This window comes from Falco biarmicus, chromosome 1, assembly GCF_023638135.1.
Source record: "Falco biarmicus isolate bFalBia1 chromosome 1, bFalBia1.pri, whole genome shotgun sequence".
Classification (NCBI taxonomy): domain Eukaryota; kingdom Metazoa; phylum Chordata; class Aves; order Falconiformes; family Falconidae; genus Falco; species Falco biarmicus.
The window spans coordinates 68,431,222-68,575,400 of NC_079288.1; the positions used below are offsets into that span (position 1 = coordinate 68,431,222).

The 144,179-nt window shown below is 42.8% G+C and overlaps 1 protein-coding gene across 1 annotated transcript; it reads right to left on the bottom strand.

The window, feature by feature from the left end:
- Nucleotides 1-19,135: 19,135 nt before the first annotated feature.
- KIT (KIT proto-oncogene, receptor tyrosine kinase) lies at nt 19,136-77,978 on the bottom strand. The gene is made up of 21 exons (XM_056350583.1): nt 77,843-77,978; nt 56,064-56,303; nt 52,144-52,422; nt 48,541-48,677; nt 45,682-45,841; nt 42,655-42,844; nt 41,816-41,931; nt 36,452-36,566; nt 34,974-35,167; nt 33,750-33,856; nt 33,513-33,639; nt 33,153-33,257; nt 32,959-33,069; nt 31,141-31,291; nt 29,289-29,377; nt 28,811-28,938; nt 25,484-25,606; nt 21,847-21,958; nt 21,653-21,752; nt 20,909-21,014; nt 19,136-19,750 (listed from the first exon to the last, which is right to left on the bottom strand). Exons 1-21 carry the CDS (start codon nt 77,910-77,912, stop codon nt 19,625-19,627), a joined length of 2,886 nt encoding a protein of 961 aa, XP_056206558.1. The 5' UTR covers nt 77,913-77,978; the 3' UTR covers nt 19,136-19,624.
- Between the last annotated feature and the right edge of the window lie 66,201 nt (nt 77,979-144,179).

Genomic DNA, 144,179 nt, shown 5'->3' on the forward strand with positions numbered 1-144,179 from the left:
AGGAAGTTCATAAAGGCATACATGCTAACTCTGCTGTTTAACAATAGGTAGTAGCAATGCCTAGATAACTTCTATTTATCTTCTTAATCTTACATTAAGCCAGGAATGTGTGTTTACATTTAGTATTTCTAAGTATCATGCTTCTCATGGGTGCCTGATTCTTAATGATCTCCTGAATAATTCATTCTAAAAGCCTCTTTATTTTCTTCTCTCCAGTTTAATTAACCTCTTGGTGCAGTCAGGATTTTACCATAAAAGCATAATGCATTTTGCATTAGTGTGTAACTCATGCTGGAAGAATCTGAATCCAGCCACTAAAGAGTTAATAGTAGATTCTGACTTAATGCCATTTTATTATGGATGATGAATAATAACAGAACATTTTCTTTATATCCCTGGGTGCTACCTTAGGATACCCAGGAAGGAGTACTCATCTTGCCCAGCACCACTGGCCAGACCTTGGCATACAGCTGCCACCTCACATGGAGGCGAGGGCAGTATCCTGCATTAGTTTTCTATGGAGTTCTCCCAGCCCTTCCCAAAAAGCTGGGGAAGGCTCCCAAATCAATGCTGGTCCTCTGCCAGAGCCTCAGGTGACAAATATTATGGGTGCATTTGTGATTGTTGGGAGGCTCTTGACTGATACCATGCTTTTGGGTTTCCAGGTGGAATGATTCTGGGCTCCTACCAATGGACCCCGTTGACCATCCCACCCAAAGACTTTGACTTCATCAGCAGAAAAAAGCATTTCTCCTTTGTGCTGTAAGTTGGCAGTGATTATCAATAACTGTGTGAGCTAAGACTGCTTTCTGCAGTGAGTATTTTTTGCTTTCCAAATGGAAGCTGCTGTAACATGGTGATGGACAAGCCTTTCGGAATGCTTATATATGAAATATGTTCTTATTTCCAACATGTCTTCTGCTCCAGGGTTTCTGAGTGCCCTTGTCTGCCTGCAAATTCATCTGTCTAATTTCACAGAGTTTGGGGATATTGTTCTCTTTCTCTTACTGAGGCTAGGAAATGGTGATGCAAAAAAAGGTTAATAAAAATATCCTCAGTTCTGTTACCTGGATGGGAACACCAAAGGGAATCTTTCCTTGCTGACCCACTGCGGTGCTTTAACTGCAAAGCCAGCTTTGCTGCAAAACGTCCCCTGTGCCCATACATGCTCTTGGCAGGTGCAGGGGAGCTCATGTCTACAGCTACTTCAGAGGGAATAGACCCTCCTGATGCCTTCTGCCATTTATCATGCCTCTGGGCAAGTTTCTGTATCTCTTTCTTGGTAGAGAGTTGCACTTGACCAAATCATGCTTGGGTCCCTTCAGTGCAATATTTTTACAGTGGACCAGCGGAGCTTCGCTTTGGTCCTGTGGTGAGGGACTGCACCGGGGGGACATCAGGTTGTGCTGGGCCAGGGCCCAGAAGATGTGCGAGAGGTCACAGCAGCAAGGAGACATGTTTTACCCTGGGTTCACAAAGATAACCCATCATTAGATAAAAGCCCATCCCCAAAGATTAGAGGATGAGTCCTTAAATAGGCAAATTATTAAGCCCCAGCTGTTTTGGTCTGGACTAATTAAGGCCGAGTCTTTGGCTGGGAAAAGTGATACGGGATTTAAATCAGCTGCGCACCATTTCAGGAAACAGATTCTCTCGTGCTGTTTTATTTTCCCTGTAACTATTGTCTGGGTTCAGATTGTCAAAACACACAGTGGCAGTTATTCACTGTTAATTATTTGATCCTTTCTTAAGATCCTCTTGAGCAAGTGCTTCATTATGCAATTAAACAGCAGCAGGTTGCCACATGCCAGGCAGGGTACGAGGAAGCTGGCCGTACCTTAGATAAGCGGTGGGGGTTGGCACGGCGGCGGTGGGGACTGGGGTCTGGGGACCAGGGCTCAGGGCGGGGGGGCAGGGGGAGGGCAGTGCTTCCTATGCACAAGCCGCACCAGTGCCTTGGCTTCCTGAGCATCTGTGGCTCACGGGACAGACGGGCCTCACAGGTTTCCCAGTAAGGGCCTTTTGCTTCCTTTCTGCTGAGACAAAAATATAATAAACCAGCTACGTTTTGCAATGGGGCTAAACTGAAACAGCCTGGGTTGGGGGGTTTCTCTTCTCCCTGTCTCCTCGTGTACACATGTCTGTGTGCACACAAATACGCTCTAAAGTGTGCAGCGTGGTGGTGTTTTTCTCAGTGGCAGTATATAAATTTGAGAAAAGATAGTCCATTTCCTAACATTATTTTTCACAGGATTCTCCATTTGAAAGCTTTTCTAATTCTCTTTGCCAGTAGACATTTATTCTTTCCTCAGTGCACAACACAGCTCAAGCTTTACTCAGAGAGGCAACCGCTGCCTCCATGAGAGAAGAGATGACTACATTATTTTGCCCTCAATGGTTTCTGAAGACATTTGAGTGGTTTACATCATGGCTTTTTCCGAGTGTGGATGAAAAGTCAACACTTTCAGAATCTTTGATATTGCAGACTGCAAAATATCCCCTCCATGACCACAGGAGCTCAGCAAGGGCCAGCAATGGCACTTGAGCAGATCCATTCCTTGTGATGTGAGGGAGCTCAGAAAGGAGATTTCAGAAAATGAAGCTGGGCTGCCTTTTGCTGCTCAGGCTCTCAACACCAGCATCTTTCACCTAGCCCTGAGCAGTAGCCGGTGGTGGTGCACTGGCTGGAGATGGGAAAAGCCTCATTGCTTTTCATTGGGTGCTCTGTCCTGTCATGTAAAGCCTGGTTTGCAGCTTATTTAAGGAGAAATTTGAGGGACAGATTTTTATCTGTGAAACCTGAAGTGATGTGGTCCCTGGGCACTAGCACCTGCCTTGTTCCTTGTAGGACACCACGGTCAGCCCAGCTCCTGCTGGGAGTCACGTGTTTCATGGGGAAGGTGATGGCAGGTTGCATCTCCAATAGCCCCTGACACTTGCTCACCATGCTAATCTGCCTCAGCCTGAATTTGTGTCTCTCAGCTCCTGGCCTTCTGGGGAGAGAGGAAAGCCTAGTGGGCAGGGGGTTCATTTTAGGCATAGCATTTGTCCAAGTGTATAATGCCAGGATTAGTTTACTAGGATACCCTCATGTATAACAAGGCATTTTATTTTAATCTATTTTAATGTATACCTAAATGCTTCCAGCTCCTAAGATTCCTAACTTAAAACTTTTTTTGTGTTGTCCATGAAGACCATCATACTGCTCCACAGAAGGGAACATAGTCATGAGGATGATATGATAAGCTGTCTCTTGGTGTGTCTCTTTATTAATGTTTGGTAAGACCTTTTCTAATAATACATATTAATTAAAAAAACTAGTATCCTGTATCTAGAGTTCAAAATTAAGGAAGCATTCAAAGACTATTTGCCTCAAGCAAAGACTATAGGGCTTCAGAATGGTTGCAAGCAAGAGTTCTCAGGGAAAAGAAACCAGTTTGTATTTTTAATATTTTAAGTTATTAAAATTTAAGGATGTTTAAAATTTAAGGGATAAACACGTTGACTCAGATCCATTAAAAGCTGAACTGTGCATAGAGAATATATTTCTAAATATTTTTTTCCCCCTGTAATCAAGTAAATATTGTGCAGCCGTAAATTCAGGCTGTTTGTGTCTTTGTCTTGTAATATGATGCTATTTTTTTCCACAACATCTTAGCATTAGAAACATATACCAAAAGTATCGCTTACATTCAAGCAAATTTAGACTGTTTGAGCCTGGTTGCAAAGCTTCATTCTCAGCTAAGAAAGTTAGATTTCTGTGTCCTAGCAGATTATTATTGCCTACAATTATTTGCACAGAATGAAAACATATAGGAATTGCAGATAATTTGTGGGCTTTACAGATCAATAGGGAAGAAATTCCTTCAACATGCAATCTGTACATTACATACCAGCTGTAACTTGCTATGTGCTGAAACCTTTATATGCTAAACATATGGTATATGGTTTAAGTCTCCTCATGCTATGGACAGCACATCTTTGAAGACATGACTATAAAACGTTCCTTTACTTGTGAGACCTACCAACATGTAGCAGCACTTTTTCGTTGTGCTTGTTGACCCGAGAGCCACCGTCTCTTTACCAGCAAATGAACTGGGAGGGGGGCAGGCTCAAGCCCTGCACTGGCATGGTTGGTGAGCTGCAGGGAAAGCCCTATAGCCCCAACAGGAACTATTTTATAGAAAACCTCAAAAGCTGAGCAAAGCTGGTGTTTACATACCGAAAGTGTGACTTTTCAAAGGAAAAAAGACACTCAGAAAGTTTCCATTGCTGAGGAGAGTTTTCCTTACTGAGGCATTTGTGCCAGCACATACACTGCCATGTTGTGCCTGTAAAGGTTTTCCAGACCACTCCAACATGAACTTGCTTTCTGAATTTTCTAGCTGGGGATCAGCTTTCCAAAATACCTAACTAGCCCATGCATCTCTTTATGGGACAGCATTGCGATGTTACAAGAAATGTCATCTAAAGAGCATGGCATAATCCTCCACCATAAATTACGTCTTCTGGAAAGCTGAATTGCCAAGGGCAAAACACCACCTCTCTGTGTCTGTCAAATGGGGGTAATAATAATACTTACCTATATCACAAGGGTGTATTTAGGATTAATTACCCCTCCTCATGCCAAGAATGAATTTATCCTATGTCATTCGGTGCTACCACCCATTAGTGGTAATTTGTATAACTAATTATTGTGAGGCCTGCCTGCCAATGTTTTCACACACACACACTCCACATTAACTTCCATTAGCTTCTTTCTAGTAGACTTTCTGGCACTAGCAGAAGTTTTGAGCAGATCTTTCCCAGCTAGTCTTACTCATGTTTTCTTTATCTTTAAACCAATCTTGACTGATGAATTCCCAAGTAATCTGGGCTATTTGTCCATAAGACACAAGTATTTCCTGCTGACATTTTAGGATACACTTTCAACCACCTTTTAGACAAGGAAGCAGAGTAGGATCCAGACAGATTCTGCCCCAAAACCAGATTGTGAACCTTTCTTCCAGCTGATGGCATTAGATATGGTGTGCAGCTCAACGAGAAGACTGTACAGCTTGGTCATGTCAGGGCTAAGGCAACACTCACTTCCCCAAATTAATTGGAAACCTAGTTTCCATTTCCAGAAGTCATTTACAAACTGACTGAAGCTGTTAATGATTAAAGGATTCACCTCCCATAGCTTCAGCAGTATAAATGCCAGCTTTGTAGGCTTGAGTGATTTATCCCATCACAGGGTAAGCATCCAAGACAGGTGAAGCAGACTCTTTGTTGGTTGCAGAAATAAACTAGGGCAGGAGTTTGGCCAGGATGCTTAACTTTCAGACAGCCAAAATTAACTGAAATTAATCCTACTTTAAGATGCTTTTGAAGATGGGAATTAGTTTGTAAAGTCACTGCAGCCCAAAACATCAAAGGTCAGTGAACACCTCACTTGGGCTCTTTTCCCAGTTCTGAAAATGTTCTGTCTGCATCACGTGAATCTCTGGTGCTTGATGAAAAATGCTTGCCCAGGTATATAGCTGAATTTGCAAATACAATGTCCTGTATGTAGCACCGTGTGCTATATGGTTTGCGTTCATTAAATCCTTTTGCACTGGAAAATTGGCTCTCTGGTTTGGGATATGCATGACACATAGGAAGGATGTCTGTAATCACTTACACAAATGTCCATATCCTTCTGTTCTTTCTGCTCCCTCCTTACTGTCGTTCATGCCCAGCCAAACTGCATCTTAAACTGAGAAATCACAAGTCACGAAGTATTTTCAATCAGTTAGAATTACGTTTGGGTCTCAAGTATCATAAAAGCCAGAAAACTTGCATTTACTAAAACCTTTTTCTCTGAAAATGTATTAATAATTTATGATCATACTTTGTAGATAATGCAATAATTGCTTGCTTGATTATGTAGCCAAAATAATCATGTTTGATTTTTGCCTGGTGACTACATTTTGTATCATTTTCAGGGCAACAGATGCTCATCTATTTCTTCTGGTTCAAAAAACAGCTCTAAATTTAAAGTGAATTACTATAAACTTTCCACAGGCATCTAATTTTACCTTAAAAATATGTACAGCCTAAATGATCTTATACTCAGGAGGAGAAAATTCACACACAAAGTCCATGTTCAGAGAACTCAGCACAATGCAATTAGCATCACACCCTGCCAAAATGGACAAATTACGCACGCAGAGAATATGCATTCACACACACACACAGAGGCAGAAATGTGTGCTGGCTTTCAAATCTGGTTTTAAAATGTTGATTCTGCTCCTTTGCCCCGGAATGACAGCATTTTATGTAAGTTTTTTAAGTATATGTTTATTTCACTAAATAAATAAAAGCAGATAAATAAACAAATAAAAGTGAATAAATAAACAAAGGTAAATAAATTACTATAAATAAATAAATAAAAGTTATAAATGTAAGTAAATAAATAACTAAATAAAAGTTAATAACTTCAAGTTGTGATCTTCATTAGGCTGAGATGTATTTGAAAACCTGTTTGGTAATGATTTGGAAAGTAACGGACTACACAAAACCTGACCTCCAAAATGGGTCCAATCCAAACACACATCTAGGGATTAAAAAGTACTTTAAAGAACCCAAAAAACCCCAAAAGAGATACATTTATGATCTTTCCTTAAAGAAAGGGGAAAAATCCAACAGAAGAAAGCAGGACAAAGACACAGCTGGTTAGCTTATCTGCCTCACTTTTTGGGCTATTTTAAATGTATCCATGTAAGGTTTACAAAAGCCTTCACCTTTGAGCTGACTGTTCCCACATGCTTCAGTACCAACATGTCCCAGGCTTGGTGAAGGCCCCAGTTTGCAACCTTGTCCAGACCAGTTTTCTTTTTTCAAACGTGTAGGTGTGTTTTTGCTGGTCGAATTCAAGAACAAAGCTCTGTGCAAAAGCTTTCCCACCCCTGGTCTGATGCCGTGCAGCAAGAACATCAAAGAGAGCACACTGCTGGTGGCAAAGCCCACCCAGAGAGGACACCTACCCTCACGCCAAGGGCCAGCTTGACCAGTAAGTCACCTGGTGAAGCTGAGCTTCCCACTGTGGGCATTGCTTCCCCAAGGAGGAGGCCATTCGGAAATCACATTGCAGTGTGGTCTGTGACTGATTTTTTATTCTGACAGCTCCTGCTTGGTTTTGCCAGCTACATTTTTTTAAAACAATGGGCAAAGTTCTTTATTTTTTGCATAGATATGGGTATGTTATTTTCTAGTTGTCTTCTCCCTTATTCAAGTGTATTTTCACCATGTCCAGGCCTGAGGTAGGAGGCAATTTAAGGCTTGGAAAGAGAGTTGTGACCAGATGTAGCTGGCAGTGTAAATGGGCTCCCTTCTGCTCAACCCCACTTATTAGATTCTCATTCAGGGTGTTGCAATTAGATGAAGTAATGTCTGAGACTAAAAGAGGGAGAATGACCTTGTTCTAGGACTTTTTTTGTAAATAAGACATTGATATGGAAACAAGGCAATATTATACTGGAGAGGAAAATGCAAGAAAGAAGTGGCCAATCTAGTCAGCAAGAAGGTACTTAAAATCAGTTTCCAAATGGGAACTTGGGGTGGAAAAGGAGAAGGAAACACCCTCAAAGGTATGGCCGATCACGGCATGCAGACTAGAGATAAGAGCATCAAGAAGACCATCGTGCGCAGCAGGTGGAAGGGGTCGGTGCTCAGAAATGACCCCGTATATTTTGGGTGAGAGGCAATGAGGAGCTGCTCTTACCTCTGCTCCTGCGGCCATCTCTCCCAGCGTAGCTGCACCACGGTGCCTCCTCCTTGTGTTGCCTCTGCCTGGTCCCCTGAGACCATGGGAAAATATTTAAATAAAAATGCTAAATGCCAGGAGACAAGCTTAAAAAAAATGAAGAGAAAATAGAGGCAATCTATGCAGTAATTAACCACCCAGTTTAAGAGGTGATTTTTTGCAGTCATTATCCACTTGATTTCAACTCTCAGAATACAATGAAATACAGATTAAAAAAAGCCTTTAAATGATCTGCCTCCAGTCCCAGCCACAGGTTTCTGTTCCCTGAACAATGGGCAAATGTGTGTTAGGAAACAAGAGTGGGAGGCAAGAGCAATGACACTTCTTGATTTCAGCTGGTTCTTCATACCATGCAGCACAAAATCCTACCTGCTAAAGAACCAGATGCTAGTTTGTGCTGTGTCTAAGCGCGAGTTGAAACCTTCTGTAAAAAAAATTTAATGGGAACTAACTCTGTTTCAATAAGGCCCTTAATGGAATATCATAGGCATCAGTATTAGGCCTTTTTTTATTTAATGTATTTCATTATTCATGATATAGAATTTTACAAAGGAGTCAATTAATTACAGTTGCAGAAAAAAACAAAACTGGAAGGTATATTACTATGCTGCTGCCAGTAGTTAAAGTCAACTATTTCTTTGCCAGGAAGCTATTTTTCCTTCTGGCCAAAATTAGCAATGCAATTGCCCAAAATTGCTCAGTCTCCTTGTCCCCAGAGCAACTCCTTCAGGTGGTGGAGCTGGGTGTCACCGACCCTGCGGGGTGCCTCCCAAGGTGGTTGTGTGCCTGATGGTGATGCCTGTGCCAGACTGTCTCAGGAGATACGTGACTGTTTCAAGCTTAGTTGTTCAGACTGTGCAGACAAAATAGCACAGAATCTGTACCTTCTGAGCCCTTAGCACATCTAGCCTATCTACTTTTATCCTTTTTTATATACTTCTTCCCACATACTTCTGGGGCAGTCACGGAGGAGAAGGGGAGCAGATGCACAAGGACTACAGGTGGGTGCTGGAAAGCACTGGTGGGACGTAATGAAGAAGATGTTTTGGCAGAAGCCATCATAGTAACAGAAAGGAACCTCAGAGACAAACAGCAAGTTGCTTCTGCAGGCAGTTGGTAAAACAGTTCTCTTGGTGGACTTCTCAAAGATAATCAAGGATGATGATGATGGATAAAAATGCTGCATGAAGGCTAGGTGGAAGAACATTGTGAATTCTGAAGTATTTCTTCTTGTAAAGTCTCCACAGTAAGTCTGTCATGCATAGTCATGTCATAATATGCATAATGTGCATAAGTCATAATGCACAGACTTATAGCTGGCTGTCATAGCAGCCCTGTACAGCCTACTTTCTACACCTAGAGTAAAATGCTAAAATATATTGCGAATGAATTATATTGAGTGTGTGTGCTTGGAAGTGATAGACTTTCTGAAGTGGTACTTATGTTCAGGAATGGTCTTTTCAAGCTCAGCATATACTTAGCCAGGGGAGAGGATTTGGACATTATCAGATAAAATGAACCTTATTTATATGGTGTTTAAAAAATACATTTGGTTGTTATTTCCCACTGCAGCAGATGGTACCCAAAATAAGAAATTACCTGGAACCTCATTAACAACTCCCTCAAGTCTGCACAAAAGTGCTCAGGGAAGTAGGAAATATTTGACTCTTTTTCTTTTGAAGAAGACTTTGCTTGCTTTCGGTCTCTTAGAAAAAAAAAAATTATGGAAGGTAATAATCACAAATATTCACAGTGACACAGGGCAGGATGGAAAGTTATTAAAAATATCTAACCTCACGCTGCAAGTTACCAATCATCAGTCACTACCTTGTGTTCAGAAGACACATCTCGGCCATAAGGCAGCTATTCCCAAGGTACGTGTGATGGGCGACTTGTTTCCAGCCTCCTCTGAAGCAGCTGATGGGGCCGTTTCCCAAGACCGCAATGTTAAATGCCAGCATTCATTTTCCAGGGAAATGGCTGGAGTCTCAGATGTTGCTGAATAAGTGTCCTGGTGTCATACAATGTGACTATCCCTCCTTCCCAGCCACGATGGCTCTCAAGGGATGCAGGTAAGGGTAATTATCCAAAGTTCCAACACTCAAGAGGGTGCCCATCTCTAACACTTCCCTGTTTTTGGTATCTTGCGGCATAGATTGCTGGAATTAGCAGCCAAACGCTTCCCTTGTTTCTGTTTCTGCCACTGTCATGAGTTACGCAGGACGTGGTGCCAAGCCCAGTGCTAAGAGCAGTAGGATACAGCCAGGGAAGAAGCCTGAGCCTTTGTAGCAGTTCTTGAACCTGAATTTCCTAGTGGCCATCTGCAGCTGTGTTTGCCCCTGTAAATGTCGAATGCAGCCTTGCCTGGTTTTGCTTCATTTGCTCTTGCCGGTCAACCCTTCCTGGTGACTGCCCTGAAGGTCAGTGGCTGCTGTCAGCAGGGGCTGGGCCAGCAGTGCCCGGGACACAGGAACCCTGACTTTCTCCCAGATGCTGGGAAAGCTTTTTCCCTTCCCTCTGAGTTTGCTCCCTGTCCTGCGATTGCTGTACCCTGTCTATATAGAAGATAAGCTTTGAGGCTGGATCTCCCCAAGTTTTGGGTCTTTGTTGGCTGTCTGATACCACAGACCCCATTCTCATTATGGCTTTTACAACTCAGCCTTATTGCAGGGCTCTTTCACTGGTGCAAAGCACTGCTGCATTGGCTTCCCCTTCCATGTGAGCTTACAAAAAGTCTGCCCACGCCTCCCCACCCAGTGGGCATGACCTTCAGCTCAACTGGATTTCACAGGAGGCACAACTGCCCCAACCCTGGCTGCTGGCCGGGCTGGCTGGCTGTCCACCCCTCATGGAGGAGCCTGCTGCCCTCTCAGGGAGGCTCAGCCCAGCCCAACCTGTCAGCTCCAATTTTGCAAAATTTGGCTTTCCTCCCTCCTCTTCCTCCCAGTTCTTGATGCATTGCGCAACTTCATATTTTGATGCAAATTTGAGCCTAGACTATTGTGTGCCGGTATGTAATTCAAGTTCAATCAACCACCAGAAAACCTGCTCTTCTTAATTTAAAATAACCCTCTATCTGATGGATGAGCTTTTTAGTAGCTACAATTGGAGAAAGAGCCATCCCAGAGAATAAAGCTTCAGTGTAGGAATGCTGGTTTTAGCCTGTTTTCAAAAACTTCCACTGAGCCCCAGAGGCTCGTTTTTTGTCACAGAGGAGAAAACAAAACAGTTTTTGTTCAAGTTCCTTGTGCAAAGGAGCAGAGTCGTTTCCTTCTCCAGCTGATATGCTGTAGATCAGCTTTAACCATATTTGCAGGTATTGCTGTGGTTAGGGTTGTATGTAACCACAGATTACAATTTGGGTGCCTAACAATCTAGATAGCTAGTCATATGACTGCAACGATCTCACGGCACAGTGCTAGCGGTGTCCACGGCTTTCTGTGTCATCTTCTTTGCTTTCACACTGGCTCCATACAAGTATAAAACTGCAACTTCTTCATATCTGTTCTTCTATTGAAAGGAGAAGGCTTGGGTGGGCAAGCAAGGGGCACTGATACTGATACTCATCCACAGTCCTAATTTGTGCATATCCATGGACTCGGGTGAAAATCAGGCTCTGCTCCAGAGAGGCTTTCGGTATCACAAGAAGAAATCTTGACAAGACGATGAACATGCATGTGATTTCTAGGCTGATGACACTGGCTGCATGTTGCTCTACCAGACTTGCAGACATCAGGCTGGAAAATAGCTTTGGTGATACTGTGATGTTACTCCTGAAGATATTTCACTTGTAATATAAGTGGATGAAGAGATGTCTCATGTAATGTAAGTGGCTCTTTGGACTGTCCAGATGCTAGATGGTAAATGAAGGGGTTGGAATTCTTATTTTCCAACTGGTTAACGGATATTTTCTTCATCATTTGTAATTACATTATTAACGGCCCTGCACTGTACAATGCAAAGTACTTTAACCTTCTGCCAGGACCCTAATTTTTCTCTCTCCACTCTGAACTAAGGGTAAAGGGTGAGAAAGCAAGTGTGATGTATTTAGTCCTAAAAAATTTTCTGCCATGAAAAGCATGACAAAACATGGTTCTCCTGCAGTGTTCCCCCTCCCTCCTCCCCTTCCCTTCAGGAACTGATGTTTTAAATGTCTTTGCTTTCAACAGATGACAAGAGCAGGTCCAAATCTCCGTCACATGGCCATTCGCACAGGCGTTGCTTGGGGAAGAACCACCAGCACCGGTCTGGTCCCGAGGAGGTAGATCCTTCTGTTACTTGTGATTAGAGAAGCGCCGGGGTGGTGATCAGCACACATGATCGTCACAAGGCCTGGGGATCCTACGCAATTGCAACAATAGCTTACGAAGATGATCAAAAGGACATTTGTTCCTCGAGCCGTTTAAAGGGGAGGCCAGAGGGGCTTGTGTGAAGCCACACTGCCCGCCTCAGCAGCCTGCCTGCCTGCAGGACAGCGCTTTCTGCAGCAGCCCTGCGCTAGCAAACACGCGCGCCAAAGTGGGAGCTGGGGCCTCCCCTGCTAAAGAGAGGCCTAGAGCAGTTTGCCTAAAAACAGGGTCTTCCCCAATGTTGTCCTGCTAGGCGTTCACAGAAAAATCAGGAATACTAAACACAGCAAGAGCCAAGGCTGGTGAGGCAACTTTATTAAGGAGCAATAAAAAAATAAATTAAAAAAGCAAAGCATTAAAGATCATAAAATACTTTTTTTTTTCTTTCCAGCTCTTTGTGACAGAGGCTGTGAGGAAGCAGGTAATATGCTTCCTGCTGGGATTAACTGGCAGAGTAACAGAGGCCACCTGGGAGGCAAATCCTCTGGGTTAACTCCTACTGCTCCTAGAGAAATTCCTGTCCCCTGTTAAGTGCTGGTGGCTTCCCTGCCAGTGGCTGCTGAGATATACTGCAGATGTTCTCCTTGACCCTTGGAGTGCTGTACGTGGCCCCAAACAAAAGCTGACTGGTGAGCCCTGGGCCAGCGCTGCTGGGGATGCTCAACCCTGTGCTGGGATGCCAGTACTCCTGCTGCCCTGGATCCTTCTGATGCATCCTTGCAGCGGCCGCACAGTGGAGTGCAGGCAGTGCAGCATGACATGCAGTAGCTGGAGGGATATTACAATATTATTTGTGATAAAAAAATATTGTTTTGTTTTTCCAGTTCATTGGCCAAAAATTAGCTTGGCTCTTTTTGCTGCAACTTTACAAGTGAAACCCAAACAACTGCTGCCATTCAAAGGAGCCTGAGAAATCCTAGGAAGTCTCTAACAAGCTGACAGTCAGTCGATGGCCAGAGGGGATGCAGAAAGGCGCCAGTCATCTGTGTCCTCTGGGCTGCTGCTGGAGGCACCTCCCTGTAACCCAGAGGTCTCTCTACTTCTGCATAGCAGCTCCCCATTGCCAGGTTCAGGCACTCCCCGATAATGCCCAAGGCCTCTGAAATCTCCAGTGGCTTAAGCATGAGCTTTTGAAAAGTAATTATAATCCTGGGATTCTATTAATTTCCTTGGAGGGTTTTTACCAGTACTGCTCGTATTTTTGTATTTTCTCCATGCCCCAAAATGCCGGAAGCTCTAAAAGAATAAAACTTCCGAAATGAGTTAGATAACTAATCGTAGTGATTTTATCCTACTTAATTAGTTTCATCAAGATAGTTCAAAGGATGCTGACAAATGTGCTCTAAAAACATTTATTTTTATTATTAAAAGAGAAAGTATTCTAAAAATACCCACCACCCCCCGCCTCGAGTGTCTTAGTTGCCTCAGATTGAATAGCTAAAATGTATTACAACAGTCATTTCCTTCCCTTCCCTCAAAATGAGGGAACTTAGGAACACCGGTATGAGTGAGGACACTTTTGCAGGCCTGGCTTAGGAAGGGATAAACCCATTTTCTTCCTCTGACGCTGCTGGGCTTGGCCGTGTGCTGGTACCCAGTCCCAGAGGCTCGTTGTGCTTCTGCTGCCTTTAGCAATGCAGCAGCTCAAGGCTGTCCTCAGGCAGGCAGGGGGCTGTGCAACTACTTACTGCTTTTGGTGGAGCGATTGCCATTTTTCGTATGTTGTTTCTAGTCCAAGGAGAAGTCTTTCCTTTGGTGCTTTGGTTCAGAGACAACCTGTCTACCAGAATGAGTTGAAACTCAACACATGTTGCACAAGAACTCTGGAAATTTCCAAATAATACTAATTTCTGGAACAACATGACTAGCTGTTTAGTCCAGCAAAAGAAGAAAAATGCAAACAGCTTTTGAATGAAAAATGACTGAAGGGGAAAATACAAAAATGTTTTCATCTGATAAATGAGTTTGAATTGCTTTTGCTATTTTAACTCAAAAGAGAAAAAGCCAAAACTAGCATCTGGGAGGTTGCTATTGCCCTTCTGAAATTTTCTTTTAATGCACTGAATGGGCCAGAGGCATGAGGAATGTTGTTCACTCCTTTCATCCCCAACCCACCAGGGAGTTAGACCTGGGTCAGCTGCTGTGCCCAGCAGCCCTCCTCCCACTCTGAGCAGGCAAGTCAAACATCACATGTTATTTCAGTCATCAAAAGTGATTGCTCAGCTGTGCCACTATGCTAACTTCTTTTTTGATGACCACACCACAAACCTCCCACCCCACAATCACATACTAAGAGCAAGGCCCCCTGCCCCATAATGATACATGGACCAGCCGAAAGCACGTGTGGTATAATTCACAGAAGTGCAGCCAGCCTTTGGTGCTGGTACTTCTCAAAATATACATATCTGGGGGAAGCCAAACATTATTTTGCACTTTCCGCAGCTAGAGAGAGTACTGGAGTAATTTGTACTATTTGTACTACACACTGCTGTATACTGATCTCATGCTGTGCCTTCCCACACGGCGACCTGATGGTGGGATAGCATTAAGCCTACCACACAAACTCCTTGTCTGATGCTGCTGACATTGCTTAGTGAGGAGTGCACAAAGTCCAACAGGTCCTTTGGGGTCAGCTGGCTTCTACTGCCTGTCACAACCTAGCTAAAATGATTTCCAGGGAATGGACAGAAAAAATCAAGTCACTGGAGCTATCACTGCTAGTAAATAATCTCTGCTGCCTGGCTGGCAGCTGACAGATAATAGTTCTCATCAAAAAGAGTGATCAATAATCAGTTTATGAAATATGGAATATCTTTCAGAAAACATAGCCTCAGAGCAATTTTTGGACATAAACTTACTAGCTACAGCATAATCTTTTAAGAAATTAGTGCTCAGGAAACAAGGCAACTGAAGGTCATCTATAACCATGATTCATAGTTACAGAATTTTCTGGAAACCACAACAGAACTGCAGAGTAGATTTTCGTATTCTTAGAACTTCAGTTCTAAACCAGGGGCTAACAAGTCTATGCAGCTGCTCCTTGTCCTCTGTTGAGCTCAGACCTCCTCAGAAGGCAAGTGGGAAGTTTCCTAATCCACAGTTTCAGCCTACAAAGCAGTAGAATTAAGGATGCTGTTGTCCAGCCTCTCCAGCAATCACTGTGAACATTTTGGTCCACGGCAGGACTGATCATTCCCTGGTAACTTGGCCAGGACCATCATGTCTCCATTTACAGATAACCTCCCCAATGACCTAAATGGCATACAGATGTGAAGGAGATCCAGAAACAAAAAAATCTGGTGGCAGTGATGCATATGATACTCGTCACTAACTCCATGTATACTGTAGTATATGTAGTGTATATATCCACAAACTTTCTTCTTTCCCACAGAGCCTAGCTAGTAAGAACAGAGAGTCACTATCCAGTGTTCAGTGAGTGGGATCTTCTTTCCTACTTTTGGCCAAGTGACTGTTACAGCTGAGAAAGTCCCCTTGCTGATTGCAGCATCACAGAACAGCTGAGGTTGGAAGGCACCTCTGGAGGTCATATGGCTGACCCACCCTGATCAAGCAGACCCACCTACAGTCAATTGCCCAGGACCATGTCCAGTTGTTTTTTGAGTATCTCCAAGGATGGAGACTCCATAACCTCCCTGGACAACCTGTGCCAGTGCTCAGTCACTCTCAGAGCAAAACTGTTTCCTGATGTTCAGGGGGAACCTCCCGTGTTCCTGTTTGTGCCCACTACCTCCGGTCCTGTCACTGGGCACCACTGAAAAGAGCCTGGATCAGTCGTCTTTCACCATCCCTTCAGGCACTTGGTGCATGATGGCCCATGGTTCTGATGGTCCATGCTGGTACCATGGTGGTTTCTCTTTATGTCTGGGTACAATAATGCTTTGAAGCAAATAAAATACATATTGAATGCCTTCCTGATGTACTTTTCATATAAGCTATTGCTAAAGGACCAGCACAAGAAAATAATTCAGGGGGAAATGGTCCATGTGACCATGAACAGGAATGGAGGTGGTAATCATTGTAATAAGAAAATAGGAGAAATATTTTTTCAGAAAGCAGAGATGCCATATCCTAGGTTGCTTCAGAAGGGAAAACATTTCAGGAAAATAAAATTAAAGTTGTGCTAACTGAATAAATACATAAAATAGCTCCTTTGGCTATGCTAAATGAGAATTCACAAATTATTTGTACCTATCCAGCTACTGGGATGCCTCAGTGTGAAGCCTACTTTGCTTAAATGGGGGAGTGAACAAGACGGGAGAAAAAAAGGCTCAGATTCAGCCACAGTCTTGGTATCTTCTGAAGCATTATTAGAAAATGATTATAATGTTAATTGTGACAAAAACTTGTATCTCCTGGATCCTGACAAAAGTAGGTTTTGATTTCCTTAATTAGCAGAGGCAAGAGCTGGCTGGAAGAAAAGGAAAAAAAAAGGAAGCTGTTTAAAAAAGGAAACTCTGAAGGAGGGGAAGCTCTTCAAGGAGGTCTGCTGACAGAACAGAAACGTTGAAGGACCAAAACAAGTCAAGGTCTGTTTCTCATTGAAGTTCGCAGAGGTTTTTGGTAAGATAGTTCTAGAAACTTTTGCTTTTTTGCTCTGTACCTACTATTAAACCACACACCACCATGCTGATGCAAATTCTTATGCAGCAAAGGAACACATGGGAACAGGTGAGTCACTGATTTCAAACCTGGAATAAGTTAAACAAAGAGTTTCTCACTAAGATGCAGGGTACCTGCTCAGCGAAGGAAGCAACTTTATGACCCACCCCTCCCAACCCAAGCAGTGGTAGGTATCTCATGCTGCCTCCTCTGCGGTGCTGCATTTAGCCAGCCCAACACGAGCTCCAGTGCCAGCATGCAGAAGGGGACAAGAGCGTGCATGTGTACTTGTGTTTGAATGAAGGGGAAATACTCGGCATCGCTGCAGCCTTTGAATGGCTCCAACTGCCTCTGCAACCATATCCTTAATATCACTGAGATATTTTTGTTCAGTTTTAAATACTATTCAATTTCACATCAAGAGTCTACAGGATCAATCTTCTAGTTGCAATTTTTTCCAGAACAAAGCTGCATCCAAGTTTCCAAATACTTGTCCCATATCTTCACAGGTAAAGAACTTTCAGAACAAATAAACATGAAGGTTTTCTGGCACACGTTTGCAAAAATGTTTCAGAATGCCAAACTTGACCTCTGTGTGGCTGTACACTGAGATTTTGCTTCAACCCAAGAATTTATTAAGACTTGCATGAAAATATTCCATCTTAACATAGTACACATCAGTAGCATTTGAATACATATTTACAGATTTATTTGAACTTTTCTGAACTGCAATTCTACAACCAAGCAACATATCCTTAAGTGTTTCATAAACTTTCAAACACTTACATATTTATACATATAGTTTTTGCATATATATATATAAAAAAATATTTTTGAGACTCAAGGACTGAGAATAGTCAAAAGGACATTATTGCTACATTTCCATATTTACAAAAACAATGCATAAACCCATTCAAAACATCAAGCCATTGCAAAATAAGTTTCAAAAATCCCCCAAATTATAAAAATATAAAATTTCAAGAAAGAAAAACCCCAACCTCTTTCAGCTAAGTGTCCATAAAGTACCGAGACATCTATAATTATAACAACCAGTTTGTCTACAGTTGCTCTGAAAGCCAACAAGTTACAAAAGAGCTTTTATAGCATTAAACTGAAAATGCTCAACAACAACTATGCATTACGAGTGCCTCCAAACAACTGGCTAACTTTGGAAAGGTGCAACAGCCTAAGTAAGTTCAGTGCAAATGGCTAATTTTTGACTTAACTCTGAAAGACAGATTCCTGCAACAATAAACCAAATGCACAGTCATAGAAGGAGCATGGTACTCAACATAACCCAAAATATACCACTAGTGTGTGTATTTACAATTGCCTTGCATTTGGGCAGTTAGTTACACATTTAAATTGCATGTAAACTCAACCAAAATCCTGGTAAAGTATAACTTACAGAGTGCTTAAGTGCATTTTAAATAAATAGGTACTCAGCTAGTACTCTGCTTCTGACAAATGCTTCTCCAATGCCTTTACTAATTTCTAGGGGACAGAAACAAAGGAAGAAAAGAACCAGCAGTGTTTCCAATGGGAAGAAACGGGGTTAGAAGATACTTGAGCACAACCCTGGGCTCAATAGATACTGACCCCCCCCCCCCCCCCCCCGCCCTGCCCAAAGCCTCACGTCTGTCAAACAAGACTGAAGGGATTCTTTCTTTTATCCCATTTACAAATTCAGCGCTTCCCAGTTAAGATGATCTTCGTTATGATCTCTGGACTACTATAGAAAAACAAAACAACTTGAGGTGGGGGAAAACAGCTCTTTCCGGTTAGCACTAACCAAGCCTGCCTATGGAAGAGATTCACCTGAGCAGGACAAGATAAAGAAGGGGCCCCCCAAGAGAGAAATTTTTGCCTCTGCTCTTGCTTAGATAAGATGACTCGTTAAACAGCCTTTCCTCCAGACACACAGTTTGCTGGAAGCAGCCCTCCTCCCCTGTTTTGACCAACTTGGCAGGGCCCACCTATCTTTGGTGAACACTTTTGGACACAACTATTAGCAAAACAAGCATCAAAGCCCTTGGCCTCCCAAGGCAGGAGGGCACAGGAGCAGTTCAGGCTCCATGGTAGGGTGAGACCCAACGATGGGAAGCTCCATCCCTGGTAGGGAACAGGCCAGTGGGCAGTAGTACATATATCCATGGAAACCTCATGACTGGTCTGCAAGGCTGACAGCACAGCTGGGAAATAAAGATGAAGATCCACGCTCTTCTCCCCTCCTCTGCTTCAAACCCCAGAGCTCCCCAGAGGGTTTGCTGCTGTGCAGACCAACTTTGAAAGGGTCTCAGTCCCTTCACCTCTCTAGCCCACGTACATACAGCACCCTTGCTGGCCTCCAACCTACAGTATCTGCCTGGGAAAGCTTTTCTCAGGCTTGGCTGGATGTGGAAAGGTGTTTGCAAAGCCGTTAGCTTCATACATGTTTATTTCTTAAATTCAGCAAAACAAGATTAAGTAGGAAATGACTGTATGCCTTCCAGGCACAGATCCAGAGAAGGATCACTGAAGATTTGGTTTCATCCGCAGTCATCTCATTCCACACCCCAGCTCAGGATTTCTTTTGTTGTTGTTTGTTTTTTTTTTTTTTTTCCTTCAGATCTGGCTCTCTACTGCAAATACACACAATATAGCAAAATATATACAGCTTCAGTTAACATTGCAATGATGCCTGTAACCGTGCTCAGCAGATTAAGTTTATGTGTAACAGTGTGTGGTAAAGGACAGTATTACGACAATGTTTTAACTACACAGTGGTAGTAGTAAGTAAAAGTAAGAGAAATTATTGAAGTTGTCCCTCTCACCCCCTGCACAATACAAACAGCTAATACATCTGGGCTCCTCTTCTTCCAGATGCCACTCAAACATCTTCGCGTACCAGGAGAGGCTGAGTAGATGAAGTACTGCTACCCACCGAGTTAATCCTCACAGAGTGATCTGGAGCATTCCCTTGACTGGAAGGTGGAGTTGAGAAGTTCGCATAAACCTGCAGAAGCCGAAGACCAGTGTCAGTACTCTGCAGACTGCTCCCTTCATGCATACTTGGAGAGCTCTCCTTTCCTAGCCTTTTCCCACTGTGAACTACCTACTGACATGGAAGGGTTCCAGCCCAGGTGTTTCTTTGCAAATCTGAAGAGAGTTTCCAAAGGTCTTGGGCTTAAGCTGCCAATTTAAAGAATCAAGAACCTCAATCTCAGTTATTAACAACAGCACAGCTTCCAACTGCACGCCAAATTTCAACTGAGCTTGAAAAAAATGCAGCTCAGGTTACTACTGAACTCCCCCAGAAATCTCACTAATACTTCCTTCGCATTCTTGCTTTTGTTTTAGTAATGCCTGCACCTGCCAAAAATATGCTACAGGATGCAATCGAACACCAGCAGCTTTCAGTTTCCTCTTTTCTCAAATTGTCAGGAAGCCATGTACTCTGTGCCCAAACAAGGCATCCAGAAGGTAAAAAGGAAGCTTTATTTTTAAACTAGGTTTTAAACTTACTTTTTTAAACCCCAGTAACACAATGTTATTGCAAGAGAAAATCCAAGTTTCAGATGTGTCTCCAAATTTTTCTTTGGACTGTTTTGTTCAGTGACCCTCTCAGAAAAAGCATTTACTAAGGAATAGTTGAAAAAGCAGTGAATACAGTTTGTCACAACATATCTCCAAGGTTATATAAATAGAGCTAGGGCAAGCAAGTGAGAAGAGGTAGAAGAGCATCAAAAGCTCAAGCCCTTCACCCAGAAAGCTTTTCTAATAAAAGTGAAATACACTTCACTTCTGAGGTGTTTTCCAGATTAACAATTTTTTCATAGTTTAAGATAAGATGTATTTATGCAGTACCATTGCATTTTTTAACATCAAAACTGTTGTGCCAGGTCTATCTTGCATGAGAAGCATCAACCATACAAAGTCTTCTCCAGGTGGTATGTTTTGGGTATGGGCTTAGATGGCTACTATCTAATAGCACAACTAAGCAGAAGCAAGTAGCCCAGACATCATTCCTACCACCCAACCTGACAGTGCAAAGCTACATAAATAATACTGGGAAAATAATGAAGTGCCCAGGGTTTTTGCTCCTCACAGCTCTAGTCTAATGTTTTGCTTCAAACTGCTTCTGACTCCAAAAAACTGATGATCCGTAACTTACCCGGGGGGCACTATCCGAAAGCTGCTGCTCTATCAGCTGTACAATTTGTTTAAATGTGGGCCTCTGTAAAGGATCAGCATCCCAGCAACTCTTCATTATGTCATACCTGCAAACATACTGAAATTAAGTACTGCTCGGGAAGAAACCCTTAGAGCTCCTCCATCATCATCTGAAAGAAAAGTGTGACCCAGCCCCAGTTTACTTCTTTAAGCGATCTTTAAGAATAGAAACAGTGCTGCTAACACTTGTGCTTGTGAAAACAAAGGACTCAATACTAATGAAAGTCTCTGGACAGTTTTCTTCGATAGCTTGCTAAGTGCTAATCCATTTACAAAACAGTGAATCGGGGATGGCTCATAAAGAAGATCAGTAGTGAGTCCTCTTGCTGTGGGGAAGTACAGTACAAATGCAGATGCTGAACAATCTGGTGATACATCTCATTGACTGCTTTATCTGAATTAAAAATGTTTAATTATGTCCTGTGACCTGTCAATAATTTATTGACACAGAGCAGATACCATGATAAAGTGATCAGATGGTACAAGGCATGAGTGTATTTCATTGCTTGCAACAACACATGCATGTATTCTGCTCGTTAGAGTACATGAATTATTTAAAATGTGAAAAGAACTTAAAAATAAAACAATGGGGCAGTGCAATGAGCCTTAATGCAAGAATAGAAGCTTCCCTTCCTTTGCATCATTGCTGACGTTTGGTAATTAGAGATGCTGGTTGCTTGCTTACATTTCAGGGGGTGCACATGCAGGGCTGAACATCCTGTATCCCTCCTTGATCATTTTATAGAACTTGGAGTCCACCGGCATCCCTGGATATGGGCTGCTTCCTGTTGAGAGAGCACATGAACATGATTTCTACATCTGCGGTAAAACCAAGACGAAACAGAAATCCCCTGAAGTACCGATTTTGAAGGAGTTTACCTAAAGAAAAGAGCTCCCAAAGCAATATCCCATAAGACCAGACATCACTCTCAAAGGTGTAGACACAATTGAAAATACTTTCAGGTGCCATCCACTTCACAGGAAGACGAGCCTTTCCAGGGAAAAAATTAAAGACAGTGGTCATAAAGCATACAAAATTTACAAGATAAAATTCACTTTTTCTACTTATGTGCTTTAAAAACTCATTAAATCAAGAAAGAGAAGTATGCAACTAAAACGGAAATTTCAGCATTTTAGGGTCTCCAAGTGCTGCATGGTTACTGATCCATCTTTGTGTGGCTCTACCAAACTCGTGTGGTTTCTTGCACTGATTTTCTGTATACTGGTGAGATTCCTTCTGTCTTGTTTATAAGGGACGACAGGAAGTCAGAGCAAAGTAATATATACAACCATGGCATGGTTCCTTACGCAAGGATACAAATCTACTTCCATGGACTGGCTACCATAGGCAGACAAATGAGATTCACACAGTCAAGATGCTTCAAGTCTTCAATCAGCAGTTAAGACACCTGCTTTCACTCCTCAGTGTATCGGAAAAGAAATGAAAGTTCACAAGAAGTAAATATATATCAACATATATTTGGGGGGCGGGGGGGGGGGTGGGGGGTAGGGAATGTTGATCTGCTGGAGGGCAGGAGGGCTCTGCAGAGGGATCAGGACAGGCTGGACCGATGGGCCAAGGCCAGTGTATGAGGTTCAACAAGGCTCAGTGCTGGGTCCTGCACTTGGGTCACAACAACCCCACACAACACCACAGGCTTGGGGAAAAGTGGCTGGAAAGCTGCCTGGAGGGAAAGGACCTGGGGGTGCTGGCTGACAGCCAGCTGAACATGAGCCAGCAGTGTGCCCAGAGGGCCAAGAAAGCCAAGAGCACCCTGGCTCAGCATTGGTGAGGCCGCACCTTGAGCACTGTGTTTGGTTTTGGGCCCCTCACTTCAAGAGGGATGTTAAAGGTGCTGGAGCGTGTCCAGAGATGGGCAACAAAGCTGGGGAAGGGTCTGGAGCAGAAGTCTTACGAGGAGCAGCTGAGGGAAGTGGGGGTGTTTAGCCTGGAGAAGAGGAGGCTGAGGGGAGACGTTATTGGTCTCCTCAGCTCCCTGAAAGGAGGTTGTACCGAGGTGGGGGTCAGTCCCTTCTCCCAGGTACCAACAGGACAAGAAGAAACAGCCTCAAGTTGCACCAGGGGTGATTTAGATTGGATAGTAGGGGAAAATTTCTTCATGAAAGGGTTGTCAAGCACTGGGACAGGCTGCTCAAGGAAGTGGTTGAGTCACCATCCCTGAAGGTGTGTAAAAGACATGTAGACGTGGTGCTTTGGGACATGGTTTAGTGATAGACTTGGCAGTGTTAGGTTATTGGTTGGACTAGATCTTAAAGGTCTTTTCAAACAAACAATCCTATGATTCTATGATTTTTCATAAGTTTGTGTGGGGACAGACATCCCTTGGGAATGCTGACTGGAGCAGAGGAAAGGACACCAAAAGCCTTTGGATTTGCTTTCACCTTCCCCTCCCTGCTTTGCTCTTTCCTTGTCTTGCTGTAGGAGCCAGCCAGGCTTCTCTCCTAAGCGGCGTTTGTCCCGCTGTGGGAGCAACGAGACCTCTTCCTTTTAAATGGTCTTGTGACGATGTGTCCAAAGATATATTTCAACCATACTACAGAGAAGAGCCTTGATGTCTTATAAGGAAAGGAGACCCTAACAGAAAAGGAGGTAAATGGAAAAGAGGTGGAGGAAAGGCAGTGTTTGCCACTGGTGGGCTCACCAGAGAGGCAACCCGAGTTGTTTATTTCCTGAACAACACAGACAGCGAACACCCTTCCTGGCCAAGCCCCATCTGCTGTCAGCAGCACTGCCTCCCAGCAGTGTCCACGGCTAGAAATGCCCCAGCGCTCCTGATCTGCTTTAAGATCAGGCCAGATGCAACTAGATGCCTCCTGCAGCTACTGCTGCTTCTCTCCCCAGGCAGATGCAGCCTATCGTCCTCTAACCCCTTCAGGCTACGTGAAATCCTATTCTCGGGCAACTCAGGAAACCTGAAGGGCAACCTCGACAAGAAAACTTGATTACTTACTGCCCACTTCCCTCTCAAGCTGGTGGTCTACACTTCCCACTCCCAGGAGCCTTGATTGATCAAACAGCTCCTGACCTGACCCTGAGCCCAAGAGCAGCCGCCTACTACTAAATTCCACTTAATATTTTGCCACAACAGCCATTCCCGAATCACTTCAGTGCTCTGACTGTTCCCTATCTTCAACTTCTAGGCACCCAGTGGCTGGTACCAACATTGTTTTTGAGGACAATCAATAAGCCTGTCTCTCCCATAGCCTAAAACAGGTATGTTGTAGGTACCTGGGACATCAGGGACTGCAGCGTGACAGCAGAGAGCTAAGATACGTGAGGTGCCATGACCTGACTGAGGTTAACTGAGCATGGCAAGCCACTTCAGTGAGAGATGCCCAGCTGTGGGATTTTCTCTCTTCATCAGCTTGCCCAATGCTAGGATAGGCAAGCTTCAGTTTGCGTGTTGCCAAGTCCCTAACTAATGACCAGCCCCCCAGCTGTGAAGCACTCAGCTGGGCTGGGCAAGAGGGCTGTCTTATTGAACATAGATCTTCTCTCCTTTGAAAAATGGTGCAAGTGAAAGCACGTGTACTCTGAAGGCAGTGGCTGGCTGCAATTATCTGCTACAGACTTAAAACACTAATCCATGCAGTGCAAATCAGTTTGAGATGCAAAATACCTATATGTCGTAGCACTCTTCTCCAGCTTAAACACAGACAAGTTTGATTTTCTTTTGTAGTAGGGCTCCTTTTTACTGCAGTAGCACTTTAAAGGGGACTTTGAGTGCTGCCAAGGGAATCTGCATCACTTCAAAGTGTCGTTGTACCCCTCCAGAGGTCTAGTAGGTACTAGTGTGGTTGGTACTCTTCTACATGGGAGGTTTTAAACTTTTCTCATCAAAATACACTGTCTTGTTCCAACCCTGTTACAGGCTTTGAATTATAGCTGCAAATTAAAGCTGTATTTGTTACACTTATGAGGTTAAAATCTGTATATGGAATCAGAGAAACCCAAGGCTATTTTGCCTTGCACTATGCCTTAATCAGTAAATTCACACTTTGGAATCCAGTTTCCACTGAGTGATGCTTTACAATAAAGAACAGGATGCAACGCCCTGATTATTGAGATATTTTAAAAATAAACTATTTCAGTAATGCACAAATAGCAATGCCCAGAGGAAAAGTTTCAAAATAATTATATTTAGGATTGGGCTACCAGAATATTCCAATGGCAAAACTTGCAATTACCCACAGAGCTGTAACTCTTGGTATGTTCAGATATAATGGGAAGACTGAGCATCACATTGATGTAGCAAAAACATCTCCTCCCCTACAACATACATTCAGATACCAGCAAGTTTTTTCCAATATAACACCATGTATATACCAAGCGTTTTGTCAGTAGACACATCTACATAAGGAATTGCCCCTCCTAACTAGCACAGATATATACTAGAATTGAGAAATCTAGATTTCTGTCTAATTAAGACTTTTCTTCACACATCAACAGGAATTCCCCTAACTTAACACAGTATGAAGTATCATATATACTTACGTTTCCTTTGACCACGTAATTTGAATCGTTCCTTATATCTCTTGCCAGGCCAAAGTCACAGATTTTTGTTATTCGACCATGAGTTAGAAGAATATTTCTTGCAGCCAGATCCCTATGAATGCACTAAATAACAAACAGACAAATAAACAAAGCTATTTCATGACATCCTTAACAGGTTGTTGCTTGGTTACATGTTTACTTAGCTGTATAACTTACTGCATTATGCATTTTAGGGCAAGTGGGAAGTCATAATGAAGCCATGGGCTAATAAGCTTACTCTGATAATTAAACATTCTGGTGTAGCTTCTTTACTATCATGACATTGATCCACATGGTTAAGGTTGTTTATGCATTTATTCTTTAAAAGACCACTTGCAGTCGCTTTGATTTTTCTAGTGTTTCACATTTGCAGCTAAAGTTTAATGTGCTTTTTCTCTGACTTCTTACCAAAAAAATCACTGGCTTGTTTCCTAACACAGGACAAATAAGGGGAAAATGTGGTTTGTTTCTAAAATAATTCCAGTCTTCTATTAAATAACTGTTGTAATTGAGGGAAAAGTACTGAAAAACTGAAAATAGGGAAAATTATGATAACCACTTCAAAGCACACAAGTATGGAAACTGAATCCCATTTCAGAAATACTCCTCTGGAAGACCTGAATCATTAAGAACCTAGAGAGCTCTGTAAGCAGACCTAAGTATTTGAAAATACTGGAAATTTGTACATGCCTGTATCTTTCAATGAACAGTCATGAGTTCAGTGACCTAGGCAGCTTATATTCCAGTTTTTACTTTAGAAGTCTGCACATATTTGTAACTGCAGCTCCGAAAGTGTGCCCAAGTTTCCCAGCAGTTGTTTCTTTGTATGTAACTGTGGAGGCCATGAAAGTTTGTTAGAGAACAGAGGTGATTCTCTAACAAAATGATCTCTTTTTCCATCTGGAAAGTGTTAAGCTCCTGCTTTACTGGTGGTATATAGTACACACAGGCCACAGCTGTCTAAAGTAGCTGAAGATGGTTCAATTTTTTTTTTCCTCGAAATACAAAACTTTAGGAATTCCCTACAAAAAAATAATGTAAAATATCAAGAGTTATGCAAATCAAATTCAGAAAATAACTGTGGGCTACATAAGCAACTTAACCTCTGTCCTTTTTGCATGTTTAGACAAGGAATTATTTTAATGACAATTACTGTCCCAGGGGACTCTCCTTTGCCTCCCAGTTCAACATATTCTGCACTTTGCGTATGTAAAGCTGAGAGCATAATTGCTCTAAAGCAGTAAAGGAATGGCCAAGCATCCAGCATGTCTTTGCCTTCTTCCTCCAAAATCAGTGCAGTTTGCATTGAATAAAGACTTGCCCATGGAAGGAAGCTCTGTCTTGTGATTAAGGCACCATGTGCTTAATAAGGGAATTATCCCCCCAGGACGGGCTCCTATCCTGACTCCAGCACAGAGGCACTTTTATGCCTCTGAGCCTTGACATACCAGCAAGTTGCAGAAGAGCAGCTGGGTACTCTGTGCTGCTGGTCTGTGTGGACCCTCATTCCCCAAGGGTGTGAGGCAATCTGATCAGCCCACACTACTCTGCATTTCCTAGCTGGAGCTAAGAGCATGTATGTACACAACAACCAAAGAGGACCAAGCACAGTAAGGTGTTAGAGCAGTGCAATTTTTTTCTGTAATAAAGCCGTTAATTCTGCACTGCTGAAGTGATACTACGTATTACTTCCTAACCTCACTATGAGGTGGTATTGCATTCATCATTGCCTTTGCTACTCAATGCCACAGTGTCTGTCTGTATCAATGGAAAGACTATAAAGAAAACTGTTACCAGGAATGATGTATAGTGAATCCTGGGACTATTCTATAGGATAAGAAGAAGAAATAAAGAATATGTGTGCTAAGGACTGGATGTCCTGAATAGTGAAAGATGCAGGAGCCTGGTGAAAACCACTAAAATCTGTAATACAAGGCTGTCAGGCCTGCTTTGGAGCTGTTGATAGATGAAAAATAAACTAGACTGTTTGGAAGGAGGAACAGCAAGGGAAGAACAAGTATAAAAGCAAGTTTTAATGTGGACATCCTTTGGAGCAGAATTAGAGCTGCATTTCCCACTAAAACAGGATCCCAGGATTACCTTATTTTTCTTAAACTGTTTAAATTTAGTTTTGCACTTTTTCCAAGGTGCACCGGTACTATCCTGTGTCTATAATAGTTACATTTGCATTTTAAATGGCATTTTTCCAATAAAATGTAAGAATAACCATAGGAAGGAAGATCATAACTATGCTGTACTTAAGACTTGTGTTCTTTATAATCCCTTTCTGTTATGTAATACCTCTCCTATGAAACCCAAAGAAATGTCTATTATGCTCAGAGTAGCCAGTGAAGATTCTTTGTGGGTCTCTAGGCTGATTCTATCTTTCCAGAAAATCAAAAACCAAGACATACCCTGTGCATTAAGCCACACTACAAAAAAAAAAAAAAGGCACACAATGTGATAGCTCCCGTTTAAAGGCAGTATTCTGCATGAGAGAAGTAGCAAGTGCAGCATGGTTTAAAACATGCAAAGAGATAACTTTGCAGCTGTCTTCATACTGTTCTTTAGTTTGTAAACTCTTCATCAGTGTCACAGAGAATAAACCTTAAACTCTTGAGATTTAACTGTTTTTGAAGGTATCCACACATTGGGTTTCCAGTTCTTTCCTGAATACCATTTAATTTCCATATACCAAAGAGTCAAGAAGTAGTTTCTCAGGTTTCCTGTGGGTTTCACTGCCTCCAAAGCCATCAGGAGTTCTCATGAAAAATTACCTGTGTGCTCCAGGAAACACAGGTCAGGCTGAAGATCAAACCCATAAGAGGCACCACCCAAGCTAGGCAGGGTTCAGCAGCACCAGCTGTCTCCCAACACATGACACTATTAATCAGTGGAGCTTCAGGGTGCAGCAAACCTACTTCGCTGGAATTCCTCTCCTCTGTCTCTTCTCTTGACATTTATGAGACTAGTTTCTGTTCTTTTGGAAGGCCACTGACTCTACTAGCCTGAATTGCGGATATGCAATAGCGCCGCTTCACATTGACTACTGTGCACCCTATATTCTGTTCTATGGGATATAAACCACCACTTTTGGCCAATGAGCACAGTACAGAACTCCAACATTAACAAAAGCTTCAGGTACAAGAAAGAGCATATCAGTTTGCAGCGCTTGTTGAAAAGAACAGAGAAATAGCCAGCATTTAAACAGTAAAATACTGAAAATGATGCTAAAGGAAAACTGAAATCTACTTGATTCTGTCCAGCTCTGAAAAATTCTTAACTTACATTTTTGGAGGCAAGGAAGCTCATGCCCTTTGCCACCTGGTAAGAAAAGCTTAGTAGATCTTCAACATCTAGAGCAAGTTCATCATCTTCTGACATGGAAAGGGCAACATCCTGATCAGTGTAAGATCCTACGCAATGTAAACAACAACAGCTTTTGAGTGGAGCAAGAGTAATCATTTAGAAACAGAGTTGTCTTAATGTTAAACCGAAACAGTGATCTGAGTAAGTACCAGACTAGAGTCATCTAAATAGCCCATCACAAAAAAGCAAAAAATAATCCTGACACTCCATTTAAGTGTGGAGAAATCCAAGACACTGTAATTTAGCATGCTGTTCTTTCTCAAGCCTTCTCATATCAATTAATGACTTTTAACTGTCCACGTCCATGAGAGAAAAGTATGATAAAACTGAAAAAATCCACGAAGTTGCTCTCTCTGCACTCCCACCAGCAAACAGAATTCCTTGTCACTGTACTCACCAGGCTTCACTGGTCGTTTTTTATCAGCTTTTGGTGGGACTGCATATGACACTCCCGGTTTCATGTCCATATACTCATTGGCAACATCACTGCAGAGGCAGCAGATGAAATGAAACATAGTTTAGTGAAAAAGGTCTCAAAAAAAGCCAAGGTTACACCCACCTTCTGAACATGCTTTACAAATTATCAGCAGATTGGAAACTCAAAAGTGTGTAAAAAAATATGAGGAAAGGCCTGTACAGAAAGAGAAAGATTGTCAGTACAGCTAACGATACACCTCAAAGTCTGGAGTCTGGCTCATGTGGCAAACAAAACCTTTCACATGTATATTGTTTATACAGACTTCACTCTCTATAATTTAACATCCAGATGTTTCACAGGATCTGCTAGTGCTTCCTTCTTCTGTTTAGGGCAACTTCAACCAGAATATTTCAGCAACTCAAGTAGCAATTGAAATGCAGAAGACAAATGGTAAGAAACGTTACATTCAGAGAATCCCAAGTTCCATAGGGGATTTGTTTGTATTTGGAAGAATCAGCTGAGGTTTGGGACAGCCATCTGGTACATTTTTTAAGTTTTCTTACTGCTATATAGAATTCAAACGTACAGATTTTCATACTATATGGTTTATAAATACACAGTTAGGCACCTTTAGAAATGATGGATGTACTTTGGCATTTTTCACTTCATTGCCATTAGAATTCATATACACAGCTCTTCCTTAGCCTGAACTATGTTTAGTTTATGAACAATAAATGCTGCCACAGAGCTAACATGGCAAGGAGTAATGAGATCACCAATAGCTTTAGTCATCACCAAACCCACATCTGACGCATTTAGCAGCTGCAGCTTTACAGTATATACTAACACAAGAATATGGTAAATACTCTGCTGTGAATACCTCTATTTACTAAATGTGCTCAGACAGTGAGATTCCTTCACTGAGAAGAGGGCACACCTCCAACGTCAAATTACAGCCTTGTGTTCATCATCTCAGTGCTCCCAGCCTCCCTGGGGCATCACCAGTTATCCATATATTACCACAGCACAAACAGCTTCACCAGTGCTATGTCCCAGAGAGACAAAGGACATTACCACCTCCTAAGGGTCTGTCTGGTCCTTTTGTGCCTGCCAACATAGAGTAATGGGCCCACCGGGGCAATAAACAGACTAAAAATAAAAATGGACAGGTATTGTAACAGCCCCTAGGTTTTGGTAAGTTATACTTTGCAGAGAGAAGGAGTGAGCAGGAAATCTGCTTGGAAATGTACTCGGGAAGTACACTGGTGGGCTGGTACCTAAAGGAGAGTGGTTAAAAATATACAGATGAAAAAAGTTAAAGTACAAGAGCAATCTCAGAATCGTGACACGGGGTCATATCACAAAATCCAGCGAGCTAACGGTGGGAGTTTGCCTCATACTGTAAGGCTCTGGTTTGATTTTCTAAGAACTCATTTCTGAAAGCAGGAACTTAGGAAAGCTCAACAGTACTAACCCCCTGACATTGGGGGAATTGTCATTCAAGCTGCTAAATCAGCACTGCCAATGTTTAACAGGAACGATAAACACAAATACTCAGGAAGACTGAAGCCAAGGAGTTGCATGAACTAACTAAAGGAAATTTGATAAAAAGAGTAAAACAGAGACCATATACAATAAATTGTGCTCTGTTCAATAAACCACCCACTGTACAAATCATCTCTTTAATTAAATTGTTTCCTTGCACAGCAAAGAATTTTCAAAACCTGCTGCCTGAAAGGTTTCTCCACATCTCTTACCCCTAATAAACTTCGATATCTCCTCCTTCCCAATCTTCTAAAAACGTAAGTACATTACAGCAGGTCATACTTACGCTGCAGGCTCTGCCTGATGCAAAAGGTTCTCATAAACTGCTGTTTCTGCATGTTCTTCATGTTTTGGACAAATAAAGGAATCACGTTTCCGTCTTAGAAAATTTAAAAGATCACCATAGCAGCAATATTCTGTAATGACCAGAGTGGGACCTGTAGATGTACGTGAAGTTTAGAAAGCAGGTGAGTATTGTTTTTAAAGCAGAAAACTACACAGAGATAGCATTCAGCCAAGCACACAGGCTGGTCTATTAAAAAAAAAATCACACTGCTTACCACTGTTTAGACTTGAAAAGTTATAGAAAAGTAACCCAGCATCTTCCCTTTCACAGAACAGCAACTATGGTCCAGCTAAAGCAGCGTTGCTCCCAATTAATTTCCCGGTCCCCTCAATAGCATTGCATTGTACAAAAATTAAACAAATAAGTCTTTTTCTCTTTTGCCATGTGATAATGTTTCTGGCCAGACACATCTGTTTGATTTTGCTCACTTCCTGAAGGAAGTTATTTGTTCCAAACGTTAGAGTAATTCAAGCTTCCAACATTAATCCTTTTGATTCACTTCTGTTTACAGTAGAGCTTCACACTCCTTCAGTAATGTTTTGGAAATGATGTAGTGTGTTATATTCTGCAGTATAATAGGAAAAATCATTCAAACAGAACAGCCCGCTCCGACAGAAAACTACATTGCACAAGGTCTTAGAATATTAAAATGAAATCGGAAAGGAGAATCAAGTCATCTCCAGCACGGAGGTTTATATATCAAATATATGTTTTCTGAGTGAATGACTCCAGCTATGGCCCTTGAATATGTAATTGCACTGTGTGTTATTTCATCTGTAAGGTTATTCATTACCACCATTTCTAACCTCACTAGTTTATTTCCATTTTTCTGCAGTTAAAAATTACAGCTTTTGTAATAGCAAAAGTTGTGTTTGTGGTGGGATTTTCTTACAGATGCCACATTTTTTCAGCTGAGACAGACATGCACTCAGGCCAGTAAGTCTGCTTTGTTGACTGCTTAAACAAAACTGTTTCATTTTATTTTTAAATCATTTAATGTGAAAGTAAGAAATGGTTTGCCTCTGTCTAAAACTATGAGTTTTTACAGCTCCTTTTCTTTGACAAATGAGGCAAAAACTGGAAGAGCAAATATTTGTGTAAGAAGCAACACCATTTTTCACATTAAAATGAACATAAATTAAAAATACAGGACTGTATCACTCATAATTGACAATTCAGCTGTTTTGTAACTCTTAACTATGTACGAAATCAAACTTAGAAATACTAAAATGTGAAACATTTGGGTTGTGCAATAGTTTATTTGGAAAATTCTTTTTCTCAACTTTCTGCTGCTTAGAACGTGTAACTTCAGTGGTGCCTAAACAGACACATTTACAGTTTAAACAGAAGGTTGGAAGACTATACAAGACAGGCCTGTTGACTTCACCTTGGATACCAACAAGGAACCAGTTCACTTATCTTTTCTCATTCATGAGAAACAGCGTGGTGGAGGAAAAAACTTACGGCATGTATTTTGTCATCTCTCATGAAGCAAGGGCACAATGGCTCACATGAAAGAGAACAACAGCAACCTTCCTGTTCAGCTGCAGATAGAGTGGTCTCATTACTTGCTTTTAGGGTGAGCCTAAAATCTAAATTCAGTAATTCCCAGGTGATAGTGACAATGATCTGCAACCTGCCTACACAAGTAACGTATTTAAGATTTCTACACTTAGCAGCACAGCACTCTTCTTAAGGTTCCTCCTTCTAGCAATAAAAAAGGAAGAGAAATAATCAATAATCTGTTGATAACCCCACCTCCAATAGTGCAAGCTCCAAGCAGATTCACGATATTAATGTGGTTTCCAAGGTAACTCAGCACTTTAAGCTCTGACATCAAGGCTTCTCTTTCCGTTAAATGGGCACTCGCTGCAAGGCAAAGCACAAAGTTCAATATGTAACACACCAACCAGAAGTGAGAAAAAATTGTTCAGTATATTACAGCAACTTACTTTTCAACATCTTTACTGCTACTGTCATCGCAGCATCAGATTTAAATAGACCATAAGCAGTGGCTTCAACAACTTTTCCAAAAGCTCCAGCACCAAGGGTTTTACCTAATAAAGCAAACCAAAATACTCTGTAATGACTTGGAGCACTTCTTCCTGAAGGGTTCAACATTTTGTTTTATGATATCAAGGAAGCTATTGCAGATATGCCTGCTTGCTTTTTGTCCCAAGGTAAGTACGAACAATTATCACTGTTTGCATTATTAAAGTCTTTTTGACAAAACCCTCCTGTGTTTGACCAAAGTCTCATATGAGACCTAGAGGTTTCATCTTGTAGATGAAGTTAAATAAATCTAAACTAACCAAAACTCAACCGGTTTCTAGGAAATTCCCATTTGTGATCATAAGGAAGTTGTGTTGGGTCTATGTAAACATAGTTGTTTCCATTTATTTCTTCAACAACTTTCCACTGAACTTCGTATTTGGGTTTCTGGAAAAAAAAAAAAAAAAGAAAAGAAAAGAGAACAGCTGTCACTACTGAAGGCTCCACAGGCAGTTCACACACTTTCCTAACTCAGGCAGAAGGGCTTCTGATTTTACCTGTAAGTATATGTACACCACGATCATGACTATGATGCACATCAGTCCTGCAGCAGCTCCAAACGCAATTAGTAAAGGGGTGAAAAGGGTATGGGTACGGATTTGTTCTGGAAAGAAGCAGAGAAAATTCTGCTTAAATACTGAACAAGAAAAACTATCTTAAAAAGATGCAGGTGAAAACTTTTCCTTGGTCCTTCCTTGTGAAAAACAGTTTGGGGTTTTGACTTTCCCAGATGTGCTCCAAGTATTAGAATGGTTTTCCTGAACAAGCTGTGGGGGACAGAGCTGGCACAGAAGCCATCCACTTTGTTGCCTTGGGAGTCTCAGCTTCAGCAGTTCAGGAGGCATGACACCGAGATCAATTAATGCAAGGGGTTTGCATGATCTCAGTTAGGTTAAAGAACCTTTGTTCTGAAGTCCTAATTTCTTCTATTTTTCCCCCCCAAGGTTGATCTCTACAGCACAGTCTTTACAAGTAGAGGTTGTGCCGAGTAGCAAAGGAATACCACTCCAATAAAACCCATCTGCCCCAAATCTGGCTTATTTGTTTATATCTGGGTGTAACAGAAAAAAGGAAGCAGCAGAACATTTGATTTTGCAGAGAAGAGCACAGATTTACAAACACATTTCAAGCCATCTATATTCTAGTGTTCACCGCCCCCCCCCCCCCCCCCCCCCAAACCCACAAATACTTCTACAAAACTCATAAGCACTTTTGCAGTATGTTGTCGTTACTTTGTTTACAACAGGAGGGACTTTAGGCTCCAGGCAAGTTCAGGACCGCATTTTTCCTCAGACATTGTAAAAAAAAAAAAAAAAAAAAAAAAAAAAAAAACACAAAACAAAAAAAATGCAGTATTTCCTTAAAAAAAAAAGTGATGGCCTAAATAGTTAAAAAGGACAATGACAGGAAAAGAAAAGTGAGAGAGAGGGAAAGCCAGTGTAATGCTGCAGGTGGTTTGTCCCTGTGCTGCACAGACAGAAGAAAACCAGCTACTTACTACGCTGCAGATCTGTAGCCGTAAAAAGACAACACCACAATATTCATTGAAAAATTAAAGCAATGCTTTGACAGGCAGAACACACAGCATAATACGTTATCATACACTCAACCCAACCACAGTACCATAAACTTTCTTATGGCAATGGTAAACCATTTAAAATCCTCTTAGAGAGAGCTGAACGGCACCCACGTTTTATGGTCTCACTCGCTCCAGCCATTACCTTTAATAGCAAAGTTGAAGAAAGCAGAGGTCCTGTCCCCATTGCTGGAGGCCTCGCAGCACACTGTGCCAGTGCTCCTGAACATACTGGCGTTAATGGTGCTTTCAACCAGGATTCGCTCAAATGACGGCACTGATGAATTTGTGTAACTGATTTTGACATCCATGGGGGATATTGTCGGTGAATCAAAACACCTGGGAGAAACAATACTGACAGTTACCTGCCAATGACTGCTACCTCTGCCAATGAATGCTCCTGGAATGGATGACAGGTCCTGCTGTTGAGGCAGATAGGCACTGCCAGACCACCAGATAACTGAACGACACTGCTCTACAACGGGGTTCAGCTGAAGACCTTATCCTCAAAACTTAGCCTACTCACAATGCCTCCTTGTCTTCTACATAGTGGGTGGAATGGATACGTACATTTACACCAAGCCTGACCCAGCTGGACACATGAGGTCTTTGTGTTTGCTTTTGGCTAGATACACCTACAGGTCTGTAAGTCCACTGCAGTTTTTGTACCATTCCACCTGCATCTCCAGCTTCAGATTTGAGCAACTGTGGTCTATTACCTCTCTGGAAAACTTTCCCAAGCATCATTTTATTACAGCACAAAAAAAAATAAAAATCCATGATGTACATACACCACCATCAAGATTACATGCAGCCAAAAACCAGGCCGTTCTGTTATCTCAGGATGCTGCCTCTCCTTCATATGTCAAATATTTACTACATGAGCACACAGTTAAGATTAAAAAAGGTACTATTTTAAAAAAATGAGGCAATAACAATTATTTTAGGCATAAAACAAATTATATAGACTCATGACTTGCTAGTATGAGATTTACAACCATGGTGGAAGTCAAACAAAACCTTAAAACATGCTTCACAAATGCTCACTTCACAGTGAAACACGCAGTCTTTTTAGAAATGTGGTAACTAAACATCAGGTTTTATTCATAATAACTCCAGCCTTGTTTACTTATCATATGCTTCATGTGAATAGAAATCTAATTACTTTATGTCTTGAAAAATTATATCACTAGGCAATAAAACAAAAGGTAACAGCCATATTCACAAGTGACTTTGCAATTGTCATTCTGTGAAACTGCATGCAGAATGTGTATCATTTGGGGCCAAACTAACAGGAACCTCAGCTAGCTTGCAGCAGAGAGAAAGTTTGCCTTTTACTTTTCCACAGCAGAAAATATTGCTTATTCCCCACTCAAAGACAGAATGCAAAGCAAAATAATGAAACATATCCCTGCCTTCTCTCAAACCACTGCAAATAATGCAATGCCAAAAATGATTAAAACAGTGATGCAACGTTTGAACATTTTTTAAAAATGTTCAAATTTTTTTTAACCATTAAAAAAAAAACAACTGAGACTGTTACTGAGTCATTTTATGTTCTTAATTTAATTGGGTGTGTTGCATCTAGACTAACCTTTGGAGACCCTGGTTTACTTAACTCACCTCTGCTCAGTTCCTGGGCAAAAATACCAGTATATGGTAGGGGCTGGGAATCCAGCTGCTACACACTGGAGAACACCATTGCTAAGTATATCCAGAGTTAGAATCTCCGGTTTTGCTGCAATAAACAAAAATGAGTCACGTTAGGGGAACACAGAATTTGCATTGCTATTTGCTGCTCACCCCAGCAACCTGTGTGCATCATCGTCTGTGGAATTACTCAGCTGAACAGAGCTTTGCATGTTCAGGGGTGTCTGGGTCTGAATTGGTGCCCTGCAAGCACTGACCATCTTGTGAAAATATCAGTTCTTACACTGAATGCTTGGGCAGAATTTCAGAAGAATACCTCCACTGAGTATTCGGTTCCATGAAATATCCTAAACCAGCAAAGCCCAGAGCTTAAACAACCCAAAATGTGCACTTGAAACAACAGTGCAGTTCCTGTTCCTGCACAAGCACGACTTTACCTGCCTTCAAGGACGGTTCCTTCACAGTTATAAGCATACCGAATCTGTCAAACCACATCTCTCTTACATCTGTCATGTATTAAATACTACCACCGCAGCCAGAAAAGGAACTACAGTGCAAGGCAGCCAGTGCAGACCTCCTCCTTCCCACAGAGGACGTAGGTCCCTCCAAGATATTGCTACCGAAATGCCCAACTGCCTGACTCTCAGAAACACTGCACGTACAGGAAGCTAATATTCAGCTGAACGTACAAGCTTTCCAAACGATAATTCATGATGGCTCGGGTAGTTCAGAAAGCAATCCAGTCAGCCAACACCTTCTGCCACATCCTGCACCAGAGCTAGTCCTGCAGGCAGTTCAGGAGCTGCTGCTTCAAGTATGGCTGGTAACCGGCATGATGAGACTGACTTTACCGTTACTAGTCCAATGTCACAGGCTTCAACCAAGGATGCCACCAACACAGCAAGATGTTTTTCTTGGTGAAACTTGAATTAGAGGCCTTATTTCCCATAACTGCCTTAGCTTCCTTGCAAAACCATCCAAGAAGAAATTTATGGAAAAAACAGACTTATTGCAATGAGGCTGCTCACCTGACAGGTACAAGTTAAGACTTTATTATCAGTTAATACAACTTTACAGAATTGTAAGACGAACTTCTAATATTCTAGAAAGTAGTGAAGCTGTATAGACTACAGTGGGAAAAGGCAGATTTATTCAAATAAAATCCACATACAAAGACTGCACAGCATTAGCTTTTAATGAATAATCTACTTGCTGATTAAATTAGAGGCAATAAAGCACATGTATATTCTCAATCACATAGCATCTCCTCCTGACTCATGTTACAGGAACCGAATGTTCTTTCATTTCTAAATCAGCATGTTGTGTTTTATACAAGCCACCAAGAACCAAACATTGTAAGATGCTGAGATGGATTTTCAGCATTACCCATTCGGTGAGGAACTTTTTGAGAGAACACAGCACCTCACCCAGCCTCAGTGCTCATGGAATACACAGAACTCTATCAAAATGGTCGGACTGTGAAATTGTAATTAGCTAATCTACTACCTATATGCAATTTGTTTAGGTATATGCTATGTTTCAAGCAATGTTACAAAGCAACGCAACTCAAGAAATTAGATAAATGAAAAGTCAAATATAAGAGGAATGTGAACATTAAGCCCCAGAAAAAAATATTGTGTCAGTGTTGGGCAGTATCTACCATCTTCTGACTTTGAGTGAGGGAAACAAAAATGCCCACATCAGTCAGGCTTTTTCACTGTAAAAACTTAGTGCAATAAAAGCCTCTCTACACCAGTTCACATGGACTCATCCTGCAGCAGCAGAGGGAGACAAGAGGCGGCGCAGGGCTCCTGCCGCCAGCAGGGTGGTCCAGCCCCGGTGCCACGGGGAGCTGAGCTGCAGCAGCTTCGTGCAAACAGCTGACCTGAGAGCATCACTACCTGTGACTCGCCTGGTGAAGTGCTTTGATGTGGCCATCCATGTGATCAGCCTCTCCCCACCATCACAGAGTGCTCCCAAGCCTCCCCAGCTCTGAGACTTGCGGCAGTGACGAGCCCCCCACAGCCAGTACTGCAAGGGGACTGAGGCTACTGCTGCACCCTGGGCTGTGCCCTTTGCCAGCTTAGGTGCTCCAGGGGACACTGGGGCAAAGATGGACTGGCTTTCACAAAACAATGCCAAGCTATCACCAAACATCTTTTCAAAAGAGATTTTACTGTGTTAGACTTTATGACTTGCACTGCCTAATTACCCCTGGTATCAGACAGGCTCTTAATGACTAGACTTTGCTTACTGTTTTGGCTTTAACCCTTTACATATTACATTGCTCAGCATATATGCATATTGCCTTCCATAATCAGTCATTAGATGTCTTAAACTTCTGATTTCACTAAGACTATTAACTGTTTTTCACCTCTTATTAATGTTGATTCTGAATCTAAGATGACTGAAAAGAGGTCACTCCTATTTTAATTCGATGCTCTGTATAATATTGTTATACATTTAATTTCTTTCTATCATCGATTTCTTTTTCTTCATTGTTAATGAAGTAAGTGTCTAAGAAGTAACACTTAATAGGTATTGTCTGTCATCACACTCAAAGAGAGGGCTTTCCTCCTGGAGCTACATCTTCTGAACTTGAACAAATCTTTATATAATACCATGGTGACCCTTCATTTGTTCACCGTGTAGTCCAACGACAGGAAAACTGCTGAGCTTGGCTTCACGTGATCTATAATACTGTGACCAGTTTTCTCTCTGCAGAATGGGCCCCAACTGCACAGATAATATTTTGTTGCCTATAATTAAGCCCAGTTATTATCTTGCACTAAATTCAGATACTAGTTGGAAGATTCTTCTACTAATTACTAGATGCACTGTACCTTGCCACTCTGGAGAGCTCTATGATTTCTTAACTGTAACTCAGCTCAGCACACTGCTTGTCAAGTTGTAATTTTCTTTTTGGCTCCTAATTTCAGAGCTCCTTCCTTACTTGCTTTATGCCACATTCACGATGAATTACTACATTATTTTTTTTTTTTAAGTAATTTAGTATTGTTTTAGATTAGCATATACAATTGCTAAATGTGTATTTCTGCACTGGATTTTTCAAGTCTTTCAGCAAATGCCTCAGCATCAATTTTTGTTTATGTGAAGACATCCTCCTGATGATGAATCCTGTTCTACCTGTTTGATTACTTTCTGCTGATTACTTGCCCAAGCCAGACATGTAAACATCACAGCTACATCCCAGCAATTTCTGTGAATCCCTGCTGACAACAGTGCCAGGTCAAGACACACCATTAGATCAGGATCTGACCCACCCACACATGACTCACCTTTGGCAGTTTCTCTGCGATGTCAAATAACATGGCGTGTTGTCATGCAGTTTGTTTCATAACTAAATGATAAGCATTTTACCAGCTACTGAAAACAGCTTATTATTCTTAAAAACAAACCCCTAGAAGGATTAACCTATTTTACCTCCTCTTTTTGAAATCAATAAATATTTGCAGGAGCTTTGTCAAAATGCCAAAAGAAACTTTACGAGTGTGTCAAATCCATCTGCTCCAACAACAGCTGCAGCCTGCCCAGGACCACAGTGCATGGTAACGTGAGCTCTATGAGACTGGTTAAATGTCCTCATTGTATCCCAAGACTGACCTTACCACTTGCAAGACCAGTAGCTGAAGCAAGAGGGAATAACACTTGAATACTGCTGGTTGCATGGGCGAGCCTTTCAGAACTAAACTCTCTATGCTCGTCTTGCCTTGGCCATCCTGCTTCACCATGCTCTTCCTAGTCTGGTTTCCTAGCCATCATCTACAGCAGTTTTCAGCTTTTATCAAGTAGCACATTCTTCAAAAGCGGCAACGTGGAGCTCTGCACCGAGACTGACGCTTGATGATGACAAAACTGTGTGTTTATTTTTTTTTTTAGTTCTTATGCCCAGACTGTTCCCAAGCGGCCTGCAGAGCCTGGGAGAACCATGAACAGCCCCTTGCTCCATCTGACATGATGCTGCAAGTCAAAAAATACCATCCAACCTCATATGAGCTGACAGTTCCACAGGCAACCTGCAATTTCTCCCATTCCTTCCCAGAAATTAAATTCTGGCTTAACAATTTGCTCCACTAATCTGTAAAACAGTAGAATTGTCCCTCATGACTCTAAGCCGCACTCATCCATGGAGGCAAAGGACATCCGAGATTGCCGGTGCCCTCATCTCAGAAATCACAACCAGGAAACAGAAAAAGCACAGGAATACAAATGACAGCATTCACAGATGAAGGAAGAAATGCCATGTTCTGAAAGGAGCCCAAGTAGTATTTCCAGACCCAAACTATGGCATTGCTAATAGCAACACCACAAATGTTGACTTTCAGTGATAAATGAGAAAAATTCAGAAATTAGTATCTAGGATTTTGTGCATCTGTGGAAGTCTCAACTCTCCTCTGCATAAACCTACAACTGGAGGACACACTGCTGCTAAATCACAGCAGCAACACAGAACTGTACTTGCAGCATATTCACTCACTGTCTATACGGTTCCTCCTGCTAGGCTTGAAGGCATCGGTCAACCTCGCCTTAGTTTCTCCAGTTTGCCTGCAGTCCCCTCCTGGTTTAATTTTCCTTAAGCCTGGCCTTTAGCAGCTGCCAATATTTGTCTGCTGAGTGCATGAAATGCTCTAACAGGATGGCTCTGCTAAGAAAGACAGGGCTTCCTGAAGGTTTCATTGAATTCATTTTGAATTTTAGTTTTTGTCTTGCCTAAGAACACTGTTTGGAACTGAGACTGATGGTGGTCTTTAACAAGCATGTCCTGAAGATGACAGCACATACGTTTGTAAAGTTATGCAGATTTCTCTATAACAATGGTGATCTATATCATTATAAAGGAGTATTTAGATGCCAAAAGGCACAAGTGTATAATTCTCCTGACAAGATTTCAAACTCTGCATCCAACCCAAATGAATTAAAGACAATTAATAGCTTAACTTGGCTGCCAAAAATGCAAATTATAATCCCAGCATATCCTGCTCCACCTGAAATTATCAAAGCTTTATGGTACATGTTTGGTTTTGAGATTGTGTTTCCAGGTGATACAGTTTTTTTCCTATATAAACTATCTAGCTGCTTTCTGGTAACATCTAGCATAGTTTCACTAGAATGGAAGGTCATGCTGGATAGTAGGTGGATTTGTGTAAGTACTCTGCACTTTTATATCTTGACATTTAAATAGTTTTCCAGCATGTGCTTCGCTTCAGAAAGCCTCTCATATACTGAGCCACACTGTGACATCTTGTGCATACATTATTTTGTATAAAATACAATGACTGTGATAATGAAATATTTCAGACTGTTCACTTTACTTACTTTTCACATAGACATTAAATGTTACAGAAGAGCTGGCATCAGAATTGGACACAAAAAATGTGTAAATGCCTCCTTCTGTTCCTTTTAATCGGGTAAGGTGAAGATCACTTGTATAACTGTAAAGAAAAAAAATCAAGCATTACTGATGCTCGCAACTTGCGGTGAACAGGCAATTGCTACGTGGAAGCTAAAGAGTGAATTATTAACACACCGTCTTCTTCTGCAGACACTGACCACGCAAACATTCTTATCTTGCATTATGACTGCACTTGCACTACAGTGCCCAAAGGTTTTACCACTTCTAACACCCGGATGTGTGCCCGGGTGACAGTTCAGCACCAGGCTCAGACCCTACACACACACACACCACCACCTGCTCCTTTACTCCCCGAGGAGGGAACTCACACACAACCCAGGCTACATCTGCTAGGTGCTTTTGGATTTTTGGAGGTCCAGGATTCAGGAGGGAACAGTGCACAGCAGAAATAAAAGCATAAGCTTTTATCCAGAGCATTGGGCTCTGCCGTGGTGGTAGAGGGAGTCTCCACACACACAAACAACTTTAAATTCTTATTTTTGCTTATTGGGCAGGAATTGCATCTTGTAGGTGAGTCATGCGTATATGGCACACTGGTCCTCTCTGATGGTGTGGTTAGCTCAATGCTATTCCAAATCAAGGTCAGCAGACTGCACCAGTTACCGTGGTAAGCCACGCGTACTACAAGATCTTTTATAATGATAATTTTCTCACCATCTCCGTTTTCTTCTTTCCAGAGCAGACCCTATCTACTTCACTGTTCCAAAGTGAAACCGATAGCACTTACAGTCATTCGTATTACCTGTTATTGCCCACAGTCTTGAACTTGACATAATGGTCTGATGAATTCTGTAATGTTTCGTTCATGTACATCCAGACTTCTTCCTTTGGTTTTGGATATGCCTCATATTCAACTGTTAAATTTCCATTTTGTCCTGCATTTATATCTATTGTGGTATTCATTGTTGCAAACAAACGGACAAATCCTTTAGCTGATGGCCATAAGAGGAGAACAAAAACAATTTCAGGGCCGTTTAGAAGACTGCCAGTGCTCTAACCACACTTAGACTTCTTCAAGATCAGTGATCAAACATTCAGCTGTGAAACAGGAAACCTTACCTACAAAGAACTTGAACCCTCACCTGCCAAAACCAAGGCCACTAGCTACACACAGCAAAGTGGCACAGGACTTAAAGCAGCCTCGAGTGCCTTGAAAGAAATTCCATCTTCTGGTGATAAATACCCTCTATTTGTGTTTGGAAAAATGCAAGCACATGTTTCATTCTACTCAAGTATTTATATTTTTCCAAAAATCAGAGTTGCTAACTGTCTGGTATGAAAGAAACACTAAGAAAAAAGCAAAATAAATTCATCATTTATGACAATATACTAGAGTACTTAAGGTTTCTTTGTAAAGTGTAATTAAAACTGACATTACACATGAAGCTATTAAAAACTGTAATTAGACAAAAATGTGCTAAGTCCACAGCCCTGGATACCAATTGTTTTAAACTAAGGCATTTCTCTTCATCTGCTGCTGGGTCTTAATCTCTTATTTGGCAGATACCATTTATCATTGCGCAGTTCCGTTCCAAAATATCATGTGGAGCAGCATCCTTACTGCAGTGGTTTTAATTTCATTAATAAACTCATCAGCTTCAGGATTATTCATTTTGAAAAGATGAATTTTTCAGTCCTATTACACAAATTCATACGGGAATTATCAGTTTGACAGGCAGATTGCAATTACAAGGAAACACATTTACTGAGAGTGCCTGAATTTAGACAAAAAGTCAACCTCAGATCACTGCTTCTTCCCACTTCATAGTAATCAAACTGCTGTGGCCAGCTGGGCACCTGAGCTCAGGAAAACCAGAGCCAGCGGGGCTTGTTGAAAGCATATGGAGCTGCCATAGCACTTGACAGATGCTTTGGAGAAGAAAGGATGAAGTAAACTCACAGCAGGCAGGTATGCTCTAAAATGCTCTCCATCATTAGAAAAGATAAAAAGGTTTTAAATCTGGAAACTGAAGATTTTTAATTCCTTCACAGAGTTTTTCTATTTTCTACATAAACAGAGGATCCTCTATACAACCTAGATTCAAACTCGGACCCAAGAGCCTGCAAATAAAATCTTATGATTGTGCTATCAGTCCCCAAAATGATGTTCTAGAAACCGTTTAAAGTTAGGTAAATTAACTGTCAAAAAAAGTAATTAGGAAAATTTACCAAAAATAAGTCATTATTTCTTGTAAACATTTTGGCTAACATTAAAGCCACAGCAATTTAGGTTCTGATACAATCCCAGGATCTCTCCAGTACACACCATACACCACTTCCCAGGACTCTGGGACCTGGCACAGTTCAGGTAAATATAGTCAGTTTGACAATGAATGATGAAAGGCATCCATGAGATAGAGTTTATTTTATTTTAAGTCAAATTTGAGAGGGTGGGGAGAGAAAAGTATCTTGAAAAGGAAAGATTCCTGCTTTTCTCTCACTTTTTAAATTAAATACACACTGCATTTTACTAAATACAAACTTGTTACTTTATTTTCGGCTTTTTATAATGTCATGCTTTCTTTTAGTCCCAAGACCTTCTAAAGTGAATCCTTTCTAAAGCCACATTTGCATACGTAGTAGTCCTAAGAATTTCTGTAGTGAAGAACTTCCCTCTTCTTATAATAAAAGCTTTCATATTGCTCCCCTTTGGGAAAAGATTTTCTTTGGTACTTCACAGTGGTTCACTCTTTAACACATGAATTTAGTCTCTCCTGTAAAAAAATGAGGAAGACATCACTGCTGTTATGAGCCGACCCCCTCAAATGGTGGAGCAAGGTTAAGGGCACTCAAACCTCTGCTGCTCTGCTGAAGATTTGACCCGCATAGGTCAAACACTTCTGTTTTCTTTAAGTTACCAGGGAAAGGAAAACAAGTCATGTTGCAGGAATACTGTGCAACAGAAAAACAGATTTGAAAAGCAAAAAGGATCCAAGGCTACGCTTCCCTCAGTTACTACATCCTTGAATGGCAAGGAACTGAAACAGTTGTAGCCAACTACACAGGCTTCTTCAGAATGATCTTATTAACTATATCAATATGTCCTTAATTGTCCTTAATTTATCAAATTAGCAGGTTTCAGCAGCTTTAAAATTCAAAAGGCACTGTGTGTCACAAAGCTAATATATAGCAGACTAAGCAAGTCGAACAAGAGGAGGGAGGGAGTTTGCTCACTGCTAAGGGACACAATCCGAAACCTGTGGAAGTGATGGATAGTGTGTTTACCACGGGGGCGAGCTCTGGAACAATTTAATGCTGTCTATGCATACTGCCACATACCTCACAGCATTATTTTAAATAGAGGTACATATATAGCTTTATGTAAAAAACACTGACATGCCAATGTCAGCAACATTTCCCATGCTTAGAAGGTAGATATTAAAGATATGCTTTGAGCTTGTACTGTGAAATTACTTAAGCATAGGGATAGTACCAGGCAAAGGTAAACTACTTGCTGAGACTGATCTAAATTTAAAATTAAACTGGGAAGAATGAGATAAACCAGAGAGATGGAAACACTGTTGGATGGTTGTTCTAATATCACATTCCAATACCATGCAAAGGGTTACAGAAATTAAAGTGGTCATACACACCACAATACTTCCTCAGCCATCCCCTATGGTACCAGTCAACAATAATCTTTTAATAAAGCAACTTTACTCACTGAGGTTTATGGGAAAGGAGAGAGATGGAAGGGAAGGCTTCCTAGTGTTCTCACTTTCTACCTCCCACTCTTAAAAAAATTAAGATTTCTACAAGAACCATTTACCTAGTGCTTTCAAGGTTACTGTGGCACTGTTTTTTCCAAAAGGGTTTTCTGCTTGGCATGTGAATTCTCCAGAATCATTAACTCCCACTGAACGGATGTTCAATGTTAATTTCCTTTCGTATCCATAATCACCCAAATTTCTGCTTTTGCTTGTAACAATCTGTCGGTAAAAAACAATTAACATCTAAAACACTGTGTATGCAGCATCTTTCCCAGATAAATTAAAAATAGAAGTAATTATAACTTTGCTATATTAATATTCATAACTTTAAACCGGAATAATAAGCCAGCACGACAAACCTGTCACTAGAATCTCTCCATGCAAAACAAGTGTGTGATCAGCTGTCTTTGGGAGATAATGTCCTCTCCTAAGCCCTATCCCCTCCCCTTATTCCTTTTTTTTTTCCCCTCCTCAAGCTCCACTGTAAGGCAGGAATGTGTGTATGTGTGTGCATGTATGTGTGTTCACCTGCCCTGACAGTGCCAATGGGAGAGACCAGCCCAAGCCACAAAGATTAAACATTTAATTTCTTCAAACGTTTCAGTCATGTGAAGAAAAGGGTGCCTGTGCCAAGGTCAACTGCCTTGTGTCAAGGTCAGACCCAGCTCACTCTGGCTGAATTTCTAATGCTGATGAAGGTAAGGAACCAACCAAAGGTTTTATTTGCACTAACAACACTTCTAGCTGTAGGGCTTGATGCAAAATGACCACCGGGTTTTGACCTTCCTAATGCTCAGAAGCTGCAGCTATTGTACAAAGCCATTGCAACTCTGAAGTGTGGTTCGCCACTCAAGTGGTGCCTAAAAATCACTGCTCTTTAATGGTTGCAATGCTTCTCAGTGAATGACAAGAGAGAATTTAAGGTGCTGGACCTTCATTTTAAACTGGGTTGCTCTGTGCCTTGAGGCCCCAGCATCTCCTGATTGCAGACATACTGCAGAGTGACCTGCTGGCAGCAGGCGTACACTGGAAGCCACTCTGATTCTTGGTCCATAGCAATCTAGATTTATTAACCTTAAGGCAACTAGAAACTTCATTCTCTTTTGAAAGCATTAAGTATATCATGATTCTATGCCTACGTATGCATAGAAAAAATAAATGCTTTGAGATGTTGACTTTAGTTTCTGTGAGAATGCTCTATGTGGTTGAAAAGACTGATAAATTTACATTGATTAATCCAAATGTAGACCTGGACTTGTTATGATTTTCTAGTAGAATGATTTCATTCTTGGAGGTTTCAAGAGCTTCTAGATAAATTTAATCTTCTCAATGTAATTTTGATTCCTCCTGAGCTATAATAATCACAAATAGAAGTCTGTTTTTTTGGATATGCTTGCTTGTAACAAGTCTCCTAATTTTTCAAAAGTGGCGATAACTTCAGTCATACAAGGAAAAAGTATTTTGGGTTTTTTTCCTCTCACCTATTCAGGACAAAATGTAATTCCACACCTATTTAAACATGACTTTTTATGTATTCTATTTCAGTACAACATTTAATTTGATAGTCAATATTTAAAAGATAGCATCCCCTGCTATTTACCAGAAAGGACAGAAAGGTCAAACTTATTTGATCAAAAATATTTTCCTTGTGGCTTTTACTCATCAAATGAAAAGTGATAAAGCACAAAAACTTCAGGGAAAGCCCTGATTTCATCACACTGTAACAAAGAAAAGGGAGAGGAATGAGAAAAGAAATTAAGTTCTCAGATGAAAGACTTGCAGTTGACCTTGGCACAGGACCAGAAGCCCCATATGCATCTCCCATGCTGCCTTCATGTCATTTAGATCTCCACACCTTCGGAGCTGCGAGGTGGGATTTCTGGAGAGCGAGCACTTAGCGAAAGCAGCTCTGCCAGAGCCAGCCGATTAGGTAAGCATGGCATGCCCAGCTCCAGGGAACGGGCCTCCCGTTCGCTATCTGTCTGAGGAGACGTGATTTATCCAAACATCACAGCATCACAGAAGCCCTTTTTTCCATGCAAACGTGGACTGCGAATTTCGTATTCTGGTCACTAACATTAGCAGTAAAAGACCAGCCAATTAGCATGGGAGCGTATACAGCAGGAGTTACTAACAGGTCTTCAAAGGGCTTTTAATTAATTTCCGAGTATACCCGGAAGACCAAGAAGCGTCCTTAAAAACAACCCAGTGCCTGCTGCTTCTTTCAAAGGCAGAGCTGGCAGCACGCTGGCTGACCAGGGGAGGGGATCTCTCTGCCTCTCGTTTGCAGAATAGCTGTGCTGCTGATAATGAACTCTCCTGGAGCACTTAGCCTGCCAATAATTTAATTTGGTGATGCCAGGCAGTAACTTCATCTATCACTAAAGACAGAAGCCAGTTCTCTGGTTCATTTTTCAGAACTTTCCCAGTTAGTGAGGCACACCATGTAATTTAAATGAATTAATCATTCCTGTGAATGCTTACTACTATTCCTGTCACACACAATCCCATGCTAATTAGCAGGTATTTTACTGTTAATGATAACGACTAGAATATGTAATTTGCAGTCCATGTGTTGATATTTGCAGCTCCCATTGATTGCAATGTGATGTGTAGGCACTCCGTGCTTCCGTATTTAGGCAGCCCAACAGAGGTCACCTAAACTTCACATTGAAGAGCCTAACTTTAATTTCTGTTTGGGAAGAGAAGCTCATGCAGATGCTTTTCCTCTCAGCCCTCCACATGGGCACAGGACAGTTGCTGCTGGTTGCTCACTAGTCTGTGGAATGTGGGACCTCTGGAAATGCAACACATCCAAACTGATGTAGCATCGGGTATCCAAGACAAGCATGTGAATGTCTACAGAGAGTTTGTGTACTGTGCCGAGGAATACACGATACAATTAAAAAGGAACTCACCCCACTTTTGTGAGAAATCCAACTAGCTTTTACACTACTATCCACATCCATGATTGTGCATGTAACTTCAAATTCTTCTCCTTCTTTGAGAAGCTCATAGCTCTTGGATAAGGTGATGACAGGAAGAGTTTTGTGAACTGGAAAACAATTTAGAAGTATGTTACTTTTCATTAGCTTCAGAGCTTCCAAGGGGGGATAAAAATCACCAGTCATTAACTTTCCAATAAAGTTTCAGGCCTCCAAGAGCTATTCAAATTTCTTTAACACATTACACAGTTGTTCCTTTGCAATAAGCCCATTTCTGCATCAATCTCCCTTCAAGTTACACAAATAACACAAAGTTAGATAATACTTGTCTGAGTGTAGCAACTTGTGTAAAGAAACCTCAGGGATTAAAAAGTTGACTCTGGAACCAAAAACAGGGTGAGGATCAGCCACTGGGGAAGACCAGCGTAGCATTAACTGCAACTTCTAAATATAAAATAATACAGCAGACACCAAGTGCTGTCTGACAGGTCCCTGAAAAGCCCCTGATGGACAGCCTAGGAAGGACAGGTACAGCTCAAGGACTTCAGCACATCTGCCCCTAAAAGCGCCACAACCTCTGCTCACAGTAATGGCTTGCAGAGTTGGCTGGAGCCAAGACCATGGACAAGTTTGTCACCCAAGACGTAGTTGGTTACAAGCAGCCATGGGCTATCTGCATCCCTGTTCTGCTTTGAGATGCCTTTTGTCAACAACTGGGTATATTTGAGGAAGGTGTGTCTCTTAGTGCTGCAAAGCTCTTCAGCTCTTTCTCTGTTCCCTCCACAGTTTGTTTTACTGTTTTCTTCATCCTTTCTTCAAATTTTCCTCATTTATGAGACTCCAGTGAACTTCCCACTAGGGCCTTTATGCAGGAAGACTCACTTTCTAACTATGAATGTAACATATATCAGACAAGGTCTCCCAGACTCTCTTCCTGCCTCTGACACAAGCTTTGTAGTTGTCTTTTAGGTAAATTACATGAAACTTAGGAAAACACCACACTTTTCAGCCATTCATACTTTAACAATAACGTTTTCCTCATGTTGCAGTAAGTGGCTACGGGAGGGAACAAAGAAACATGTTTGCTCTTCAGATATAAAGGCTCACATAAAAACCCGCCCCCGGCATTCAGCAGTACCCGGGAGACAGGAGGAAGCCAGTGCAGAAGGCATGCTGTGTTCTCACCCGCCAGAAACATCTATAATAAAAACCCGTAAGGCCATAAAGGCTCTCATTGTTTTGAGAAGGGCTGGACATAAACACTGGCTGTGCTATCGGAGCAGGGCTGGTGTACATCCGAGTATGCCTGCACAGCTCTCTGCTTCATGGGTGCCTCTTCTGTCTTTCTGCACCAGAAGCTCAGGCCTGAGGGTCTGGGTGCCACAGTCGTGATGAAAAAAAAACACTGCCCACCAAAGGGTCTCCTGTGCACTTAAATCTTCAGCAAAGAAGCAACTGGGAGTTTTACCCAGTGAATTCACTAAGGGCTGAGCACTGCAGCACTGAGGAAGACAACACTGCTTCGCTGCTGATGGCCTTTGGCACATGATCCCGCTTGCCACACACCCACCCCAGGCGGAGAACACAGGCAGACGGTCCCACGTCCCACTGACCACCGACAGCTGCCCACCGTCAGTGAGCCGCTGGCGATGGATGCGGGTCAGCACCTTCCCATCTGAAGTCAGTGCTGTATTGCCAAGTACAGAATTTTATCCTGTAAATAATGAAATATTCCAATTCCACAGCATGCACTCTCTTATGTCGGAGAAATGTCAGTTATGTCAATCAACTGCTTGCTTACCTCGGCCACCACCGAAAACACAGTTGAAAAAACCAAGACAGCAAGAACGTCTTGATTTTTGTCATCAAAGAAGAATGCTAGAGATGCCTGTACTGATTAAACTTTTGTTCTCTTCTCATTAACTGAAATTCAGTATCCATTAATACTCACTATATAGAACCATAGAATCAGAGTTTCCAAATAATCAGAAAAAAAAAAAGACTTCTTGAATTTGCCACAACAAACTCCACACCTGAGATGGCCTCTGCTGCCCACCCCCTGCCCACCCACCAACAAGCATGGCACTGGGCAGGTCACAGAGCCCCAGCCATGGACCAAACACTAATGTGTCCCCCTCATCACACCACGGGGTAGCCCTCCTTCACCAACACTCAGGGAGATACTGGTGGTGGCCTGGCCTCAGCTCCTGGTGCCTGGCACAATACGGGCAGCCAGGGGAAGCACAGCACCCCGACAGCCTGAGCCGTGCACCCCCTGCTCCAGCAGCAGCCTCGGCACCACCACTGCGACGCCATCGCTGCCGGCTGGAGGCCTCGCAAAGCACAAAGCCAACCAAGGCAGCCCCTGCCTGCCGCTCTCCTTCCAACAACAGGAACCCAACGGGACACCTCGGCTGCGCGAACAGAAACGCACCTGCAGCCAACAGAGGCTCCCGCACCGTAACCCACACGTGTGCGCAGGCAGGGGGCTCCCCCCAGACCCTGCTGCAGCCCCTGCACCGCGTGCACGCCGCAGCGGAGGCGCCTCTCAGCTGCAGCGAGGGGTTGCTTCAAAGAGCCCCACAGCTACAGGCACAACAAACTCACTTACTTGCCCCTGAGGAAACACCCAGGCAGCCTGGCTTGTTCAGCTGCTCCCTCTGCTTCTCTCCTGGGATGCAGACAGCAGACTAACGACACGGGGGGTAACTGCAGGCTCCAAACTGCTCAGACAAAACCAGCCTGCAAAGCACTGCGCAGCCAGGCATCGCGTTTCTCCTTCCTCCCAAAGCCATGTAACCACCCAACCATAGGGCGCAAGGGCACGTGAAGGTCAGATATAGGGCATTATCATTAAGGGCCTTTTCCAATCTAAATGATTCTATGATTAATCAAGAGGTTTGCAGAGCCAAGTGTTGCATCTGGCAGCTCAGCCACAGTGTACTTCTCATCATGATCTGGGCACATGCCTACTGTTGTGATCATCCTCAATCACGAAGAAAGAGACAAACAAGGGCCCTTTGCTCCCCCAAGCTCTGCCTCTCCAATGAATCCCTCTTCAATGCCATCAATCAGTTCCTTCTGCTGTCACTTGTGGGCAACAGACATATAAGTCAGGCACCTAAATTTCCACCTTGCCTGCACAAACCTGTCCAAACCTCAGTGCACTGGTCTGTCCACAGTTTAATAGCACACCCACATTTCTTAGAATGGTGAAGAAAACACCTGGAAATCACCAGGAACAGAAAATAAAAGTGATCGTGGCCAACTGCTCAGCACAGCCACAAGCCAAGTGTCACGAGATCAAACCGTGCCCCAACACAACTTGCCCAGGACAAGCTTTATAAGCCCCCACCCTCCTTTGAACAGGCTGCAGCAGCCACAGGTGCCACAGAGCAATCTCCAGGTGCACAAGCACCTCTGGCTTTGAGTAGAAGCCTCCAGGAATCCACCACCTCCAGCCTCCCCATGACAAGGTCAGGATGCAAGCTGAGGCTTCACAGCACTTCCCATCAGCTCCTGGGAGGTGAAGGGTAAAATCAGGTGCTCTACAAGAAAACAAAAATCCTGTGTTACCTGGCCTCACATTCAGGAAAATGTGCTCTGATATTTTCTCAACTCCATTGTGCTTGGCCAAGCACTGGTAGCAGCCCTTAAATGACCTCTGTACATTCTTTATAATGATGCCTTTCTGGGGATTGGGAATGAACGTCATATTTCTGGGGAGACGTTTGCCATCACATTTTCTCAGTGTGAAATTTGAAACATCTGGATCTGTTAGCGGGCACACTAGCAGGATGTCACTGTCTTCTTTTCCATAGATCAGAGAATCAACAAGGAAGAGCACATTTGGATCTGTGAAGAAATACAAAGATCTGTCAGAGAAGTTTGCATTGCACAGGGAACTTCTGATGACCCTAACTCTGCAACTGGGCACTTAGATCAAAGAAAATTTTACATTCAGCCAGTAAAACCAAGTATCACCCAATTCATGTTTACCAAGAGACATTAAATTTTGTATTAAAAGAGCAGCACAACAGGAGATGTGCAGTAGGATTCAATACCAGACACGCTAAAGAATCATGTGCACTAAAAATAATCTTACTGCTTTTTTATTTGGAGATGGAGATGATTTATTTTTTTTTCTCCAAAACCTCCACCCTCCAACCCCAAAACAGTAAACAGATTTTCACAGACCATTAAAAGTAATTTGCTTCTAGCCAATGGCAGGACTGTAAGGTTTCATGCCCACAGAAGGATTTTGAAGAAATTTATGAGCAAATGGAAGTTGAAAAGCACCTAAATTACGGTTTTCACTTCTGTAAAATAACTTCTCTCTCTCCCCTGCTGAAAGCAGGGGTTTTTTTTTCAGCCTCCTCAGAAAAAAAAAAAAAAAAGGGGGGGGGGAGGGGATACAAACAGCATATCTGACTGAAAAATCATCATGTAATCTTTCACAAGATAGCTTTTATTGAGCGCTTAATCTCAGCCAACAACAGCACACAAACATACAGTACTTTAAACATTTCTACAGCCAAGGTTGAAGCCCATCATAGGTGACAAACTTGAAATGCTAAGAACCTGGCCATTAGTAGGCAAACACAAAAATAAAGGATAGTATGGTGACAAGCACTCTGTAAAAGCCTATTTCAGCTCCTACCTGCCCTCCCTACAGAGTAGCATGAATCAGAAATGTAGAAACAGAGGGGAAAAGTTTTCTTGGGGTTTTTTTTTTGGTTGTTGTTTTTTGGGGTTTTTTTATTGCAAACTGGCTTTGTACAACTTGAATGATAAAAGATCAACAAACCACAACTTAACAAGGAAGAGTGAGAGAATTAGGTTAAGATGATGCGCAACGCGCATTTGGTTTAAGATGAGAAGTACCAGGCTGAAAATAAAGCAAGGCCATTTACATAAAGAGTTAGGAAATGCCAAGTCAAAGGGTGCTCATCACTGGACAGAGAAGTTACTGGCTGATTTCTAGCTTAGACTGAGAGTATAGTTTTAACCTCAGTTGATACCGCCACCCAAGTAGCCTCCACAAACTAAAAGCTTTGAAGCATCAGTCTAGGACTAGAGGATGGAGACCATTAACAAATGAAAAAATAAAGCGTGTCTGAACAGAACCAAAGTGTCATGCTTTGCACACAGATAGAAAAATGCTATGAATATCTGTCACTCCTGAGCAGGACTAGAAGCACTCATCTAAATGTCCCTCCTGACAAAGACTTAACTGATTGGAGAAAAAGTGGACTGAGAGGAAACCAATATGGACAGAGCCAAGACATCTTCACTATGCAGAAAGTATGGCTTCCCAGGGGAAAAAAAAACAAAAAACCCACACCACACAAAAACAAACCACACACACACACATTTGTGAAAACAGAAGAAAGGAACAAAGACCTGCTTCACTAACAGCTGAAATTGCAGGGGAGGCCTTGGCTGGGGTAAACAGAATGGCTGAGGTGCTCCCTCTCATCTTTTATCCCTCTCTGGAAGGGAGACATCATGGTGAGAAGACATGAGAGGACTTGCTGTACGGAATCCAGGCACAAACAAGGCTGCTCATGGTCAAGTTCTTCCACCACGGCTTTCCACCCCAGGTAATCTTGGGTAGTACTTGTTTTCTGAGAATACCTCAGGTTTCGAACACAAGTTGTGGTGCTTATCATTGCTTGCGTCTGAAAAGACTTGAGATCAAAATCAAGAGATTTTTTCTCTCCTATGTAAGTGTCTGAACTAGCCTGATCTTCACTAACCTTGCTTGGATAGGGACACAAACTGCTTCTACAGATACAACACAGGCACCCTCTGCCAAAGCAGAAAGGTGAAAGAGGTAAGCACCTATAGTCTGCCAGCACTGTGTCATCCTTGGTCACAGAAGCATAGAAAATTTGCTTTTCATAGATCCAGACAGATGTAAAAGATAAACAGCTGCCACCATTTTATGTGCCACTTGGGACTGCACAGGATCAAGGTTCTTGGTCCTGTTATCTCTGCATTCCCAGCTTCACAAGCAGGAAGTGTATGGGGTGCTTATGGCAACCCCATAAGCAGCTGAGCTCGTGGTAGCATCTTCAAGGTGATGTAAGGTGTCATTAAGCCACAGCCTATTGCAAAATGGTGGCCAACCTCACTTATTTTACTGCCAGGAACTTGTCCAAGTGAAGCTTGCACATTTTTCACACAATTAAGACAAAGAAATTAACAACATGTTGCACGAAGGCCACACATCTTCTCTGACACTTTGGTAATCACGCTCAGTTGCAGCGTCACTTGCTATCCTGAGGTGAAGGAGTCACTCGTGATGGAAGGCACAAACATCTCTATGATTGCAGCTCTCTAGGATAATTACCATTACCTTCAGTCTACCAGTCATGGTAGATAAAGTAAACAATGTTTGTCACATATAGGTAAAATACATGCCAGATTTCCTTTAGTCTCAGAGAAAAACAGGTCAAGAAAACTTATGCATGGTAGCTGCATGGCTCTTTGAACAATTCAGGAGCAGTTAAAGGAGCACTCTCTAAATTGCGTGACCACTACATCAGGTATCTTCCTTTAGGAAAATACTCTTCACTGTGCTATGCTGCTGTCTCCCTGTCTTGCAGAACAACCTTGCAGTAATTGTCAAAGGATTGGTAGGATTCAGAGGAGGCTCTTTGAGACAACCCCTGCTGAACAACAAACGCTGTCTCTAAGAAAGCGGATGCTGTAGGACTTTTCTCCCTTGACAGGGAAGAAAGGCCACCAGAGCTATGTGAAGGAGAAGCAAAATGCTCTTTTCCATGGAAAGGAAAAGGGAATGCCAGGCATGGTAAACTGTCAGCTTGAGGGCAGCTGATGCAGCCACAGACCAGGAGCCAACAAATGAAGAGATCTGAAAACACTGCAGAAAGAACGGTAATAAAGGATTGTGAAAATGTGTCAGAGCAGAGGCATTTTTTTCCCCCATCTGAGACATTTCTGATCGGTCACAAGGTGGATCAGGAGCTGGAGGCAGAGGAATCATTGTTGCCTGCTGGTGAAGCCTGAGAGCACAGCCTCAAAAAGCCAAATCCTTTAGCTAACTGCCTCAATAAATCAAGAGCTTGGGGCCAAACTTACATGACTCTGTACTGATGGATGGTATGGAATTAAAAAGACATTTCTACATACTGCTTCCTTCCTTACAGTACAACTGACTCATAGAACTGATTCAGGTCACTTGGCTAGCTTCTAGGGAGCTCAGGTATATTTCACCACAAAACAACAGGGATGTAAAGAGAAACTCATCCAGAACTGTGCTGCAGTGACAAAGGCCATTGCAAACAAAGCTGGGAGCAAGTTTTCTTTCTACTGGACAAGGAAGAAGCTATCAGACTGTGTTCTTCCTCTGTACCTCACATTCATTCCCTCCTCCAGCATTTACTGTCCTATTATTTTGCAAAAAAAAAAAAAAAAAAAAAAAAAAAAAAAAAAAGGGGGGGGGGAATAATGCCTTCATTGGTATTTACCTTTAACAAAAACGTAAAAAGATGAGACAATACTCCCTTTGCTTTTGCATATGTATCTGCCTATGTCTCTGACTGTTGCATTTTTGGTGTACCACTCTTTCTCATTGGAACTCCTTGCTTTTGCCGATGGGTCTGAGTTCTGGAAATTCCAAGTCACGGGTCCATCCTCATTGCATCTCAGCCTTAATTCCTCGCCTTTATTCACAACCAGTGAAGATTCTTCATGGGGCAGTAAACCACCTGGGGGAAAAAAAAAAGTCCAAAATACAATGTCTTTCAATACAACATCATATATTTATCTGCAGTAAAATCATTATTTATAGTTGTATATGTGCAGTTAATATTTCGGGAGTTATTTCTTAAAAATACTAAGCTGCAATGGCACCGTGAAATTCTACAGACACCTTTTGACTTGTAAGACCTTTGGCACACAGAGCAAGCAACAACCGCAGATAGAAACTGGCCTTTAAAAAAACATTTTAAACTAGTTTCACATGTACCACTTTCTGCGATGGGCTGGCTTTTGAATGGGAACAGACCCAAGCTATTTAAAAATTAAATTCAAGAACATATGAGCCTGATTCTATATGGCAGCACTTTTAATCATTCTTTGTCATTTACTCAGTATGTTGCCAAGAACTAAAGTTTCCTTGCTCAACAGTCATCTTTTTTTAACTGCTCTCTCATGCATTCAAAAGCTAGACTCACACTCCTAGAAGCGTCCAGTTTAATGAAGGCATCAGTACACGCTTTCCATACTTATTTCTCTAGTTGAAGTGCTAATTCATCATTTCTTACCTCCAAAAAATTTTTAAATTTCATGCAAAATATTCTTCAAGCTTCCATCCCAATGCTAGTTACCAAATTAGTTTCACTGAGGCACTCATCTCCCAGTCACCAAAGCTGCTCTAAACGACCTCTTAGCTTCTTTTTCACTGAACATGCCATAATGCAACTTTTAAAAAGTTCTCAAAAAATAAAGCTGTGTAAAATTAGCAGCTTCAATTCACAATTCCCAACTACTTCCCAACTTAAACTGCATACTTGGCGAAAGAAGCACAAAGAGGCTTCTCTAGATCCACTGTTAAAATAACTCAAGCAGGGGACTGCTAAGTTAGCATATCCCTGATGTGAAAGTCTTAGTGAACCTACAAAACTGAGTTCATAGCCAAAAATGCAGATAAATTCTTACTACTACGGACCTACTTGAACATCAGAAGAATCAATATGCAAATATTGAGGTGGTCTTGCAGGAACAAACCCTTCCCCTTTAGTCCTGCAGGTAACCCTTGGCTTACAATAACTGTGCTGTTAGCTAATGTCCCTCTCGTGTGAAGCACAGTTGTAGAAGATTGTACAACATCCATCTATAGTAGCAGTCATACCACTGAAAATACTATTTGCATTCAAAAACACATTCTGCGGGGCTGGATTTCCCTACCCACACAGATAACAACAGACATCCAAGCAAAACAATCGGATAATTAGTTGGGATGAAGTTATATGCGCCAGACTTAATTCACTCATCTCGCAGCTTTAGTTCTTCTTAAGGTACATACTGGATTAAGACCAGGTCAAGTAACGGCTCCTCTTCCTGACAAATCCACCACAGAGCAGGAAGAAAGGATGGCCAGAACACCTGCAGAGCCTAATCACTTGATTTGTGCTCTGGGTTTTGAAGGGAGCCCTTGTTCTCTACCTATCGCCTTCAAATTAAAATGTATTTTTCAGTGCTAAATCCAACAGGCAGTCATTTTTCCAGTGCTACCAGACATTTTTGATGTGAGGCCCACTAACCCTGCGTACATGGTTCTGTGACTGAAGGCATAAACAACCATCCTAGAAATAGTAATTGCCAGAAAAAGGCAGAAAAAAACCCAGTTCTCATTTCAAATCTGCTACCTCAAAGTGCAGGTGTGAGCCTGAGCCGTGTTACAGCAGCTCAAACAAGAAGAGTGAAAGTCCAAGGTCTCAGGAGAGCAGCTCCCAGCCAACAGTGGCTCAGCAGGCAGGAGACCTGGAAAAACCCTTTGTCCTGGCCATAGAGGTGCCCGACAGCAGGGTACAGGCAAGGAGACCTCCAATTTGCAAACCCCTCAGACCAGAGCCAGCAACTTTTGGCACCTGAGAAGGCTGAGGGCAAAGACCCCTGAGAAGGTCTCATGAAAGACCATGCAGGTCCTTCACGGGGACATCTTTGGAAGACGTCTCTGTTGTTTCCCACAGACCATAGGACAATTCCAGTGACAAACGACATGAGCTGCAAAAAATAGCAAAAGTGCAATGTGGTATACCCACTCTGGCACTAGGTCTTCAGACAAGTCAGGGAAGGCTGGGAAAGGAGAGGATCAGGACATCCTTCACTGGCATCAGTCCCTGCCTGCAACCAGCAAGGTCTCAGCTTGGGCCCTGCCAGGGGAGGTTTGTGTGTGGCTGGGCTGGGACGGTCCCCACTACCCACCTGCGGCCTCATCACCAAGGAGAACAGCGCTGGGCAAGTCACACAGCCTCAGCCACAAAACAAACACCAACAGAATCACAGAATGGTCAGGGTTGGAAGGCACCTCTGGAGATCATCTAGTCCAACCCCCTACTAAAGCAGGTTCACCTACAGCAGGTTGGGCAGAATCCCATCCAGGCAGGTGTTGAACGTCTCCAGAGAAGGAGATTCCACACCCTCTCTGGGCAGCCTCTGCCAGTGCTCTGTAACCCCCAAGGTAAAGAAGTTCTTCCCCATATTCAGATGAAACTTCTTGTGTTGCAATTTGTGACCACTGCCCCTTGTCCTGTCACTGAAAAGAGCCTGGCCCCATCTTCTTGACACTTGCCCTCAAGATATTTGTAGACATTGGTAAGATCCCGTCAGTCTTCTCCAGGCTGAACAAGCCCAGCTCTCTCAGCCTTAAGGGATATCCTCCAGTCCCCTCATCACCTTTTTAGTCCCAGTTCCCTGTCTCTCTTGAGCTGGGAAGCCCAGAATTGGACACAGCACTCCATGTGCAGCCTCATCAGGGCAGAGCAGAGGGGCAGGATCACCTCCCCTGACCTGCTGGCCACACTCCCCATAACACACCCCAGGGTCCCATTGGCCTTCTTGGCCACTGCTGGCCCATGGGCAACCTGCTGCCCACCAGAACTCCCAGGTCCTTCTCCACAGAGCTGCCTTCCAGCAGGTCAGCCCCAGCCTGTCCTGGTGCATGGGGTTGTTCCTCCTCTGGTGCAGCCTCACACTTGCCTTTGCTGAACCTCATTGGGTTCCTCCCCACCCAGCTCTCCGGCCTGTCCAGGTCTCACTGAATGGCAGCGCAGCCTCCTGGGGTGTCAGCCACTCCTCCCAGTCTTATATCACCTGCAAACTCACTGAGGGTACACTCAGCCCCTTCATCCAGGTCATTAATAAGTGCTGACCCCTGCGGAGCACCGCCAGCTACAGGCCTCCAGCTGGACTCTTTGCCACTGATCACAGCCCTCTGGGCTCTGCCATTCAGCCCGTTCTCAATCCACCTCCCTGTCCGTTCATCTAACACACGCTTCCCGAGCTTACCTACGAGGATGTTATGGGAGACAGTGTCAAAAGCCTGGCTGAGGTCAAAGCAGACAACATCCACTGCCCTCCCCTCATCTACCCAGCCAGTCATTCCATCATAGAAGACTACCAGGTTGGTCAGGCATGACTTTCCCTTGGTGAATCCATAGTGACTATTCCTGATAACCTTCTTTTCCTCCACATGCTTAGAGATGACCTCCAAGATGAGCTGTTCCATCACCTTTCCAGGGATGGAGGTAAGGCTGACCAGCCTGTAGTTTACTAGGTCCTCACTCTTGCCCTTTTTGAAGACTGGAGCGACATTGGCTATCCTCCAGTCCTCAGGCACTTCTCCTGTTCTCCATGACCTTTCAGAGATGATGGGATAGCAGCTTAGTGATAACATCTGCCAGCTCCCTCAGCACTTGGGGGTGCATCAGGGCCCATGGATTTGTGGGTGTCAAGTTTTCTTAAGTGATGTCTGACATGATCCTCCTCAACCAAGGGAAAGTCCTCCTTTCTCCAGACTTCCTCACTTGCCTTCAGGGTCTAGGAACCTAATGGCTGGGCTTGGCAGTGAAGACTGAAGCAAAGGAGGCATTCAGTAACTCTGCCTTCTCTGTGTCCTTGATCACCAAGGCACCTAACTCACACAGCAACAGGCCCACATTTTCCTCAGTCATCCTTTTCCTACTGATGTACTTGAAGAAGCCCTTCTTGTTGTCCTTGACCTCCCCCATCAGTTTTAATTCCCAATGGACCTTAGCCTTCCTTATCACCTCCCTGCATGTTCTGACAGCATATCTATATTCCTCCCAAGTGGCTTGTCCCTTTTTCTACATCCCAAAAACTCTCTTCCCATAAACCTTCCCTCTGTTTGAGGTTTGCCAGAAGCTCCTTACTCATCCATACAGGTCTCCTGTTCCCTTGCTTAATTGCTTACTCATAGGGATGCACCTATCTTGAGCTTAGAAGAGTGATGCTTGAATAGCAGCCAGGTCTCTTGGACCCTCCTACCTTCTAGAGCCCTAACCCATGGGATTTCTTTAAGTAGGTCCTTGAAGACCCCAAAGTTAACTCTCCTGAAGTCCAGGGTTGCCATCCTACTTACTGCCCTGCTTCCTCCACACAGGATCCTGAACACCATCTCATGGTCACTGCAACCAAGACTGCCCGCAAACTTCACATCCCCAACCAGTCCTTCTTTGTTTGAGAGTACAAGGTCCAGGAGCACACCTCGCCTGGTTGGTTCCTCCACCACCTTTGTCAAAAAGTTATCATCAATGTTCTGCAAGAACTGCCTGGCCTGTGTGAGCAGAGCTGTGTTGTTTTACCTGCAGATATCAGGGTGGTTAAAGTCCCCCATGAGGACCAGGGTCTCTGATCATGAGGCTACCTCCAATTGTCTGTAAAAGGCCTCATCGACTTCCTCTTCCTGATCAGGTGGCCTGTAGCAAACACCTACAACAGTATCACCCATGCTGGCCTGTCCCTTAATCTTTACCTGTAAGCTCTCAACTTATTCTGCATCTGCCTCAAGCAGAGCTCGATACATTCCAGTTGTTTCCTCACATAAAGAGCAAGTCCACCAACTCTCCTTGCTGGCCTGTCTTTCCTAAAAACTACATAGCCATACATGACAGCATTCTAGTCACACGAACTATTCTACCCTGTCTCTGTAACTGCAACGAGATCATGGCCCTGAGATCACACACAGAGCTCTAATTCTTCCTGTTTATTCCCCATGCTGCATGTGTTGGTGTACAGGCATTTCAGAGAGGTAATCGAGCATGCAGGTTTCCCAGGAAGGGTGCAAGACGATCCACCATAGCCACCTGTGCCCTTGAGGTGGGCTGGCCTTCTGGTACTCACCTTGGGAGGCAGCTAAGGAACATACATCCCTACTCGGATTGACCTGGGCTTATTCCCAGTTGAATGCAATAGCATTGAGCATTGCCACTTTGGTCCCCTCTCACTGAGTCCATCCTCCCCCTCATCACACCACGGGGTAGCCCTCCTTCACCAGCACTCAGGGAGATGCTGGTGGTGGCCTGGCCTCAGCTCCTGGTGCCTGGCACAATACGGGCAGCCAGGGGAAGCACAGCACCCCGACAGCCTGAGCCGTGCACCCCCTGCTCCAGCAGCAGCCTCGGCACCACCACTGCGACGCCACCGCTGCCGGCTGGAGGCCTCGCAAAGCACAAAGCCAACCAAGGCAGCCCCTGCCTGCCGCTCTCCTTCCAACAACAGGAACCCAACGGGACACCTCGGCTGCGCGAACAGAAACGCACCTGCAGCCAACAGAGGCTCCCGCACCGTAACCCACACATGTGCGCAGGCAGGGGGCTCCCCCCAGACCCTGCTGCAGCCCCTGCACCACGTGCACGCCGCAGCGGAGGCGCCTCTCAGCTGCAGCGAGGGGTTGCTTCAAAGAGCCCCACAGCTACAGGCACAACAAACTCACTTACTTGCCCCTGAGGAAACACCCAGGCAGCCTGGCTTGTTCAGCTGCTCCCTCTGCTTCTCTCCTGGGATGTAGACAGCAGACTAACGACACGGGGGGTAACTGCAGGCTCCAAACTGCTCAGACAAAACCAGCCTGCAAAGCACTGCGCAGCCAGGCATCGCATTTCTCCTTCCTCCCAAAGCCACGTAACCACCCAACCATAGGGCACAAGGGCACGTGAAGGTCAAATGCAAGACATTATCAACAGATGTGCCGAGGAAAGGGACACACTGGAGGTAGCAGTGCATTGATTAATGTCATAACTGACCTTCTAAATGAGTGCGGATCTATCAAACCATACACATCGCTGTGATGTATGCAAATGCTGACAGGTGCTGCAGCAACGTACCCTTCCCCTTCCAAAGGCCAACTTTTTAGTCCTGCAAACAATCATCACCCCATGCCCCCCTAATGCACAGCACAGTATGTCACAGTTGGGCTGGATATATAATAGCCAGGCCTGAGCTGAGAAGGAACATTTCTCAAAAACCAGCACCACTTGCATTCAAAAACACATTCTGCAGCTCCTCTCAAGGGCTGGATTTCCCTACCCACACAGATAACAGACATTCAAGCAAAACAATCGGATAATTAGTTGGGATGAAGTTATATGCTCCAGACTTAATTCACTCATCTCACAGCTTTAGTTCTTCTTAAGGTATATACTGGATTAAGACCAGGTCAGATAACTGCTCCTCTTCCTGACAAATCCACCACAGAGTAGGAAGTGAAGGACAGTCAGACCACCTGCAGAGCCTAATTATGGTTTGTGCTCTGGGCTTTCATGAGAGCCTTCTTTCTCTCCCCGTCTCCCTGGGATGAAGATTTATTTATCAGTACTAAACCCAACAGGCAGTCCACCAGCGCCTGTTTTTCCAGCGCCACCAGAAATTTTCTACGTGAGGTCAACTAATCCCCTACACAAACTCACATGACTGAACAAATAAACAAGCATCCCACAAATAATAATTGTCAGAAAGATTAAGAAAAGCATAATTCCATATTTTTATGCAACATTTATGACTTTTACCTGCTCTCTCTCCTAGCGCTCATCCTACTTATTCAGGTTAGGTTCAAAATTTTGCAACACTTATTATCAGGACTATCTAGCAAGTTGTTAGAGAGTTTTTAAAGGTGGTAAACAACACAGCAAAGCATGACTGTCCAGAGACACAAATACTTCATATACTAGAGCTGGGGAAAGAAAAACAAAGAGGGAACAAGCATACTGTGGCACTCCACAACAAAAGCCATGATATTCCAGTTGATACCATCACTTGTATTTTGAGATAATCTTGCTATGGTTCCTTCTATGTAGCCTACAAATTCTCAGCAAAACAATTTAAGAACTGAATTATGCCTCATGCAAAGGATTCCCACAATGTAAAGGGTTTCTTTGTTGCCTTCCGAAAGTAATGTATCTCCAAGAAAAGTAGAGCAGTCGAAGGACAACAGGTTGTAAATGCAAGGACTATCAGATCTGCTCAGTATTATGCACCTAAACAATGCCTGTCTTTAAAAAAGAATAATTAAAACAGTGCTTAGAAAGATGGGAAGACTTTATATCTTCTTTTTGGAGGAATAATTAAGTAACAGAAATCTGAGAGTTTAACCAACAATTTGTAATCCAGTGTACTAATCCCCACAGCGTGTGTCCATCTGCCATCTCTTGATCTTTCCTCAGACTGCTAATGCCTCACATCTTGAGACTGCTCCATTTGTACCACACCTGACACGTGACAGGGCTCTTCCAGGCCCACTGTTGTTCCTGTGCACTCCAGTAACACCAATCATACAGGTAACTACAGCCATGACACCAGTAATTTGGGAATTGCTTGTGTTGGCAGGATATAAATCAGGGATGGTAAGAGATCTCCAAGTGCCAAACCTGAAGGGATACAGCATCCCCTCCCAGGGCTCCATGTTCACCCCAGGCACAACCATGACTTTACAGGATGGAGGAACCCATTGTTACATCTCCAATGAAGGTTTCCAGGTGTAGGTGTGCATCCTTACTCTGTTATCTGACCCAGATGTGGGCATGTCCCCACCCTCTCTCTACCTCCTTATACCTTGGAAAAGGACACGGACTGCTACTTCAATATTCAGCTGAGTGTCCCCACCTCAGTGAAGCCCACCTGACCACAGGGACCCCACAGGACAAGGGGAAGAGAGGAAACCCATCCTCTGCCCCCATGGCTCCTGCGGGGTAGTGGGGGCAGATCATCCCACTCACCGACTGTGGGTCCCACTGCAAACATCAAACACTCCCCATACACTGCACAGCCAGAGTACCACACTGGGGTTCTGGATGACCCTCTAGAGTTGTCCTCAAGGGAAACTAGCAGGTAGTTATTATATGCTAACAAATACGTTGATAATGGCATATAATTAATAATCAACAATGCAAAAAAAAAATATTGCAAAGTTCAGAGATGGAAAACCCAAGATCCATTTTGGATGTTCTAAATTTGTTTCCCACAGCTGAAAAGAGTCACTTCCACTACCCTAGCTTCTTCTTGTAACATAACAATGTTTAAAACTACAGTGCTAGGATCCCTTGTGAACAGGGCTGTGTACCCGAAAAAAGAAGCAGAATATATTACAAGCAGCTTCCTAAACCCTAAAAATGAACGGAGAGGGAGGAAAGAGGGGGAGTGCAGCAGTTGTGACTTCTGCATGCAGAAGGAACATCTGGAAAACAGGGCTGGAGGAGTTAGAAAAAGAAACAGTTCAGATAATACTGATAGGAAATGCAGGTCAAATTGCAGGGATATGATTAAGGACAGCAGAATGTTCCTGTAACAATTAAGGGATGTGCAAACAAAAAAAAAAGCTTTGGCTAAGGACTGCACCATCCTGGGGAAAAAAATATGGTTTATGCTGGAGCTTTTCAGCCTCAGCCACAACACTTCTGTAGGACGGAAAAATCACATCAGGTGCAAGTCCACATCACACTCACAAGCAACTGGAAACCATCTCCAGCTGCCAAGCAAACAAAGGATGTGGGAGTGCGATGGAATAAGATGAAGAGTCAAGTGCTGTGGATTTTATTCCCAGCTCTGCCACAGATTTCCTGCACAACCAACCTTAGGCCAACAGGTTAGTCCCTCTGTGGCCGTTTCCTCTTTCAACTCTTATCTAAACATTTAAAAGAACAAGAAGTTTGTGGCAGCTCTATAACACAACAGACTGCTTTCAGAGAAACCAAACAAAAAAATCCCACCCCCTTCCACATTAAATTTATCTCAAACGTCTCCCACGACAGGGTCGCGGCACAGCTTCACAGTGCAGCCACAACCTGCTCACATCTAGTACCAGCCCTTCTGCAGAGCCCAGGGGACTCTGGCAGCAAACTGGGTTCATTGCTACCCAGTAAGAGCAATTCCATCTCCTTGCCTCTCCCAGGGCTGGGATGCACTGTAAGGGCATGGCAGGCTCCTCGGAGCTTCTGCCTCTTCCCCTTGTAGCTGTCCATAACCTTCATAGCCATCAGCAGTCCTCATGTAAGCTGTACAAATGCTGCACAATGAAAACAATGACCCGACCACGACCCGATCCCGACCACAATTTCTAAACCAGTTAACATTTTTTGATGACAAATGCACTGAGAAGCTAAACTTCAAGGGACAAAACGTCCGTGACTTTCATGTAAGATTGTGGTGATTGGATACAATTAGAGAGACTGCTCTCTTTACAGTGTCCCTTCATTCTGGGCACTGGGTTCATTTCAAGGGCTGTCACACAGACCTCACTCACCGCATTTTTCAGTTTCTCATCTACAACAACATAAGAGAGCAGAAACAAGAGATATGTTTTATCAGTTAAAAGTAGCGGCACTGTTGTAGATGCAATGGTCCGAGGATATCAGCAAGACATGGCTTGCAGGGAGGTAATATCCTCCTGCAGCATACCCAGCAAAGCTGGAAAAATGAACATGTTTTCAGATACACAAGTCTCCTGCAGGTCTCAAAGAAAGAGAGAAGCAAAACTGCCTCTTTTACACAAGCGTAGAAGTCCTAGCCAAAAGCCTGCCTGGTCTTCTTTACAGTATTAGTTGGTCTTACTGAAGAGTATCACCTCTCCAACTCCGTCTCTTATTTGTTAAAGCCACTATGAAACCCGACATATGCTATGATGGAGATGAATTTAAGACCTTTCAATTTTATTTTCTTTGTCCTGCCATTTTGTGCCCCAAGGAAACAAATAAAGTGTCAAACTTGCATGTTAATCACACTGAAACAACTTTAATTTACTCCGATATATAAAATCTCCCAGATTTTTCAAAGGAGACATGCTATCATATGCTTACTTGTTTTGTTCTACTTCACTAAACAGACACTCTCCCTTATGCTAGATGAAAAGTTTAGCAATGGCAAATGTCAATTTTAAATGATTTCATCTGAAAGCTACATCAGATTGCATTTCAGCTTGGCTGTGGGGGAAAACAAGGCTAGCAGTACGGGCTCTTACTTTGCAAAAGAAACCATCCATGACAACACCCAGGCTAGCGTCTTCCTCAAAGATACAGACCAAAAAAAGACCAAAGATGTGATTGTCCCCTGCAAGTGTCATGGGCTCTTGGCATATATGAATGCCACAAATCCTTACTGATAGAAATGCTGACCAGCTTCTCTGCCCCAGCTTCATCTTGGAGACTGAAAAATAAGTTAACTGCCACCGGGCATGTATTACAGGGTCTAGACTGATTAGGCTTCCCTGCAGAAATAAGTGGTTTGCTTCTAACCCATCTAACAGAGTCAGTGCTATCTGCTGACCAACAGACTCTTCCACACTGTGTGTTTCCCAAGCAGCAATGCAGAGCTCCCGTGCTTGCGCTTGCTCTGAAGTTTTGGATCCTCAGAGCTTGTATGTTACTAAGCAGAAAACCACAGGAGAGGATTAGCAGGGGCTTTGATGTTTACCCAGCTGCATGAGGGCAATCAGCGTCCTCACCCAGCCTTCCCCTCCCCATAGACCCTTCACCCTGAATGGGAAGGGGGCAGAGGAAGGGCACTGCGAAGGGCAGAAGGCAGAGGCTCACCAGCCCAGCCCTCAAAGGCACAGCCAAACCCACACCATCTGCAAGCAAAATAAAGGAGAAATGGGCATCCCCCAACACAAAGAACAAGTGTGGAGCCAGCCAGCCAATTCTCACCCGTGGCAAACCCAAGAGAGGAAGTGGAAGGAGGCTGGAACAAAGCTTTTCTTTATCATCTGTGAAGGCATGAGTGTGGGGAACCACAGAGGCAGCTGAACCTTGGCTGTGGCTGCGAGACACCCCCCTTTGCAGTGATGCCCCACAGGAAGCTTTCAGCTCCATGGTTTGGGATCGACCCTACACAGACCTGCTTCCCTAAACACCTTATGCCCCGGGAGGGCACTCACAGGTCAAGTAAAAGCCACTTGGTGCTTACCCCTTGCAGGGAAAACCGCTCAGGTGACTGAAGAGACAGCCAGCTACACCTGAAGAGAGGTTATGCACCCCTCCAAATGAGATGTAGTTAATCAGAAACAGCCAGCATGAGAGGCAGGTGGCAAGATGACAAACCCAGCCAGCTCTCTAGCCCCCCGCACATCCCACTCGCTAAGAGAGACACTCACAGGATCTTCAGGCAGGACAGTGTGAGCACTGGGCTGATCCCCTGCTTGCAGGTGGAAGCCCGCCGATCCTCCTGCAGAAGGTCTTGTCGCAGCAATCTGCAATGTAGCTAGCCATGCTTGGCTTCCTTATTGGAAGCAGGCTTAGCAGGGCAGATTCTCTGCACATGTCCTGCAAAACAAACGGGCGAGAGCTGCCCTATACACGCAAGTGCAACACTCCCTCAAGGCAGGGGCTGTGGCAAATACCTGCACCTTCCAGAGACAGGGAAGCACCTTCCTCCTCCCCCAGCCGCTTTGCTTACACTTGCTGGGGCGAGGAAACTCCAGCCATGCAAACAGGCTGCTTTTCCTGCCTACCAGGCAGCTTCCCCCTCGGATTGCCATGCCTCACCCTGCTAATACAGCTAATAGAGGCATTTGTCTTTGTCACCGGCAGGCAGGTAGCTGAATGTAACTAGTTTAGCACACAAACTAGATGGCCACAGCAGGATCAAACGCCATGTGTCTTTCCATGGCTGGGTATGGCAACTTTCTGAATTCTCTTCTTCTGGGAAGTCATGGCTTTGGGGCTCTTTCTGTTGTTTTGAGGTTTGTTTTTTGAAGGAGCACCATATGCACTACAGCAGCCCCGTCACCCATCTTGAAGCACTAGGAGCAACAACCTGTTCTAGGGGATTGATTCATTTTATTACAGCACATTGACGCGCTATGGTCTCATACCTCAACTTCCCACCACAGAAGGAATCCACAGGCAATGTACTAATGAACAAAACCAAACGCAAAGCATGACCGACCTACCAGGTTTTTTTAAACTAGAACAGTCTAAGCTTAAAACAATTACCTGCTAATTCTCATTCAAAGAAAAAATACAGAGGACAGATAAATATGTAAATATGTACACACGGAAGTAGGATTTGCATAAAAAGAACAAGTGTTTGCTACAAGACTTGTCAGCATTGAGATTTATATACTTAGACTGATCCTTACTCCTACTGAATTATTGCTGCCTTCTCTCTAATTTCCAAAATTACTTATTAACCAGCTGTTCCCACAGTTAAGTTTTACCAACTGTTAGACACATATATAAACAGATTATATATAAAGTATGGAGAATGAGTAGAAGGAATGAAAAAGCACACTAATGCATAGTGTATTCAAATTCAGCTGTTATGCATCCAGCCTATTCCTTTAATGGCTTTTTCTCCTCACTTCTCTTTGCTGACATTTACATTAAAAGGTGCTGTATCTTTCAACTTCCATTTTGAACACATGTTCCTTGTAAGGAGCAACATGGGCTTGAAAAGGTATTTGCTGAAATGCAGTGAAAAGGTAGTTTTAATGAAGAGAAATGAGAAAACTGGAGAATGGCAAATCATTTTGCAATCTGAATTAATGCCTGTTTGGAAAAGGCTCAACTGAGGAAGGAGATGCTTTTGGCAGTGAGAATTCTAATTATTTCGAGTCTTGGCAGTAATTTCATCAAATAGTAGCAATTTCATTAAAAGGTGCACTGGTAATAATCTACATAAGGCCTCCAGAGGCGAAAATATACTAATAATTGCATAATTATGTTATCATTGCTCTTATGATGGACCACATTAAATACCACAAGAGGAGCACTGCTTTTTACTTTCTCTAGATATTTACTTCAGTACTTTTTCCTAGAAGATTACAGCAATAAGCAAGACTTTCAGATTAATAAACATGTTCACCAAATTTCGCAGAAAAGACACAGCTATGTTTTATGTATATATTACTTTGTATTCTCTTCTCTTTCACTGGAAGAACTGACAGATTCATGAGAAAAATGCTGGGTTTAGTAAGAAGATAGCTAAAGTATTTATATACTTTGTTACTGAAATGCAAGTAATAGCATCACATGTCATGTATCCACATGGCATGCAAATCCATTTAAGGAGCAGGTTTTAGAGTATTTCTGTATTTGTCCATATAAATTAACTTCATCTATTCAGTGATTTTCAATAAGCCTGCAATAAGTTAACTTCCCTTGTCTAACTAGCACACAAGCTTTGCTACTAACTAACATGTTGGTAAAAAATTCTTGCAAAAGCATTGTTTTACAGACAATACCAAATTGAATAAACTTATCTTTAATGGGGGGCCCAGTATTAGAGAAGTTATCTTTGCACTTCTGAAACTGTGACTAGGACAACTTCTAGAGGATTCATCAGCATGTTCTTCAGAACCTCCTAGGGTGAACAAATCTCACCTCAGGTAATACCCAGCAAGATCTGTCACTGATGTTGTCCTGGAAGGGCCCTGAATGCTTAGACTTTGATATATTTCCGACAATCCAGCTTCACTTCCCCAGTCTTCTGGCAAGGAAATATGTAACTCCACTGCTGAACTTAATCTCCGATGTCAGTAGAAGTCCCACTTGTATTTTCTGCTTGCAAATTGTACATGATTTCCTAGTTTAGTAATAAGCCCTATCACAAATTGCATATATATATGGCTAGGTAGTTGCTTAATGAAAAAGTGGTCCTCCTTCCCACCCCAGGAGAGATACACAAGAGAGCATCACACCGTGAGCACGGCCCAAGTACCTGCCTAAGCAGGGAATCCCACTTCAGCATCGCTTCTAATGATATCCAGTTTATGGGACAAGACCAGAAATACAGGGTTTACTTCTGCTCCTTCCATTTGACCTCTTTTATTGTGCTGTGTACCTCAAATCCTAGGTATGATAATATTAGCATTACTGCAAAGTCAGCAATTTTATATATAATACCTGGAAGTCAGACGTGCTATGGAATAGGAAACTTCAACAGCTTGTGTTACAATGAACACTACTGGGAGGAAGCTTTTATTTTGTTGAAGATAACATAATTTCTTTTCAAAGTTAACAAGTTATGCTCATCCAGGCATAGAAAGCACTTCCATGCCATATAAAATAGCAAACAAAGAGGCTGCAAAAGTAAAGAATTGGGTGGCCATGGAGCAGCAGAAAATGAATGCCTCAGAACCAGGTGTTAGTGCAGAAGAGCATCTCAGGCATACAAACAGAACCACTTCAGGTAAAAATACCCTATTAAAATGCTTATTTAATTTAATATTACACAAAGTAAAAATGTAGCGTTTATATAATGAACATTTTCCTTTCAGTAAGTAAAAATATTCAACAGTTACGTTGAAAATACAACAACATACATTTAAACTTACAACTCCTCTAATCATTAGAAACAATTAAATGCAAAAAAAATTATTCAGGCTGTACATTTGCTGCCAACATTTAAAAGATAATCTAGATACTGAATGCATAGAAGTCAGTCACTGAGCAACTCTAGGCAGGTTGTGCCACAGCAATAAACGAGCCTTTGGCATCTGGTAGTTTCCTACTAGGTACAGAGAAAATATTTTCTTTATTTCAGTTCATTCACTACAACTCAATTAAGCAACTTGCCCATTCAAAGAGATGCTACTGATCAAGAGTTGAAAAAAAACAAACATGAATGTTTCTTTCCATTGCCATTCTAAGAATAAAAAGAGGATGAGATGGAAGAGTTTAAATTTTTACAGCATAGTGATTAGAAACCACCAGTTTTGACTACAGATACGTCTTTCAGACATTAATTCTTTATTTCAAAACATTTCTCAATGAGTTTTTTCTTCCGAATTGGCTGGCTTCTATGTAGTGCTATTTATCTAACGGAAGAGCATTTCAGAGTTCTCATTTCCTTCATTGTGATCAATGCAAATCATCAGTAAAAAATCAATTATCTAATACAAGAAATGTCAACACTGTCTATTTTCATACTAAAACATACACATGAAGAATCAGAATAAGTGTATATATAACAAGCTACATAATTGCTTAAATACAGGCACAGTGATTAATCAAAGTAAGTATAACGTTAAGTGCAAAGGCTATATTTAATTAAAATTCTATCTCAATTGTAATAAAGGAGGTTAAACCTTTCTTTACAAAATGATTAAGTACAAATGCAAAACAGTTAAAATGAGGCTTACTGTTGGCTGATTTAAATCATGATTAAAATCAGATTTACAATGCTTTGAATCAAAATTAAACACATAGTACACAGGGAAATAACTATTTTGTTAAACCTGGGAGAGCACTACATTTCTTATCTGAAGTCAAATGGCAATTTTACACATCATATCTGGAGAAAATGCAAAGAAGTTGGAGAGGGCCAAGAAGAACAAGAGGAGGAGGAGTTACAAACAATGAGCCAAAAGAAAAGGCTGAAAAAGGTTTATCATAGAAAAAATAAGTCAAAGATGTCATGTTAATTTTCAATGTGGAAAATGTTACTATAAAAAGGATGGTGACCAGCACTTCACTATACCACCAGAGCAGGGAAAAAAGAAAGGATGAAATTAAGCAACCGGCAAGGGAGATTAGGTTAAGTATCAGGAGAAGCTTTTGATGTTTAAGAACTAGTTATGTACTAGAAAAAATGGGTGGCAGACTCTCAGTCTGCCTTACAGCGGGTTACTCAAAAGTCTGCTTGGGAAGATCTGCTCTGTCTGACCCTGGGGGAGAGCAGAAGACAGTCCAGATGACCTCTGCAGGTCTCCTCCAGCCTTACTCTTACAGTTCTATGAGAGCTTCTCAAGGCTTGCTGTGTCTCTTAGAAACCCAGCTGCAGGAGGCAGGTGAATGGGCAAGAAAGTCAGATTTCACTCAGCAAAGAATGAAGTTTCCAGTCCTGAGGGCTGCAGACAAAGCTTTCAATACATGACATCAGCGCAGCCATTAATTCCCAAACAAAAAACAGACTAAGAAAGCCAAGTGCAAGTTTTTAACCTCATGATACCCTTCAGCAGGAACTCAGGTAGTTCTAAACAGCCTAGGTACGTGAATACCCAAACCGCCTCTATTACACAGCTCATTGGGTCCTTTTCTCCCCTCCTGAAACATACAGGCTCTGAACGTCAGGTTATAACCAACAAGTTTGATTTCTTTTTCTTGTGCAGCTTTTGCACAAAGCCTTTCCTTAAAAGAAGTCCACTCCCACGTCACAAGGAACATGTATACCCAGCATAAGCCAAGTAGTGTTCTTCTGCTTAAGACAATCACTGATGGGAAAAGAAAGGAGATATAGGACTAACGTGGCATTTGCCAGGCTTCCAAAGAACCTGTAAGATATATATCTCCCTGACTTTCAAATTTCCCTGCCACGGTTTCCATCTCTTAACTTAAATCAGCCCATGCGTCCGCTTTATCACTTAGATTTACAACTGCCAGTGCCTAGTTGACCAGCGACCTCTTCTCTGTATCAGATACTTAATGATTATGTCACATGATTACGGACTCAGCTGCCAAGATGACATTTAAAATCATAGACATTTAGTGCTGTCAGCTCCCCAGTGACAAAACCCCTGTAGCTGATAATGTTACTAAATGACGCTTCATTTTAGTTACAATTTCCAGGAATGATCCCTGTGGAGCAGCCCAGGAGCTGCATAGCATGGTAGCAACGTTAGAAACTTTTCTGTTATTTACATGTCTCTTTGCTATCAAAGATAATATAACCAAGAGCCTTACGTGCTGTACAAAAAAAAAAAAATAATCTGTTGCAACAAGGAAAAGATCATTAAAAATCCATTTAAAGGTATATCTGAAAACTTATGTTTTCAGAATAAATCAATTTAATCCCCAAGAGTAAATCCACTGGCAGATTAACATTTACTGTGCTTACTAATTGGTATACACTAGAAAATAAGAGTCGCGTTCTCCCTTCAAACACAGATGTTTACACTCCCCCTTATGCTTTTATCACTAACGGCAGCAATCTTGGCCAGTGGACAAACAATACACTTCAGTTGTGATTAGGTTTGGCAACCAGCCAACGAGACCGCTCACACGTGTAAAATTACATCCATTTATGACTGTTTGCAGGACTCATTGTCAAAGAGAGTCCTTTCAGAAAAAAGCCCTTCTAGTTTCCTAAAAGTCACTGAAAAAGCCAAGCACAATACTTCTGCAGTAAAATAATATGGAAGAGTAATAATAATTTTAAATTCCTTTTATGCCAAATCCTAGTAATTTGTATGTGCATTCTCTTCAGATTTTTTTTTAAATAAATGTCCGAAAGATGTAACACACTGAAATCCAGATCACAACTTTTATTAGATGCCTTTAGCATCAGCGCTCTCCTTTCACCTAAGGTTACAATGAACACCTTAAGCTCTATCAAGACTGAAGAACCTCAACCAAGGGAGCTGAGTTTCTGAAGGACAGAAAAAACTGCATGTTGTTTCTTGTGCAGGGGAATATTCAGAAGGACATTCAGAAATTAAAAAAAAGGCAAAGTTTTATACTTAAAATGAGAGGGTACTTACAGTAAATGCAATGCATTAGGATATTAGACCTCATTTCCTCTAGCCATTCTCTGAACAGCTGAAAGAGACTTAAGGAAATGAGTCAAAATCCTGGAAGATGTTTGTACTAGATGAAAAAGAAAACAACATCTGTAAAATCATGTGTCACATACATAGAGCAAGACAATGTGCAGCGCTTGCTCTCTGCAACAGCATTCATCTTCAGGGACAGAGAGAAAAAGCTGAAAAGTGGCTTAACCTTGAGCAATTGCTGTCTCTCTTCTGCAAGATTGATATGAGATTAGATCGGTTGTCATGTATTGTAGATAAACATATATGTTGTTAAAACCCTTTGATGTTGCGTGGTTCGTGTTTCATCCAGAATTTGTTATTCCTTACCTTCAGATTACATCAGAGTGTTTACTGAAAGTTCAGGCTAGAAAGCAGCTTTCCTTCAAACTACTAATGCGTAGTATTTGGTATTTAGTTTGACAGCTCCAGATAGGCCTTAAAAATCTTTTGAATAGCTTACACTAACAATGCATTATAGTTCAGACAGAAATACAAAGAATATCATTAGAGTCTCTCACAACAGACCACAGAGAGAGAAAAGGACAAGTTTCACTACAAGAAACTCCTACTGACCGGGAGCATGACTCAGATGTTCCTCCTAAGACCTGTCCTGGCTTGTGTTTACAAGTGCTAACGACATATCCTTCCCAATTCCACCTGTGTCCTGGTGCAACATGTCCCTTCTGGAGGTGACTCAGGATCAAGCCAGGCACCTGCAAAGAAGCGTTACTGTTTGGACAACCGACGATAGGTTTCCGAGAGGGCTGAAGCAAGGTGGGAAGCCCACGGAGAGCCAGCATAGCCCAACAGTACTACAGCTACAGTCATCTGTCGACGAGAGGCTTTCTTGCAAAATGAGCACATGGAAATGCCTCCAGTCTCTATGAATGGTACTTAAAACAGGATGCAAATGGGAGTCTCACTTCTTGCCAAATTTATCACATTCTTTTATAATAAAGCCTGAAGAAAAATCACTTGTGCTTTTGCTGGGAAAGGCTTCCCAGTTGTAATGGAAGGAAAAAGAGTTGAGCATTGAGCAATCTCTGACATTTCCATTCTGCTCCTGGCAGTGGCCTTGGGCCGTGTTTCTGTGCAGCAGTGTGCAGCAGAATCTATACTGCCGCAGGGGAGGGAGGAAAAGGGGAGAGAGCAGAGATGGAAAACGGGAGTAAGGAGGGCACGATACTCAGATGGTTTGAGGGGGTCAAGACAGTGACTGAGTGACAGCAATCAAAACCCTCATCAAGTTCAATCTTCCTCTTTCCAAGCCTCCTCCCTCATGGCTGACAGGTAGCAGGAAAGCATCATGAAAACAGACACTCTTCCCTCTGGGCACAGGGAGAGCCTCCTATTAACTCTGCAGCCTACTGAAAGAAAAAAAAAAAAAAGGCTGTATTGATGGATGCTGAAAGGAACCATGTCCAGTCTTCCATGACCACAGGATGGAAATGCCACAGAGACTCTGGCAAGAGTACTGGGGAGTGAGGGACAGGGTGAGCCTTGGGGGAGGACAGGAGAGGCACAGATTAAAAATTGTCCCAGACTATTGCATAAAATGGGGACTAGGCAATCCCCAAGTGGAACGAAAAGTAGAAGCATGTTAGGGTGCAAAAAAAAAGTAAGAAGGAGCTGTGGACTGAAGAGATGAATGGTTTGCCCTCTGAGAAGCTACATTAAGCTCTGTTTTCTATATCCTCCTTCCCTATTTGCAACCAAAGGAAGAAGCTGTCGACTAAAGGCCAGAGAAAGATACTTCTTATAAATCTGTACACCAATAAACAACAGGATAGGTCTCAATAGGGACAGTGGGAGATCATCCAGTCCAGGCATCTGCACCGAGGCAAACCCAAAAGTAACTCACAGGGTCACGCTACCTCCAGAAAAAACTACCACTGCAGATCAGCTCTGCCCCATCTGTCACTCCTGATGTCCCCTGTGCTCTTGCCAGGACACGAGCCATCACCCTGACACCTTCTCCAGCACAAAACTAGCCCTGAACACTATACCTGTGTGATACACAGATGATGTGCATACATACCCAAAGACAGTTGTCCTTTGCAACAGCAAGTCGTTTACACCTACTAAATAGTGTGGTTTTGTCAATACAAGCTTGCCCAATGTGCCCCCGAGATGAAGACTCCCACAAGTAACTGTCTGAACCCATAAACAGAGGAAGAATCACAAGAAAGGGTCCTTCCTTGTCTCTCTAGTACTCTGGCATCTACATCTCATGTCTTCCAGGAGACGCTGCCAGTCTGACCAGTTTCTCAAGGTTTCTTTAAGGACAGTCTAACCATACGACAAAGGATAACCTTTCAAGTGCAAGCAAGAAATACGTTAAGTAAAGAAAGTTGGTGGGTATTCATAATTTCAACTGTGGGGGTTTTTTAATATATTTCAAGGAATAACCCATTGGTAGGAGACTTTCCCATCCCTGTGGCCACAGCACTAGCATTTTGCAACATACGTGCGTATTTCTAAATAGGAAAGGCCAAATTGCCAGGTATCACACTCCATTTAGTTCAGATTACCAATAAACAAAAGGGAGCAAAGTCAAAAAGTTACTCCAAACTATGAACAAAAACGTTCATAAATCAACTAACGCCCACTCACATAAAGTAAAGTGCTTACAATGAAAAACCGTAAATCGTTACTCCTGTTAGTTGCTGGTGTTGGGCTTTGCTCGCTCCCAGCTGCGCGGGCAGGGACTGGCAGAGCCCAGCCCGGCCGCCCCCCCGGGCTGCTCCGCGGGGCTGCGCGCTGCTGGGGGCAGCACACGCTGCACACCTAGCGCCGTGCATCGCCTGCTCCATCCATCCCCGGCTCGCTCTTAGGCAAGCGGCAAAATAACCTTTCACGTTATCCGCTTGCAGACTTCGGTGCAGAGGGCCAAATTCCTCCCCGGGTGCAACTCCTCCAACACTAGCAGCTACCTCCTTACAGCACCTTCCTCTGTCGACCTCCAAATGCCCCTCAAGCCTGCAACACGGCGACTCCGAAAGCCATGTGCAAAGTTGGCCAGCGCTACAGCCTGATGCTGTATTCAAAATTACGAGCTCTCCGCGCTAGGACCGTGAGGTTAGGCAAGGAAGTCCCCTGTGATGGAGGGAGTGGAAGGGAACCTTGCAATTTATACCCGACACCCCAAAGGTTAGCACCGACCGACCTCCCAAAGGCCCGAGCGGCACCGCTCGCCCTCCGCTCCAACGCGGAGCGCCGGCAGTGCCCGAGCAGCCCGGGCGATGCCTCGTCCCGCCGGGAGCCGCCTGCGCCGACCCTCCGGGCTGCGGGCACCGACCGCCGGGGCGCGCTGGGGCACCGGGTCGATCGCCCCCCGCCCCGGGAGGCTTCACCTCTGCTGGGGAGCGCTGGACACCTGACGGCAGCGGCTCGCTCCCTGCCTATTGTTCACCCAGCACTGAACCGCGGGGACATTTTGTACTGATTACCGGAGAGTTTATTGCCAAAACACAGCCCGGCCCGCGGTGGTAGGGGTGGTGGTGGGGGGTGGGGGTGCTCCCCGCCGGCCCCGGATAACCGCGCACTGCAAACAAAGGACCTTCCCCCCACGCACCCCCACGGTGGGGCGTCCCGCAGAGGCAGCGCGGGGCGATACCAGGGCAAAGCGCGGGCTGCCGCCGCGACCCCCGGCAGGGCGCTGCCCCCGCGGAAGGGGCCGCCGGCGCCGAAGTTTTTCCCGCAGCCGCCCGCGCCTGCCCCGGCCCCGCCGACCCGCCGGGCTCCGCGCCCGCCCGCGGCTCCCACCTGCGGGGACGACGCTCAGCAGCAGCAGCACGGCGTGCGCCAGCTCCCAGGCGAGGTACGCGCCCTCCATGCCGCCGCCACCCCGAGCCCGGCGCGGCTGCCGCTCGCACCGCCCGGCGCGCGGAGATGCCCGAGCCCCGCGGGCGGGCTGCGGAGTACAGCCGGCCCCGCCCCCGCCGCCCGCCCCGCGGCGCCCCCCGCGCCCCCGCCCCGCCCCGCCCCGCCGGCGCGGGCGCGGGCGCAGGTGAGAATCTCCCCCTCCCCCCCACCGGGGAAGGAGGGCGTCCCGATGTGCGCGGCGGGGTCACCACGAAGACCCAGACCCACCCCCAGCCCCCAAACGCGACGACTGGAACAACGAACAGCGCGCTGCCGGCCCGGCCCGGCTGGCACCGGCCCGCGCTGCGGGGCCGCGTGGGGCGGGGGGGGAGCGGCCAGGCTGCGCCCGGGGCCCCGACCCAGAGGGAGCATCCAGCATCCCTCCATGGGCAGGTTCCCAGCCCTTCGCCTCGCTCTAAAATCCTCCCGGCTGGCTCCGGGGGGTGGCACAGCGGGTTCTACGTGCACCAAAGGTAACGCTGCTGCTCTCGCACCGCCGAGGTCTCAGACTGTGCCCACGCTGGGCTCTCGCCTAGGGAGGGTCACTCGGAGCACCAGAAGTGAGACTTAAAAAGAGTCTGCTGTGACACAAAAGGAAGAATTGGCTGGTTTGGTATGGGGAAGAGAAAGCTGACAGGGAGCTTAAACATGGAAAAGGTTCTTACAAAGAGGATTGTGAGCAATTGTTTTTCATGTCCCTCAAGGGCAAGATAAAAAGTAATCCATTTGGTTCACGGGAAAAAAAAAATATAGCTTAAATGTTAGGAAAGAACTTGCAAAGAGTAAGGAGAATTTAGTCTACAAATGCATTGCGGAGGAGAGGTTGTGGAATCCCACAGAGGGAGTTTTTTAAGCACCGATGAGACAATTGATGAGGAGGATCTGGAAGCACTTGCTTCTGTAGCTGCAGAGCTGGAGTGGGGCTGCTCTTCAGGCAGAAAGAACACAAACTACAGACATGTCTGGTTTAAACACTGCTTTGACAGTGTCACACGCTGCGGAGGTGAAAGAAAGGTATATAGGGGACCCGGGCAAAGGAGCCATGCGTGCATTCACCCGCTGCCCTCTTCCCCGGGTGTGCACGGGCAGCACCCTGGCAGGCAGGTGGGGTAGCACACGCAGACTGTCAGAAAACCCAGACCAGCACTGCCGGATGTGCAGAAAGATGTAGGGGGCACATGGCAAAACCTTCACCCATGCAAAAGCATAAATGCAGACTACTTGAAATGTGTCGGTACAGATCAGAAAAGTTATTGAAGGTAAATTACTCCTTTTTTTTCTTCATCTTCTTTTCTTTTTCACTCCTGTCAGATTTTTCCCAAGGTTAATAGCACTGTCCCATACGGTCCAGCATGAGATGAAAGTCTTGTCTTATATGTTTAAAATGGCTCTCTCTGTTTCTTTACTCTCTTTCATCTATGACAGCCAGTCTCTTTTGATGGGTGATTCTGCTGCAAAATGGAATACATTTTTATTAGCACACCAACAATTTCAAAATCAAACATCATTTTTAAACCGTATTTCTCAGTAGGTGCTAGCCTCATCAAATTAATTCTAGGCAGAGGAAAAAAAATAGCTGAAATACTTAAATTTTTAGTGCACTCCTGATTTTCCAGGTGTCCTTGGGTTTTGTTTTTGTAGGAGAAAAAAAAAAAGAGTTGGAAATTTCTTATATAGATACTTGGAGCATTTACAGTTTAATTTCTTAAAGATGCAAAGGCAGCTCACAATATGCTATGAGAGGCTAACACTGAAACATTATCAAGGAACTTGTGTTGTTATTGTGACAGGTTTCTCCCTGTTCTTCTTGATTAGTGCTCTTTCAGTTAGTGGCCTGCCTTTACGTCCTGCACATCCCTGATCACATGAAGCCAAAGTCCACATGGCCCTGCATCATGTGCCTCATTTTCACGAGCATTAGCTGAATGTTAGATATGTCAAAATCAGAGTGGCAACAATATTCTCCATGCACTTTGCCTTAGCTACAGTAAGTGGGAAGCAAAGCTGAATTGGTTTTAACCTTGCCACTTCATTTGTCTTTAATAATCATAATAACAAATGCAGTTGCCCTTTCCACCTCTGCCCAATGTATAGCTCTGAATGCTCTAAGTTTTCTCATCCATATTCTATTTCCATTATAGAAGCAAAAGAAAGTTTTTTAAGCAGTGGAGGATTTTCTTCGGTCTTTTTTCTACCTTTGTCCAAAATACGTGAGCTTAAGCCAGAACGGGTCTTCTCTGCTTTTGCAGCCAGTCTCACATGCTCCTCTCTTCGGTCGTCACTGTCGTACTGTGGTAGTGTGTTAGGACAGGTAATGCCATCTCTCTTCATCATCTGCTGGAAACAACCTGCCGCAGGCTGACTTTTGTGGGAAGGGGAACAAAAAGAGAGAGAAATCTACAGACTTAGGAGACACTGAATACAAATGTGTAGATAAGAATTATAAGCTTGGAGAAATATGTGAAATCCTGTATTCCAAAAGCGCACTTCAGCTTGAAATCCTTGAAATGATTTAACATTTACGGACCAGGTCCTTTGAACAGTCAATTCAAAAGGTTGCTCTTACACATCCATGGGACTACTTACTGGAGTAAACATTGAATAGATCAATAATATTGGTAAGATTAAGCTAAAGTCATTGAACAACTGGTGCCCTAATGAAGGAGTTATGTTATTTCTGTATCTGAATGGAAATGCATTTGGAAATTAGCTAGTTTGATAGTTTCGAGGACTTTATTTTTCAGGACTAAAACCCTTTTTATTCTAAATCTTTACAGATTTCATATATATAATATGATACAAATAATCAGTGGGATCTATTTTATCTATGGCATGACATATCTAATGAGAAGAGAGGAAAATACCCTTCTGATATAGCCAATCAATGCCAGCTAGAATCCCTCCTGATAACCCTGTGGTAACAACTTCTTCTATAAGGTTATACTTTCCTTTTTCTAAATTGCAGATTGATAGATCTTAGTCTGGGGCATCACTGTTCCATATAAACTGTCAGCCCCAGCAAGCCTGAATTAACTCCTCTGTGATTCCTGAAGGCTTTGAGAAATTATGAGGGTTTGAAACATGTATCGATTTACCAATCGTTGTTGTAAAAGCTATCTAATTATTGACATAAAAGTTTGTTAAGCTTTTTAAAAGTGAAAAGTGGTTTCTGTCTTTTGCATTCATCTAAAACAGCATTTCTGAAGAGTGGCTGCCAGGAACGTCATATGACCACCGTGCAAAAATATATACTTGGCACTCCGTTGTATCTTAATTTTAATCAACAAAACCATAGCTGTGAATTTTCTGAGCCTCTTGTTTCTTAATTAAAAAAATAATTTATGAAATGTCTTGGTCTAAACTGTTGGTACAACAAGGTATAATCCAGCTGGACCTATTTTCTAGAAGCCTTGAGATTTTGGGACATCCTGTTGCATTTATTTTTTATTAATTTCCAGTTTTCTACACCCTCATGCTGACACGTAAGGGTGGATAAGTGGAGAAAACTGGTAGTATTTGATAGGCACATGTCTTAAGACTTCATCTGTAGATGGTAGGATTATAATGTCTTGCATACAGTTTAACTGAAAAGCTTCATCTATTTTTATCAGGGATGACACTAAAATAAATGCAGATAAAGCGGGCACCTTTATGTCATTCCCCCTGGGATATGAGCCTTCAAACTGACTCCATTCAGTCTTACTAAAGTGGGAGGTATCTCTTATTCCCTTTTAATCCAATTTTGTAAAATACTCACTAAATCCCATTGTGCCCGTGATCTTAAATCACCATTGCTATCCTAGTTAATTAAAGAGTTTTCCAGCATCGAATGTCAAGAGCCTAGATATGTTCGCCATTGAAACTTGACATATATGCTGTTTTTAAAGACATCTTGTATTATCACATGCATAGCAGACTATTGTAAACTGTTTTATCAGTATACGCTTAAGTGGAAAATAAAGGCTGTAATCTTCTTGATAACATTTTTTGTTAGTTTATAGCCTGCAATCTTACTAAGAAAAGAGATTTGTCTATATGAACTGCCAAGTACAGTTCTTGACTTTATCGCTTGCTGCTTTATTTGTACAGGCCACTTCAAGAACTGACTTCATGCAGCAGCTTAGGTCTTTGCAAGTGTTGTTTTGTCTTATTTCATTCCATTAGTGGTTTCTTCTTTTATTATTATGTTTATGAGTTTAACCTATCAAAATAATTGTGCGTTCTCCTTTCCCAGCTTGCTACCCTTCCCATCCTTCCTTGGCCTTCCCATGCACTGCAGCCTTGGGCTACAGACGTGGAGAGCCTTGTCCTTGCCCTCTCTGCCTGCTCCCAACAGGATATTAATGCCTTGGTTGCTGAAAACATATCCAGGCTCTGCATCTCGTGACAAGAACTAACTTTGCTTTGCAGTTCATAAAGAGTCCTTCTGTGTTTTCTCACAGTGCTTTGGCATATCTGAAATCTAGATAAATGGCTAGAGAGGGGTTTGGTGAGGCATTTTTCTTCTGAGCTGACTAAAGCCACATGAGATCCAGTTGACTCCTTTGGCATTTTTGTTAAACTGCACTATTTTGCATATGAATTTGGGGGTCAAATAACAAGAAAACTGAAACAAAAGCAAAACCTTTCCCTTGATTGAGGTGATATATGTCAAAAGTGTGATATGGAGAACAGGGTGCTCATCTTGCCTGTGGTCTCTGAGTAGATAAACTGAAAAGCTTGTTTGTTTTATCACGTCTTGTTTGTCACTTCACCTCTCAAAGTATCTTTCTTTAACCTATTTTAATGTATCATTATTTAGGTGCGTCATAAATTGCTTGGATCCTTTTTAGCCTTGCAAGGCATCTTCAAAGTTCTTTAGGTCCCATTTTGTTTACATCTTTGTTTAGTTTGCAGAAATGTGCTGGTTCCCCTTTGTTCAGCTTCAGAACTTGTTACTAACCTGGGTTGTACTTTACAGGCCGGCAGCCTCTCTTGACTCCTCCTGCCAGCGCTTCTCTCACATGCCTGGCCTGGAGCACTCGGCCTTTGTCAGGGGAGCATCATATGAGCCTCCTGCTCCCTCCTGGTCCCATCCTCGGTGCCTGCTCTGCCCATCTGCTTCTACAGAGCAAGGCAGATTTGTTACAACCCTGCCACCTTGTCTGGAACAAGGACATCAGTGTCCAGCCTTAAAAGCAACTGTTATTAAAGTCGAAGCATTTCCGAGAAGACTGTTCTTAAAATAGTAAACAGGCTGCACATGTGACCCATTTAGTATTATTTTTCATAGAAGGACCAAGAAGCCTGGTCTCCCTGGCTGCTTCTTTGCAAAGCTTGTTTCAGTTTCTGCTCAGTTTTGTTCAATCCCCAGGATGGCCATGGGCAACCGAACTTCTTAGAGAGCTTTTAGTTAGCACCTCCACTTTCGAGTGGGTAACTTTCATCCTTGGTAAAACAAGGCTTGCAGTTTGCAGCAGATGGATGAAGTATCGGCATAGCTAATAGCTCCTCCATTACCTCTCACTTCTGCCGCTGCAACTTTTTGTAACAATTGATACCCTTTTGTATGGGGTAGGTAACCCTGACCAAGGCAACACAGCGGTTCTTAGGTGAACCACACAGCAGGTATGTATGTATTCACATTTTCATTACAATCTGTCTTCACAGTTCTTGGTAAACAAACATCTCTAAGAGATTATTTTATATCAGTCTTATTCTGTTTTCATACAACTGTCTTGTACTGCCAGAGGCCTTTGGGGCTTTTTTTTTCCAGCAATGTATATTTGTGAATGTGGTGTATATTATAAGCCCCAAGCCCACAGTAGTGATAGGTGGCAGGAAAAACATACACACTACGGGAAGAGTAAAAGACAGTCAAAGATGCATCCCCATTAGCAAAGTCATGCCCATCACGTCATCTAATCCTCTATTTTTTTCACCTGTAGAAGTTTTTTCAGTCTTTTTGATAAGTTTTCAAACTGAGGTGGTGCAGTCACCTGTGAAAATTTCCGTTTGTAGCCTGTTACCCAGTGTAAATGATCTTTCGCAGACACTTTGAACTACTTCTCTAATGGATGTTGGCTGCCTGGCGTCCTGGGAAGGCCTGGGATTGCACCTTGATGAATTTGCATTGTGATGACTTAGTATGTCCAGGCTGGATAACCAGAAAGAAAAAATTGCTTAATGAAGGCGCCCAGGACTAAAAATGGTATTTGTCCATGTAAGACAGGTGTTGTAAAGACTGCTGTTATTAATTAAATCATCTAGCTTTAGAAGGCTTGTGAATTTGGACCTTAAGAGGCAGTATTCTATTAAGTAGGATTGGTACTTCTTTTTTCTCCTCCTGTTCTGAGTTTAAGCAGGTTTAGTAGGGCCACATCAGTTCAGTATGCTCAAATGCAGTTAAATGAGTTTCAGGATATGTTTTCTGGGACCCTTTTCCTATTTTATCTCAGTTCTTTTAGGGACTTGATATTGAAATGATGCATTACCCAGATGCGCAATGTTTATCTAGATGTTTCTGCATATTTTTCTGTACATATCTGTCTGATATGGAATATAAACAACTGCACTGGTGTCAAAAATACATTCTAAAGACCTTATCTGGTTTTGTCCTAGTGTGTTCAGATGGTTCCCTCTTGTGTGTTGTCTCTGCTTCTGAACTGAAGAGCACTGCTGGCAAAACCCTTAATCCCAGTTGCTGACCATGCATACGGCAAGGCTCCAACTTGTGTACAGGTTCTCATGGTCAGAGGACTGCTATTAGGAAGTGACATCCGGCGGCTGCACCGAGGTGCATTCTCAGGGCTCACAAGCTCTTTGCACCTGCAGTGGAAAAGCTTTGCCTTCACTTCTGCCTGTTTTAATTTTTACAGAGCAGCACACAGGACCGGTTTGGGACAGGAAAGTGTCCAACTGAAACTGAGGTTTGGGATTCTTTGGGGTTCACACAAGAAATTGTGGAGTGTCCCTTTGCCATCTGCTCCTTGTTGGAAATAATGCAAATGTAAATGTCAGTCTTGCAGCTTACTAGCCCATTATCCCTCTAGGCATAAGGCCTTTCTTGCTCAGGGGTCGTGCATCCACTGGGACTCAGTTTTCACAACCAATAGCATGGTTTCTGTGTCTGCCTCCTTCCTGCACTACTCCTGTGTCATTCAGGCCTGCGTTTGTCACATCAGTTTGCAAGACACTGGCTGTGAAATAGGCTTAGGAAGGCCCTGACCCTTGTCTCCCTAATTCCATCCCCTGCTGTGGCATTTCAACTTACTAGCTCTTTGTTTTGCTGCCACAGCTATTTTGAGGAACTATAGAAAAGACTATTTTTTCACCCCTAATCTAGCCCATGATCTGGTTTACTGTATGGCTTTGCAAACAGGGCTACTGCCAAATTGTGAGAGGAAAAGCAATGAGAACAAGCAGTAAGAAGGAACTTGCCTGCTAAAGCCAGTACCTTGCAAAAGTAAACCCTTTTATCCTGCAGGACACGGCCTTTAAGTACCAAAGTAAATGCCATGATGCCTCTCTCTGAAGCCAGGTGTGAAAGTACTTACAGGTGATTTCACCATTGTAGATGGACCACTAAATAGCCAGGTGTGAAAGTACTTACAGGTGATTTCACTATTGTAGATGGACCACTAAATAGCCAGGGCAGTTTAAACAATGCGAGGCAGCAGCAGGCTCCTCCTAGGAGCGGATATCTTGGTTATCTCAGAGCCATTTCCCCTGCCTTGTGTCAGCTGGCCAATTGTTCTGTGCCCAGTCCGGGCTGCTGCTGCCGCCTTTATTTATGCTTATATTAAGTGTTATACAAGTTGTCCGTTATAGGTACAATCTGTTAAATGCATGTTCTCTGATGTGTTACCAGCCCTCTCTGTACAGCCCACATATGGCCCATTGTTAACACAGATGTCAGCCCAGGAGCAGCTTGCTTATCTCGATACACCTCAGAGAGCAGGCAGCTCTTCCCTCCCAGCTTTTGCTCTAGTTCACGTGTCAGAAGCGGATCATTTGTTTGGGGCTTTGGGGATGAAATTAGTATAGCAATTAGGATGTGGCTGTGGCAAACATCCACTCATTAATCCATGACAACGGGCACTGGGTTTATGACAGTGACAAGAAGTCAAAATAACATGATAGGGCACCTCTTTTCAAAGGCAAATTTAACAGGGGCTGTTTGCTGAATCTGAATCTGAGTCTCAAGCTGGGGTTAAATCTTGGGGCATTATTATCTGTAGAATCTCGATGCTATATTAATAATTCTCACTATGCCACCACTGTACAGCTGATAAGCAGAAATATGCAGAAAATGTTGTAAATAAAATTTAGAATTCTTCTTTCATCTCTTTCACAGATGATTTCTCAGTTTCTCTAACATGATCATATGATGAGGCATGTGTTATTTTGACCCTTGAAAGCCTGAAAGAACATTAGCATCTTAAGTTCCTTTTCAAACACTTCAGAAATCCTTCATGTAAACAAACACTGGAGATGCCCAGGACGAGCATCACATCACAGCCCTTGGGTTAATGTTTGGCTGGTACTTTCAGCCACTGATAAAATAGAAAACTGCAGCCTGTGTTCAAAGCATTAACAAGGTCCTGGATCAGCACGTCAAATATCCATTCATTTTGTGTTCATGCCATATTGCTGTCTGGCCAGCTACATTGGATCAAACAGTATTGACTGACAGCTAATTGAGTTTTGCTTCTCTTAGTTCTTTGATGAAGACAGGACCCCTACTGAATTGAGCCAGCTGAGGCTAAGATTCACCTGAATCTAAGCTAGATGGTAAGTGTTGTCTATAACGAGTGCAGAAATGCAGGCACTTCTGGAGTGTTACCCAACCTGATGCAGGTGGGATTAATCATCCTCTGGAGACATCTTTCTCCTCCTTGGAGGGAATGTAGACAGATGCCTCACTTTTAGGTGGCTGAAATTATGTGAAAGTTGTATATGCTGTTTAGTCTCAAAGGTTAACAGGCATTTCCTTTAGATGCCTAAAAAAACATTAAGATGAGCAAATACAATCGATGTGTTTCCTCTGTAAATAAATCCAAAGCAGAAAACCCAAAACATTTAGACATGGAGACTCCATCACAAGCGCAGATCTGTCTAGATCTTGCATCACTACCAGCTATGTTTCATGTGAATGGCACAGCCTTAAAGAGGTCTGCAGGTCTCCTTGCTCAGTGGGGAAAAAAGGACCCTGCAGCTGCAATATGGCACTGGGATTTGGAAGCCCCTTTGCACTCCCCCACTGGAGAACTTCAGTGAAGTTTCTCTGTGCCACAGCGTCTCCAGCTATAAAGTGCCCTGACCTCCTCTGCAAAATGCTTTGTGCTCTGTGGCTAATGAGGGCAACATAAGAGCTAGGTATTAGCCTCCCAGAGCAGTTACTGAGCATCTCCAGTATGCGCCACATGCATTTCCAGTGTGCCTCTGGGCCTCGTTAGCTGGCTGGTACATATGCCTCCCTGAAGCTCTTCTCCTTTCTTTGCATCAAAACCAACATAGCACAAAGGCTGCGGGTTGCAGACGCCCTCTTGCTCAGTTTCCCCCTAATATCTTGCCTGAACGGTCATCCTTCCATTAATGATGATGTGGAGCAAAGAATATTTCCTGACGGAGTCAAGAAGCCCAGCAACTGTGTTTCTGGGTGAATTCCTCTATTGGTGTGTGCTGCCACACTTAATTCTCTAAGAGTACTTGTGAGCCACTGAGATAGGGTATAGCTGTGTGTTGGTAAGCTGGACCAGCAGCAGCTGTAGGTACCAGAACCTTCTGCATCCCTGCATTACTGTGATGCCCCAACACCACGTGTTCTCAAAGTGGTTGTGCTGCCCCTGTCTGTCACTTACTCGTGCTTGGCTCTGTCCTCTCCCTCGTGCTAGGCAAAAATCTGTGTGGCCACATCCTGGATCCAGGCAGAGAACTAGCTTAGCTGAAGTATTGCTATAACACAAAAAAAGGAGGTGGAGAACAGGGTTGCTTAAATTAACACCATTGTCAACAAGGTGCATCATGGACTGCTACCCATGCAGTTGTTTTCTAGGTCTTATTTGTCTCCTAGAGCTGACAACTTCTGGCCATTGCCTCCGATAAAGTTTTCAGTCCCTTAGCTAGACTGTGGTTCCACATAGATTTTAAAATTTCCTCCTCCCAAAGACGTTTGAAGCAAATTACAGCTCCTTTTTCACAGACATACTAAAGGATATGCAGGAAATGCTCTTAGCTCGTCTACACTGAACCTACTGCTGGCAGGTGCAGAGCATTGCCAAGCAGGATGCACTTTGGGGCAGGAGAAGGGGAAGGGGTGGAGATGGCCCCCCAGGCAATCAAAAATACTATGGGATTACCTCTCCTACAGCTGCAGCAAGGGTCTGGCCTCAGGAAGCCCTGCACAACAGATGGGCAACGTTGCATGTTTCACAAAGGGACTTCCCCCTAGGACGAGCTCTTGAGTGCGCCCCAACATGCACCCGAAGCTCCCACGTCTGTATGAGCTCCCTGGCGGGGTGGGAGCAGAGCCTTAGTGCTGCTTGTGCCTTGGCCGCATGACCCCTCTGCAGGGGGTATTACCAGAGAGCTGGTACCCCGGGTTGTATGACCTATTGATGGTGATGTCACTACGTTAAATAACATCATCGGAAGGAAACCTGGAAGGATGAGGAAACGAACCATTTGTGCACAAATTGCTGGTAGACTTCAGTACATTCTTAGGTATGATGTTTCTGAAAAGGCTCAACTTACATGTTATGTTTTCCCCAGACAACTTTAATTCATATTCATTCATAGCCTTCTTGCACTATTTGATTGACTGCAGCTCGATTAAAAGGAAAATGATTGCTAACTCCTTTTTAGCCAAGTGTGCAACAGTATCTCAATTTTAACAGCAAGCATATCTTTAGAGGGCATCTTTTTGTTAAGCAAATTATTATAGATTTTGCCCAATCTATAAAAGAGCAGTTTCACTGTTCTTCTGATTCTCATTTACTTTTATGATAATCTGAACATTTATAAGACAAGACATTGTTTAGATGTTCAAAATAGGGTTGTATTTATGGACCGTGACATCAGTTTTTATGCCATTTCACTCTATTTTGAGCTGTAATTAAAAGTTCTTTTTTAAACAAACTGTATCTAATTTCTGTGCTAAATCAAACTAGTTAGTGGGGAATGTTTTTACTTTTAACTAGAATGTCATTAGAGTCAAGACATGCAAGTACAATCCAGAATTGTAAGACATCTCTGCAAAAAAAAATAAAAATGAATTGACTGCAAAGTCTTTGTCTACACTAGAAGTGGAGGTTTTTTGGTAGGGAAATGATGGCAAACCCTCATGTAGAAACACTGCTTGCACCAAAATAAAGTCCTTTCCCGCTAGATCTTGTTTCAGTTTTCTGAACAGATGCAGCAATACCAAGAACAATTTTGCCAGCCCAGCAGCATTTGTGAACACAACTGTGTTGATGAGAGCTGCGTATTGTCAGCTCCTCCTTGACACCATTATTCCAGCAAAAAATTTTGGACCTAGCTAACATTGCGATTAGGAGCTTGAAGCAACAGAATTAGTGCAGAAGTGACATTCAGTTTTACAAATGGAAATAGTATGCAGAGAATTTTTTTAAAAATATTTTGTCCTTGTAGAATATTGAGTTTGTAAATAGACCAATGCTCCAGTTATTTTTACAAAACTACATGCTGGTCTTAAATTCCTTTACAGTATGCCTTTACAGGGCCACACATTGCATGCATATATATATATATATATTTGTAAAGTTATATATAACTTCACTATTTCTTCAAATATATCATTGTTCTCTGAGAATAAAGCCCATGGCAAAATATGAAGTTTTGAAAAGCAACTTGCTTTTTGGGTTTGCTAACAAAGAAACAGCATATGACCAGTGTCTCTTGCTGTAACTAGTGCTGCAGTTTTCACACTGAGCTAGCACAGGAAGGTTCAACTGCATCTAACTAAAATCCTCCAAAAATTGTGTGGATTTCTCACCCATTGATGGATGACCCAGATCAAAATTCATCCCCTGTGGTAGTATTGTCTTCAACATGATGCTTAGACCTCATGGCCGCCCCCCAAAAAGGTTAAGTGTTAAATTCCTCCCCCAGACAGTATTAAAGAACTGGAGCGTTACCTGTGACCCAGGGGAAAGCTGTAGTATCTGAGACTTTGATGTCTCTGGCACTAGTCAGTGTTGATTAAAGACTGGAGACAAGCTAAATGAGAGGCACATGACTGTGCTTGGTTAGCTGTAGACAGAGTCAAATATTCAAAGCCTGAAATAAAGTCTTAGATCTCTACCTTTAATAGTACCCATGACTCACAGGGTAGCTCACAAGGTCATTCAGCTCTCTCTTGCATTACTCTGGGTCTTCACAGCTCCTGCTGTGGGAAGATGTCTCTTCCCAGGTCTGTCCTGGAGAGCCGTGCTCTGTGGTGGGGCAAGAACTGAGCTCAGTCTGTCAGTCATCATGATGGCTAGGACCTACCTATTCCTCTCCTTCACCTGCTGCCTCACTTTTTCTTGTTTTCAGCCTCTCCTTTCTCATGCCCAGCCTCCCACCCACCTCTCCAGCCCCTTCTTCTGCCACACTGCCTCACTGACAATAATAAATTTCAAAAGCTAAAAGTGGCGAGAACTTTTCCCAGGTTATTTCAGCTCCTGATAAATATGAAGATCTCTGCAGGCATTCAGGGTGGGATGCTGCCATAAGCTGAATGCCAGAGAGTGCTTCCCATCCTGACTTGGAGTGTACATCCAAGTAGGAGAAAGTAAATCCCTCTATTCCCAGCATGCCTGGCAAATCTGCATCTCTGCTAACCCTAGGAAATCTCTCCCAGACACACATGAATTGCCTTCTTTGTTTGACCTGTTTCCTATGTATTAAGCAGTGGGGACTTCCCCCAGTTTCTTTTTGGTCTCTTTCATCTTTGCTTTTTTCTTTTTTTTTTTTTTTTTTTTTCCCCTGCTTCTATACCCCATTATAAATAAGAATTTCCTAATTATTTCTGGTCTTTAAAAGTTTCACGTGATGATGGCATACTAAGGAAATGAAAGAGGGAAGATATATTTGTGAATTGATCTGGTCACCCTCAGGCTTTGAAGTGGGAAAATCTTGGGTCTGGGCAATTCATTTCTGATGTAAAAGTTTCAGTTGCATATCTGGGGCACCCATTAGTGCAGGGGCAATCTGTCATAGGGTCTCCCTATATGAAATGCTTGGTGCCCTTGTTCTGTGAAAAAAGAGTTATAAACGCAGGAGGTGACTAATAAATTGAGGGACTGAACACTCCACTAAAAATGTTCATTAACAACAAGATAATTAATTTTTTTTTTTTTTTTTATGTAAAAGGGAAACAGAGAGATTTGGTTTTATTGATATCTGCAAGATAAAAAAAAAACCCAAAACCAACCAGCTATTAAGTCTCCAGATAAATACATTTCCTTGCAACACGAGACATGTAATTCCATGGAAACAAACACACAGACATAAACTGGGAAATGCTTGGGGGTATTTTTAATTTATCAGCATAGGAAAAAGGGAAAGTAAGTATAAGTGTCACAGAAGCTATAACCAAAATGAAGAGAGCATGCATTGTGTTTAAATCTTACAGATAATGTGCTAAAGATTAAGTTGCCTACTAATAACACACAGCACACATTTTAAAGTGGTAACACACAAATCAGATGAAAAGAACCAAAAAACCCGATTTAGTAACAAAATATAAATTATGATCATATTAATATAAATCTGTATCTGGTGCAATTCCTGCTTGCATTTTTAGGAGGCTGTTAATTAAGAAACTATGACATTAGTCCCATTTTTCTAAATTGCAAGCAAAACCCAAGGCTGCAGTTGAATGTGAGAAGGATTTAACCTCTGCAACATCCCACTGGGCACATTAGACAGACAAAGTTTACTAAAACTGATGTCAGATTATAGAAATAATGATTCTAGCAGCTACTCTTCTTCGCTGATGCACTTTGGCAGCGTTGTTTCATTGTTAATATCACAGGACAGACTTGCAGGAGCTTCCCCATGGGAATCCCCCTCTAACCTCAGATATTAGCATAAACAGCTGACTTTCTGCCAGGTTTGGTGACCCTGCAAAGAGCTGCTGCAAGCTTACTCGAGCTTGGAAAGCAGCGCTGTCCTGTAAATGACTTGCTGATCATTTGTCCTGGCCTTTCGTACCTCTGGTGTGAGGTTAGAATAAAGGAAGCTAATAATTTCATCTCTTCCTCCAAATGTGATGGTGGAGCCTGTGGGCAGGTATACTGCTTGAATCTCATTTGCTCAAATTGATTTAAATTTTATGGGTTCTTTTTAATGAGTCGGACTGGTGGCTGCTGCCAGGAACATAGATGCGTACACGGAAAGGTGGCAGTAATTACTTTGTACGTGTGAACTATGCAGCGTCTTTTCTCATTTTCTCTTAACTCCTGCACCAGAAAGGCCGTGTTTTGAGAGACTTTTCATAATTCCTACATATAAACTAGTGAAGAGAGACTCTTTCCAAAAGCCCTTGTTGGAGCTTCAGCACAGGTGGGTCCATGAGATGCTACACAGGGCTGGACTCTGGCCCCCTGAGCCTTGACAATAAGGCAGCAAGCCCCGAGTTCAGCATTCATTCCAACGCAGGACCTGAGAAGAGCTTGGTTGGCTTCCAGATTCCTGCATTTTCCTGCCTATTAAGCTGTCGTACGTCTGGGGTGGCTTGATTCTGCAGCATCTATTTCCTGCAGTAATTTTTTTAAGAAACTTGAAGTTACCTTTTTCCTCCACTTGTCTGCAAAAGGCACCGAACTTCTGATTTGAACATGTCCAGCATCATAACATGCTGGGGAAGAACCTCCAGGCATTCATAGCTTCTTCAGGCACTGTCTGTCATATTTGGATTCAGATGTGCTCTAATTTATTAACTTTCCCTCTGCATATCTTGTGTGTCTCCAGCAGACCTAGTTTTGAAGAAAAGCTTTATAATATGGTTTTGCAGAATGCTTTTTGCAAGCATCTCTAAAATAATAAGGGTTTCAGTCAAAGGGAGGTGATTACAAAGGAAAAGGTGGGAGAAAAGTGAAATTTCTGCAAAGTTCAAAATGTTTCCAGCAATTACTAGCAGTTTTCCAATGCATGAGTTACATTTTCAAGCAGTTCTTGAGCCTTCTCAATACAGATTTTCAGATATATCTGTTTATGACTGAGGCTTACTGCATAATACAAATAATGTAGCAATACAGCAAGCGTGACATAAACAGTACGATTAATGTCAAGCTCACAGATCCAGTGTCTGCGTGATACGTCCTCAAAGTGCTCTTCACCTCTGAGTTACACATTTGAAATCAGGAAGACATAGCCTAATTTTCATTATCTTTGGATGCTCAGCAGTATTTAATAAGAATGAAACTTATGCATGCATTTTCTCATAAAGATCAAATCTCACTTGGGAAACTTGATAGCTTTTCTTCGTTGGCTTTTAATTCTTTTGGTAAATTAACAACTGAAGAAAACATGATAGTGGTAATTTGAATTAAAAACAGCAACAATGTTTAATACAAAGTCTTACTCTCAAAATTAATTCATGATAGCTTGGGCATAAAAATTGCTATGTAAATTGAAAATTGCAAGCCTTAAGCATAACCAAGCTGGACATCTATAATGTTTTCACAATCAAAAAGCCTTTCCTCCTCCATGGGAAAAACTTGTCAAAACACAGTCATTCTTTGTTTGCAGAGCTGTGTTCCAGACATGAGAACTCAAGACTTTTTAGAGAAGTTTGTAGACTCTGTAACTGTTTTAGACACGCAATCACAGTATGATTTCCTAGACCGATGAATTCAGGCAAATCAATATTGCCTGATCTCTTGGGAGTTCTAGATTTGCCCGGATTCTGTTATTTGGCACACCTTCAGGTCTCTGTCAGACACACATTTATTCATTTTTCTTGCTTTTTCAACATCCCCTATATCAGATTCCTCTACCTGATCCCATGTGAATTGAATAGAATTCTTACTGGTACCATTTATTATTTTATATATATATATATATATTTTATGCACAGGTTGCCAAGTTTTTAAACATGTTTTTCTCTGTTCCTGTCTGCATGCCTGAAGAAGAGCCCTAATTTCCAAAGGAAGAACCTTTGCAACAACCCCTTTTGAAGTATATCAAAGATGCTTTAGAAATGCAGGTATTGTTAATCACTATTATGTCACTGGACCGCTGAGCATTTTCTGCATCTCCAGAGCCTGTGGAGCATATTTTCTTCCAGTAGCAAGTATACCTTTAGACATATAGATATATTTGTAGTTAAATGTACATTTAACTTTATTATGAACGTATATCAAATTAGAGAAGTATTTTCAGGTGTGTCAGTACAGTGATACATTACAGTGCAGTCATCATGACTTAAGCAAATAAAAGCAATATTCCTCATCTTTGAAATGTTTGCAGAATTACGTACTTCCTTCTGTAATGTAAATAAACAAGGCAAGAGGTTACATGGATAGTCAACACTCCTACCTGGTACAGGATACAATCGGACAGATCTCCCCCACGCCAGGTAAAGGGCAGGTACTTCTAACAAGAGTTGCAATGATTGATGTTAACTGCTTGCAGTTAAAGAGGCTTTACCTAGAGGAAAAGGCGGACTGCTTTGTCTTGAGAGGTGAGAAAACAAACATTATGTTCCTAAATACATATCATCCCAGGAAAAAGAGAGGAAGGGAAGCTGCCAAGAGGACAATACTTTTGCCCTTGTGTTGTAAGGCCGAGACCAAGGGGGTCAACTCTTCCTGAAGCTGGGGACTGACTTTCTGACCTACAGAGGCAGTTCAGTGTTTTAAGCTCATCTGAGGGCCCATCATTCAGATACAGGACAAGTCTGATAGGGCTGGACACGGAGATGCATTTGCCCCTCTGCTCACCTGGAGACCTCACTGTGAGCCAACTCGAACTGCTCAGATTAGAGAGAATGCTCAGGAATGTCTCAGGGATTTGAGATGTCTCAGGAAACGGGAGTTTGCTGTGGCTGAGGGGTTTTTGAATGTGGATGGACACTTCCTAGTACCCCTGTCTGAAGTGAGATCCCACGTGGATAAGAGCCAACTGTGAGAAAAGTTACCAATATGCTTTATCCCTGTTTTTATGGTGTTTGAGACTTGTTTGAATCAAGATCCCACAAACATACAGCCTTGAGTGCTTCCTGTTCCAATTATCTTTGATACAAGGCTTGCAGGAAAGCTCTGAAGATGGATTTTTTCTGTGGCTTTAGCATTCATCTGAAGGGACTCATTGCATTGATGCCCTTTGATGACAATCTGTGAACGTGCCAGCTTGGTGAGGGCAGTCCCGCATTTAGCTGTGTCTGCACCCAGAGGACAGAACCAAGCTCAGCTACAGAGGTTGTTAAGCCATCTGCTAGACTCTCAAGTGGACTAATTTGCTCTGGTGCAGCCCTGGCTATGTCCCTAGGGCTCAGCTACTTCCAAGGCTACAAGTGAGAAGCTCATGGGCTGAACCAGCATGTGTGCCAGGAGCCTGGCTGGAGGAGAAGCTTGCTTCGATAAGCCATGGAAAGGCAAAATCGTAAGATGCTTCTTCCCATCCTGCTTCCCACAGCATCTTTGGTGACGTTACTTTTTGGGTCTCTGCAAACACCTTCAGTCACTCTCCACTGATTCCAGTTGATGGTCCTCAGTTCTGTAATATACAGCCTCTTTGATATGATGTGTGGTTGAATGATTTGCAAGCATGGACAGGAATGCAGTACTGCTTCAGAGGAAATGTTCCATAATACTCACTCTCACCAGAATCCAGTTGTCAGACCCACAAATTTACCCACTGCTTATCAGCAACTCCTAAAGCCGGTTCTGTGCTGAAAAACTTTCCATCTAATACTTCAAGTGCTGTTTTCAAACACTGAGTTAGCACTTGACTGTGCTGGCTCTGCCTGAGTGTATTTCCTTAGCTGAGATATACTTGAGGATACTACCTGAAAGACACTCATCCCTCCCATCCCAGCCAACACTCCACCATTGCAAGAGTGTCCCTCTGACCCAGAATTTCTACCCTGGCCCTAAACTACCCTCTTGCCCCATGTGTTTCCATGAAAATGTGTTTCCATGAAAATATGTTTCCACATTTATGAATCCATATTTTCTCATGAGAAACTGCTTCATCAAAATATTTCCTGTCAGCTGCAGAGAAGGTGGGAAGCACAATGCCATCCGAAAGGGTATATGACAGTGAGGTACCCTCTCCAGATCAAGACATTTGAAATTGTTCAGCTATGTCTTCCCAAAGACACAGCTTTGCTGGTAGGTGGCTGGAGACTGTGCCGGAGAAGACAGACCTTTGTGTCAGGTACATTGGGGACATAACTCTTACATGGCTTATCTTCATGGAAAATACTACCAGGATAGTTATATTAACACTCTGACAAAAGTCAGGTGGGACATCCTTTTCCAAAGCAAGTTCATTATCGATGCTGAGATAGGGATTAGTGTCTCTCACCACCACAGTTCACATCTTACTGTGACAGAACAAAATACTTCTGGCTACTCCAAGCAGTTTCCAAGGCTCCCTTCAGCTTCGTGCACACACCCATTGCATGTTCATGGGATTTCCTTTCAGCGCTCGCAGCAAAAGGCTTATTTATTTACAAAAATGAAAAGCAAGCAAGATTTTGAGATGCATGTAATACGCTGCAGATCAGTGTAGCAGCCCAGTCTAAGCTCTCGAAATAGTGCTAAGCCTTTTATCTCAAAACTGGGCTACCTCCGATAAAGCACTTTGGTCCAGTGTGTGTGCAAATTTGTGCTACTTTAAATCTGTGATGATATCACAGCTCCCTCTGTGGACTGTCATTCCAAGCCTGGAACTAGAAGATGTTAAACAGCAGATACAAAGATTTAAACATTTAAATTCAGCAGGTCTGGATAACCTGCACCTGTGATTTTTAAGACAGCTAACTGAAGAGAACCACGGAGCAGAAACGGTGATTTTCAGCACACTGGAAAACTTCCAGCAGTTCCCAGAAGACTGGAAGAAAGTCAATGGCATGTCAGTATTTTAAAAACCTGTAGCAGGAAGCTTGGCTATTACAGGCATATCAGAAGTATTTGGAAGCAAAGCAAAATGTTGAATTGTGAGTATAGAACTTGATTTTAAGGATAGAAATAAAACTTTCAGATCAAAATTGGTTTATGGAAAACAAATCTGATTAAACTAAATTAATAGCTCTTTGTAATGAGACTGGCCATGGCTAGAGACAAGTTATTAAAGTAAAGGAAGAAGACACAGTACTACTATTTTTGCAGAAACTCTAAAGCATCAGAAATTCCATGTTTAGACTGAGACTGAAAAAAATAAATATTTAAATTGCTTAGCCAAAACTTACAGAAATAGCTCTTGGGTTCCAAAGTGACTAAACACTTCTAACAAAACCTTCTCTCCTTTGCTATCAATTTTGAAACATAGGAAAAGGTAAGATCAGTATTGCCTACCCATGTAAATGGATTTTTGCATAAATGAGGCAAAAACTAATGACAGCAAAATAGTGATGGCTTTGATTGCTGCTGAGCAGCTCAAGTTATGCAAATATACAAATACTGTTTCAACAAATGAGTAAATGGCAGTGGCAGGTACATTCACCAATAAGCCTTTGTTTGGGATGTTCTTTCTTATATATTCTCTCTTAAATAGTCAGGCTGTGGCATTATGCTCCAAAATAAATACAAGTTAGTCATCTGCTGCACATCAGCAGTATGCACCAGATGTTTGAAAGCTGTGAATGCATTTAAAATGCCATTTTTACAATGTCTGATTATTAAATAGGATGAAAATTTTGGGCCCCATGCAAGAAGCTACAATGACTGTCTTGTCTACGAAGGATTAATTCAATTTGTGGCAGAATGGCTGCATTTCCCCACTGCCTGAGAAAGTGGAGGAAATTAGTATAGTCACACTCTTACTGAAGAGCACAGGAGCAAGCCTGCATGTGTACATTCATGGAGAAATTTGGTTTATGTTGGTCTGAACTCACCAGACCTGTAAATTAAGAAAAGTTAATGAATCCTTGTTAAAATCCTGTGTAGACATTCCCACGTGGAATGAAATACGTCTTATTGCATTTTGATTTAACTCACAGGTAGGTGTAGCAATCACCCCTCAGACTCAGCTGAGAGTTGCTGCTCCTTAGCTGAGAGTTGCCACCATGAAGGTGGGAGATGGGGAATTTATTTCAATTTTCACTGGTCTGAAAAGCCCAGGCTTAGGATGATCACATCTCCAGTTCTCTAACCACTGCCTGCCACCACTTAACACCAGCCAAAGGGTGTGTGTCTGAGATCTACAAAGGTACTTTGACACCTACCTCATATCAGCTTCCCATGGGTGTCGCTGGAGACTGGAGATGGAGCCAAACCACCGTTTGCTGAGAATCGCTCCTTACCTGCGTAGGGAAGGGGTCCCTGACAGAGATGTACAGCCAGCACAGGTGTATTAGTGAACACTAGTAAGAGAGTCACAGCTTATTTTGGAAGAAAAAGAACATTTTCCAGGATAACTTAAATAAATAAAATGGCCTACGCTTGCCACCAGACTCTACTGGTGGTCCCATTAGCCCTGTGTAGAGGTGTCCCCCAAGGCAGCTCAGGGTGCAGCTGCACTAATGTTTCTATTCAGATCAGGAGGGTCCTGTTGAACTGCACGTCCCAGTTTAGTGTGCTTTGTGAAGCTGTGTTGGAAACCACAAGCTGGGTTCTTCTGGGATCAACGTAAACCAGATGGTACAGATCAGGAGCACGCCCATGGGGTTCCACTTACAAAAGGGGGAATGGACCTGCCTAGACCCGATCTGAACTGAACTAAAATCTCCATAAATTTGTAAATCACAAACATCAGATCCTCTGCACCAAAACTGATTTGCTTTGCAGTTCACCCTTAATACACTGCCCTGATGCTACTGCAGATATTGTCCATGGCCCCACACCAGTTTGGTGTATTCATCATGTCTAAATGTCTCTGTGTAAAACAAAATAGCATTTTCTGTCTTTGAGCTGTAACTGAAAGAGCTGCATACCCACACAAACTATTCTGCACCAAAAAAAAAAAAAAATCTTCTATTTGGGACCAAAAAACCCTCTTCAAATAAATCTTGAAATAAAATGGGAGAGAGAAAGTAGAGATACGGAAGACAGCAACAGAACAACACAAAGCATTCCTCAGAGAGAAGTCTTGAGTCCCAGCCCATGGAGCATTTTCTGCAATGGGCTTGCTTATTCCTCTCCAAAACCCTCAGTATCTCTGACTAAAGGGAGTAATTTTCTAATGTGCCTGGGTAAGCAGATGACAAACATAACATCCAAATCTTTTTCATCAGGAAAATGGAGTTTTGCATAGAATTCTTTTTGCAAAAGTGGCCGCTTTAAAAAATGCCTACATTTTTTGGAAGACTGTAAGTTGGATAAAACTCATGAGATTTTGATTTTTCAGAAGTTCTCAGGCTATGATCACTTTAGTGCTTAAAATATGGGGGAAATTTTAACCAAGAAGCCTAGCGTGATTTTCTTTTTTGCTTATGCATAAATCTTACTGGGAACAGGATCTGTGTTAAAAGAAAACACAGAAGGTCTTCTCTAAAGTGCTACAGTTTACTACAACTGCCACAAAGTAAAGTTATGGAATTTTTTTTAAGAGAAATGTGTGAATTTAGATCCAGAGGTAAGAGTGAAATGGAGGAAGATGTTGGCAATTTTTATTTCACTTGCAAACTAAAATGGAGTGATTTTTAATTCACATTTTTAACATACCTAGTTTTTAAAAAACATATCCATTGAAAAGCAGAGAGAAAATATGGTGTTCTTCCAGTGTGATAGAGGTAACTAAAACCTAGATACATAAATGCAGAGGTAGATGTAAGAATACTACACTATTTAGAAAAAGCTAGTTGGTGGAAACCTGTGAAAATCTTCAAGTGATGTTTGCTTTCACCTACATGTTATTAGTTAATAGATACATAATGAAAATTCAAATAAGAAGACGGCACTAAAATTACAAACCTGTCGTTTCTGACACTGCTGTCTACCTTTCTAGCAGCCAGGATTTTGCACATGGGCTGTTCCCTTGGCAGACAGGGAGATCCTTTTTGTTATATTTTCTCTCTCGCCTGCTTGCTGCTTCCTGTCTGCATGTGATGACGAGATGTCATTTCAACACACAGCATTGAGGCGGCTGACAACAGCCACCACGGCATCCCAGTATGAGTTGCTTTCAGTGCCAGAACCGGGGCACCTTGAATATGAAAACTCCCAACCCATGGTCTAACACAGAAAAATATTAGCACAGATGCCACAGGTGGGAAAGCAGTGTGCTCGGTCAGGAAAGGACCAGGCACCCAGCTGCCAGCTGGCATTGTCCAAGGAGCTGCACCGATGCCACCAAGCACATAGGTGCTGAGGTCACCCAGCTGTAACATGGAATGAAAAATTCAGAGAGGGTTCTGGTGCCACGTGTACTGCCTCAGAGGGAGGGGATGGCCTGGCACAGAAAGCAAGGTTTCTCTTACTTTTCAGGCCACAAAGGTAACGGCTTCCCCTAGATTCCTTGTCCTGTGTCCATGCACGTTGATGGCAAAGTGCCAGGGTCCTCACCGCAATGGGAAGCAGGGCTGTGGCATTGCAGCTCTGGAGGGGTGAGACTGGGTTGGCTGTGTGAGAGGTGAAACATTCTGTGGAAGGAGCAGGTTGTCACCAGGAAGGGAAAAGGAAAAGTAAAAATTCTTGCAGCCACCCCCTTGCCTGTGTGCCATGCTGCCTGACTGCCACCCATGGCTGCTGCTTGCTGTACCCACCAGTGGTGACACCTCAGCAAAACAAATCTGGCCTCAGGTGACGTACGTGAGTCACATCCATTTTGACATCAACTTGTAGTGGAACCTCAGGAGAGTCCAAGGATGGAGCTTGTCTCCCACTGGACACCAGGGCTGTTCTAACCTGAGAGGCCATTTACACGATCCCAATGTCCTGAGACACTTTTAGCTTTCCCTAAACGATTTGTCAGAGAAGTTTGTCCAGAGCCATTCCTACGGGTCCCCTGCCTCCTTTAGCAATGCCTTGCAACATTTCATCTACTGAGAACCGCTTTCCTGTTGCCTAACATAAATCACTCTTGCTGCTGCCCAAGTCCCTAAACCTCTTGCCCTGTCCATCCAGGATGAGAGGAAGGGTTTGCTCTGTCCTCCTTCCAGCTACTGCTTACATGTCTGAAGACTGTTATTACGTCTCCCTTTCATCTTTGCTTATTGAGGCAACCATGACAATAGCAATGTTCTTCAAGGTTTGTAATCAATAGACATGGAAAGAAAAATCAATCAGATTGACTTCTTGAGGGAAGTGAATTCTTTGGCCTACTTTGTAGCAATGAGATTTCCTGACCAACCAGGATATTGCTCTGTGTGCAGGGGACAGGGGCGGCAGTAGCTCTGGGCTGTGCAAATTGGGAGGGCAAGTGAACTCTGGTGTGAAAATATCCATTTACCTGTGGGGGATTTTTTATGGTACTTTCCTCTGGCAACTGAAGAAACAATTTTCAGAGGTACTTAGCCACTAAGTCTAAAATGAAAGACAAACCCAACATCAGAAAGGAATTAAAAGCTCCTCATCATCTTCAAAAGTCTTTCCCCACATGCTTTTATCAGGGATCCTAGTGTGAAACCACCAGTCCTGCTCATGCAGGACAGTGTGTGAAGGAAAGATGTGGCAATGGCCTGTTTCAAAAGTTCAAATTCCCCTGAGCAAAACCAGCAAAGCAGACTCTGTGTCACCTGGGCCAAGCTTCTGGTGGAGTGGAGGTCCTCTGCATTTCATACACCACATCTGTTCAGCACAGGCTCTGACACGGTCACCCCAAACTCTCAGAGGCAATTTTTCAACAGGAAAAAAGAAAAAGCATCACAGGGTAATTATTAGGTACTTTTAGTACACACACTCATCATTTGGTGCTCAAATGGAAGAGGGTCAGACTGCAACAAAAGTTAGTGATAGGTGCTACAGCATACTGAGTGTTAGGCTGTATTTGGTTGGATGGTTTTATTGTAAGATCATTGATCAATAACATGTTCAGAGATTTTACACAAATTAAAGCTTCAAAATCTCACTTCAGTACTGGTTTTAGTTTTAAGTCAATCATTGATGAAGATGGCATATGCTGCCATGCTAATCAATTCATTATTCCATGCAAATACAAGCAAATAAATTTAAATGTAATTAATTGAATTATGTTAATATTAACACAGATGCATACACTTCCATTAACTTGAAATGGGATATAATCAAGTCATTAAAAAATAGCCTCTGGGTATTGGGAGATTTTTGAAGAACACAAAGACAGTAAAATTCTGGGGACTGAGTGCTGACTGTACAGCTCACAAGTGCAACAGATCCATTAACAAAACAACCAGCTTTTCAACTTACTGTTGGCTACAACCAGTGTGTTCCTCAACTGTAACGCAAGATAAGAACATGGCAGTTATTAATTTCAATGACTCATTAAATAATAGAGAACAAGTACATATAGCTTTATCTCATCTCTATAACCACCACAATCAATGTTCCCGCAACTTGAAGGAACACTCTGTTGTCATTGACTGTCAAAATAAGCTACAGCTGAGAACTGGCTGGGTTTCTCATTAAAATAATCTGGCAAACTGAAGCAAATTAACCCCATAGTGAAAACGATGCAGTCACTTCAATGGATAAAAGTAGCTTGTCACGTGCAATGCTCTGGTCAGTGCTTAAATAGCATTCTGCAGAGTGATGCAAGGAGGGTCATGGTGTGTCACCTTCCAGATGCTCTGAGGGACTGCAGGGCATGTGCTTCTGTTTGCTTTTTCACACATGCATACACTCACACAAATAATCCAAGAAATACTCACTGAATCTATTTCAAAATAACTTTCATTGCATGCTATAACACTGTTTTCATTGGTTCCACTGAAAAACGTGAATATGCCATAACACAACAAATTCTGTTTGTGTAGCTTATGGCCCGCTAAAGCAATATGTTAGTATGATTTGTCACAACAATAGCCTAATTTGCCTGTTTTAGGAAGGAAAACATAATCCTCTGGCAGCATGCAAAATATTTTATTTTCCCTATGACAATTAAGGCTGTATAATGAAGAAGAAATGTATCCCTACAACCAGGGCTCTAAACAGCTGCAGCAGATTTGTGCTCAGTTTCACCTTTGACGAGTTTTTCCTGTCTTCCCATATCTGTAAACCCATGGTAATGCTACTTTCTACCACTCTTTTTGCCTCGTGTTTGGACTGTAGCTTTTCAAGGCAAGAGCTGTCTCTTTTTATGTGCAGTACTGCCAACTTAAGATGTTTTTCACATGTCTCATGATATTTGATGTTTACTGCAGCTCTTGTCATTATGTGAGAATCTCAGAATTCGTTTAAAAAAGAAAAGTTCCAGTCTAATAGCTGTAGATAAAAGCTCAAATATGGGCCATGCATATACTGTAAGCCTCAAAGAGCAGAAAAAAGGAGGATAACAAACAACAGGAACACTCTATTTTTATAGCTGCTGGTAGATCAGTGTTTGTTTGTCCTTTTTAGTTGATTATTTGTGAACCCTCAGTTTTGGTGTTGCATCCTTAGTACATACAGCACAGAAAACAAGGCCATTCCCACCTACTGAGGCTGATGAAGCAGCTGGAGAAATCCCCATGGTGAGACCTCAGTCCTGCCTTTGGACATGTGAATATGGACCCCTCCTCCTGGGACTAAGGCTGCTGGAGTCAGTTCGGCTCCTCATATCTCCACAGCACTTGGGAAAAGCCAATGTTCGTCCTGTGTAACCTAACTCAGTTAGTAAAAAACATATGTTGCTGCTTTGCTGGTACAGGGAACTAAGAAAGAGCATCCTCTCAACACCTCTTCTTTTTCCTTATAGTATTTATTTTTCTCACTGTGTGTGGATTATTTTTTTATTTATTTATTTTGTGTGTGAGTGTGGTAAGGTTTGGCAGCATATACACTGCCTGCAAGCACCTACTTCTGCTGCTGGTCCACCCCTGACAGCTAAGCGGTGTTCAGCTGATAGGAGAGCTGTTTGCCCACGGCTTCTCCTCTGAAGTGAAGCTGATATGTCGAGACTCCCTTGCAATTTTGTTCTTGCAAGGCCAGCATCTCCCTGCTAATCTGTGGCCTTGTTTTCAGGTTGTGCCATCCTACCTGTAGGAAAAAGATGTTTCCCTTTCTACACTTAGAGATTCAAGAGGCATTTCTCCAGTAGCACTGTTTTGAAGACAAATACCCTGAAATGTGGTGGAAATCCAGGGGGAAAGGAAAACAAGGGAGGAAGGAAAGGAAACAACATTCTTGCTCAAAGAAAAATATTTTTCATAACCTGCCCCATCTGTATGAAATGAGAGGAAAAAATACTATTTTGTTTTCTCTTAAGCTTTACTTTATTCACAGTAGCAGCTTTCTTTTGCCTGTGACAAGAGCATGTATGTGTATGCAACATTTAGACCTTTGTTCAGCTATAGCCAGTATTTTTCAGTATGGATTTCTCTTGTGGTAAGTTACCTTTCTCATTATGCCTCAGTGATGGTGGTTTTGGCAGGAGGTGTGTATTCTTTTCCCTTATGTCCTTCCTGTACAGAGGGGGAAATCCCAAGCAGTTGTAATACCTGTGATACCAGTGATTTTGGACTGCTGTCTGGCAGTTGACTGTGGTCTGCTGAAAAGCGTAGCTATTTCTGCGGTTTCTGCTGTGGGAAAGTAACTTATGTTTTCCTGCAAGTTTCATGGTAGATTTGCACTGACACAACTGAGGAATATGCGTCTGTGACTCCGGAGAAATACTTCTCCAATGCAGTACTCAAGCTGATCCGCTACAGAAATCACATCTTTCACCTCAGTTTCCCTATCTGAAGTTATGCTTAATTTGCTGTTTTAAAGAAGCATAAGATTCTTTGAAAGAATGCACATTATGTCCTAAAAGAAAAATATGGTTGATCTATTTTGATTTAAGCAGCATAAACTCCTTTTTGCCTTTCCTATATTGTCTGTTTCTTTGCTCCAATGTAAAATTTACATTACTACCTGGATGAAGGATAGGAAACTGCGTTGGGTACAATGCACTAACAAATAATGTCATGGTACCTGATGACTTGTATCACATCAATCCTTTTGCAGGAGAAGCAGAAACAGTAGAAAGATCCTGCACAAGTCCTACAGTCTTATTGTTCACAAGGTAGGTAGTGCTGGAGATTATCTGTTGAACAACAATAACTATTCTAGGTTTCCTGAATTTTCAATGAGCTGCAGGCACCAGGATAAGCTAATCTCATGTATCATTACGTCTGCAATACAGATGTGTTCCTTCTGGCTACCAGTTTAGGAACCCCTGAGAGTTGATACAGAAAACCAGGATTTTTTAGGAAGTAATTAATCAGAAACATTGTATACATGTGCTTGAGGATTAAAAGAATCTACCAGAAGTGCTTCTTTTCTTCCAATAAATATGCTTAACAACCAGCTCAGATACAGATGTTTTCATGGTAAACATCTACATCTGATCACATGAAGTCCACACCAGTGGACTCATTTCAGACTGGAAGGTATTTTAAGACCCCATAGATGGGTCTTTCCATCCATAAGCTTCTTTCAAAACAGCCTTCCCATCAAGCTGATTATCTTCCCTAAAATTCATGCTTGGCAGTGCTTCAGGTGGAAGGCATTATCATTCCCATTATATCATTACTGTCTTTATAATGGCTGGGTAAATAAGACATTATAAAAAACAGATAGCAGCTATTCCTTTGAGATTTGAGCTTTGGACTGTGGCTGTGGCCTGCTTAGGTTATCATTTACTGTGATTTATGCTGAAGAAACTTAAGCTTATCTTTTTGCATCAACTTTTGCAACCCCCACCATGTGTGCTTTTAACTACAAGTTACCGACTTGGTTTTGCATCGGTATGTCAGCCAGATCTGACTTTCTCTTGACTGACATAAGGATTGGACTAGACTTCTGAGCCTCACTCTAAGTAACATTCCTAGAAGCAATGCTGGACATTTTCCAAAGTATAATAACGGTTTCCTTATTTTTTAAGAACCCAAACCTCTCGTGCTGTAAGAACATGTTAGCAAAACAGCAGGAGCAAGGAAGGATGATAACAGGAAATCTTCTCAAACATATTTGAACTACGAAGTATCTATCATTTACAGTTCCAGGGGCACTGCCTTGGGATTTTAACAGGGATAGCATACAGCCTCTGCACACACGGTTTTTTTAAACAATGTGAACACTGGCAAAGTAAATGAGGCACTTGGCCAGTCTTTGTGAACATAGTATCAGGCAGCAGGATATAGAGATAGCTGTACAAACAACCTCTTTGCTAGTGTCTTACAGTCAAGAACCTCTTCCTATTCCTTAGTCTAGTGGAAACTTTCATCCCCAAAGTCCCAGACTTGCACAATGGCAGACTGAGCACCAGCACAACTTCTAAAGTGACCAGTAGAGCCTGATACTACAATGTATTGAGTTCTGCATGGTCTTTCATTGGTTCCTGTATAGATACACGTGGCTTGGTAGTAGCATTTTGAGTAAAGGGGTTGTGGTTCTTCCCCCAAGTTTGCAATTTTGCCCTTTAAGTTAAATGAAACCTGGGTGAACTCCTTGTTTTCCCATAATGGACCTTTTTCATTCATAATAACAAATCTCCTTTTTGAGTTACATTAAGACCCAAAAAACCACAAGCACAGGCCAGGGACAAGACTACTCAGAGCTAGATGGCTAGGAGGTTTCCACTGGGGCAGGATGCATGCAGGTGTAGAGGGTGGATATTATTCTGGTGGAGCCAAATGTCTAGCACAGCAGGAGCCAAAATAATCAAGGAAGACTTGCAAAGAAGCCCCACAGACAGCACTTGCTGTGCAACCCTACCAAGAACATTGGGAGAGACCTCTGCACCGGCTGGAGGGAGGACCAGAGCAGCGAGTGCAGAAACTTTCTTCTGCTGTGTGATTCCTCCACATAGGCTCCAGGAAACAGGAACCGTGTGTGATCTTCATGAGTCATACAGCCACAGCAAGGAAATGCCATAGTCCATGGTAAGCTTCTCCATAGGCTAGATTCAACCCTCAAGACTCAGATTACTGTCAAGTAACATGTATGAGAGGAGCTAACTGAATGCTTGCATGCTGTATGCTTGTACCTCATGTCATCCCTGATGAAATGGCTGGACACACAAACCCAAAGCTTTCAAAGTAGAGAGACTGAGGAAAATAACGTCCTGGGTATTTAGGCAGTCACAGGATGAATGCAATTGGTGTGATACAGGCATAAAAATATAGATGTAATTGTGAAGTGTATCAGCTCAGTATTTCTTGTAGCTGGAGAAGTGCTCATGCTGTTGTACAAGTGACCATTAGGATCCAATCGACAGTGCTCTGTACAAGCCCAAACTCAAAAATGTGAATTCCAGGTGGCAGTATGTAGAGGAATGAAGCTGGGCTAATTAGCATTGATAACATACAACTGTGGGTTGGCTTCAGGGGCGGTGGGTTGGCTTCAGGGGCGGTGGGTTGGCTGATGTAGATAAGGTGCAGGTGTGGCTGGTTAAGTGGTTGAGAGCCAACGAAAAAAGAGCACCCGAGGAAGAAGTGGAGAGAGGGAGAAGTGAGAGAACACGTGCCCTGGATGGGGCAAGGGAAGGAGGCGAGGCGAGATGAGATGAGGAGAAGGCAGCAGAGGGACTGTATGAAGAGTATGCTGGTATGAGATTGTAAAATATCTTGTTGCAGCCTGATAGTTTGAAAAGTGCTGCGACAGGAGTAGGGCAAAGAGGGGTCATTAAGAAGAGTGAGATGGTGCATTCATTCCCCAAGAGCAGAATAAAAGAGTGTGGATGTCTTAGAGTAGAGCACAGAGTTATGGTTACTCTGTATGCAGCTGTTAAATGGTTAATCACCAGGTGGTCATTAAAGAATTACATATTGGTTAAGTAAGATGGCAGCGCTGGCACAAGGATGAATGAGAGGAAAGTGAAAACAAATAATTTGGAGTGGGAATTAAAAAGCAAGTTCTCATCTTCAGATGCCCTAGAACATATTTGTAGTAAGGAAGGAAGTTGTCTAAGGTTTTTAAGATGGGCTTATTGTGACTGACTGTAGACAGGTGCCTAGTGTATCCTACATTTGCCTTTTTAAAAGAATACAGGAAAAAAATGAAAGCTCAACATTTTGTTGGTAAGGTCTTTGTCAATGGTGGAAAAACTAACCCAAAAGACCAGCCATGCATATTTAGAGCCTCAAGACAAGGACACCTTTCTTCACCTAGACCCCAAAAACTTTTTCTTTTTTCTCAAAGACTATCAAAGAACAGTTTGAAGCCAGACATTTTCTTTCTGGCTTCTCACAGATACTCTTTACCATTTGTAAAATTTGCAGGAACAAATCTAAAGAAATTACTTGATGGCAGGAATACCCAGGGTACAGGAAGGGCTGTGCTGTGTTCAGTAATCTTACTCTATGGATGAAATTCTGACTTCAGTGAAGTCAAGGTGAGTACTGTCCTTGATTTTAAGCTTTTTTTTTTTTTTTTTTTTAGTATTCTGACACGCATGCATTCATGTTTACTGTTAGTCACCATATCTCAGAGGGAGAGGCAGAACCTGGTAGAATGGTCAAGGGGTATTTATGCCCTAAAGAACATAAAACATGCTAAAACCAAAATGATGACATTGGAATGGAGCTCAAGGATTATTTTTTTTCCTCAAAAAAAATTTCCTCCATCTATCCGTGACACTGTAAATGTAATTTCCCTGTGACATACTAAAATGCTCAGTGAACAATGCTTGTTCTCAGAGGTTAGTGTTTTGTGGTTTTTTTTTATTTTTTAGTTCTTCAATCTTCATTTATGCCACTTCTTCAAATGTTCTGCTTGGGTTTTGTTGATGTTTTTTACTTTCTCCCCTCCTCCATTCCTTTCACTCAGCTGGAGTAAGATGCCCTGGAAAGATGAAATACAAAGAAAAACACCTGGCAATTCAGATGAGTCTGAATAGTTCTTTCTAGTTTTAAATTCTTTAGGGTTTAGCTTCCTTCTTAAAAGACATTTCTCAGTCACTTACCTGAGATTATGCAAATCACTGCTGAACTCAAAGCAGCAAGGGTTATTTCCCTGAATAAAATTAGCAGACACCTAATAATATGACACACTTACATTTGTACAGCATATTTTATCTCACTGGATCTCCAAAGCACTGCTGAAATGAAGCAGGATGTTGAAACTGAGAAACATTCCTGAGGCGTTAATTCTGCTCCCATTCCCACTAATTCAGCCTACTGACATTCGTGCAGTTATTCCTACTTCATACCGGTGGAAATAAGAGGCAAACCAATCTGTAGTTTCTTCTCTTCATTTACCAGAGTTAATTAATTCATCCTGGACCATGTATTACCTGATCATGGAAGCTTTATGCATGTTTTCTCCAGTTGCCTTTCCCCATATATTCACAAAAAGCTATGATTAAAAAAGTATCCAAAATAGGCGTTTTTCAAAGCCATAGCCATTTTGCATAGAGCTGGCCGGACATAACTGCCCATCCTGGACTTGGTTTGCAGACCTCCTAAAGTGTGTTCTTCTAAAGGCTGTATTTCCTACTATCTCTTCAGATTTTGAATTTGTCTGTCTATATGCGCATTCCTAAGAAGGAAGTAGTTTTTCTCTTCTCTCATTATTTATCCTTTAAAAATTACTGGGACTCTTACAATCTCCCTCCTTGTTTGGTGGATAGGCTTTTAGTGGTCTTTGTATGTTTAAAATTACTGACAAGAACTGCTTTTCTGTCCTTTGCACTCAGCCTGTTGTGTCCCTCTCTGTTTACTCCCTACTTTCATGAGCACAGGCTCATCTGAACCTGTCCTTACCCTAGCCTGATAGTTGATATCCCTGTGGTGGGTTTTTTTCACATTTCAAGTTAAGCCATAGAGAGGCTTATGATGAACACACACACCTACACCTACTAGTTATATATTTGATCCCATCTCATATGTACTTTATGTACATATGCACAAGATTATGATACAGTAAACTTTTAATGTAATTGAAATCCACACCTAAAAAAAAAAGACAACAGAAATATCAGAAGCTGTTGGGCACTTCCCAATGGAGATTGATACTTCCAGCAGACTCTGAGAAGAAAACACTACATCTTGAATAACTATCACCATTTCTTAGTAAGATCTTGCTTTTGGTTTCTAACACCTCATTTCAGATTGAGTGACAACACAGAAGTTTTTTGAGTATTTGACTTTTCTTAAATGCAACAACATTATCCTCTAGCCTGGAAAGAAATAGTAATGCTGTCATGATGTCTAGAACATTAGCCAGATTTTAAACCTGTTTATCAGAGATTTCAGAGAGAAGGCTAAAATCTGGAGTGTCAAATACTCAGCTAAAAAGACTGAAGCTGATTATCGATATACCTGCCTGGTTTCGTTAGCCTGCTTCTCGCAGTTGTCCCTGCATTTGCCTGAATTTGTGCATTGGGCTCAAAAAAACTGGCAGACAACAAAACCTTTCTGAAAAAAAAAAAGCAGGTCTTGAGCCCCAGCCAAATGTCAGCAGGGGCCTTTTTATGGACTCCAGTAGGAATTGGATCATGCCTCACTGGCATGAAAACCTAATGTATTACCCAGCAAACACAAAGCTCGGCTATTAGAAGCCCTGAATGGAAAAATCACCAAATGGGCTATGTTCTGTGCATCAGATAGTAGTTCTAGATGTGTGGCCTTTGTTGTTAGTGTGTTCATGAGATACCTAATTAGATCAGGAGGGCTTTAAATAAGGCAGTGGCAGTTGGCTGGGAGAGCCCAAGCAGACCGGCCGGCGTGGGGAAACGCACCGTCCCCTACAGTTACCGAGACTACAAGGAGCTTTAGCTGCTGGAATGGAAGAAGCAAAAATCAATGTGCAGAGTTTAGTACCGAGGGGGGAGTCAGTGCCCTGGAGTAATCAACTTGGTTATAGGAGGCTGTATTCAGGCATTTGGGGAAGGTCTTCAGCACACACAGTGAGGCCATCCGGGTGGCACTGGGGCCATGCGGGACAAATGGTGGACATGGAGCAGAAGAAGCCTACAAGCCTGGTGCCTCTGGATGGGGAGGGAGAAGAAAGGAGAGCATGTCTGAATAGTTTAAATCACTATTTGTCGTAAACACTCTTCATGTTTGGTCATGAAATGAGGCAGCAGATATGAAACAAGAAACTAGAAATGCTAATGCCATTTGCAAAGCATGAGAAAAATAAATATGCTGATATTTGACTGCAGCGAAACATCAGCTCACACACGTCTAATTAATTAACATGGCAGTTAATTAACAGGACAGTTTTGATCTGCCATAGCAAAGCTTTGAAACAGAGTAGCTCACAAAGTCATTTATTTCAGACAAAATTAAAAGCAAATATTTTTTTATTGGCCCATTTGCAGAGCTCTGTATTACCCTAATGGCATCAGCATGGCATCCCAGTCATCTGAATCCAGTCAGAATTAATCTGAGATTACAAAAGGTAAATAAAGGTTGATCTAGGTCAGGGAGCAGAAAAACAGCCATGAGACGCCCCCTGATAAACTGAGTGCCTGGTAAAGTGCAGTTGGCCTCTCACAGCCTCTTGTTTGCTGGGTTTGGTTATTTCCCTCTCAGAAACCAGAGCAAGACTGAACAAAATAACAACTACGTCAAGAAGACCTTGAATTAGGGTTTTTTCTCCCTCAGCAATGCATCATCTAACTTGGGATCCTTTATTTTAAAGGAAACACCACTAGTGTAGCCAAAATCCTTCACTAGCCCAAGTTCCCACGACCCTGTTCAATAACACTAGGGTGGCCAGAAAAGTACGGGAAGGACCCTTGCTGCTGATTGCAGCCCCAGGACAAGTGTCAACAGCAGCCATTGAAGTCCCCCTTCAGTGGTGAAGGTACTTCCCTCTTTAGGCATGATCTCAGGCAGACCTGGTCTCCTACAAACCTGGGGACTGGCATCCAGAGGGGAGGAGGAGATACACATCACCACAGGATCTGTAAGGCATTGTAATTTAGAGGCATTTCCAGGGCAGGCCACAAAAAAGTGGTTTAAAAATACCTCTGCCCTTTCAAGGGTTTTGTGTTGCACACACCAGAAGCAGAGAACGGAAGCTCACCTTACATTTTAATCAGTCTTTCCCTCACTTAATTTTAATCTGACCCTGAGTAATGCCCCCTAAGAAGATTCATTTAGAAGCAGATTACAGCATCTAATTTGCTAATGATGAGACATCATCCTCAGAATCACAATCTTCCGTCGGGACTTAGCAGACACATCAGGAAATAAGATAAAAATGTCCTGCCCGCCTTGGCATTGTTTTACAGCTGGAGCGCTCATCCCCGGTGCTTGCTGGCTCCAGTCCTGCCTCAGGTGGAAAGGGCCATGCCTTGCCAGAGTGGGCTGCAGGGAATAAGCAGGAAAAGCCTGGATAAGAGTATGTTTGGGTCGAAAACCTGTGGGGAGGAGCAAGGCAGTTCCTGTAGCTCAGTGCTCCAAGACCAACGGGCTCAGGTCAGCATGCAAGTATGGGTTGCAGCTGGCCTGTGCGACTGGGAAATGTGCTGCAGAGAAACGTGATTTCCTACATACAGATGAGAGATCAAGCGCTCCCAATTTACAGCCAGAGGGAAGGATGGAAGGTTTTTCATCAGGTTTCTTGGCCAGGTGTATGGGCAGGATTTTCTGGGAAAAGCAAAGAGGAACCACAGGGCAACCCTGGGGAGTGAAACATGGGGGAGCCTGGACCACTCGTAATGAGGCAAGGAAGGGAGGGAAGGGGGTCCAGGGAGATCATCATATTTTTCTCAGGAAATGTGCTTAGATAATAGAGAAGATGTCAGAAAATGAATCGTCCTCATGGTTCATGATTACAACCTGATTCAGCTTAAATTCAGGGAAAGGCTTAAAAGTTTTTCAATTTCTAAAGGGTACTTTTGTGTAATGAAGAAATAGAAGACATGAATGGAAAGAAATGCATTAAAGCCAAAGGTGTCATAGTATCTTCAACTTTTATCCCAAGCAAAAGAAAATCTTTCAGGTCAGCAATGACTTCAGTGTAAGCAAACTGAGTCAGCACCTCAGAAGTCATATTAAAAGTAGCAGAGATCTCTGAACTATTGCAAAAGCATTTGATCAGCAAAGAAATCTGAGTTCAATAAAAGGAGTACTGCCAAAAGTCAAGCTGAGTAAGACCTGTGAAGGATATTAAAAGGCACAGCAAAAGGTTCTCCAGCTACAGGAAAGAAAGAGGAACAGGTGAGGAAGAAAAATAACAGTAAAGCAAAGATCAAGGACTAGCTTCCCAAAATTGCCTGGACCACACTCCGTGCACCCATCCCACATGCAAAGACAGAAGGCAGTTGAGGAGTGAGAGTGGCCTTCCCACCTCATGGCAGAGCCAGCCCATGGACCACGTCACCTGCCCCGGCTCCCTGCCACCCCCAGGCCCCCGCAAGCAGGGAGAGCACATAGCTTTAAGCACAGGCTGAAAGTCTGAACTGGGGGACTCCTACAGTCAAATATAAATGCTCAAACAGAAAAAACTCGGTTTCCTGGGCGCCGCTGTAGTCCATAGCTCCTAAAGTCAGGGAGGAGATTTGGAAGGGCAGTGTAGGTTATAAGCTGAGAAACAGGGGGAGAGCTGCCCCTCACACATCCTTGCCAGGCTTTTGCTGGTCTGTCACCATGCGAGCAGGAGCTGCAGGAACAGGCTCCTTTTCTACCTCAGTTTCCCTAGCCTCTCTCCTCCCTCTTTCCTCCTCTGAATCATCATCTCCAGCTCCAGCAATGCTCCCTCCAGGATGGATTCCCAGATGTACCTGCCTCATGCCTGCTCCAGCAGGGGGACTGGACACAGGGAGGTGGAAGAAGGGTTTTTCCAGCCTCCTCTTCATCATAGAGGAGAGAGACACAAACCCAGCAGTCTAGCAAGGATATTTGACATGGTGCCTTTGCCGGCAGCTGCCCCCAGTGCAGCCCCAGGTGGTTTTCTGTGTTTTCTGTAAGTTTTTTTGTGAGTTTCACAGTTTTCTGTGAGACAGTTTTCCGTGGGATTACTGGGATACACCTCTTCCTTGTGAGCAGTGGGGGAAAGCCCAACTCTGAAGAAGGCAATGCTCCAGGAACTGGTATGTTTTTTCTATGTCATGGGTGACAAAACTGTCTTCTGCAACCTCTTCTGCACAACAGAGAAGTCAGTGTGAGGCTTGGAATGAAGGGTTGTTTGAGGTTGTCCAGGGAAGGAGAGGAAGCGGAGATCTGGGTCTACATAAGGAGGCCAGAGAGATGCCTCCACAGAAACATTGATCCCTTTTTTTTGGAGTTTGCACTGATGAAGAAGTCAAGAACTTCCTATTGCTTCCAGTGCTGCAAGACAGTTGATGGAGCATCTGAACACAGCAGGGGCACTCTACTAGTGTGCTGTGCACCTCATCCATGCTGTGTTGCTGGTCACCTAGCCTGAGAGCTGGGAATTGTAATACAAAATCACAACAGGCTGCATCTCCAGGCTGCCCCATCACTGGACATCCAACAAGAATCTTGACTTAAAATGTGCCTATGTGCCTTTTACCCCACACAGAAATATGGCATGACACGGACTAAGTGTTCTTTTAAGTGCAGTGTCTGGTTGGAAAATGTGACAGAGAGTTTTTTTGCTAATTGCAATAAAGAGTCGGTGTCTGGAGGTCAGCAGCAAGTAAACTGCATGTGGCTCTTCGTACTTGGGCTGTAGCACATGCTATAGCTGTCACAGGCATTCTCAGGGACTTATCTCCTAGGGGATCTCATGATGCTGTAGTTCATACATGTACCTTGGACCAATGATGCCCAAGTGTTAGAATGCATACATCTTTCCCATGCATCATTTCCTTCTCATGTTTTTGGTTCCCTTTAGGAACCAAAGCGACACAAATTAAATGGGAACAGTTGGGGTATTCACATTACACTGTTCCTTCAGACCAACTCACTAAAGGCAACCAGTGAAGATGCTAAAAGAGGTGAAGAAAGTTGATCCTCAGCAGAGAGAGGTTCTCCAGCAGCCTCCATCAGCAACTGAGTTGATGGGAAAGAGGAAACTAGTTTTAAGATGGAACTTTGTACATTTCTGAATGTGATTGCATGATTGTAAGAAAACTAAATGGTTCAAGCATTCCTTCCTGTTCTGTGTCCTGCACTGCAATGTATACCAACACTAAATAGTGAGAACTCCTATGATCAACTGATTAAGCCATTACTACCTGCTGGAGATTGTCAGTTTTTCAGTAAGTCATGATGACCATTTATTAAGCCAAAGATTTGGACTAGATGGACAGTGGGTTTAATCTAGTGCCTAAAGTGTGCTTTAACATGGGCTACAATTTGGTTTTTAACCATTTGGGTCAAGTAAATAGCATTCCTATGGAGAAAAGGTGTTGCATAGGTCTCTATGGAAATTATCACGTGGCCGGGAACTGTACTCCATGTAGATAAGAAAATTTGGCTGACTGATGTGAAAATAGGTAGGACAGTTTCTAATGTGAGGGAAGGTGTTGTCTGGGGAATTTAACAGGAGATTAGCAAACACGGTTCAGCTATCCATAAGTGCCATGAATAAACTCTCACAAAGGCCTCAGTTTTCACTTTAACTCTACAGGTGGAACAACAGATATTATAATTATACAGTATAATTTTGCTAAGTAACATAGATTGTGCATGTGCAATAACCCGTTTCTGAAATCGAAGGAGAGAGAGAAAAGGAAAATAAAACTTATTTTAGCGATCCACTTGCAAATAAAAATGGTATTTCATATAATGAACTTCAGGACTGCATTACTGAAAAAAGGTATCCAAAAATATCACACTTATATTTCACCAAAATAATACATGTGGGTTGATATGGTATCTTTCATACTCAGGAAATTCCTCATGGGTTCACATGATAACACATGGATGCCTGATCAGTCACTTTGTAGCAAATCTAGCTATAACACATTCAATTCTACTCACAGAGATATTTCAGTTTTATAGTCTAAAGGAAGAAATACAAAGTTGGGGAGCATATTGGATTTAGAAATCTGCACTTTTTCTTTTGCCTAAAGAAAGTCATGAGCTCTTCAATAATATTTTTTGTGACTTCCTTTTGGAGGAAGAAGGATGTTATGGAACAAGGATTGAGTGAAATGGAAATGGGCTTGAGGAAAGAAGCCAGATGAGTCAGGGCAAGAGGAGAATTTCTCATCTATTGACATTAATTGAGATGGGCTTCGACTACTAAGAGCTGAATGGAATTTATTTGTAATTTGTGGTAGCTGATAGTCATCTGTCTTAAGGGAAGGACATTCAAAAGGAAGTGCTGAAGAATTTCCAGGAAGATACAAGCACAACATTACATACCTGTATTCAAATCACTCTCTGAGTTCACACAAGAGCAAGTAAGGTGCAGAGAAGAACTAGTCTAACCCACCAGAGAGATCACAGAATCCGGTGCCTTTTTCTCAAATAATCATGGTGTAACAAGGATCAGTTGTGACCATCTGGCCTGGTGTCCTGTGGAACCTGCCAGACCAAATCGCCAGACATTTTCAAGTCAGTTCTTGTTGGAGCTAGAGCATCCCTTTCAGAAAACAGGTACTCCTCACCAAAAATAAAAATTAAAATCTTATGATTGGTTTCACCGATCCTCTGCCACCGCTTTTTAGTGGTTTTTCACTTTCACTTTTAAAAATCTGAAGATTTCAAGACTTACCAAAGTTGACCATGAATTTCCTGCCACTGGATCTTATTACATGTTTATCTCCTAGTTTGAAGCCTGCTGATGAATGTCAAAAGCCACATTCAGCTTTTGCCAGTGCCACGTTTCCCAGTGGCCATGTACAAATTGCCCAGAGTTGCCCAGAACCAGCCCTAGCTCACAGCAAAGTCTCAAGAAGAGTTTCTGCAAAGCCTCTCCTACCTTGTCTTGGGAGGTTGAAGTGACCCATAAATGACAGCAAGGAATGAACGCAACTTTATCCACACCACCGGGGCGGTGAGGCACTAGCTTCAGAACTCCAGTTTTGGGTGAGAGATGTGTCCACACCTCCCACACTAACCACAAGCAAAGGGTGGCTGGAGCAGGCTTTGCTCAGCCTCTTCCATCAAGAGGACTGTGATTTAACACAGGGGGACGTGTAGCCCTGTGGTGAGGGTGCAGCCCCTGGTGAGGTAGCTGGCTCAGGTCCTAACCTCAAGGATGCAGTAAGTGCAGTTCCCACAACTGCTGAGGGGTGTGCATGCCAAACCTTGCAGCTGCAACTATCATTTCACGTACACTGTGACACTGAGGCAAGCACTGGGAGGTGGTTTGGCTCCTAGATCCTCTTGGCAGTAGCCCTGGGGGGCCCCAGCAATCACTGAAATACATCACCAAGTGAAAAAATGCTAAAACAGGAGAGCAAAAGGAAGGTACTAAACACTATATACAGTAGCTTTACAGAGCTTAGTTGCTCTTTAAGCTTCTAAAGGGGAGTCTGATAAAAGCCACAAGGAAATACATCTTCAGCACTGTAATTTTTTAAAAGCAAGAAGCAGCATGAACTTTCCCAGGATCAGTCTGTGGTGTGTCTGTCTGCCTTCCGCTAATACACTCTTACAGATGGTGTAAATGGTCCTGACACCCTGCAAAGCCTCCAGCCCTCCCACGTCCCCGTGTGCTAATGTCAGGGAGAAGAGGCGGCCCTTCCTTGCAAAGGTCTGGAGGACCACTCCAGGGCTGCCATCACAGTCTAAGAGCAAGATGGGCTGTGGAAACCGTTTACACCCTTGTTCTGGGTCTTGGGAAAAACCTGGCATTTGGTCAGTCATTGCAACACTGAGCATTGGGAAGCTTCAGTCTCTGCATGGATTTAGCCACCTGTTAATTCAATATTAAATTTGCTACAGGAAATGTGCTGCAGGAGAAAAACACTGTGTGCCTTTCGCAGACACTGGCAGGGACCGGGCAGTACATGTGCAGGGATGGTAAAGGAGTTGGGGGAGAAGGGGATCTACGGAGATCCTCTGGCCATTAGACCATATTGCCCTCCTGGACATGGAATTGAATTTTTTCCTGCCTTTGAGATGTGCAGATGGTGGACAAAATCCTTCACCTTAATGTGAAAAAAGAGAGGATAGAGGATTTGCTGTGGATCTAAAAAGGTCCCAGCCCCACTGGTAAGAGTCAAGACTGAGTCACATAATGGAATTAATTTTTTTCTGTGGTTTGTCTGGAATTTTTTTCAGTGAAAATAGGGAATGGCTTTTTTTCTTTCAAATACCACATTACAAAATATTAAGTGAAGAAATTAGGAAATGGGAAAATTAAGAGTTCCTGTACATCCTTCACTTGACTCCCTTTATGCATATACTTTATAGCCTGGTCTCCACAACACCTTCTTTTCACCCGTGGGAGCCATTTCATTCATTTGAAGATACTGGGAAGACACATCGTGAAGGACACAGTGGTTTACAGGCAAAAAGGACAAGCTTATAGCTGAGGCAGTTGAATGTTGCCCTAGAGGACTGGGGACTGAATCTGCAAAGGATTTAAGCCTTGTGCATACTAACCTTGTCCGTCCCCCCCGCACCTGATGTTTGTGGCATCTCAGGGTTCTGCCAGAGCCTTGCAGAACATCTCAGTGCCCAGTGCCAGCAGCAGCAGGGATAACGCAGGGCCACCCATCCCAGGCAGGATCTCCTGTTTTGCCAGGCACAGGCACTTTGGCTTCCTCCTCTCTGCTGATTCATTGCTGCCACTGAGACACTGCACCCCGCCATCTCCAGTTTCCCCGAGGCTCATCCTGCCTTTTAGTACAAGACACATTTTGGACCTAAGGCTAGGCTTTTAGGACTAATCACTTTAATATTAGAAACAGAGATTCCAGGATCAAATCAGCGGTAAAACACAGTTCTGTTCTGCACTTAAAACCACTCTCTGTACCATTTGTACATTGTGTGTCACCGCAAAGTCCTCCAGTGTGTCCGGGCTGCAGAGATGGGAAGCGAGTGTTCCCACAGCCATCCACCTCCTGTCCTCCCCTCTCCCTGCCCACCTCCTCTTGCCTGAATCATTTATCTCCATCCTAGCTCTTACACTGCACTATTTTGTCTTCCCACTCCTAATTTGCTTATGCTGCAAATGTAAACTTAATGACTTGAACTTTATAATCCTCTTTTAATTAGTACCCCTCTCCAGGATAAGGTGATATAACACACCCTTTGAAACTTTTATTGAGTTGCGATAGTACGCGGCATACAACTGAGAAACATATTAATTGGACAAACCTTCTGTTAATCTATGAACTCCAGAGTATTCTCAGCAAGACCCATATGGACACAGCACAGGTGTTTTGTCCACACTGCCTGTCCCTCTTTTCACTTTAAAGATTTTGACATCACAGCTACCACAATAAACTGGGAACTGAGGTAATTTTTTTTTAGGGAGAGGCACTGTAAAGTTGTATTCATTAGTATTCATTAATAATTTTCTATGAGGAAATTAATAATTTCATATTCACTTCAGAGTCTGAAAGGTGCACAGTAATGAAAAGATGGAAAGTTTTGCATGAGCATCTACCTTTCGAAGACCGAATCTGACATGGGTTTTGTAGCAGAAATTATCTGATATCCTAAGAACCGTGTCAAGACGCATACTTGCAAGAAGACATGTTAAGACCGCCTGAGGTGCCTTCTTTCAGTAATTTTCTGTTCTGTATTTGATTACACAACTGTACCGTTCCTGTAACTTAGAAGTAGCGTTGAATGGATTCTGAAACGCTTATTTCCAAGAAAGGCACATTTAGAGAGATTCAGGTGCCTAAATATAAGAAGAGCTGTCTAATGTCATTCTAAAAGCTCTGAGAAGCCCGTCTGGCTTGCAGCTGCTGCTCCAGCAGGGCACAAATCCTGCCATAAATCCTGTGTCAAAGCTGCCAACACATTTAGATGACTCCAGCAACTGCCGCCATCTCCAAAGGCATTATGTTTAGGTACCTGAATTCCCCCATTTAAATTACATTTGAACACTGAAAACAGAGAGTCATCAGATAAACTCAGATATAACTTCAGCCAGGATTTCCTAACCACAGTGTACCATTACTCTTATTTCTCTTTCACTCATTCCTGCTTAGTTTTGAGTTTCTTGCCTCTTGGGGTCTCTGGGCAATTTTGGAGAAAAGGCTGACAAATCAGAAGTGGCTGCAGGAGCACAGTCTGAGGAAACGCTTGTCTGCACTCAGAAACCGGCAGACACGGCATTTCCACTCAGCCCACTAATCCCCATGTAGCTGGGGTTAAAGCTGCAAGCATGCAGGTGCTGCCTCTTCTCACTCTGTTTGCTGGTTTATGCTGGGTTGGGGATTGGGTTTTTGCCAGAACTTCATCCCTGAAGGAGGCATGACTTGCAGTGACAGAGAAGGATAAATGCTTCTGCAGTGTTAGGGCAGGAATGTGAACAGGCAGAAGGGATGCCAGGACTGTGCCAAGGTTATGCAAGTACCTGTGATATTATTCCCACTGGGCTAATCCAGTCTGTGATGCTGTCTTTAACAGGGTGCAAAGAAACCTATGTGGATATGCAAGAATACTGCAAGCTCAAAAGAATATATGTTGTCATAAGAATTAAGGTCTCCTGATGAATTTCCTTTACCTTGTATGTGTTCTGCAATCTCTATTTTAACAGTATTTTCTGGTTGGAGAAATAACCTTTGGCATGCCTCCTTTAATGTCTTTGCAGATAGAAACTACGCTAAACAATTTTCCCATCTAATTTCAATGGAGTTAAGCACCTAGACATCTTTCTGCATTTAGCCTCCAAAGCCTGTTTATATTAGAAAATGTTTAATATTGTTTTATGAGAGCAGTACATCTTCCTTGCTGTGGATCAGCTTATGTTCAGAAAAGAGGTTTTGTGTCAATCCAGGTCATATTATTTTGCCAGCCACAATAAACTGTACTAGCAAAAGGACTGTTTTAATGTGGGCTTATATCTACAGTAGAGTTTTCAGCACCATTCCTAAGTTAGGATACAATTTGTTTTCACATTACTGCCATTCATGCAGGCAACAGCTTTTAAGTGCAGCTTAGACCAAACAAGGTGAACTTTGCTCAGCTCAGTAAAGTCTTAATATCATCAGCAGCAATGGTCATGAGAGAAATATATTCCTTGCTGGTAAACATCAGAAAGCTGGTGAGACAGGCTAAGCTATTGCAGGTACTTACCTGGAGATACATTCAAGCTACTCTAACCATCACTACCTTGTCACAGTCAGTTTTACTTAAGGTGTCTCTGTGTGGATGTTCCAATGCAGAGACAGCACACATTTCCAATCACTTTGGGAAATATGGGTCAAATATATCTTAGAGCGAGAAATACCATGTTCTGACATTACACTGATTTGAAAATTTATTCTCCGTAAATTCACATATATGATGTGAGTAACAATGATGCTTTCTTCCTCCCATGTCCTGGTTGCCTTGTGCATTCAGACAATGGGGTTGTCAGAGTAGAGCTCATCTTTTTAGTTGCATTTCTTTTGTGCAGAGTGACCTTTAAGTTTAGCTGTTGCTATTACACCTCAATGTAAAGCAAACTGCAGACAAGAATATCAGTGTAAACATGACAGACAATCCTTCTGTGTAGGAACTGTGATCTCCCCTTTCCTGTCTCAAGAGCACAATGCATACCTCAGCACATGTAGGCACCAAAGCTGAAAAAGAAAAAAATGCTGAGTTCTAAACTAGTTCTGTTAAAAATTTGTAATTTTGGTTGCCATGGCAATTATACACTTAACAAGGTAAGTTATAGTCTAGAAACTTATGCTGGGGATGAAAACAGCAGCATCCCAAGGTCACAGAATATGGTGCCCAAAGAGACAGGTGCAAAGATTTAATTCCTTTTAATTCCTTTGCTCTGTGATATGTTTTACACTAGCTGCATAAGCTCTCCATTAAGAATATCAAAACATGTTATCTCTCTTTCCTTTGCCTGTCATTGTAGGGTTACCGCTGGAGTTCACAAATTAGGGGAAGGACTTGGGAGCCCCATTGGCCTCATTCCTACTCCAGATGGCGAGACGACAGCAGGAGAAGCAGCTCTGCTCCTCTGGCCACCCTCACAGGACCTCCTGTGACCTCAGAAACTTTGCTCTGCTGCATGAAGCTTAGGTTATTCTCAGAAATGATATAAAAAGATAATTATTTATGTCTGTGCATCAGATAGTGTTATTTGTATATCTGTTATCTGGTATGTTTTCCCCTGTTGCTCTGCGTGGCTCTTTCACACAACAAAAAAGGGAGCTGAAAAGAGACTTTAAAGAAGGAAAATACAGAGCATCGTAATTTAACAGAGGGTTTCAAAAGGAGGTGAGAAGCCAACAAGCTTAAAATCTGTTTGTTTTAATCTCCTTACTGCTTTCATGACACAGGTCTTTAAATAACTGTAGGCTTGGTGACGTTTTTGTTCCAAGATAAGAGCCCAAATTTGGTGATTCCCTGTAAATGGAGCAGAAAGCATTGCACCTAATTCAAGTGGAGCCATCTTTCTCCTCATGTGATCATGAACTAAGTATGTCCTGACCTCAATATTTACAGTACTTCACCATATTTTTTCTTATCACACCTATATCTCCTATCTTTCAGGTCCCAAATTTCAAAGATCACAGCTATGTTTTCATAACAAAAGCTTCAAACCTGAAGCCTCCAGGAGGTGCCTGACCACATGGCAAAATACAGCCCAGTTAACAGTAAGTGACCTCTCTTCTGAGCCTTCAGAAGAGAGCCAGCAAAAAATGACAGATGTATATCAGGGGCCAAATCTGTCACATGCTGTCCTTTTTAATTTATTCATCCCCCACTGAAGGAGAACTTGAATTTTGCTTTTTTATAACTGCTCTCCAAGTGCATTTCTTGTATCATAATTCTGCTTTACCTATACTGTAAGCTTTTGGGAACAAGGATCATGTTAGATCATGTGAAGAAAGTGTTAGGAAGTTAGAGGAAAAGCTCACTGAAAAAATATGGAAGGGGAGGAGAGCAGAAGACCCTCTTTATACTAAGGACATAGGGAAGAAAAGCTTACAGTATCTATATTTGACCTTTAAGAACAAAAAGAAAAAAAAGCAAAAAAATCTGAGATTGTTTGCATGAAGAATCAATGCTGATCTAGAGCAAACCATCTGTTGGAAACCAAGGATTTGACCTCGGTCTGAGATGCCATGGAGAAATTTGCAACACTAACAGTCATTTGACTCTTTTAACCCACTACACTGTGCTCACAGAATAAACCCAGACAGGGGGAAAATCTCCCCCATCTTATTTCTTCTCTTTAATATATTCCTTTCATCTTATCCTTTGCAAATCTCTCTAGCATTCTTGCATATTCCACACTAAATGTGCTTCTACCTTTAATGAAATGGGAAAGGGAGCTGCAAGAAACTGGGACTGGCCTGAAGATGCTGTTTCTGTTACACTCATTTAGCCTTTCTAGGACTGAATGGAATATTCCTATGGCAATGTACTCTAATCTGCATTAATTTCGTCAGTTACATGGTAACGGCTGATGCATTGTAGTAATCACTGACAAATAGACTTGGTTGGAGTAGGCAAATTGGATCTGTAGCAGAAGGAGAAAAGAAATCTCGAATCCAAGGAAAATAAAAGCCTAAATCCTGTCTATGCATTGACAGGATGAACCTGAGCTCAGATCAAAAGCATTTCTCTGAATAAGCCACTTTTGCAAGAACACAGAGCCTCAGATAGAAAAGAGGGAACCAGCTGAGAAATACTTCCAGAATGAAAAAATCCATAACTCCAAGTATTTCTTAAATGGAAAATAAAACTCTGCCCAGCTGGTCCTGTGTCACCTGGCCCAAGTACAGAACTGTGCTTCTTGAACTTCTGCTTTCTGACCATCTCAGGTCCTTCCCTTCCAATAGCTTAACATATTAAAGAGGAGGAAAATTGAGAGTTAACTGAAATAAACTGTATGAAAATGTAAAACAAACAACATCTCCGTTGTCATTGCAAATGTTTCTCTTCATTTGCCTATCACAACTGGTTTTGAAGAAGTACCTGTATAATTGATGTATTGTTTTTCATTTGAATAAAGCATAGAATGTCCTTAAAGCTTCAGGAATCAGGCCTCCCAGATCCCCTCAGACTAACCCAAAATCATGAAGCATGCTTAAAATAACACATTTTGGATTCTTTTTATTTGCCTTTTAAATCTGATCTGATCTTCTAGGTGAAATTGCTTCCTATTTTACATTTTTTAAAAAAGCTGGAAATGTTATAGAATCTTTATTCCAAGAATGTAAGTTTTAAGAAATGCATTGAAAATCATGAAACTTGAAATTAAAACATGAGACTTGGCAGCAGTGGTGAGCAGTAATTCACTCTTCCAAGCACTTCCTCACCCTTTCAAATAGAAATTGCTAATCATGAGAGAAAAATTCATAAACGCAACTTTTTAAAGCACAGATCAAGCCAGCAATGTATAATTATTTCTTCTCTTGCCCCATCCCCTCACCCCTCACCCACCCCACCCCCCAACACTGAAGCCAAATGTAACATTAATTTCACTCATCTATCTCCAGTTTCCCAGCACTGGTCTGAAAATACACGTAGAGAACTAGCTCAGATTAACGCCACGATGCCATAGTCTTGACCAAATCTGTGTAAGTTCAGCAACAACAGATCACTTAGCTGTTTCCATACAAATTGATCCAAGTCTATTGGCTTCCTTTCCGGTAGTTCTCTCCCATATATTATGCAAAATTCAGCAGGCAGATATTATAATTAGCACATTAGTCACCGCGCAGACACCTCCAATTTCCTTGTAGCCTCCCAAAGTCACACTCTGCTGCTGTTCTGAACCTTGAGTATTTCATGGAGTCGACGTCTCAGTGTGGGTACAATGAACCAGGGCAAAACGAACATGCTACGATACCACAGTGGACAACTTCTGCTGATCCGTAGGTGCACAGGTGTTTATTTTTACCCTTTGCCACCTGCATCAGAGGAGAAATTGCAGGAGTCCTGCAAAGACTGGAAGGATTGTTAATAGAAAAACACCCTCTCAAGGCCAGTGCAGTTCAGCCTTTCTAATGAAATCCAGTCTTGCATTAGAAAATCTGGACTATGCCCAGTAGTATCTCTTTCTTGCCTATGTACTCCTAGACTTGCCAGCAATGTGAAAACTCAGAGTCTACCCACATTTTTCACTGAAGAGTTTCATTCTGACAAAGCTTAGGAGTGGCGGTAGCTGAAGCTCCAGTGCTTTTGCTACTGTACGATGCCAGCACAGCACTCACCAGTGACTTCCCAACCACACGCTGCTCCAATAATTTCCTAGAGTAGCCAGGAGAACAGCAGGCTGGTACACTGCAAAGTCAGGGGCTGAGCACTCCTGATATCTGGTAAAGTCTCTTCTTGCCTTCTGGCATCAGCCACTGATGCTTCTCACTGGCACAGCAGACAACTTCACCACATCAGCTGGTTCTGGTACCCACCCAGGGGAAGCCAGTCATCAGACCTACAGCCAGAATTTTTGGCTGTCCGAAGTAAAATATCATCCAGTGGTTGCCACTACTTCTTGCATGAACTTAACTGTTCTTTCCTTTCAGGAGGTACTCTCCAGATGTTACTGGAATGCTGCTTCCTATGCCCTGGAGATGCTTTTCCTCGTCTCCAGCTATGAGCCTTCCTGCCAAGGAGAGAAGAGCAGAACACTCCCCTCCTTTCTGCTTAGAGAAACATCCTGGGAAATGATGCCATATGCCAGATGAAGGATTTGCCTGGAGGATACTGGGAATATGACTAAGCCCCTCAGGGTGTCTAGGAACACCTCAATTTTCTTTTAAATGTTGCAAAAGCTGCTGTACTTTGAGATCTGTGCTCGGGGTGCATAGATAGCCCGGGGGTGGCTGGCTGCCTCTGCTCCCTCAGCAGTGCTGTGCCTCTGGCTTGGGGTCCGGCAGGGACAGGCAGGAGAGCCAGCAGCCCCCCAGGCAGACCTGCCCATTGTGCTGACACAGGGGCAGCCACCATAACATCTCACCTTTCTCATTAACAGGATAATATTATGTTCTGTTTAAGAATCTCAGTTGATGCGTTATCTCAGCACTCTGTTATGCAAAAGCAGGGAACTTAGGCAATGTTATTAAAATAGCAATAAAGGTACCCTTCATGCTGATTAAGACACTGAGCAGTTTTTTCCAGTGGTTATTCTCCAGTCTAGAGCCCAACCCAAAACAGACCAAAACACTCCATTCAATTTTAATGGATACAGGTTTGACACCTTATCTTTTAAGACAAGCTGAAATACTTATCTTAAGGTTAGCCACACTGGTCTGAAACTTCAAGCTTGACAAATCTGTCTAGAAATCTCTTACATTCAGACTTTATTTTTTATCTAGATTTCTGATACTTCCTGGTCTGTTCTGAGCAAAATACTAGCAAACTCACTTCTCTTCCCACTCAGTAGGCCTTTGCCATTGCTACCCAAAACCTGGAAGTGTAGAAATGAGAAAGGTACAGTGCAGGGACAGTGAAAGGTGAAATTTTTGTGTGTATGTTCTTGTCAAACGTTCAGATTCATTCCTTCATTTCACTTTACTATCATTTAGAAACTTGCAGAAATTTGTTATCAAGAAAACTGGCCCTCAAGAAAACTTGTCCTTGAGAACGATCATATGCCATGTTAAAATGATGCTCTGACATCTTTTATGTAAGCAAGTTAGCTCCCAACAACCTAAGGATGTGTGAACCGCTTTCAATCTGGTTTTCACAGAACTGCAATTACTGCAAATTATATTGGATTATAATAAAGATTTACATACTTTCTTTTGACTTCTGCTATATTTTGATAGCATAGATGGCAAAATGTTTTACTGTAGATAAATGTGACTGTGGGTTTGTGACTTTACTAATGATGAGTCAATAGGTCTCATGATACCTACAGTAGCTTGCTAGATAAAGGAATATACTGATGTTTATCTCTGCAGAAAGACGTGATAGAAAAGCTTAGTAATGCTGACTGTCCATCAGCTGTGCATTTCTTAAACTCATGGCAGGTCAGTTTAAAGCTAAATGCAAGTCCAGCTGCCAGTATCTGCAATTCATTCCGTATCCTCTGCCAAAAAAAGATCATTTCTGAAATGTCCCATGCTACTGTCTCACCAGACTAAATATTGTCTGCTAGCTTAATCCTAGGAAGAAGCAGAAGAGGAGTGCAAAATTACGTTTTCAAAGTGTGTTCCCTTTCAATTTTCAATTTTTAGAGGCAAAATGCTAACTCTGGAAATTTGCAAAAAAGGTACTGCTAAAGAACTACAAGTGTGCTTTGTTTGACGGATTACTGTGAAGAGAATTATCTTCTGGCTGAGAGAGTTTGGAGGAAGCGAGGAGGAGGAGGAGGCATGGGCCATTAAGTAAACCTAAGCAGCTTATGCTACCTTACATTTATTTAGGCATGGGTGGGATTAGCTGCGGGCTGATTAAAGGAGACTATAGAGAAGGAGGCAATGGAGGACAGTGTGGGGTAAAGGAGGAGGTGCTGCAGATCCGGCCATGCTGCAGGAGACTTGAGCAACATGTTGCTGTGGCAAAAGGCTTGTACATTAATAGTCCTGCAGTATTGTGTGGAAGTCCTGGAGGTGGGGTTGTGGTGATTTACGCTTCCTAGGGCTTGGGAATTAGAGCTGAGAGGCTCCTCCATGAGGCAAGGAGACACCCAAGCTTACCTAGTGCATGAGCCAGCTGTGCCCTGGGGAGCAGCCTGGGCTTCCTTGGATTCTCGTAAACAAGGTGAGGGCTAGGACCAGGAAGAGAGCCTGGGAAGGCAGCAGAAAGCTGGAACGTTGGTGGTCCGTAGCTGTGCCACCTTAAAATAACTCACAGGCAACTTACCCCTAAAAAACTACATGAGCAGCAGTTACTCATACCCCTCCTCTGTAATTGGTTCCCAAGGCTGGCGGCCTCCCACAGTATGGGGATTTGCATACAGCCCATTTTTTTCCACAATAACCATCTCTGTAGTTATTATGCAAATCAGATACCCTGAAGCAAAGAGTACACAACTGCTGTTGTGGAATTACAGCTATTGCTATGACTGGGGAAAAGAGCCATTTCTGCATCCAGTGAGGTAACCCCACTGCAGTATGAAGGCAAGGTTTGATGGCAACATCCACAGCCGATCCAGAAGGTGGTCAGCTCGATGTGTAACAGATCTGCAGAGCCAGAGCAGGGATAGTCCCACTTCTGCTGGACCAAACTGTGAATCTCCCAGGAAATTTGGCAGGAATGTGTTGCCAATCAAAAAAAATATTAAGAAGAGAAAAAAGCAAGAAACTTCATTTGAACTGAAAGAAAAGTAGCTGACATTATATGGAGATTTTAAGTGAAATTTTACAAGTATTTGCTGGAAACTCCTTACAGCTGGTTCATTCTTGAAAGCGGTGTCATGATGTTTATTTAAACTGCTCTACCTCAGCACTATTCAAAAGGCTCAGACTGGAGAGCTGAAAGGGATGTGCCATGGTTTTCTTCTTCCTAAGCTGTTTCTTCTTAAAGAAATACAGTTGAAACATGTCAAACGAGAGAAATGTGATTGGCAGCTGAGCTGTTGCACATTTTCTGGGAGCTCTGTTAGTGGCTGTCAAAGAGAAATCAGCTGTGAGACAGCGAAAGTGGGCAGGGGGGAACTACCAGCAGTTTCAGAAAGGAGATCTTTGGGCTTAGCAGGGCCTGAAGACAACCTTTTCTCTTGTCATTTCTTCGGGTTCTGCTTTCTACAGACTGGCCTTGGTTCGGAAAATCAAAGGGATGTAAGAACTGGGTTGGACCTTTTTGTCTGTTTAGAAATCCAGAGGCATTTTCCTCTTGGAGACCACACATCGGTGCATTTCTGAGGAGCTTCAAAACCATCTCAGGAACACCTCTTTGGATGTGGAATGGTGGTTTTCTGCCGCTGACCCTGGTAAATTTTCCAGTGGGAATCCCTTAACAAGATGAGCATGCCCAGATCAATATGTTCCTTGTATGAGCTGGCTTTGCCTGATCACCTTGGAACTATTTTACCAATATCCAAGGTTTCACAGAGCAAAACCCCACTGCCACAGAGTAAGCTCCTCAGCGCAGAAACACAGTCGGTTTGAGTTTGCCAGACAGGAGAGACGGTGATTTTGGCCATGTACCCATATGCAGGCACCCACACCCACCCCAGCACCACCAGCTGCTGCCCGCTCCCCAGAGCTTTCTCCTCGTGAAAACAGAACCCCTGTGATGTTTAATAGGCAGGGTGGGTTTTGAGGAGTGGTTTATTTCCAAAACACTAGATGGAGCTGGGTAATTGAGGTTCGTTTCCAGCCTCCCTGCAGGCTGTGGGTCCTGCGGTGGGGCTAGCAGTCACTCACCCTCGCCACCGCCTAGAATCTGGTGCCAGGGCTCTGTAATAGGGTTTGCTTTTTTTATGAGCAACAATAGCCTTATACAGCAAGGCCAGCCTCATCCTGACATTACATGAAATAGGTCAGTATTTGGATAGACAGATTTACTGTGCAGTTTGCATTTAGACTTAACGGTTAAAATAAATAGTTCTTTTCTTCCCTTGGGAGCTGATGAGCCAGACTCACTTCCAAACAACTGAAGACTTCTGTACTTTTTGACAAACACAGTTCTCCAATTAAGAACAGTAAATAGGATTATACAGTCTGAAAAGGCTCTTTATTGCTAGAAAGTTTGTATGTGGGAAGTGGGGGTCTCTCTTTAGCATTCATTGTAATTCTTTTAAAATACAAACTAATGATTTTGTCACATCCAGCGTTCAGGGTTTTCAAAGGGAAAAGCTGCTTAAAGGCAGCAAGCCTTCTGAGGGAAGAGATCTTCATCCGTATGATTAATTCTGTATAATATATGCAGAATTAATATATATATTTTAATCAAAGTCTTTAAGATGCAATCTTTGCTTTAAACCACATGAAGAAATAAATCGTATTTATTTTTCTTTCAGGAGAGATTTTTATTATGTGAGATACATTTTATATATAGATATATATATACACATACACACACACATATTTGTCTTTAAATCAAAGTGAAATAAATGACATGGGTCAGAAAAGGCCAAATAGTTTAGCACATCGTGAACTTGGTGTGACAGCTGTCTGCCACCTGCTTTAAAGATATTGCAAAAACAGTGCAGAGGAGATAGAAAATAACCTGTTAGTAAGAGAATTTTGATCCAAAACTCCAGCAGTGAATACCTGGGTGATACCACACAACATGAGGGTTTTCATCCTGTATCACATGGCTGCAGATGTTCATATTATGTATACAATCGTCTAATCTCTCTTGACTCTAGAACATCTGTGACATAGATTAATTATGCATTGTGTAAAGACAAAGCATGGTGATTTAATTAGTTTTCTGATTACTGATTTTCAGTTCCATTGGCTCCCTCTCTTGTCCTTGTAAAATGAAACAGGATTTATCAGTTTATTTTCCATATTTTTTTCTTTCTCTACAGCCCAGCTTTCTTACCAGGGTTTTCCCTGTACTTTTCTCATTTTTGTCACTTCCCTACGCCCCTTCCATTTCTGCTATGTTTCTTTGAGATTAGGTGGCTAAAAATGTAAATATTAATCTAGGCGAAGGGCATATCATCTGTTTCCAGTTTGGTATCCTTGGCTTTTTTGCATTCTAGATGCAGAATGATGACATGAACTGCAATATGCAGAGATACAGTGATGATGATATTGTAAGACAGACAAATGATGCCCCGGTCTTGCTGCAGTATAATTTACACTGACACAGATTACATTTATGCTCTTTCTATTGACATCAGATATATCGCTTTTTGTTTTCTTAAGAATTCCTTAAAAGTTCAAGTAGTATTTGCAATTTTGTTGTTTAGCTCCAATTTTGTAAGTTTTCTTTTATCCCCCAGTTCCGTTTTTCTCCAGGGACAGGTACACCTCTTAGAGCCTGTTATTAGCTGATTTTGCAGCCTCCCACACTTCTAATTTACAGCCAGATTTGAACTGCTTTCTTCCACTTCTGAGGTGCCTCAGGTCAGCTGGGCATTGAGATGGCACAGTAATTTCTATCTTTTCCTTACAGCTTGATGCTGAGCTGGCTCATCTGCTCTCCTGGTCCCAATTTCTCCTCTCAAATTGTTTTGGGGACAATCATTCTAGTCAAATGATGAGAAATAAAAAGTGAAAAATAGGGTTTAAAATTTTTTGAAATCCAGTCCCTGTTTAATTTTGGTATTTATGTACTGCTCTTTGCCTTATCTGCTCTTCTGCACAAACAGGGAGGGATCTGATGAAAGATTCTCAGGTCTAAGCGCTATCATGGTTCATCTCACGTGTGGGAATACATAGATTTTCAGCACTGAGTGAAGAACCTGCATATGCTTTAAAGGAGATTGCATTTTGCATTTTTACTATAATTCCCCAACTTGCTTGTACTTGAAACATGCCCACTTTCTTACATAAAGGAGAACTGAGCCAGCCCGGGTAGGAAAGTGGAGCTCAGTGTGGAGCAAAGCACGTTGCAGCTGCAGTTGTTGGAAACAGTCTTTTAACGTCCTGGCTCGATGCCCCTGCTTTCTTGGTGCCCAAGGCAGTTTCACACATTTCCTAGCAATCCATCTGTTAAAGATAGAAATGCAGCAACAATGCTCAATGCACAAGCATCAGCAAAGACAGGGGAAGAGCCTTTCCTCTCAATGGCTGAGCCCAATAAGACACAGAAATTCATTCAGTTCGGTTGACACATGCTGCAAAGCAAAAGGATGTTTAGGAAAATAATCTTTACAACACACTATAAAACACACATCTGCAAGTGACTGTAATCACTAAGGTACCTCTGCACCAACAGTTGTGTAGAAAATTAAGGTTTTAAAAGGAAGGCTGAGGAAAAAAGTGGAGGCTGACTGCAGGACAGTTTTTTGGTTTTAGGGATCAGTTGGGATTAGAAAATTACAAAATTGTGTCTCTTGGAAGGTGAATTTTCAACAAATACATCCTCAGTGACTTTCAATTATAGTATTTCAGTTTTACCTGAAGTCTATGCAGTAAAATATTTATTATCACCCCCAGGAACATAGGATCTTGCTATTTAAAATAAATAAAAAATGTGACCTGTTTGCTTAGCCTCCAATACTTACTTTTATAGATGATATATATCCTTTTCATTTATAATTAATTCCTCCAGTGCCTTTCAGTTTTGAGAAGCATCATCTGTACAAGAGCTGGATGTTTAGTTCAGCTGGGAGATTTCCATGCAAGCAGAGATTAGATTAACCAGCACAAGAATGATCTGAAACTACATGTGTAGGCTATGTATATTTGAAGACCAGGCTTTTGCTTGTTTTCTACAGGATTTTGGTCTTGTCAAGCTCTACCTCAAAAGCCATTCAAGATACATCTATCTAAAAGAGAATTTACCACCTTTGGAAGAAGGGGCAGGTGACTCAGGGAGACTATAAGAATGTCATGAGGTTATGCCGGGGGAAGATTAGAAAGGTGAAAGCCCAGCTAGAACTTCAAATGGCTGCTGCCACAACAGATAATAAAGACTGTTTTTACAAATACATTAGAAACAAAAGGAGGGCCAAGGATAATCTCCATCCTTTATTGGATGGGGGGGAACATTGCCACAAAGGATGAGGGAAAAGCTGAGGTACTTAACGACTTTTTGCCTCAGTCTTTAATATCCAGAGCAGTTATCCTTGGGGTATCAGTCAGCCCCCTGAGCTGAAAGATAGGGAGGAGGAGGAGCAGCATGAAGTCCCCACAATCCAGGAGGAAACTGTCAGTGACCTGCTGATCCACTTGGACACGTACAGGTCTATGGGGCCAGATGGGATCCACCCAAGGGTACTGTGTGAGCTGGCAGAGGAGCTCACCAAGCCACTCTCCATCACTTATCAGCAGTCTTGGCTAACCAGGGAGGTCCCGGGGGACTGGAGGTTAGCCACTGTGATGCCCTTCTACAAGAAGGGCAGGAAGGAGGATCTGGGGAACTACAGGCCTGTCAGCCTGACCTCGATGCAGGGAAGGTTATGGAGCAGAACATCCTTAGTGCAACCACACAGCGTGTGCAGCACAACCGGGGTATCAGGCCCAGCCAGCATGGGTCTATGAAAGGCAGGTCCTGCTTGACTAACCTGATCTTCTTCTGTGACCAACTAGTAGATGAGGGAAAGGCTGTAGATGTTGTCTACCTGGACTTTAGTAAAGCCTTTGACACCATTTCCCACAGCATTCTCCTGGAGAAACTGGCTGCTCAGGGCCTGGGTGGGTGTATGCTTTGCTGCGTGGAAAACTGGCTGGGTGGCCAGGCCCAGAGAGCGGTGGTGGATGGAGCTACATCCAGCTGGTGGCCGGTCACAAGTGGTGTTCCCCAGGGCTCAGTACTGGGGCCAGCTCTGTTTATCAGTATTCTGGATGAGGGAATCACGTGCACCCTCAGTAAGTTTGCCGATGACACCAAGTTGGGTGGGACTGCTGATCTGCTGGAGGGCAGGAGGGCTCTGCAGGGGGATCTGGACAGGCTGGACCGATGGGCCAAGGCCAGTGTGTGAGGTTCAACAAGGCTCAGTGCTGGGTCCTGCACCTGGGTCACAACAACCCCATGCAACACTATGGGCTTGGGGAAAATGGCTGGAAAGCTGCCTGGAGGGAAAGGACCTCGGGGTGTTGGTTGACAGCCAGCTGAACATGAGCCAGCAGTGTGCCCAGGTGGCCAAGAAGGCAAGCAGCATCCTGGCTTGTACCAGAAATGGTGTGGCCAGCAGGACAAGGGAAGCGATTGTCCCCCCGTGCTTGGCACTGGTGAGGCCACACCTTGAGCACTGTGTTTGGTTTTGGGCCCCTCACTTCAAGAGGGATGTTAAGGTGCTGGAGCGTGTCCAGAGAAGGGCAACAAAGCTGGGGAAGGGTCTGCAGCACAAGTCTTATGAGGAGCAGCTGAGGGAACTGGGGGTGTTTAGCCTGGAGAAGAAGAAACTTGGGGAGGACCTTATTGGTCTCTACAACTCCCTGAAAAGAGGTTGTAGCAAGGTGGGGATCAGTCTCTCTCCCCAAGTAACAAGCAATAGGACAAGAGGAAACAGCCTCAAATTGCACCAGGGGAAGTCTAGACTGGATGTTAGGAAACATTTCTTCAAGAAAGGGTTGCCAAGCACTGGGACAGGCTGCTCAGGGAGGTGGTAGAATCACCATCCCTGGAAGTGTTCAAAAAATGTGTAGATGTGGTGCTTAGAGGTATAGTTTAATGGTGGACTTTGCAGTCCTGGATTAACAGTTGACTTGATGATCTTAAAGATCTTCTCCAAACTAAACAATTCTATGATTCTATGTTCTCAATGGTACTGACTATTAATTGGGTATTTGGTGTATTCCAGTAGATGCCTACTGAGGCTAAGATCCTGTGTAACAGGGTCAATGGTTACATTGAGCCTTTTTGCCATGTGCAACATGACACAACAACCAAAATCCATTGTCCTCTCTTCCAAAGGGAAAGCTTTGCCAGGAGGGGGGTTCTGCATGAATCACCAGGGCTGTTACTGTAATCAGCTTTATGGTAGATCATGCCCTGGGGTGTAACCCAGCAAAGAGATGCCTCCTGGTACAGCTCAGAAAGGAGATGATACACAGCTGCTGAATCATTTCTCCTGGTGCTTCCCCAGCCCTGCTAACCAGCGCAAAGCCCTGACCTCCCACCCTCACTGCCCTTCTTTGCAGGGTCTGGCTCCCCAGGCTCTGCAAGGACCTGGTGGTTTTTTTCATAGCCAAGAACACTGGAGGGAGGTTTGTGACTGAACAAAGGGACACCCCACTGCAGAGCCATGGGCACCACCAGCCTTCCTTGGCTTGCACTGCTATCTACCTCAAGTTAAGCAGGACTGTTAGTGGAAAGAGCTCACACAGTCAGATGAAAGGCACCTAGACAACCCAAAAGCACGAGCATTTGCCATAAGCCATGTGGCTGGTTTCTGGAAAAAAAAAACCAACCCCAAAAAACCCACCAAACACCAAAACACAAAACCCCAGACCCTTTTGGCTGAAACAGGCCTGCTGCAATGCACTTCTAACTTCTGAGCTGAGTGGAAAGGAATGCAAAGTGCCTCCCCCCAAAGAGATCCAGATACTGCCTCAAGCTCAAAGTCAGGGTGGTGTCTGAGGGATGCTACTTGCAGTGAGCTAGATGTGCTTCCAGGTAGGATTCAAGAAGTATCTCCATTTCATGCAGAAAAGACACAGTTACATAAATGAAGCAGATTTTGTAGACAGAGTGCCAGACTCTCATCAGGGCTGCAGGTGGCCAAGATGGACCTTGGTTATTTTTAGAGCGGTTTGGTGAAAAGTCTTACTGGGAACAGAGCTAAGCTATACAACTCACATATATTATTTGGGAAAGGCTGCCCTTGTTGATACAAGGATTGTGCTCCATAAACACTGTGTTTCTATAATGCAGAAAAGTTTAAGGCTGGGAGCACATGGAGATGGAGATGTACTCAAGGGTGTACCTCATCCTTGCTACTTTTTCAAATCTGAACAATGTTGATACAGAGGCATATCAGGAGGTTGAAATTGTCAGGACAAACACTCAGAATTCACAAATATTTCATCTGTTTTAATTAAACCAGAAGCTGCTATGTAAGGAGCACCTTCCAAAACAGCTAGCAGCTTTGTGCTGAAAGAATGCAGCAGTTCAGTCAGTGTGGACAAAAGCTCTTATACAGCGTCCAGTGTGAAAACATGACTGAGACTTTGGAGCCATGAGAGGTGGTATTAACATAGGTGCGCAGAATGCGTTTTAATGTTGCTTCACATCAAAGGGCCTTGGTTAGATATTTGCTACTTGACCATGAAGATCCTGGAATTAGCAGAACATTCAAGATTATTAACTCCAGTGAACCCTGAAATGAGGAGATATTACCTAGTTTACAATCTCTTGCTGAGGTGGTAGCTTTCCCTTATAACTCTTTCTCTCTCCTTTTGAATTTCCTTTTTTTCCCTTTTTCACCCCTTCAGGTTTTCCTCATTTAAGCAATCCCACTGTGCTGGTAATTAAAACCGTTCTTGACAAAGGTATTTCCTTATCAAAGTGGTATTATTGATTGTAAATTGTCTGCATTCATATTTTTATACTCACTACAATAGGATGCTTTCAAGCAGAAGTGATAAAGTTATTAACATTGCCACATGGAGTTCCTGAAATATCCATTTGTCTCCCAGTTCAAAAACTCTTTGCCCTCTCGGGAGGGTGGAGAAGGGAGGAACTTCTTTTTTCTCATTTGTGTTTTTAATGGGCTAGAAAACCCAATGGATTTATTATAATTACAGTACATTTAGGGTTTCACAGAATTATGGCTAATGCTACAAAGGACAAAGTTGATTTAAATTAGAGCTGTATGACTCGGCTTTTCATGCATCTCAGACCAGGAATGCATGCAGGTACAGAGCCCCCATCAGAACTGCTAATATTAAACCACTTTAAATTCAAAGTCAATTTGACTGCGAGGGGGAATATCGGACTACAGTGTATCGCATGGATTCCCTGAGCCTGTCTATGCGTTCTGAGTATGTGTGCTGCTGGCTATCATTACAGACAGATCTGCCAATGAAGTCAAAGCAGGATGCCAAACTAACAGCTAACACTGTCATTAACTTGAGCATTTGCTGTGATTTCTTCGTTGACAAACATGTTTGTTAGAACACATAGCAGGCAGCAACATCCTAGGAGGGAAGCAAGAGCAAGGAAAGCAAGACAGTTTGCTTGACATGCAAATTATCATCTCACTTCTAACCAGCTTCTGAAAAAGATACACTATAAAAATGACACACACAAGAGAATACACAGCAGCCTCGTTCTATTTTCAGGCAACTGCTCTTCCATTTTTTCCACAGTATTTAAGGTAAAACCTCTCCTTTCCTAAGTATATTAATCTGGATTCTCTTTAAGCACAGAAGCTTTTCTCTCCGGGACTGCAAGTTTCCGTCTTATTCACCTTTCTTCTCTCGGGCTTTAATTGAATCTGTAAGGCATACTTCTTACGGTACCATAATCTGGTGTCATGGAAACTTTGGAGGCAGCTGAAAGGAAAGCAATTCAGAGGCTGCAGTCGTTAAATAGCAAAGAGGATATTTTCTGAAAACAAAGGTTTTGAAATTTGGGTCTTTCAAGAATATATAGAAACAAGTCTTTTTTAAGCAATGCCCAGCACATACACAAGCTCATACACTGGCGTATTACCTTAGAGCTTCGCAATAATGGAGATCTGGACCAAATGTTACCAGCACTGGTAAAAATGCTCCCATGAACTGAAGTTTCATATTATCTAACACTTAAGCAGCCAGGACTATTCAGGGTTAACAAAACTTAGTCTGAAAAATATTTATTTGGGGCTAAACTCTTTGTTACTTAAAAAAAAAAAAGTGTGAAAGTTGAATTTCTAAAGTAAATCTATACCTTTTATGAAATGGAGCTGTAATAAAAATTCCATACATGTGTATAAAAGCTATTGTTTCACAAAGAAACTGATTTGATTTGCCTTAATACAATGGATGAGACTACAGCAGAATAAAAGTCACAAATCAATGGCTATGCTTTTCAGCAAATTGACTCTTCCACAGCAGCGATTTTCGTACATACATATTAAGTGTTGAGACTTTCACACCGAGAAGCAAAACTAAACAGAGAAGGAAAAATGCTATATTTTTGCACCATAATCTTAGCATTACATTGCTGCAATGGAATTGCACAAATAAAGCAACAAATATGTGCCTTTAAGAGTAAGAATAACAAATACCAAATACAGGTATGAAATTCATAGGAAATTAATCCATTTTGTGGTGAAAAAAGCCACTGAAAGTTAGTGTGTCAAAGCTAGTTTTTCTGCAAGACTGATTTACACTGAATAAAATTTCAATTGAAGGCCTTTTCTAGCTGAAAAAAACATTCTTAGTTCTTTGTGTTCTGGAAACAGCTGGATCCAACACCACAACTCAGGAATACATCTTAATGTAGATTTCAGCTGCTGAACCCAAGACAGCTTAGCAAAAAGCCTTTTACCAGTCTCACAACCAGGTAGCAGGGGGTGCGGGGGACTCAGACTTGCTCTGGAAATGGCCTCATTTCCACCACACTGGACCTCTGAAGTGGTACCTTAGCCTAATAGCTGAGGACCATCAAATCAAAGTGGGGTTGTGGTGATTTTCCTAGCTTTTACTGTAGCCTTCAAACAGCAACAGCACCAGAGTCACCCCTGACTGCTGCCTGACCAGCCCATGAGATACGGCATGATTCACTGCAGCCCACTGCTGCTCCCATGACATGGAGAGGTCCTGGGAAAGGCAGAGGGACAGCAGCAGCAGCTCCAAGCTTGCCTAACACTCCTGCATCTCCCAAACTCTCCACAGACATCACTCAGCCAAAGCGGAGAGACCAAAATAAAACACATTTCTGTATTCATATGTTTAAAGAAGAAGAAGAAGAGGAAGAAGAAGAAGAAGAAAAACAAAAAAAATACCTGTGGGATTCTCAATCATTTCTGTTCAAAAGGGTTAGTGAAGGGCAAAACCAAATTTTTGTTCTCTCATTTTGCCTTAAAAAAAGGCTTTGCATTTGACAACCAGGAAGACATTGCAAATGGATAGAAAGCAAATCTGAACAGTTTGCTGGTTTTGTATTTGCTAAATATAAATACAGGCTACTGGAAAGCATGTATCTACCCTTGTGGTTTCCATTTTAAAAAAGCCTCATTTTGTTTGTGAGTAAAATGAAAAGCCCAGTTATTCAAATCCATATTGCACAGGCACTCTTATGAAAATGTGGCTAGTGCAGCAGATGAGCAGCAGCTTACCCGATGATCATTTAGTAAGATCAGAGCCACCCCTGTCCAAACAAGGGTAGCACTCAGCTGGGAATAAGGAGCACTTTAGGGATCTGGAAAGCATCCCTAGATATAAGAGCTCACTCTTACAACTTTCAAATTATTATCATTACCTGTGGCCATCATTTTTTGATCCCATCCTTCCCTTAGTGATCTTGGTGTGAGTCTTAACCATAACTCAGTGGAAGCAGCAGGCTTTACGTGATGCTTCGGGCAGCAGATATCACTCCAAAACTCCAGCTCACATTTGGGGGCTTCCATTTACAGTGTCCTCTTCCTGGTGATGATTTGACCCAAGTCCACTCCAAGCAAGAAACTGGCACTGAACTGATGAGGCGTTTTTCACTTGTAACTCTTTGAAGTATCTGTGGCATGCTATTGGTGCCACCCTGATGTCAGCATCTCCTTCGGTTTTGGCATTTTAAACACCGAGGTGTAATTTTCACAGACAGTGCTTATGACCAGGTGTGATGGATATAAACTAACCATCAATCATCTGGTGGTAGCAACATACCAAGCACTGAAGTGGCTAAATGGAATTAACTCTCCAGTGCTTAATTGTGGACATAATATTTACGCCTGCACTTCGTTTATGTGCAGATTCTGTGAAGGAGGTAGATTCTGGGACTTAAAGATCTGACATTCAGGTTTTTCTCTTTCCTAGTGTTTTCTCCTCAGCTTGCATTTTTGCCTTTCCCTGTTCAGGCTCAGGAGTGTTTTCATAAAGGCAAAACCGGCTTTGCAATCTTTACTCAAGTTAGCCGTTTCTGTGCAGTGTCCCATTTATGTATTACTCACAGGTGCATGGCTTTGCTGGTTTGGGCTCCTTTTCAACAGAAGAAAGGGTACTAGCCAGCCATAATCTTTTTCCAGTGCACATCAAGAAGGAAGAATGTATTTTCTTTGGAATATGAAAAACAAAAAAATGAAATGAATAGGCATAAGGCATCCATGAGAAAACAGCAGGCAAATTTGGGTTTTTTCCCCTCTTTCGAAACATAAAGATGGTGTCCAGGAGAAGCAAAACCATGACGCCAAATGCTCTCTCAGGAAGAGAGCTTGTCTTGCTTGTCTGATGCTGTCATCAACATGAAGGGTGATTTGTTGTAGTAATGGCCTGTGGTTTTGCCACTGATGTTCTATTATAAGCAGTCATATAAAAGAAGAAAAACATCTGTAGAGGAATTGTTAATAAAATAAGGGATTACCTCTCCTACCTACACTATTTAAATTATTCTCTTTTTCTAATAATGACACAGTAGCGTGCTTTGTATTTTTGACATGGATTGAATGTAAATATTTTACCAAAATTGACACAGCTGAATTGCAGGTACGTGCTCAGTATAGTTACTTTGCTTGCCAATGGATCCACAGCTTCTTTTTAATTCTTTTCCTGCTGTGGCACCATGCACATCCTCTCTCATTTCCCTAGCAAGCAAACCAGGCCCTTAGGGCTCTTAGGGATGGTCCCAGTACTGTGGAACCTGGTTGGCTTTCTTGTCCCCATGTGCTGGCCTAAAGTCACTCTCGTAAGTTACTGTGGAGAGTTTCTGCCAGAACAATGTCACTCTGTCACTGCATTTGAAAGTAATTGTGTCTGCCAAGGGAAGACCATGCAACATGCAAGCTAAAGCTTAGTTTATTTAATATATTTTCTCTAATTATTCTGCACGGCCAAAACTCAGTTACAGATGCTGAAAAGTATTGATTTGTTCCTGCAGTCTGTACACAAACAAAACTAACCGTTCGCTGGTGAGAATGGAATTATTCGGTGCAAATAAATCTGCTGTGAACAACTAATTCCATCTTAAATTAAAGAATAGCTTGTAAATTGATTCCCTGACTTTTGCGAAGACGTTCTGGCATGTAAAGATTTGCCAGGCGCAGCTGCCGTGCTGGCAGGCGGCTCAGCACAGACCCCTTCCACCACCCACCAGCTCTGCCAAGTCACCAGCACCGCTTCTCCTGGGGCCTGGTGGGATGAAGAAGGTGAATTGCTGTGAGAGCTGCAAACGGCAAACTGCTCTCGTCGTTACGAACCTTTAGCACCTGCAAGCACAAAGCATTCAGGGACGATACCCATACCACAAACAGAAGGGACTGCCCTCTGTATATCATAGCGCAGCAACTTTCACCTCTGTCCATGGAAAATATTCACAAATTGGCTCATCTTCTATTTGATTAGCTGAGCTGCTTCTCCTATGCTTGCATGGGGAGACAGGGAGGGAAGGGACAGCAGGCAGATCGCTGAGGAGTTGAAATTAATGAGATCAAATTAGCCCCTGCAAAGCTCTGTGCTGCCATGGGTACCCCACGGCCAGGTACCGTGGACCAGTGCCTACCCCAGCAATAACCTGCCTTCTAGGCAATTAGAAACACCCTGTATCACCTTCTCTATCAAGTTCTCAGTCCTCAGTATAATACTAAAAGAAGTAGCTTCCTACCATTTGAAGAAGAAAGATCTCTCACCAGTGAATAAAGAATGTCTGATACATTCAGATTTGCTTTTTGACCACCTGCAACCTGTCCCAAAGGACAAGTAGCTGCCTAAATTCTTTGGACTTCATGCTGTTCATGGCAATCCTATATTATATAGGATGATAGCTTCAGATTGACTGTGTTGGAGGCAGAGGAATTGCTGGGGACACCGGTGCGGAATGAATTTGTTTGTATTTTGTGTATGCTTGGAGCAATGGCTGAGAAATAAGTGATGAGTAACAAACTGCCTACTCAAGTCAGCCTCTCTGGATCTATCTACCTAACTTTAAATAATGCGGGGGGTGTGGGGGGGTGTGGGGGTGTGGGTGGGGGAAAGAGTTATTCACCAAATACTGTTTCCAAGTAAGTCTCTCTGGTGTATCTACTATTTTACATACACTAAATCATTTGAGGTTTGTTAGGCAATATTATTTTTACTAAAATGATATTTTGCATTCCACAGCTTCCCGTTTCCTGTAAAGAAAAACAGTCTTAAAATATATAGCTAAACCACAGGCAGACAGGAACAAGCTAATGCATAGACCGGCTCCACCTGTATAAGCCAGAGTTTTTAAAAAACAACAGCAAACAAATAAAAAGTTGCAAAGATGAAATTAAAGCGGACAGCCTCCCTTCTTAAGCTTTGAAATTATGTTCACTTCCAAGTGTCAGGAAGCACAAGCCCAAACTCTGTGCAGGCTTGCAAGCTCACTCTTCACTAGAGGTAGTGTTTTATTCCTTCCACAGGCTTCCTGACTTTGAAATAATTTCTCCTGGAGAAGTGGTGTCTGGCACGAGGGTGTAGGGCCAAGGGAAGCTGCAAATTGCACAGTACCAGACAGCTGTTCCGGGGCAGCCATGTGCAGGGACATAGGACTGACCTGCTCTGGCCAGCCCTGAATAAACACAAGTGCCCTTGCTTTGCCTCAGCTGTCGCAGCGAGGTGGCTTTGTCTTTTCCACTGCTGCCACGTTTGTTACCTCCTCTGTGCATCACTGGCTTTGTGTGGGCATGGGCAGGTAAGAAAGACAGAGAAAGCATTTTTACCTGGGTCTGTAGCAACAGGACAAGGGGCAAGAGTTTTTAACTCTTTAAAATTTACCCTCTGGTAAGTTTAGATTGGTTATAAGGCAGAAAATTTTTACAATAAGGCTGGTGAGACACTGGAACAGGTTGCCCAGAGAAGCTGTGGATGCCCCATCCCTGGAAGTGTTCAGGGTCTGGTTGGATGGGGCTTTGAGCAGCCTGGTCTGGTGGAAGGTGTCCCTGCCCATGGCAGGGGGATGGACTAGATGATCTTTGAAGGTCCCTTCCAACCCAAACTCTTTTGCCATTCTGTGATTCTATGTAGGAAAAAGGATAAAGGCCACTCTGACAGTGAAACCAGTTGAGATGGCTCTCACCATCTTGGCTGTACTGGGAGGATCCTACTTTCCACTTGGGTAGATACTCAGTGAAAAAAAAGTTAACAATGCTGCCTAAAATAAAAATTGTACAAAAATTACTGCCACTGCAAGGCAGTCTCTAATTCCCTGAAAAAGCTATGGACAAAGCTATATCAACCCATGCAGGAGCTAGGCTGGTAAAGTGGCAAAGCCCTTGAAGCTCCCTCCTCACTGGGAGCCAGACTGTGACTCCCAACACACTCAGCAGAAGCCGGAGGACATGCATCAGGTGGTGGTGGCATCTCCAAGCCTTTCCCTACCACACTAGGAGTGGTGTTGCAGTGGTGAGTCACACTCGTCACTGGCTCCTGCAGACATTCAGCTACTGGTGTCACATGAGCTGTGCCTGAAAAATCGCTTCTGACTTCTGCTGGTGCTTGGGCTTATTAATCTTGAACTGAAGGTCCTTCAAAGGCTGAGACTAGAGTACCTCAGACATCTCCTCCCCACCTGCGATAACTGAGCTCATCGTCACTGTGGTAGGTGCTGCCGGTAACCAGGAGGGTGGTATTTTCAGTACTAGAGTGTAGGCAAGGAGAAATCCTATTAGAGAACCTGAGAGGCTAGAAGAAAAAATAAAAACCCAGGCACAGGCATATCCCAGAGCACAGGAGTTTGTTTTTGTCTCGTGCCTTCAACTTGCTGTGTCTTCTGCCTTCACTGATTACGGAATCAGCCTCTTGATTTTTCTGACATTTAGATGTTGTTGTCTTTGTTTGCAGCTCCTTGCACATGGTTTCCAGTTCTGCATTTGTCAAGCCAAGCATCTCAGAAATCTTTTTTAATATCAGTTGCAATTCCTACTGTGCTGGCAATTCTTCTCTGGGTTTCTTTACTCAATGCTTTTGCCCGTGCCCCAGGATGGCAAGAAACTGCAGTGTCTGCATTTTGCTTCTCTCAGATATTCATTTATGAGGGGTTCTCTCTAGCTGGTAACAACATTTTTCTCATAACAACAAGGTAAAAATATAACATTGTGTTTTCAGAAAGCAGCGAATGCAACAAAAAAGCTTCCATATGAATTGACAATACGGGCTGGTAGACCCCATGAGGTCTCCGAGGCTTTCAGTGTGGTGGCAGTTACCTCTATAACTGCTGCGCTGGGACTGCACATTGCATGAGGTGTGAGGAAAATGACTGAATTCCCTAGAAACACATGAAACCCAGAAAGCGAGTGGTCCTACACCTCTGTTTTTCCAGTGTTCCCCAAAGCCAGTGGGGGCTATGCAAAGTCAGCTGGCTGTGGACCAGGGCCCTGCTACCTTCCTGCTGGTTGGTAAGGAGCAGGAAGGGCCAAGTGGCTAC

What these genes read in the sequence shown, in the direction of transcription:
- KIT (XM_056350583.1), bottom strand. Translation starts at nt 77,912, where the DNA reads ATGGAGGGCGCGTACCTCGCCTGGGAGCTGGCGCACGCCGTGCTGCTG. An exon ending in CTTCAACTTTGCTATTAAAG is followed by an intron (nt 33,857 to 34,973) that starts GTAATGGCTGGA and finishes GCTTCTTTCCAG; the next exon opens with AACAAATCCGTACCCATACC. An exon ending in TGGTGTACATATACTTACAG is followed by an intron (nt 33,640 to 33,749) that starts GTAAAATCAGAA and finishes TTTTTTTTCCAG; the next exon opens with AAACCCAAATACGAAGTTCA.